General features: G+C 34.1%; 12 protein-coding genes, 1 long non-coding RNA gene and 1 pseudogene across 15 annotated transcripts; 10 read left to right on the forward strand and 4 right to left on the reverse strand.

Annotated features, from left to right (window-relative positions):
• Nucleotides 1–21,548: 21,548 nt before the first annotated feature.
• On the forward strand, nucleotides 21,549–22,317 carry LOC122599352 (photosystem I reaction center subunit II, chloroplastic-like). Its single transcript, XM_043771855.1, has one exon. The coding sequence runs from the start codon at nucleotides 21,619–21,621 to the stop codon at nucleotides 22,243–22,245; it is 627 nt and encodes a 208-aa protein (XP_043627790.1). The 5' UTR covers nucleotides 21,549–21,618; the 3' UTR covers nucleotides 22,246–22,317.
• Nucleotides 22,318–25,132: 2,815 nt separating this feature from the next.
• LOC122602361 lies at nucleotides 25,133–25,902 on the reverse strand. Its single transcript, XM_043775059.1, has one exon. The coding sequence runs from the start codon at nucleotides 25,744–25,746 to the stop codon at nucleotides 25,171–25,173; it is 576 nt and encodes a 191-aa protein (XP_043630994.1). The 5' UTR covers nucleotides 25,747–25,902; the 3' UTR covers nucleotides 25,133–25,170.
• A 1,399-nt stretch (nucleotides 25,903–27,301) lies between these two features.
• Nucleotides 27,302–30,207, reverse strand: LOC122600820 (phosphatidylinositol 4-kinase gamma 2-like). The gene is made up of 2 exons (XM_043773591.1): nucleotides 28,926–30,207; nucleotides 27,302–27,982 (listed from the first exon to the last, which is right to left on the reverse strand). The coding sequence occupies exons 1-2, from the start codon at nucleotides 30,174–30,176 to the stop codon at nucleotides 27,608–27,610; spliced, it is 1,626 nt and encodes a 541-aa protein (XP_043629526.1). The 5' UTR covers nucleotides 30,177–30,207; the 3' UTR covers nucleotides 27,302–27,607.
• An 8,329-nt stretch (nucleotides 30,208–38,536) lies between these two features.
• LOC122601773 (SUN domain-containing protein 5-like) lies at nucleotides 38,537–39,748 on the forward strand. The gene is given in 4 exon segments (XM_043774511.1): nucleotides 38,537–38,776; nucleotides 38,778–39,332; nucleotides 39,487–39,572; nucleotides 39,703–39,748. Coding segments are annotated over 4 exon segments (927 nt in total).
• Nucleotides 39,749–40,498: 750 nt separating this feature from the next.
• On the forward strand, nucleotides 40,499–44,102 carry LOC122600986 (annotated as a pseudogene).
• A 395-nt stretch (nucleotides 44,103–44,497) lies between these two features.
• Nucleotides 44,498–47,403, forward strand: LOC122602157 (SUN domain-containing protein 5-like). The gene is made up of 4 exons (XM_043774881.1): nucleotides 44,498–44,684; nucleotides 45,421–46,691; nucleotides 46,850–46,935; nucleotides 47,088–47,403. The coding sequence occupies exons 1-4, from the start codon at nucleotides 44,498–44,500 to the stop codon at nucleotides 47,320–47,322; spliced, it is 1,779 nt and encodes a 592-aa protein (XP_043630816.1). The 3' UTR covers nucleotides 47,323–47,403.
• A 1,351-nt stretch (nucleotides 47,404–48,754) lies between these two features.
• Nucleotides 48,755–51,221, reverse strand: LOC122600228 (B2 protein-like). The gene is made up of 4 exons (XM_043772912.1): nucleotides 50,426–51,221; nucleotides 49,467–49,567; nucleotides 49,184–49,378; nucleotides 48,755–49,104 (listed from the first exon to the last, which is right to left on the reverse strand). Exons 1-4 carry the CDS (start codon nucleotides 51,099–51,101, stop codon nucleotides 49,063–49,065), a joined length of 1,014 nt encoding a protein of 337 aa, XP_043628847.1. The 5' UTR covers nucleotides 51,102–51,221; the 3' UTR covers nucleotides 48,755–49,062.
• Nucleotides 51,222–62,334: 11,113 nt separating this feature from the next.
• On the forward strand, nucleotides 62,335–68,866 carry LOC122601774 (3-oxoacyl-[acyl-carrier-protein] synthase I, chloroplastic-like). The gene is made up of 8 exons (XM_043774512.1): nucleotides 62,335–62,503; nucleotides 66,037–66,410; nucleotides 66,802–67,233; nucleotides 67,861–68,034; nucleotides 68,108–68,221; nucleotides 68,299–68,400; nucleotides 68,495–68,561; nucleotides 68,654–68,866. The coding sequence occupies exons 1-8, from the start codon at nucleotides 62,335–62,337 to the stop codon at nucleotides 68,719–68,721; spliced, it is 1,500 nt and encodes a 499-aa protein (XP_043630447.1). The 3' UTR covers nucleotides 68,722–68,866.
• A 13,336-nt stretch (nucleotides 68,867–82,202) lies between these two features.
• LOC122601775 lies at nucleotides 82,203–83,509 on the forward strand. The gene is made up of 3 exons (XM_043774513.1): nucleotides 82,203–82,812; nucleotides 83,142–83,330; nucleotides 83,499–83,509. The coding sequence occupies exons 1-3, from the start codon at nucleotides 82,203–82,205 to the stop codon at nucleotides 83,507–83,509; spliced, it is 810 nt and encodes a 269-aa protein (XP_043630448.1).
• Nucleotides 83,510–84,058: 549 nt separating this feature from the next.
• LOC122599298 (auxin response factor 9) lies at nucleotides 84,059–89,337 on the forward strand. Of its 3 annotated transcripts, none has more exons than XM_043771791.1 (14): nucleotides 84,059–84,404; nucleotides 84,499–84,602; nucleotides 84,714–84,809; nucleotides 84,931–84,987; nucleotides 85,060–85,218; nucleotides 85,299–85,383; nucleotides 85,715–85,805; nucleotides 85,906–86,070; nucleotides 86,379–86,492; nucleotides 86,577–86,649; nucleotides 86,745–86,898; nucleotides 87,741–88,279; nucleotides 88,605–88,792; nucleotides 88,872–89,337. In XM_043771791.1, the coding sequence occupies exons 1-14, from the start codon at nucleotides 84,368–84,370 to the stop codon at nucleotides 89,008–89,010; spliced, it is 2,001 nt and encodes a 666-aa protein (XP_043627726.1). In that variant the 5' UTR covers nucleotides 84,059–84,367; the 3' UTR covers nucleotides 89,011–89,337. The 3 variants fall into 3 exon arrangements, with proteins under 3 accessions (XP_043627726.1, XP_043627728.1, XP_043627727.1); XM_043771793.1 differs by having other exon boundaries at nucleotides 84,318–84,404; nucleotides 84,513–84,602; XM_043771792.1 differs by lacking the exons at nucleotides 84,059–84,404; nucleotides 84,499–84,602 and having other exon boundaries at nucleotides 84,719–84,809; nucleotides 85,065–85,218.
• Nucleotides 89,338–98,158: 8,821 nt separating this feature from the next.
• Nucleotides 98,159–102,375, forward strand: LOC122598942 (cellulose synthase-like protein G2). The gene is made up of 6 exons (XM_043771409.1): nucleotides 98,159–98,753; nucleotides 100,280–100,429; nucleotides 100,537–100,662; nucleotides 100,735–101,178; nucleotides 101,278–101,625; nucleotides 101,715–102,375. The coding sequence occupies exons 1-6, from the start codon at nucleotides 98,169–98,171 to the stop codon at nucleotides 102,261–102,263; spliced, it is 2,202 nt and encodes a 733-aa protein (XP_043627344.1). The 5' UTR covers nucleotides 98,159–98,168; the 3' UTR covers nucleotides 102,264–102,375.
• A 14,846-nt stretch (nucleotides 102,376–117,221) lies between these two features.
• Nucleotides 117,222–122,731, forward strand: LOC122598944. Its single transcript, XR_006323795.1, has 7 exons — nucleotides 117,222–117,600; nucleotides 117,957–118,074; nucleotides 118,660–120,080; nucleotides 120,111–120,473; nucleotides 121,074–121,189; nucleotides 121,895–121,927; nucleotides 122,062–122,731. It is a non-coding gene; the product is annotated as an uncharacterized LOC122598944 (long non-coding RNA).
• A 5,883-nt stretch (nucleotides 122,732–128,614) lies between these two features.
• Nucleotides 128,615–129,556, reverse strand: LOC122601776 (ATP-dependent DNA helicase PIF1-like). The gene has a single exon (XM_043774514.1). The coding sequence runs from the start codon at nucleotides 129,554–129,556 to the stop codon at nucleotides 128,615–128,617; it is 942 nt and encodes a 313-aa protein (XP_043630449.1).
• Nucleotides 129,557–135,940: 6,384 nt separating this feature from the next.
• Nucleotides 135,941–137,037, forward strand: LOC122601777. The gene is made up of 2 exons (XM_043774516.1): nucleotides 135,941–136,399; nucleotides 136,471–137,037. The coding sequence occupies exons 1-2, from the start codon at nucleotides 135,941–135,943 to the stop codon at nucleotides 137,035–137,037; spliced, it is 1,026 nt and encodes a 341-aa protein (XP_043630451.1).
• Nucleotides 137,038–144,179: the final 7,142 nt, after the last annotated feature.

Below are 144,179 nucleotides of genomic sequence, written 5' to 3' on the forward strand. Positions count from 1 at the left end.
TCAGAACTTGTTTTGGAGCTGCTAGCCGTTTCCTACCGTTTATTATTTTTAATTTTTTTTTTAACTATTGTGCCATTGTAACTTGTTTATATATACATACATTCATTTTGGTTGATTTACAACAAACAAAAATCTTCCAAACACTCCAAAATCATGTCAAAACATTAAAATGACTCGCTCAAAACTCACTTTAACATGGCTACACCAAGTTCTTCGAATGACCAAGCATGTAAAAACGTCGTTCGAGTGTTAACCACGGATCGAGCACATAACAAAATTGTAAACTATATAATGTTATGCGGGAGGTATATAAGATGGTGTGGTCCTGACGGCCCACATGAATTATACCAACCCAAAACTCAGAAGTCTTCAACTAACAAAATGGTGTCTCGGTCGCTTTTGAGTTAATGACACATAAATCTAGATACGTCATATGTGGCATGGTCCAAAATCAGTGTGGACCGGAGACCATAATAATAATAATCGAAATTAAAATCGAAATCGCAAGGCAAGTATTGAGAAAACCCACTCAATTGCGAGTCTTGAATGAAAAAAGATTAAGGTAAGTTTTGATATTTTTTTCGTTCTTTCTTCTTTTGTGAATTTTGATTGAATTTTGTGAAAGGAATGAAAGTAGGGGGGAAAAAAAGGTGGGCCCAAAAAATAGTGATTTGGCAGGGAATTGTGAATAATAGATTGAATATCGAATGAATTATTTGGAGCAAGAAATTAGTTTTGATACATATATTAGGGTAAAAGGAACTGTATTGGAGTAAAAATATCTAAGAAATTACTCGACTTGTTTCTAATATGGTACATAAGTATACTCAACTATGGTAGCATTTGGATATTTATCGAGGTTCGAGTGTGAAATTTTTTTAATTCAAGGTAGGATTTGGTTTAAAAACCGGAGTAACTATGCATGTATAGGTTACTAGTGGATGAGAATAAGTTTTTCATACAATCTTCTTTGGTGGGTTTAAAAATAACTTATATAAGTGAGTTTTGCGTGTTCAAAATTACATTTTAAAAAATCATGTTATTATTTTTCTCTGTATGCAAAAGCATGTAATTATTTTCTTAAAAATACAATTTTTTGATTCTCTGTGTTTTGTTAACGTAATATTTATATACTTTATTTAAAACGAACTTCCAAATACCCTCTAATTGAGATTTTTGTTAACGTAATAAACCAATTTCAAGAAACCATTTTCTGATTTTCACGAGGGTTTACTTTACAAAAGCTTGGAACCTTTTTCTTGGTAGAGATTGTGGTGATCATTAAAATATCCATTTGCGCTTATCTTTTCTTTTGTTCTCTCACAAAATAACCGTTGTTCTTTTTGTTTTAATTGTCTTAATTCCAATATCATTTTCTTTTCCATAATCTTTTCCTGAAGCTGTGGTTGAATTTTTAGTACTTAACAAGTAGTTATCTTGTAAACATATAAAGAATAAATATATGTAAACATATAAACTTAGGAAAAATAAAAAAAGATAAGATTTGAACCAAAACCCAAAAAATGTTGAAGTGAGGGGCGGGGAGGGACTTGAACCTCGAACACTTGAATTATTTAAAAAATCACATATCATTTGATCTAAATAGAGTTTTGATTTGAAATTCCTATATCTAATATATGGAAAATGATCAATTGTGTTTAGCCTAAAAATTTATAAAATTGTGAAACGTCAATTTCATTAATAAAATTTTAAGTTGAGGGAAGAAATATGGGGTTGTTACCCTGATAGACATTCAACTTGAGTGAAACCTCACACATATCAATTTTTATTATTTATAAAAAAATATGGGGGCCTAATCATTTATTTAAAACAAGTCATATGTCCGCGCAATACGATGACGATAGTGGTACCGGTGGGGGGGATGACGGCGTGACAATGGGCAGCGGCGATGGCAGGTTGTGAGGGCGGTGATGGTAGTAAATGTAAAAGTAATTGATGTTAGATGAGGAAGTGTAGTTATTCTAAAAATTAAAGGATTTGTGTTGTAAATTATTTCATTAGGTATTTTCTGTAACCTTATTTATTTATTTATTTGAATAATCTATTTAGATCAAATGGTAGTAAGTGTAGTTATTCATTAGATATTTAGTTTAATGACTATTTATAAAAAAAAAAAAAACAAATTTTATGCGACTCATTTAGACTATTTTCTGTAACCTTATTTATTTATTTATTTGAATACTCTTATTTTGTGTAATTTTATTGTTGAAACTTGAAAAAAATTTGTTATGTATTATGTCAAACCATTTATTTGAGCAAAATCATGTGTTGTGTTCATAGTTCAAACGGTGGATACAACACTACCATTATTAAAAAAAAAAAAATTTAGGCTGTGCCTACTAAGCACATGTTTTAAATATTAATTGCTTTTAGCTTTCTATTTATAATAACTGATGTTTATAATTAATAAGATTTGGCATCCTTTTTTATTCCAATTCTATCCCGTAATTTAATTGATATCCTATTTATTTAATAATATATTATCAGATCTTAGTGATTGAGTACTACGTAATATATACTATTATGTTCAACAACTGTTATTTTGATTTTTTTTTAATCACTTTTTTATAACCATTATATGACTATCATTTTCAAGACACATAAAATTCTAGTATTGATCTAATTAAATAAAAAGATAAAAAAAACTAACACATTTATATTTCAAATTGAAATATAAACAAATTACCCTTATTGATGCAATATCATCATTGCAAAGTTTTTCGGGTTTTTTTTTACATGTGCTTATACTATGACCAACACTTTATAAAGTCGACAAGTTCGTATTTGCTTTGCTAATTCATTGCCATCTTTCATCCTCTTCTTTTTGGAGCGATCTTTTGCTTTTGCGATAGGAGGACATTGCATCATATCTTTAACGAGGACATTGCTCGTTGATGAGAAGTTTACAAATGATATTTCTTGTGATGGTAAAGTGTAACACCCCGAGCTAGGGCTCGAAATATTACGGAAATCATATAGCACAAGGAGGGATTATCGTAGGCAACTAAATGACATTAATGAATTCGGTGAATCCACATCAAGTCAAAAATTCAAACAATGCACAAGGAGCAAATGACCATCAAAGTTTACAAAAGAGAATTCTAGAGATGGCTATCGATCCTAAGCATTAATCCAAAAGTGGGCGAATGAATCCTTGATCCATAAAGTCCATGCCCGAATCCAAAAGCTACACCAGATCATGCATCACATCCTTGAACCACCTGATTACCTGAAAAGTGTTCTACAAGTCAACACGAGGTTGGTGAGTTCGTAGTGGTGGCCCAAGATGAACCACCGACCATAACTACATACATAAAAAAAACAAGAACAATCATCACACACAAGTAGTCTTACACGTCATCCAACCAATGCATCACTATATAACAAACATATAAGAACAATCAATGCAATGTCAATGCCATGATGTGAATTATATGCATGCCAAACCAAAATACATATAATATGTATGGCCATCATGCCATCTATGCAACGATACTCACAGGTCTTCACCATGACCATTGTGGCATCTCAAAAACGTCGGCGAATATACGTCTATAAACCCGGATGACCAACACCAGTGTATACGTCTATACCTGGATAAACACATTTGTCTCAACAGACAACCAAATCATCTCAAGGCAACCAACACAATGCAAGCCCAACAATCCATCGATCCAACATCCAATAACCAACAATATGATCAAACTATACATACATGCACTTGAGAGGGCTTGCTTTCAAAGAGTCCTCGATGTTTGTATACAGGGTGTACCAGCGGCTAACCCTCCACATCTCAAACCTTTTGAAAGCGAAGTCGACTTCCATGTATGTACATCTAACCTAACTATAACCTTTCTCAATACCAACATACACAAAACATTTCAATAATTCATCCATCAATCATCATTAAATCAACAAACAACTAATTCAAACAAATAAACACACAATGTTCACTTTTCAGCCCGAATCTCAATAGAGTAGGGAGATACGAACTCACCTTGATTGGCAAAAGAGCCTAATATCGAATTAAGATGAGATTATAAGTGATTATAGTGCTCCACGCGTCCACAACCTAGTAATGTATACAAGACATGCATTATTCACCAAAGACGATTCTCTAACTAGGTTTTAGCTTTGGTTTATGGCTTTGAAAGACTTTCGGGACCCATCATGGTCGTTAGGGAGGTCATGTAATAGTTTGTAACCCAAATGAAGTCGCCCCAAGGTCGCCTCATTCTCAAACATAAATTATATGTTTATTTAGTTTATGTTAATGTCTTGAATTAAGTTCCAAAGAGGACACCCAACTTTAAACGACTCGTTTGTCATGTGTAGGGCACCAATAAGGTCATAAGAGTACATTCCGGAAAGGTCGGGACGATCCTAGGATGTTAGAACTAAAGCTAGGAAAAAGTTAAGTGATTGAAGCCCCCAACTGCGCCGCAACTTATCGCTGCGCCGCAGCTGAAAACCGGGCAAGGCCAATGTGGTAGTCGATGCCTTGAGCCGGAAGGAATGAGTTAAACCAAGACCTGCATGGGCCACCATTCTGTAACACCCCGAGCTAGGGCTCGAAATATTACGGAAATCATATAGCACAAGGAGGGATTATCGTAGGCAACTATTTGACTTGATGTGGATTCACCGAATTCATTAATGTCATTTAGTTGCCTACGATAATCCCTCCTTGTGCTATATGATTTCCGTAATATTTCGAGCCCTAGCTCGGGGTGTTACATAAAGTGTTTTTCTGACTTCATCGCGAAAACCAATAATTAAGAGGCGATGTATCGGGAAAGCCAATAATGATACTATAATAACAGAGCATCTCGAAAACCCAATCGGAATGAAACTCCATTATAAAGAAAGATATCAAATAAAATTAAAGGATAAAATTGAAATAACAAAAAAGACCAAATCTCATTAATTGTAATCATCAATTGTAAATGTTGAACATATGGAAATTAATGTCTAAATCTTGTGCCCACAGCTTAGAAAAACCCATGACTGCATTATCTATTGTTGATTAATCAGTTGACGGAAAAAAAGTTTTAGGAAATAGACCCTCTGCCACCATCTCTATTTGTTAGTTTATTATTATGTGGTTATTGACTTATTGTAGTCAATAAAATACATAATGTGCATCCCTTTGATTGAAAGATATATATATCTAGAGAATGGGTTTATAAAAATAGAGAATCAAATCAAGGAATAGTTGGCCTTATTTATTCGTATAGTTGTGGATTGTTAAATTGCGTAGCCGGGTGACTCGCAGATCAAGTCTATGAATGAATCCGGATCTACGGGCTGGCCGGCCCCTATGCGGCAATCGCTAGTGCAGCCAGGGCCCCGACACAACTTTACAATCCACAACTATACGGATTAGGGTTATTTTTATGTCTCTGTTTTTCTTTGTTTTTGCTGCATTTAATGGTACTATACATAATCTCATAATGATTACATCTACCAACAAATTAAAACAAGATTGTTTTTCCTAATAAGACCAACTTTTCCTTGATTTGTTTCCCTATTTTTGTTATCTAACTTTCTAGATATATATCTCTTAATCAAAAGGATGCACATTGTGTATTTTATTGACTACAATAACTACATAATAATCTATCAATAAATTAAAACAGGATTGTGATTTTTTTTAACAAAATATGGCATTATAATTGAACAACATATGTCATATTAATTATGATGATTATTTGTTAATTCTAATATATCCACGAGTACATATTATAAAACAATTCAAACTCTTAAATTAATAATTATCTTAATTTTGAAATACCTATTTGTCCGTATTATATTATCCATAGTTGACACCATATTTATTTTTAAAGCATATGAGAACGGTACTCACACGTTACGACGGTGATGCAGGAGATGGCAGGGTGTTGATGTAATAGTGGCAGCGGTGGCGGTGATGACACCACCACAACTAGAGCAAGCTTTAATGTTACTGTAAGTGACTAAGAGGTGATGACGAGTCAAATGATGATGAAGAAGCCATAAGTTTTGTTTTAAAGAATATATAAGTTATTTGTTTCAAATGGTTAAAGGAAAACCGATTTATATATAAATACCCATTTCCAGACCAGTTTTGGCAATACCGGTCTCATTTCTTGTGCGTGAGACAACTTAGCTAGTCAACGTTGGTACCCCGCCCTGTCACATCGTCTAAACACGTCTCGAAAAACATTGTGCAGCTCTGACCCCGGTGATAGCAATACCGGTTTCAAAGAGCCCTTTTTGAACCAGGTTTTGGGAATACCGGTTTACCCACTTTCACAAAAAAAAAAAAATGCGAAAACTTGTTTGACAAAACACCCTTGAAAAATGTCCGTTTCAAAAAATTTTGTATCCATGTGAAGTCTAACATAAACCATGTAAAGTCTAATACTGTAATGGGAAAAAAAACATAAGTAGTGAAAGTCTGGAACCATGTCAAGTGTAACAAAATCAGCTAAAGGCCCACTCGCGGGAGGGGAAACATAGATCAAGGTACCACGACAGACGACACCACTCTAACATAGTGTCGCGGCTAAGAACGATATTGGTAAAACCACAAGCTTGTAACCAGGTAGAGGCTCTAACACATACAGTGCACTAGTAAGGAACATCGCCATTTCAGCCACGACCCCAAGCCATACAAGAATCTCCTACACAATCCCTTTCCTAAAATATTTGCCTCATAAAAAGCCCAAAATGCAACTCCGTAGTAGGAGACTAGGTATGTCTGTAAGTGAGGGGACTTCCTAGCCAAATTCATCCAGGTCTCCACCCCGAGCAGACCCAAGCCAAAAGAAGTAAGCTGGAAGCCAACCGTGACCACATTCTGGAGTGTTGTTTTATGAGAAGGGCAACTACATACAAAGTGTACCTGCAAGATTATCAACTTATCTTTCAACTCTTGTTTTATTACAAAATATTTCTGTTAATAGGAAATATTTTGTAAGAGTTGAAAGATATATTGATAATCTTGCAGGTACACTTCGTATATAGTTGCCCTTTTCCATAACAAAACACTCCAGAATGTGGTCACTGTTGGCTTCCAGCTTACTTCTTGGCTTGGGTCTGTTCGGGGTGGGGACTTGATGGGTGTGTTTTTTTTAATTAACTTCCTAGTCTTTAAAATTTATGTTGTACAAGTAACTATCTAAACTAACACACACTTTAACGAGCAGCGAACCTGGTCAATTGAGTATAGCCTAGTGGTAAGTTACATGATCGTTCGTAGGGACGCGTTGCGTTACCTAATCTAGTAATATGTGTAATTCTAGTTTGTTTGGGGGTTTGTCACTAACTCCTAATAAACTAATTTTAGCAATTAAATAAGAAAATATAACCAAATGCTTTGCAGCAAAAGGCTACTCTGAAAATAGTTTTGAAAGGACGAATATCAGTAATTAAATTAAAATACTTGTTTGGCATCTCCGATCTCATGGTACGACCAAATACTATCCTACTGGTTTGTCAGCCTGTTGGAAACTTAATCACGGTTCAGATTCTCGTTAGATTCACTTTACCTAAGTAGCAGTGTTATCGCTAGACTCACATTACCTTTTAAAACAAATTCTCGCTAGATTCATTGTTTTAAGCATTATGACCTAAAGTTTGTGTTACTAATTCATCTTTTAATTATCTGGCTCTTAAGCCATGACCAGATATAATTCCCTCCGGTGACCACAGTGCTCGTTTCCAAGTCAAAGGATCGCGTCTGGCATTGTTAAGCTTCATGTTCAATTCACCCTAGTTACTATGGTTCTGGATCCCTCGGTTATAAGTGAATCACTTTTTACTTCTAGTCATAGACCGACTAGTTGTTTCTGTCCTAGCATATTAGTCCTAGTACATGATCATAGACAATCATCAGAATTAAACTAATATGTTCAGATATAAAACCAATAGCAACACGAATTACTAATAAACATGGATCTACGATAAACAGTAAAGCACACTCCAACAAAATCTAAACAAATACAGTAAAACAATAAGCGTCTACATGATCACATTGATCCAAACAAGTATTCAGCCTACTAGCCTAGCATTATTAAAGGAATAACAAAGTCTGAGAATATAAAAGACATAGTTCAAAGACAAAGAGTAAAATAAAGATGAAAGATCTAGACCAAGAGTGAAGATCAGAAGGTGTTTAGATGCTCCAAAACTTCCTTGGAATCTGCAATTTCGATCTAGGATTATTCCTGGGTGGCTAGGGCTGCTGAATCGGCTCTCTCTTATGGTTTTGAGGGTTAGTTCGACTTAAATAGGTGTTTAAGTCGGTTACTGATCTGGGCCGACCAGCGGCGCTGGCTGATGGGCTAGCGGCGCTGGTTGTGCTTCGAGCGGCCGCTGGCTACTTGAGTAGCGGCGCTTGTGATCCGAGGAGCGTTCGCTGGTGAGCACCAGCGGCGCTGGGTATGTGTCCAACGGCGCTGGTTGCTGCTGTCTTGCACTTGAATCTTCGTTTAGCTCCCGCATCACTTCCTTGTGTCTTGTAACTTCATAGGCTTCCTTCTTGAGTCACTTGATGTCATTTACCCTCTCTCGCATCTTCCGGGAACCTACATAAACATAGCATTCATTAAGTATCGATAGTTTCGGAATATTAACTCAATTAAGCATAGAAATGAAGCCTTTCTTTAGGGGTTTTTATCACAAAATGGACGCTCATCAGGACCTGGATGAATCTTGCTAGGAAGTCCCCTCACTTACAGACATACCTGGCTTCCTACTACGGAGTTGCATTTTGAGCTTTTTAGGAGGCAATGATTTTATTGAAAGGGATTATGTACGAGATTCTTGTATGGCTTGGGGTCGTGGCTAAAATGGCGATGTTCCTTACTAATGCACTGTATGTGTTAGAGCCTTAACCCGATTACAAGCTTGTGGTTCTGCCAATCTCCTTCTTAGCCGCAACACTGGTGTTACAGTGGTGTCGTCTGTTATGGTACGTTGATCTCTGTCTCTCCTCCCGCGAGTGAACCAATAGCTTATTTTGTTAGACTTGACATGGTTCCTGACTTTCACTACTTATGTTTTTTTTCTTTCCAATTTTATATTAGACTTTACATGGTTTATGTTAGACTTCACATGGTTACAGAATTGTTTGAAACGAGCATTTTTCAAAGGTGTTTTGTCAAACAAGATTTCGCATTTTTTTTGTGAAAGTGGGTATACAGGTACTTGGCGTACTGGTTTTGTTTTTTTGGCCCGAACCCGGTATTCCCAAAACCAGGTTCAAAAAAGGCACTTTGAAACCGGTATTGCCATCACCGGGTTCAGAGCTACACAGTGCTTTTCCAGACGTGTTCAGACGATGTTAGGGATGAGCATTGACCCGAAAACCCAAAACCCGATTTTTCACCCGCCCAAGACCGACCCGACCCGGACCGACCGAACACCATACGGTTTGGGCTTCGGTCCAACAATTTTTTGGTTTTTCGGGTTCGGTTCGGGTCGGTTCAAAACCCGAAAAATCCCGGGGTTGGCCCGATAAACCCGAAAAACAATATGTATATGTTTGTGTGTATATATATATCTGCTCGAATATGGCTTTTTTTGTACATAAAAAATGAATGTAATACATACATATAATCTGTTTGTATATTATACATACAAATATACGATATATGTAATGTATATTTAAAGAAAAAGAAGAAGATAACTTAATGATATAAAGAAACATGGAAATAATGAGTAGATGAAATATACACTGATATAAGAAAGAGATTTTTGTTGAGGACTACAACCATGGTTGAGATTTCGGTTATGGACAGAAAGAGAAATGAGAAAATAAGAAGGAAAAAAGGATAAAAGCTCCCATTCAAAAGAAAGAGAAAAATAAATTTTCGTTTTATAGAAAGAGAGAGGTAGGTGGTGATGATTGTGGCTTTTGGAAAGCCACGTAGCCAACTTTCAAGTCACAATATCTAATATTCTAATGGATAAAAAAAAACTGTACTCGTATAATAAAAGCTAATTTCATTTCAAATATGCTTTATCTTTTCCCACAAACTTTCTCACTTTTCAACAAGAACCATAAAACCCAATTTCATTTTTTATTCATTTGAATAAGATAAAAATTTGAAGATAAAAGGACACTGAAGAAGATGAAGCCCGAATAAGTTAACTGTTTTTCCATCTTTAATATTTCGCACGCCATTTGCAAAAAAAAAAAAAGAAATTTCGGTCCAACCCTACAAAAACCGAACCCGACCCAGTCTTCCCCGGGAGCGAACCGGACCGCCCGAGAGGGTTTCGGGTCGGGCTTCGGTTTCACTTTTCATGCCATTTCGGTCTTCAATCCTAGCCGGGTCGGTCCGGTCTGGTTATTTGACTGTACTCATGCCTAGACGATGTGACAAGGCGGGGTATCAACGTTGACTAGCTACCGTTGTCTCACGCACAAAAAACCGGTCTCGAATCGAGTATTTATATAGAAACCGGTTTTCTTTTAACCATTTGAAACAAATAACTTATAAAACATTATTCGTATATATATTTTTTAAAACTAAACTTATTGCTTCTTCTTCATCATCATCTGACCCATCATCACCTTCTACAGTAACATTTCATGCATTGAAAGCGCAATGTAAAGAGGATATCGACGACAGATATGAACTGTACCACAAAATTAATGATTGTAAGCTTCTTATGGAACAAAGGAAGCTCGAACATAAGAAGAAGATAAAAGAAATAAGGAAATTGGCAGCAGAATAAGTGAAGATATGCATAACGAATATATGGAGTCTACATTACCAAGCATCGATAAAATAACTTCTGAACTTGAGAAATTGTTAAAGTTGATTGACAAAAGATCGACTATACAACATATTATAAATTGCTAGCTGAATACGGTTTCTGTTAGAAAATTTGTGTAGTATTCTGAATATGTATTATTTTGATGTAACTTTTATCGTTATTTTGAATATGTATTATTTTGATGTAAGTTTTATATCGACTATGATGTTTTTTATAAAACATAATAAAAAACATAATATTTATCTTATTGACAAACAGATATTTATTAATAAAAACATAAAAAATAATACAGAATAGAATCTATCTAGTACCCCCCCCCCCATTCCAAATCCTGGTCGGACACGGCGAACTCTACGACTTCTTCGCAGACGCACATGATGTTGTTGTTGTTGTTGTTGTTGTTCTTCTTCTTCTTCTTCTTCTTCTTCTTCTTCTTCTTCTTCTTCTTCTTCGTCATTTCCCAGATTTAAAATTGGGTGTTGAGAAGAACTTGGAAAAGAAATACGTTTTGCATTGGAAAAGGAATGAAGTTTCGTGCCGGTGGACCACTGTATGAGTAATCAGGTGCAAAAATAGTTGGAGAGACATTGAACAGATGAAGTGGTGGATTCAGGGTAAAATAACCCGGGTTTTGGGAGGTATCCTGGAACATTTTTTTGATGCCTGAACTTGAGGCACTAGCGTGTGAATTACCCGGTTAGTAAGTTTGAAAACTTGAATTTGGTGATGGCCTAAAAACAAGTTGGGTATCACTTTGATCATGTTGGTAGGGAGGCATTTGAAATTTCCGTGACTCATAAAGCTGAATATTTGTGACGTATAATCTATATGTTGTTCCTGATGAATGAAAGAAAATACCTCCCTCGGTATTGTTCTAAACTCCCCAAACATTTGGGTGATCGCCGGATGCGATTCTTGATACTGACGAGCTCGCTCGTCAACTTGCAACAATCCCTCTTGCTACGAACATTGAAATATTAGTAACAAATTAATATTTATTAGGAGCAAGTTTTATTTTAAAAAATAAATACTTTCAAACAATTGTTGATTAGACCCCAGGCAGGGTATTCATGTGGACGCTGGGCCTGACATGGTTTACCGACGATTAAGACGGTATGATCATGATACCACTGCATATAGCCGTCCGCAGTGGTGGTCCCTGGCTATCCTTGGTGGAGCCGTTGGTGTCGGTTCTCCCACTGGTTAATATAGTCTCCATGTTTTACACCCTAATTGACCACAACAAGTCTCCCAGCCGGAGTTTACGAAGGTTATTAAACTCGTTTGGTTCCAACAAACCATAATTAGATGGGATGGTTTGTATGACACCAAACTGTCTAGCAACTCTCTATGTTAGATGTACTCCACATCATCCCAATTGATCAAGCGACCAATATATCTCTATATGCGTTGACCAGTCCTACAACTCACAGAGAGCTGCAGTTTGATGAAATCTTCATACGGAGTCTACTTGAACTATATTATAAAAGTTTTAAATTATTATAACTTACAAAGTATATAAAATATTAAACGCATTAAAAAAATACTCTCTCCGTCCCATTAATAGTGTCACATTTTGAATTTTCAAAGTCCAACTTTTCTAATTTTGACCTTAAATGATTTTGTTTGTGTTAGATAATACTTGATGAAAATTATATGAAGTGATTGTGTTTTAGACGTGTTTTCATTGGTATATTTTTCATCAAATTTTATATAACACAAAAATATATATTTATGGTCAAAGTTTATAAAAAACGACTTTGAAAATTCAAACTATGACACTTTTAATGGGACGGAGGGAGTATTAATTTTATACATGCTCATTCATGAGCGCATTAAAAAAAGACCGGTACACTGTAAGAACGTGTGTCGGTGTGTCAACATTTGAGAAGTCTCCATCCCACTTGTTTGCTAAGTAGGTGCGATAAACATAGTCTTTCTCCTCTTTGTGTGTCGTGACGCGTGGGGAAATTCGTGGCATTTTTTCCCACGCCCAATACTGGAGCAACAACAAAGGTCCATCAATGCCCTTTCTTGCAGGCATACTCCCCTTAGACAGGTTTCTATACAAACACGCAATAGCTGTTGAACCCCAGCTCTTTCGACCTTTTTTGCTCAGGTTTCCTAGGTTCCTCAAATTGAAGCTAACATCATAGGTGTTAGCATCAAGAAAAATCTCCGAACCAAAATAGCTAGAATAATCCTCTTAGCCATGTATAGACACTACAGATCATTTTGCTCGTCGAACTCCACGTCAATGTGCTCATTTAAGGTGTGTGATGTGCAATTTGTTTTTATTTCCTAGTCTTTAAAATTTATGTTGTACAAGTAACTATCTAAACTAACACACACTTTAACGAGCAGCGAACCCGGTCAATTGAGTATAGCCTAGTGGTAAGTTACATGATCGTTCGCAGGGATGCGTTGCGTTACCTAATCTAGTAATACGTGTAATTCTAGTTTGTTTGGGGGTTTGTCACTAACTCCTAATAAACTAATTTTAGCAATTAAATAAGAAAATATAACCCAACGCTTTGCAGCGAGAGGCTACTCTGAAAATACTTGTGAAAGGACGAATATCAGTAATTAAATTAAAATACTTGTTTGGCATCTCCGATCTCATGGTACGACCAAATATTATCCTACTGGTTTGTTAGCCTGTTGGAAACTTAATCACGGTTCAGATTCTCGTTAGATTCACTTTACCTAAGTAGTAGTGCTGTCGCTAGACTCACATTACCCTTTAAAACAAATTCTCGCTAGATTCATTGTTTTAAGCATTATGACCTAAAGTTTGTGTTACTAATTCATCTTTTAATTACCTGGCTCTTAAGCCATGACCAGATATAATTCCCTCCGGTGACCACAGTGCTCGTTTCCAAGTCAAAGGATCGCGTCTGGTATTGTTAAGCTTCATGTTCAATTCACCCTAGTTACTATGGTTCTGGATCCTTCGGTTACAAGTGAATCACTTTTTACTTCTAGTTATAGACCGACTAGTTGTTTTCTGTCCTAGCATATTAGTCCTAGTACATGATCATAGACAATCATCAGAATTAAACTAATATGTTCAGATATAAAACCAATAGCAACATGAATTACTAATAAACATGGATCTACGATAAACAGTAAAGCACACTCCAACAGAATCTAAACAAACACAGTAAAACAATAAGCGTCTACATGATCACATTGATCCAAATAAGTATTCAGCCTACTAGCCTAGCATTATTAAAGGAATAACAAAGTCTGAGAATATAAAAGACATAGTTCAAAGACAAAGAGTAAATAAAGATGAAAGATCTAGACCAAGAGTGAAGATCAGAAGGTGTTTAGATGCTCCAAAACCTCCTTGGAATCTGCAATTTCGATCTAGGGTTATTCCTGGGCGGCTAGGGCTGCTGAATCGGCTCTCTCTTAGGGTTTTGAGGGTTAGTTCGACTTAAATAGGTGTTTAAGTCGGTTTTTGATCTGGGCCGACCAGCGGCGCTGGTGGGCTTGCCAGCGGCGCTGGCTGATGGGCTAGCGGCGCTGGTGATTCTTCTAGCGTCCGCTGGCTAGTGAGTAGCGGCGCTGGTGACTTGAGGAGCGTTCGCTGGTGAGCACCAGCGGCGCTGGTGGCTGCTGTTTTGCACTTGAGTCTTCGTTTGGCTCCCGAACCACTTCCTTGTGTCTTGTAACTTCATAGGCTTCCTTCTTGAGTCACTTGATGTCATTTACCCTCTCTCGCATCTTCCGGGAACCTGCACAAACATATCATTCATTAAGTATCGATAGTTCCGGAATATTAACTCATTTACACATAGAAATGAAGCCTTTCTTTAGGGGTTTTTATCACAAAATGGACGCTCATCAGTGTGAAATTTGATCCGACCGTGTTTCAAGTTATCAAAATCTATAGCATCTATAGGAAAAAAGCCCAGATATTCCATACACAGATTGTTCCTGTAATCAACATTTCGGGTTTCTGTAACCCACTCACGAGTCACCGCTGGTCAATCTATGGGAAAACCCCATATCAGCTGCACATCTTGCAAGGTGACAATTGTTTCACCAATAGGAAAGTGAAACGTGTTGGTCTTTGGACGTCATCTCTCCACCAACACGATAATCAAAGGATGATCAAGTTTGTGAACCACCGCTTTGAAGATTTGGTAAAACTTAACATCCTTGAGATGCTAAATGACTTTGTCGGGCATACTATTCCTCATTGCTCGAGACAACCCTTCATCACCTTTTGTACATCTTGGCTTGCTTACTTCAGGTTCATGGAAAATGTTGTATGAGCGATGCGTATTTGAAGCATGTAACCACAACAAATCCGTGTTTCTTGGTACACAGGTGACATTAAGAGAGGCCATTTTGGATTTTGGAAACACTGGTATAGTTGATGATAAATGAGAGTGAGAAATTGCTTATTGCTTATTATAGTATATATTGCTTATGAAAATATGTTGCATTAAATGCTCTAAAAAATATGCATGTATATATACTGAAACCAAGAATTGCATGCATGGCCGACTGCCCTTTTTGTCGTCACATTCGAACCTAGTTTTCTCAATACCGGGTTCGCGGGCTTTATTTACATCAATTATTCAATGCGATGCGTGTTTACTGTTGACTGAAAAGTAGGCGTACTAGCTCTGGACCCGGGGATGCCAATACTGGTTTTAAAGTGCCTTTTATGAACCCGGTTTTGGGAATACTTGATTCGGGCAAAAAAGTGAAACCGGTATTGGGAGTACCGGTTTATCCACTTTCACCAAAAAAAATTTTACGAATTGTCAAAACACACTTGAAAATGTCCGTTTCAGAAAACTCTCTACAGACTTCAATAGTTATCGTTTTAGTACTCAAGTTACTATGTTCATACCCTCCCAATTGATTTTCATTTTAATTTGGGCTATTATTGAATCGCTTTAGTTTCTATCAAGTGTTACATTTCAAAAATATTTGTGATCAAAACTTATTTCCAGTTGATTGTTTCTCCACCATGAGTTCAATTTCAAATACTATGCTAACTGTGCAATATCACCTTGAAACATAGGTTAGAATAAAATATTTGTGTTGATAGCTTGGACCTGCTCTTTCAAATCACAAGATTGGGTAAATGAACACCGTGATCTTCAATTTTGGACGTGGTCGAACGATTAGGAGCGCAACACAGAATTCAGGCATCTGTTAACTCATCAAACATCAATAACTGAACTTAATAGATTTTTTTCTTGATTGGAATGAGGAACCTCAGTTAACACCTACTAGTCAAGAGAACTTAGGAAATCAAAATGTGAGTTTAGGTGAGGCTGCAAATGTCAATGCAAAGGGTAAAGCAACAGCAAAGCAAAATGTACAAGTTAATTCAAAGGGTAAGGCACATTTGCAGTAAAATGTAGCAGTCAATTCAAAGGGTAAGGCACATTTGCAGCAAAATGTAGAAGTACAAGATGAAAGTGATAGTGAGGATTCTGAAGATAGTGAGGATGAGGATAGTGAGGATAGTGATTACATTGTAGATCAGGAAAATGAAATAGAGGAGGTTGAGGTGGACATGAGAGAATTTCATTTGCATGTATGCAAATGTAGAGTTCTTGGGTGGTAATGCAAAGTTACATGCATATGTAGAAGGTGGTGAAGATGAAGAGGTAGAAGTTCTACATAATGACCAATTTGAGAGTGGTTCAGATCCTGAAGAAGATGTTAACAAGGTAAGGAATAGGCTGTTGAAAAGAATGGGAAACAAAAAGGCAGGTAGTGAGCCTACATATTATAAAACTGGTTTTTATTTGACACAAACTTTTGGTAATAAGCATGAATTTATAGAATTGGTTAGGGCCCATGCAATAGAAACTAAGAGGGACTTGAAGTTTGTGAAAAATGATAATATAAGGGTAAGGGTAGAATGTGTTGGAAAATATCTTGTTTTTGATCCAAGTGATGATGTTGGGCCTAGTGTTGATGTTGGGCCAATTGAGAAAGATGTTGGATGCAAACCACTTAATAGTTAGTCTATTGGGCTGAAAGGTGGGCCTAAAAAGAAAGTCCAAAAAGATGCAGGGCCCAGTATAGCAACAAGGTCCAAAAAGAAAGTCAGTGAGACAAAAAATGACACAATTTTGGAAAAAGAGACATTGAATACAGATGGGGTGGCAAGTGTCAAGGTTGTTGAAGATTCTCAACCATTGAATAAAAGTGGAAGGGGACACAAATCAAAAAAGAAACAAAGAACATGTCCATGGACAGTACATGTGTCCAAGATTTATGGTCAAGAGACATGGATGGTCAAAACATGTATTGAAGAACACACATGCCTGCAATCAATGACAAATAAACACTTCACCTCAAAGTTCATTGGTAAAAGTATACTTCAGCAGATTGAAGGTAAATATTAAAGTACTTTAAACTGTTTCTATTTACTTAAACTGTTTATATTTGGTTAAAATGTTTTAATTGAGTATTATAGTAACTTAAAATGTTTCTATTTACTTAAACTCTTTGTATTTGCTTAAAATGTTTTAATTGAGTATTACATTTACTTAAACTGTTTCTATTTGCTTAAAATGTTTAATTGAGTATTATACTAACTTAAACTGTTTTAATTGACTACCAATTGTCTAGGAAATCATGATATACTTTCTGCAGCTTTACAAGGGGAGTTACAAAGGAGATTTGCTTTAGGATTGTCTCAGCAAAAAGCTCAAAGAGCTAAGAGAGCTGCAAAGGGTGAACTCAAAGGAGATTATACAAAGCAGTATAACATGTTAAGGGAGTATGTACAAGAGTTGCGGAATTCAAACCCTGGTACTACAGTTAAATTGGAGGTTGAACCACCTATGAATCCTGATGACAAGTTCAGAGCTTTTAGGAGGATTTATGTATGCTTAGGACCATTGAAAAAGGGTTTCAAAAGTGTTGGAAGAGAGTTATTAGGTCTTGATGGTGCTTTCATGTCTGGTCCTTTCCCTGGCCAAGTGTTAACTGCTGTGACCATTGACTCAAACAATGGTATCTACCCTGTAGCCTATGCAATAGTTGAATCAGAAACCACCCACTCCTGGACATGGTTTTTAGAGTGCTTAGGTGATGATTTAGATCTTGACATGAGGTCTAATTACACTTTTATAAGTGACAGGCAAAAGGTATTTGATATTGATTTTGTTAGTTTAATTTTTATTTGATATTCTCATGTTTTACACTAAATCTAATTTATTGGTACACACGGGGCATTATTCCAGCCATAGAAAAGGTTTTCCTTCTGCTGAGCATAGATTTTGTCTTAAGCATATTCATGAGAATATGAAACTTCAATGGAGAGGGACAACATTCAAGAATCATCTTTGGAAGTGTGCAGCAGCAACCACAGTTCAAGAATTCAACAAGTATATGCTGGAATTCAAAAAGTACAGTGAATCTGCGTACAATTGGTTGGTGAAAATCCCACCTCAGCATTGGACAAGATCACATTTCACAGGTATCAATTAACCCTAATTAAACCTAATTTATTGTATTTTAACCCTAATTAAACCTAATTTATTGTATTTTAACCCTAATTAACCCTAATTTATTGTATTTAACCCTAATTATAACTTATTTGTATTTAAACCCTAATTAACCCTAATTTATTGTATTTTAACCCTAATTAACTCTAATTAACTTATTTCTATTTTAACAGGTAGGGCAAAGTCTGATGTTTTACTAAACAACATGTGTGAGGTTCTAAATGGCAAAATAGTTAGGGAAGGGCTATACCTATTATACATTGTTTAGAATTCATTAGGGAATATCTGATGATAAAAATTGGGAATGTGGGAAAGTTGATAGCAAAGAGTAAAGGGCCATTGACACCCACTGCCACTAGGATGCTAGAATTGGTCAAAACAGATGCTGGTTCATACAAGGCCATATTCAATGGTATTGACAAGTATCAAGTTAGTGGTCCTTGGGGAGACCAATGTGTGGTCAATATCGTGGAAAAAACATGCACATGTAGGAAGTGGGAGATTACAGGAAATCCTTGCAAACATGCAATAGCTGTTAATTAGGATATGGTGAATCAAATTATACCAGTTGGTGCAGTTGAAACATGGGTTAATCCTATCTATAGGCTAGAAACTTGGAAAATGATGTATCAGTTTACCATTACCCCAACCAATGGTATGAACATGTGGGCTCCAGTTCCAGAATCATGGACAGTCATCATCCCTCCTAAATATCACACTCCAATTGGGAGGCCTAGAAAGAAGAGAAGGAAAAATGCAGAAGAGATTCAAATGTCCAAGAATGGTAAGTTGTCTAGGAAGCTAAGGTCTGTGGTATGTAAGCAGTGTGGCACAATGGGTCACAATAAGAGGTCATGCAAACAAGCTACTGCCAGTCAAGGAGGAGGTGTTCCAACTCAATCAAGCCAATTCAACCCAACTTCAAGTCAACCTGCAAGTGGTCAAAATATTGGTGCTGGAGGTCCAAGTCAAGCTACAGGGGCTCCATCTCAAGCTGCAAGGGATCCCAGTCAAGCTTCAAGGGGTAAAAGTCAAGCTTCAAGGGTTCAAAGTACTGCTGTAGGAGGTTCTAGTCAAGTTGCAATGGCTGCAAGTCAGTGTAGTGCAACTGTGGGAGGTCCAGCTCAACAATGTGTTAGTATAAGAGCAAGTACCAGCAACATTGTCCGCAGTCCAGGGGGAAAAAGGTGTAGGCTCAAAAGCAAACCTTAATGTTGTTAACTTCTGGTCATGTACTGCTTCTTATGTCTCTTCTTTTGCTAGTCATTTGGTTGGTGTCATGCTTATTATCTATGATGTCTTTTGTGTTTTTATGTATGGTAAGACTTATGTAATGGTTTGTGCTTTTAAGACTTATGTATGGTTTGTTTAAACTTATGTATGGTTTCTTTTGGTACATTCTGCAGTGTTTTTAATCTATATGAAGATTTGTTAATTATGAACATTCTGCATAATTCTACATTATGCATTTGTGATTCTATATAAAGTATAAAACTTTGTGATTCTACATTCTGCATAATTCCCAACAAATACAACTGACAAATACATTTGTGATTCTACATTCTGCATAATTTTTGGTAACAAAGATACTAAAAATTTATAGCATAATTCCCAACTTACAATACACACTAAAATTCATTTCATTCCAAATACTAAAAATTACAACTGACAATTACAAAATACTACATACATTTTCTTCAAACTAGTAACAAAGATACAAGAAACACGATTACAATTGTAGCAACAACCAACAACATCTTCAATTTCTTCAACTGATCATCTTTTTCTTTAATTTGTGCTTCTAATTTATTCTTTGATTTCAACAACCCTGGTATGATCTCAGTCGCACGTTGACACATTGCTGGATCAAACTATCCTATGAATTTGCACTTGGAACCCTTTTTCAAAAAAAGCCCCAATTCAATTCAAGTCCCAAATATAAACGCTAATTAAAAATAGTAGAAATTTTACCTGATTGGGACATGCATAGAATCTTCTTCCTGGGTTTTTGGGGGTCCATGATGTTATGATTATTGCTTGCTTACCACACCCACAAAACACCATGGTTGATTGTTTGTGTTTTTAATTTCGAATGGAAAGGGAGGAGGAAGAAATAATTAGGTTAGATATAGATGTGTTTGTATATATACAGGGGAAATAATAAAGAAAAGGAGGAAAGAGAGTGCAGCCATATGCGAAAAGACAATAATGTCTCGCACGTGTGGCTCACGTGGGGAGTAATCGGAGGTGGGTTGCTGGTCAAATAGTCAAAGGACTATTTGTGATGCTTTTGTTTGTATAAAGGATGACCCATGAGGTTATTGAACCACAGGGATGAAACGTGACTATTTCACTAAACCACATGGACGATTTATGTCGTTTACTCCTGGTAATATAATTATTAATCTTTCTAACTTATCACTTTCTTTTTTGCTTTTGTATTTAATTATTACATATATAATTTACTTTAATATAATATAAAACTAGATTATATTAATAATGTTATCTAATATTTTACTTTTCGGTTATATTATCAATGTTAAATTAGATATTTTTGTTTTATCAATTTAAACATATATTTTCGATATTTGTTATTGTATATGATTTAATTTCCTAACTTCCCCTTTATATCTATTTTTTTTTTCTTTATTTTACTTTATATATATATGTTCCTTTTAGATTTTACATGCTTAATAAAAGTATAATATCATTAAAAATCAATTTAAGTATTATTATATAACATTTATTAATACTTTTGACGTATATATGTTAATCATTGTTTTCAAATAATATTATTTAAAATTTTATATTTGTAATCAATTTAATGTAATGTGTATATTACCATGCATCGCATAAGCTTAATCTAGTTTTATATACTTTATTCCATTTTTTAAGCGAGGGTTCAAATTCTCCATATTTATTATTACTACTTTTTACTCTACAATAAATTACCTCCTCCTTTATCGAACCAATAATCTTAAAATGTATATCTCATTTTATTTACTAATTTAGATATTACCATTTAATAAATCGGTAATATTTTCAATGGTATAATTTATAATACATATTTTAATTTTCATCTTCAAAAAATTTTACTTACACATAGCACTTGTGACTTGTAGAAGATATGAAGAAGATATGAAAGTGAGTCAAATCAAATACAATATTCTTATTGGCTATCACCCAAATCCTTTTATCCACTAAAAACAAACCAAACCCCATCTTATCCAAAATATCATCAAAGTCCACCACCATTCTGCATCTAAAATCAAACCAATCACTCCACAATCACACTTCACAAATTCCCCATTTCTTCACTTTCTTGATTCCAATGGCCATGGCTACTCAAGCTTCTTTATTCACACCAACAATCTCCAACCAAACCAACCCATGGAAACAAGCCTCACCACTCACCTCTTTTACCCAGACCAAACCACTCAAATCCACCCCAAGATTCACCACCATCAAGGCTGCAGGCGCCTCAGAAGGCGCCTCAGCCGCGGCACCAGTTAAAGAAGCTCCAGTTGGTTTTACACCACCAGAATTAGACCCAAACACCCCATCACCAATCTTTGCAGGCAGCACTGGTGGCCTGCTAAGAAAAGCCCAAGTTGAAGAATTTTATGTGATCACATGGGAATCACCAAAAGAACAAATCTTTGAAATGCCAACTGGTGGAGCTGCCATTATGAGACAAGGACCAAATTTGTTAAAACTTGCAAGAAAAGAACAATGTTTAGCTTTAGGGACAAGATTAAGGTCTAAATACAAGATTAAGTATCAGTTTTATAGAGTGTTTCCTAATGGGGAAGTTCAGTATTTACACCCGAAAGATGGGGTGTACCCCGAAAAGGTTAATGCCGGTCGGCAAGGGGTGGGTCAAAACATGAGGTCAATTGGAAAGAATGTTAGTCCTATTGAAGTTAAGTTTACTGGAAAGCAACCTTATGATATATAATGATCATCATGTATTATATGCGATTATGTAACTTTCAAGTTAATCAAACAAGCATTTTGCTACTTTTTAGCATTTGTAGTTTTGTATTGATATTCAATTAGCATAACATTCTTTTTATTATGTTTATATATATGATTTTGTTTGAGACTTTAGACCATAGTGAAGAGGTATAGCAAGTATTTTTTGTTAGTCAAACTAAGTTATGAGGTGGCCAGGTGGGTGACGTACGTAATTTAATTTAATTTGGCTTTTGGTGTAACTTAAAATGACATTTTTGACATTTTAATTTGTTGATTCCATTTACATTTTCATCTTTCAAAGGAGCAAAATCAGTAACATGGTTCAAAAAGTTACATCAATGAATCTCTCGCACAGATTGATAGCCGCTCCAAAACGTATATTAAAAAGGGTATACAACATTCTACTATTCTAGTACTAGTAACTTAGTTGGTAAAAAATAATGCTAATTATGCTTAAAAAAGAGATAAAGCAGTGTTTATATGAGTCAAGTCAACCTCCATATGACTAACACATTTATCGACAAAAAAATCCAACTAAATTGAGGATTCAAGGCTCTAAATTGATAAAATCAACCATTAACTCAACTTAAGGTAGCTCATTTCGCTATCATCATTGTTACTCGTATTACTTATGATAGTTGCTCAACAAAACATTACAAAAACCACAAACGAGAGTACGAGACTTATTTTTGTGTAATAGGCCACATTTCATTTCAAATTATTGAATCAAATAACAAAATTATCAAAAATCTTTTTTTTTTTTTTTTTTTTTTTTTTTGAACGTGAAAAGCGGAATTTTCATTTCACGTACTAGCAAGGTGTTAGAACATAATAATTATATCAAACTATTGAAATTACACCACTTTAACCAATCTATCGCCATTGACCTGTTGGAGATCCATAAGAAAGAGATGAATCTAATTTCTTCAAATATAAGATTGGGAGAGAAAGGAGCATTTTCATGGACCACTTTATTACGTTTCTTCCACAAGCACCATATTGTAACTTGGATGATTGCATTTATCATTTTCTTCCATTTTTTGTCACCAAGTAATGTGTTATGTAAAAGATGCAGGTCTCGTACCTGGAAGGCATATATCAGACTTATTTTACACCATCTTCCAACCTTGCTCCAAACATCTAAAGCTAATGGGCAGCTGGTAAACAAGTGGTCACTTGATTCTTCATTCATATTGCAAAACGGGCATAGTAACGTGGTTGGAGAAATACCACGTTTTGACAGCTGTAAGAGTGTTGGTAAGCGATCTAATCCTGCCCGCCAGTTCATGATATTAACCTTTTTTGGGATCCATTTGTTCCAACAAAAGTCAACACCCGAGACATTATTATCTATGGCGTCAAGTTTCTTCCTTACCTCGGCCACTATATATGAATCAGATTCTAATGTTGCAAGTATGTCCACCCCTAGTTTATCGAAATCCTGCTTAAGTTTGTGTACATTTCTCCGAAGACCTCCGATTCTAGTTTTGAGTGGAACATCGAGCACATTACCTAGCTTCACCATGAATAGCAGCCATCGTCTTTCTCCATAACCTATCTGGTTTAGCATGAAAACGAAACCACCAACGTGCTAGCAAAGCCAAATTTGCAACCTTTAAAGAACCAATACCAAGGCCACCCCTATCCTTCTGTCTAATGACCTCATTCCATGCAACCCAACTGATTTTTTTATGCTCTTCATTTTCAGCCCATAAAAACCTTCTCTGCAGCCTCTCCAATTGATCAATTATTTTCATAGGAGCTCGAAACAATGAAAAATAGTGTAGAGGTAGACTTGAGAGAACAAATTGAATTAACCTGACTCTTCCTCCCACCGATAAATTTTTGGCCTTCCAAGAAGATAATCTCTTATTAAAAACATCAACTACTGGTTGCCAACGACAACATCGATTCATACTAACCCCAAGAGGAAAGCCCAGATACTCCAATGGAAAAGACCCTTGCTTGAAATGAAAATGCTCAGCTACTTGTGTTACTGATTTAGTTTGTGTCCCAATCCCGATGATTGTTGATTTATTAACATTCATTTTTAGCCCAGAAATAATATAGAAACCTCTCATGATTCTGACTAAATTCAAAAAGTTTGAGATAGACCAGGAGCCCAACAAAAGTACATCATCGGCATATAATAGGTGACTAATAATAGGGCCTTCACTGAATCCCGTTGATCAGGTTTTTTGAGATTGCATCATTCAGAAAACAAGTCAAAGGTTCCATGGCTAAAGTAAACAAGAGAAGAGATAAAGGATCACCTTGCCTTAACCCTCTTGAAAAATTAAACTCGGTTGTTGGAGACCCATTTATGAGAACAGATGCACGTGAAGAGGCTAAACAAGCATTTATCCAAGTGCACCACCTCGGAGGGAAACCCATCTGCTTCATGGTTTCTATTAAAAGCCCCAATTAACACAGCCAAAAGCTTTTTCAATGTCTAGTTTAAGTAAGAAAGCCGATTTTTTTTTCAGATTTGAGCCAAGATATCGTTTCAGCCACAATTAGAGGCCCATCCAAAATTTGTTGACCAGATATACAAGCTGACTGATTCAGAGACAACCGAGGCTATTACCTTATTCAGTCGATTTGCTAATAACTTCGCAATCACCTTATACGTGATACAAAGGAGCGACATTGAAACTCCATGTTAGGATTAACCACCACGAAGGTGGTCTCGTAGTTAGGCGACATGATAAACGATTATTGGGTGATCATGTAAAAAGTTTGTAACGGTTCACAAGAATACTTTGTTAAACCATATACATCTAAGTCAATAACTCTGACTTTTTCAAGCAACATTAACAAGAGATACCTTATCATTTTAATTAAATTATTAGTATTCACACCTTAAAAAAACATGAAAATACACACATACAAAAGACTATTGTAATTAACAATGAAAACCTACAACAGATCCATCATTAACACCAATAGCAACTTTACATTCAACTTTGACCACCACGTAATGTGTAAAAAAATGCATAACCCTGACCCGACCCGCCATCTCCATCTTCGTCTCAATCTCCAAACTCTGCCCGACCCGAAACCCATTCAACCCATTATCCTTCAACTCCACCGGAAAACCCTCAACATCAAATGTAGCAGCCATGTAGACTTTCCGGCGAGCTCCAATCTTGCCGGAAGGGACAAACATGAACCACATTTGGTTCCCGGCGTTCAAAAGCTGTAACGAGCTGTCGTAGTGTGTGAACACGCCGTGGTTGGAGTTAGTGACGGTGATGTAGTGGGAGATAGTCAACGTGACCGTGACGGCGGTGGAGTTGGTGACGGAGAATGACGGAAGTTGGACGGCGGAAATGGTGATGGTTGGTGGTTTGGGTTTGAATAATGTGAAGAAGATTATGAGAATGAGGGTTGTTATGAAGAGTAAGAAGATTGTTGCTACTATACATGAAGCTAGATTTGTCCGGCCGGAGGGTGGTGGTGGGTTTTTCCGGTTGGCCATTTGGTGGTGGTGGGTTTAAGAAGATGGTGGCCGGAGAGATGTAAATTTGGGTGAAACATGTATGTACTTCACTGTGTACACATTTTATTTTGCAAGATGGGTAATCATTGTGTACACATTTTTTTAGCATGAGTGAAACATGTATGTACTTCAGAATTTATGGGAATGTGTGTATACATATATACGTGTACGTATCGTATGATATACTATATGTATATATATATAAGTATTTATTGATATGGGTATGTCTGGGATTGAGTCCTGATGTTATATTTAGTAGAATGTAAATGAACCAAACGTCTAGTTCAGTAAAGTACTCATAAATCGTTCGATGGGAAGTTTGTCCGTATTTTTTTAATTAATTTTAAATGAACAAACATAACAAAAAGTTTAGTGTATGAACAAAACATTTCTTTAGAATTTTAACTCATCAAATTTGAAAGAATGCTTACAATAACAATACTAGTTTTTATTGTGTAGGACAGTAGCAGCAAGAGAGTGAGGGACCATATGTTGTAGTAATAATTACCGAGCTATCATGGAGTCAAAAGAATATAAATACTTTGATGATAGAAGAAGTTGAAAGCGAAATTAGCTAGAGGATGAGTGGGACCTATCTAAGCTCGACATACAAGGCAAGCTTGCTGTATCAACCAAACAATCAAACATTCCATGAAACAAAGTCCTCTAAATAGAGTGACCAAAACTATGTCACATAAAAGCAAAAAACTATTGATACAGTTTTTGCAACAAATAATCAGATTCCAGACTAGTGTAAGAATGTGATTCAACTCATTCAAGCAAAACATTTCTTAATTGTAACACTAATGCAACCAACATTAGTATTTAATCTATCTCTTATTAGAAATCCAAAGTTCTACATGAAGTATGATGAACTTTAATCCATCGTCATGTTAAAGTTCTTGTTCTCTATTTTAGATCAGAATGTGCGTTTTGCTCTGTATCAGCTAGTTTCTTACTAGAATTTTTTTGATAAAATTTAAATGTAGTTAAAGAAATGTATTTTTATCGGTTTTGTAACTTTGTTAAAAGACATGATATCAAATTTTATGTAGTGTAAATATCAGACTGTAACATATATGTTAGTAAGGCAACTTGTTCTGTTTTCTTGTGCATGCCAAAATCGTCACATTGAAAATGCAATACTACTTCAGATATGTTGCTTGAACATGCCCACTAACAGCGTGTAGATGATCTTTTACTTGGTGCATATCGATTTACACCCTTCAATCAGAAGCAGAAAGAAGAATAGATAGTCATGTTTGGCGCAGGTCTTACTTTCTTACCATATGCTGTATATGCTTAGTTATGGTATTTATGCACTGATCCATAAGTTGCAGGACATAAATGCTTTATGATACAGCAAGTAGCATGATTATTGCATATATGACGAAGATAGCCGTTGCAAACCATGACTCTAACTTTGGTTCAGTGTCCCTGTAAGACCTGAAGCTATAGACTGTTCAGTTGGGTTCCCCAGAAAGACCAAAACTATAAGAACCATACAAGAAACTTAATTTTACAAGGGTTCTTAACTCAATAACATTATCATTCACAACAAAAGCTTCGTTACAGAGCGTGTACAAGCATATATCTATAAAAGCCAAATTCAGCAACTAGATCTAAAAAACACTGATTGCTGATCATAGTTTTATTTGTATTGTTTCTTGAATGCTATCGATCCCCTCGACAGTGTTTCGAAGCAAATACTTTATAAGAAAACTAGAAGCCACAAATTACTAAAGTTCTTATATGCCCGAGGACGACGAAGTGAGTCATCCACACTTCATTTCCATCCAATTCAGACCAGTTACATATTTTATATATACCTACAGATGTCCTAAGACATATTCTCGAGCTCGGAATCCATGATTCTGCTAACAGTTTCAAGGAATGCAGCCTCACTCATTCCAGTGAGCATGGAGTCATGGGCTTTCTGAATAATCTTCTCGATCATAGATTCCTTGTTCAAGTTTTCTCTGCACATGATCTGACCTATGGCAAAAGGAGAGAGCCCTTTTGTAGCACCTTTTTTGAGAAGCATGGTAGAGATGCGAAGTGTACGTGAACACTCTACTGAGAGGTCCCAGCCATATGAGCTCAAGAGTGCTATATCTTGCTCTGCATCTAATGAGTTTATGTAGTCGAGAGTTTCTTGAGAGTATGGTTCCCGTGCTTGTGGCCAATACATCCAATCAAATGTGCAATCTTGAAACTGCAAAAAGGTCCAGAATTTGCAGTTAGCGTGTTTCAGAACCGATAATAGTGCATGCTTAACAGAAGTAGTGAGTTCCTTCCAGTTCACTAATCCCTGACCTGCCCACCTCCACATCAATCAAGACAATCATTTTCATCACTATACAGCTACAACTATGTACAAGTTAAACTAAAATAAATGCAGGTTGAGGTGTCTGCGGCAAGATCTATTTAACTAATGATTTTGTACTAAACGTTTCAAACAGTGCTATTGTATACAAAAGAATCGGACGGGTGTCAATAGTTCCTATCTCTTTCTAACTCCATTGCTAGTCTATCATCTTAGGCGAAATTGAAGGTTAACAAAACTGAGTCTTTAAACTAAAACCGGACATAGCTGATAAATCAAGAAAAGTCACATACTATCAACCTTTTGATGATACAACTATGCAAAAATATCATATCTTCATACCAAATAAACAAAATAAAATGCATATTAGAGCAATTAGCAATCCTGGCTCTGTTACTAGTTATGACCCACATAAATGCAGAGATGATAAAGCTATTGAGTCCTTCAAACCAAACCCCAAACGGCCAACCCGCTAACTAGTGAAGAACTATAAACTGAAAAGTGGACAGAAAATGCAGACTAGAGTTCTTAGGACTCACGAAATCGTAAAATGGCAAGTTTAGCAGGATTAAAGACTCGTTATGGACTAACCCTGACTCAACTATTGGTTAATTTGTCAAGAAAGTCAACTATTATATCTACAAACCGAAAAGTGGACAAAAGTGTAGACGATAGTTCTAAGGACTCACGCAATGGTAAAATAGCATGTTTAGCATGATAAATGACTTATATCAGGCTAACCCTGACTTAACTACTGGTTAATTAGTCAATAAAGTCAACTATTTTAATATCACAACTAAGGAACGATAATATAAGGGTTGTAGTTCCTTACATTCTCAGGCAAACAGTATCCGTGATCAATAGGGATCAGCACGATACGGTCCCCTTCTCTGTTCATCAAGATGTTCCCTGCATGCCTATCAGCATTCGCTGTTCTTAAATCAAAAACTGTGATCTTATGAACCTCCTCCACTGGAAAATCCCTTGGACCCATATCTTCACAACTTCCACAGTTCTTCATAAACATCTGCAAAGACCCAACCTTTATGTTTTCCTGTCCACCATCATACCCTCGTGGATGATTAAATTGCGGATTCAAACATTTAACCATAATTGTTGGGGCTACACCAGCAAAACCGGTCTCATTTTCATTCTTTGATGAACGAGGTCCAGTCAATGGATGGTCCAAGATGTATGCTGCAACTTCCCTCAGTGCACCTTCACCTACCTTAGTCCCTTTCTTTAGTCCTTCACCGTTTGCAGATGGAGGTAGCCCTCGAGGGTTATTAACCGCCAACGGTTCCTCATCCATAGGCTTAAAAACAGCAACATACTTATTCCCCGAAGGATGCTGCATAAGGTAAGCGCCCCCAGTACCCTCAGATGATCTAATCGGGTTTTTCACTTTTCTCAGTCCTTCTGATGCAGAGTTAAGCATACTCCATATAGCAGGCGAAATTTTCAAATTAGGATTAACAATAACAGGCTGCAAGAGAAATCCAACATTCTCTAATCTAGTCTGAATCTTATCTTTCTCGAGTCGTGCAGGTTTTACAACAACTAAGTGAACGATAGCATCACGATTCTTACAAATATCATCAACAAGCCTCTGATCATCAAGCTTCTTACCATCACACAGAATCTCCTGATCCTCAACATCCACAAATGCAAACCCTTTTGCTACTTGAGCTATCTTTTGTTTCAAAAAACGCACGTTTCTAAACCTATCAACCTGAAACTCAAACTCTTTCCCAAAAGCGGTTTCAACCGTGATCATCACAAGACGATTAGAAACTCTAAGAATCAAATGCAGAACAGCACCACTTGAAACACCATAATCTTTAACTAAACAACTGTTTCTTGACAGCTCTCTTCCTTGAAAAACTAACTTTTGTTTCTTAACTAAAAACCCTTTACATGTTTGAATCCTTAACTTCACTGATGCAATCGAATCGGACTCCAAAATGCACATGGGAATCACTGATCCAGCTACAGTTAAGTATATAGCTATAGATTCATTCGGGTTTCGGAGTAAACCAGATTCGATGTGAATCGGACTCAATGCAACATCAACAGCTGACATTGTATCAAAATCTTGATCCACACAACAAAAAGTTACTATCTTTTTTCTTTCTTTCTTTGTTACAACAATATTTCACACATTTCAGACTATTACACTTACAACAACCAGATCAAACCCAATATCTATCAAAAAAATTCATAATTTGAAACCTCAATGCCCTTTTAAACAGAAATAGCCTGTATCAAAAGGGCATTTTCGTAAATTAAAACTAAAACTAAATTCAGCTCTGGGTATTCAAATTCAACCAAAAATAAGAATGTTCATATCAATTAATTGTAAAAAAAGCTAAGATCTTGATAACGATCTAGTGTTTCTTGATAAAAAAAAAATGAAGTTTTTAATTGAAAGTATCGATGGTTAACTAAAGAAATTGATCGTGTTATAATGAGAATGAATCAAAGATTATGTAAATTGTAAAATAGGTTCAAATTAGTTTGTGATTTTAGGGGGAAAATGTGTGTGTGTTTGTGTGGAGTGTAGAAAGAGAGCGAAAATAGAGCCGTTGAGTATGGTTTTTTGTCTTTGACCTGAAAACATGAATGTATACTTTGTATCAACGGCCATTTCTAGCGTGTCTTGTTTTAATAATAAGCGAAAGGAATTTACTTTTTGATTAAAGTAAAAACAATAATTAAAAAAAATAAAATAATAATAATAAATAATAATAATAATAATAATAATAATAATAATAATAATAATAATAAAATTACATGGAAAGCAAAAAATATGGTGATGCTACCTTATGTTATTAATTTAACAGAGAAAATAAAGCAAATAGTCTAATAATCTTTTTAGTATATTAAGAAAGTGATATGTTTATTAATTCTCTTTCCTAATCTTGTCTCCTGATTTTCTACATGTCATCATCTTATAGTTAGGAGGATTATTAGGTTATTTGGTTAGGATGATTAATCATTTTTCTAATGGAAGTAAGTTTAATTGTTTGAAGTGTCTAGACGATGGTTGTCTTAATTTAATAGATGGAGATCCTCTAAAGTTGAAAACAACTTGAGAGGTAATGTTAAAGAGATCTCAACTATTGGATTAAAATCAAAAGTCAAGATTCAAACTTGATCTTTGAATCTTGACCTTTTATTTCAATCCAATGGTCAAAAATTGTTTAACTTTACCAATAAAGTTTACTGAAGTTTAGAAAATCTTCATCCTAAATTAATGGGGAAAAAAATATCATGATTTGTTAATATGTTAATTTTATGGAAAATTACTTATTTGATCATATTTTATGGTGTATATTTTACATCATTTTTTACTTGTCTAGTAAAAAAAATCTTTACTAAGATATTTGGCAAGAAACAAAATCAACCAATCAAAATTAAGTGTTCATTCCACAATTTACACTAGCTTTATATATTAACTTTTCTTGAATAATTCTTTGTTTCTATGTCTTTTTATTTATTTCCACCATGTTAACCAGGTTTAAAAAAGTTTTATTATTAATGAGTAATGAATACATTCTTTCTACGCCACATTATTTAACTCATATTTTGTAAGCGTTTGAGATAATTATAAACAATATGTACGTTTTCAAAGGTCTATCACTACTTAAAAGAATCATAACTCAGACAATTGGAATGTTTATTTTTGAATAATTATTACACGAGATAATATCCCATGGTCTAAACCCGTATGGAAGATTAACACGAAAAACTTTGTTATCCTCCCGCCTTTGTGTTAACTTCGTTTTCTAGAATTTTTCTTAACGCTAACATTTTCCAACCCTTGATCTTCTTCTGGTGTCATCAATACTATAGTTATAAAATATAAGGCTTCATAAAATAAAATTTAAAATATGGAGTATATTTTTGTGGAAATTCTTCAAATCATATGTGAATCACTAAATTTAAAAAGGAAAAAGATAAAGAAAATAGGATTATTTTGGAAAGAAGAGAACCTAATATAAGTTGTAGGTGTGACACTTGTCATATTTTGGTTGGTTAAATTTGTTCCTTGCCAAATGTATTAGGTGGATTTGTATTTTTTTTCATACGTCTCTAAAATAAGATATCTATCACCATAAAAGATGACTATATTAGTCATTTTCCCTAATTTTATTAGGTATTGTTAAATTTCAAATACTTAATAAAAGCTTTTTATGTGTATTAATTTTAATGAGGTATTTTCCCTAATTATATTAGGTCTCCTTGACGGTATAATCCAATTAAAGAGGTGGTATGGTGAGAAAGGCTATTTAAGATCCGCTTAGTGCGAGACCCTTTCGTTGTACGATTCGCACACATCATACGCGTCTGAGGTAAAAATTCACTTGTAAAAAAAAAAAAAAAAAAAAAGTCAACTACTAAAATATGATTAAGAATAACCCTTAGGCTATATTGGTAATTTTCCCTATTTTTATTAGGTATTTTTAAATTTCAAATACTAAATATAAGCTTTTTATGTGTATTAATTTTAAAGAGGTATCTTCCCTAATTTTATTAGGTCTTCTCGACGGTATTTTCCAATTAAGGAGGTGATATGGTGAGAAAGACTATTTAAGATCCGCTTAGTGCGGAACCCTTTCGTTGTACGATTATCACCCATCATACGCGTCCGAGATAAAGTTCACTTGTAAAAAAAAAAAAAAAAGGTTTACAATTACTAAAAGATTTATTTTTAATAACAACCCTTAGGCTGGTATTAAACATGTATATAAATTTATACATTTTATATATTATGTTATAATAATGTCTTAAAATGTGTTAGGAATTTAACTAAAAACCTTTTAAGAAAATAAACACAAACCTTATGTCCATGATGATACGCACTTGGTAAGCTTAGCACATTGGGACCAACTTAGATGCCATCGCATTAGAAAAAGGGTTCCAAATCTACGATACATATCCATCAAAATACACAATTTACCTTTCCCATTACGTTTGGAGAATTACCCTCTAATCATAAGTCCTTTTTTTTCACTATTACCCTTTTCATCTGAAGTTCACTTCTCGAAAAGTAAAGGTTTCTTTCATACTCAATTTATTTCGGACACTAGTAACTTAAGATGTCAATGTATATGACTATATGTTTTCTCACTAGCAATTTACCTTTGGCTACTTTAAGTCTTTAACATCTAAATCACGTTTAAGATTTGAAGTGTATAGTTTAATACATACAAAGCCTTATCACTAATAAATTAAATCTGCATAACCATTGACGATGTACTCATCTGAACCATGATATGAAGGCCACTGAGCACGAAACCCGAAGATGTTAATAATAAATAAATGGTTGAGGATAAGCCTAAATCCTTTCTTAAAATATAGCAAATCATATCCCAATTATAAAGAGGTAATGATGGCAAGCAAATCGGATAAACATGACAATAATATCCGAAACCCGAAGGCTAAAACTCTAGCTTTCCCTCTAAGTTACCCTCTCCTATATAAGGAGAGGGAATTCTTCCTCATAGGCATGATCAGAAATCAGCAACAAATCCCTAATAAATCCCTATCACACATAGTTGGTGTAAAGGGGCACCGCTTCTACCTTCGAGAAATCGCCAACAAACACTCAAATCTCAACCATCTCTCTACGGACGAAGCCCCTTATCGGAGTCATCATCAACTATGCAGTTGGTGCACAATCAACCATGATACTCAAAACGGTTTGAACAAACTATACCTGAGTAACAACTCGGTAAATTTCAATGAAAACAATATAATAAGGATGAATAAATCTTTGATAGATTCACTGCATGAAAATTAATTAGTTGCATAAGTAGAGCGGTGCTTTTAACAATACCCAAGCTAAGCTCAATAAAGGTATAGATGTATATGAAGTAACTCAAAATTTTTTGTATGATTATCAAAACTTGTTAAATGTAAAGCTTGATAAGTGTTGTTTGATGTATTTGTTATTTTTATTTCCGTATCCTGACGTGTAATATACTTTATTTATAAACCACTAAGATTAATAAGTGGTTATATTAGAAGTAAAGGATTCTATTATCATGTCTTGCAAGGTTGAAATTTTTTATTCTTTTTTTAATTTTTACTCTATCATAGTAGGGATAAGATTATTCACATCTTAACCCTTTTTGGTATTATCCAAAACTCGTAAAAAATTGTCATTGAGTGTTTACTTAATTTTTTGTAGTCACATACTCTATATAAACATTATTAATCTCTTGTCATATACGAATTTCTAAATTGAGTTTAGCATACTCGTATATTAAAAGTCTAGCAAGTTGCTAGAACGAGAGTTACAAATTAGCATTCCATGGGATTGATCAATTCTCCAATCTAGCTGTCTTAAAACCCGAGCTTAAATCTTTACTTTTAGATTAATTCAAGATAATTAATAAAAATATTTAAATTCAATAAAAAGTCCTTAATCCCGAAAGTGGAGAAAAAGACGTAGCTTATATCCTTAGTTTTGGATCAATTCAAGTTAATTAATAAAATCTATTTAACATATGTCCACTTATTCTCCTTATCAGTTATCAGCCCGTTAGCTCATCAGACAATTCTACTTTACATTTACACAATATACAATTAAAAAAATATATTAACGAAGGTGTATGTATCTACTGTCTATTTAGTCGGCTCTACCAAGAAATTCTTTAAAAAAATCTTCATAAAAAAATCTTCAAGTATTTAAATATGCAATATCTCATTAAGATTTTGCGATGTTGCGATTAATTATGATATTGCGATTCTCATGATCTTATTGCTATTCTTGCAGATTATTGCGATTTATATGGTTATCTGGTGATAATCCAAAAAAACTTGGCTATCTTAGTATGAACGCAACGAAAATTGGCTATTGCGTGATTTTCTATATTAGTTTTGCGTATTAATGTTTGAGATTACAATTTTCACTCAAATCAAGAGTCCTAATTGTTACCAAAGAATATGAAAACAATCCTAACTGTTATCTAATTATCATAGTACAAGTGATTGAAAATAAATCTATTCGTGTTATAGGTCCGCATCATGATCAAATACATATACATGAATGTCAAGTACATGATCACAATTATGTTTATATTTTAATTCCTAATTAATATCACATTATAAGTACAACTGGTTTTAAACAAATTTATAATAGAGAAATTATTGTACTCACCTAATAATGACAATGACGAACCTGTGATTATTGTACAACAACTTGCAAGGTCTAATATTGATAAATAATGTACTTGGCTTTCTTTATAAAAGAAATCGAAAATCGCCATTAAGGTTTGTGTGTAAAAAGGAAAGAACTCGTTAGAAAACAAATCGTGGGTCTCAGATGTCACTTCCACATATTCGAACCTTATGTTGTTGATTAGTATATTTAATGTGCCAAGTACTTCCTCTCTTCATGTGCACCTTTGTCTCTTTGCTGCTATCGAGTAAATGGGAGCCCCTTGTTAGGACAAAGATATTTGCTCAAGAGGAAAAACTTTATTATACAAAATAGGATAACACTAGTTCGTGGGTGGAGCTTGGATCCAAGCACGAATCTATCCTTGATAAAATGTTGCTGAAATCCATAATTGGAGAGCTTGCTTATAATGTGAAAGAAAAAATTAAAGAAGAGGGAGATAATGTGTATGTATATGGATGTATATATATTTTATTGTTTAGCTAAGTGAAAGAAGGTGAAATCCAAGAGAATTATAAAGGCGTTTTGTTTTAGGAGCAACATTATAGTGAAGATAAAAAATGGTGGGGGTGGGGGTAGGGGTTGAAGAGAATAATGGATCGTATAATTTTGAACAAAAATGTAAGGAAAGTATGGCCTTTCTCGGCAAGGCAAGCATGTATTTTAAATTTAGGTGAAGCTATGTGAAAGAAGGTGAAAGGGGGAGAATTATGGAGGTGAGTTTGTATTTAGGAGCAAAGTTATAGTAAAGATAAAAAAGAGGGGGGTTGTTAAAAGACAATATTGGATTAATTTGTAAATTTGTATAACTAGGTTACCCTTAGGAATTTTGTGAAAATATTTTTCCCTAATTTGTATAACTTTGAAGATAGTGTACGAAAGTAATTGGCTTTTCCAGCAAGGCAAACATATGTATTTCAATCTCAAGTGAAGCTAAGTGAAAGAAGGTGAAAGCAGTGTTTTAAATACCGGTACATATATGCCAATATTACCCGGAATACCGGAAACTGGGTGGTACCCCGGTACAACTATCCCGGTATTTTGTCCGATATTTTTACGGTATTACCGGAATGGTAATACTGGTATTTTGATTTATATATTTTTCTTTAATTTTTAAACTTTTTTTTTGATACTTTAATGTTATGTTTTGTTATTTGTAAACTTTAAAACTTATATTTTGTTATGAAATATCTATATGGTATTATTATTTAGTGGATTGTACTTATATTTTGACTATTTTCATTAAATTGTAACAAGTTTTGTAGGAGTTCTATAAAAATAAAAATACAAAAAATAAATTACCGTGTCGGTACGTACCGGCCAATATACCGGTAATACCGGTACTGGGTATCCGATCGGTACGACCAAAATACCGGTATTTAAAACATTTTGTATTTAGGAGCAATAATATAGTAAAGATAAAAGAAGGGGAGGGGGGGGGGGGGTGGTGGTTGTTTTGAAGACAATAAAGTCACCCTTTTGATCATGAACAATAAGCTTAAAAACCTTGATTATCAATTTAATAGTACTTGGTGCAACCTCCACATTTCCTTGTTATACAACATTGTATACTTAATAACATCAAGGCATTTCGTTTTTGTTTAATTGGATTTCTTCTACATTATAACATATCGACTTGAACAAGGTGTTGGAAAAAGATATTTTGGTAACTGAAAACCCTCAATACATCAGAATACCTTAGGGTGGGAGGAGTACTAGTCGGCTAGCGGGTCGGGTACCCCGACCACGATCGGGTACACCGCCTCAACCCATCGGGTAGCTTTCGGGTAGGGAAATCGGGTAGGAAATCGGCTTGTGAAATTGAGTGTTGGGTTGAAGATTAGAACGTTCACAACTGGTCCAACCCCTCCCAACGGTTTTCTTTTGACCGTTTCACATGTATTAGAAAAAAAAACAGATGTTGCAGGTATATACGAAGAAGTATCTTTAAATAGTGATACACTAATTAAAGGAATTGTTAAGACTCAGGACTTGGTAATCTTTCATCAGTTCTGTGTATATTGAGAAGAGTTTCTCTGATAAGATAGGAAACTATCATCCTAACAATATGTGGAAGCTTCATGAGTGGATCCATCTGGGCTATAATATTGTTTCAAATGCATCAAAAAGAAAATTTGAGTAAAAAGGAAAAGGGGTTGAACCTGTTTAAAGTGGACCTATGGGTACTCTCAGATCTTTATGCACTCAACCTTCATGTATCTAAATTATTATTGATACAATCAAATTTTTGTAATCAAACTTGATGCATTATTCGTACAGATCTCGATTCCAAAGGATGAAAAAGTGTCTTTGGGCTAACTTGCCAATCATGTTCGACCTGATACCCATAAGCCAGCCCATTTGCCACTACTTGTCCCAACCAACTTATCCTTTACAGCATTTACTGTTCTCTTACAAAGTCATAAGAATACTTCCATACACTTGTACTTTGCAGTTCAAATTACACTCATGTCCAGTATAATTTAGACTAATAGTGCAACATGTACGGCTCACTTGTATTACAGGTTCTTCTTCGTCAAATGGAGATGACTGGGGATGAAATTGACTATATTTTAGACAAACCTACAAGTCGCTTACTTGAAGAAGGAGATCCAGGGAGCCTTTCGTTTTTTAAGCAAACACAAGGAGAAGATCACGAGATGAAGTATAGCATCTTGAATCAATGACACGCTATCATCATACCCAATACAGATAATTGCAGTTATAGTTTTCTTCCGATTTGGAATTTTGGTGTTTGTGTAAAAGGCATAAGCAACTAGTTTTGTTGACAAAGAGTAACCGGGGTTTTAGATGTCTGTTGTATAGTGGTGTTGTAGAAATCTCGAAAGAAGCATTAGAACAAATATTTGTTTGTTGGTTCCTAAGTTCATAAGAAAATTTCTAAATTTCACTTTCAGCTGAATTATATATCTTCTTGGATTTGTGTAGCAAAAGACAACAGTATAAATTTAGCAAGCTTTACTTGTTTAAGGCCAAATTTTTGGGGTCGAAGTTAGCATAACTGACATTGATCTGAAAGGTAATATAGGATGAGGTTGTGGAGAAAAGAATACCCTTCAGAATACGGTAAAAAGTATAATGAAAGTGACATGCCTGATGTCTGATGCAAATTCTACGCCTTTGATGCACTAAAATTTGTTGGTACATTGAAAAGTAAACAAGGTAATTATTCTATTTAAGCAATATGCAATGTGTGCAAGTATTATAGAACTACAGGCCATAAAAATGTTATGATGGGCCAATGTGAGATGGTAGACAAAAAGCGTAAATTTTGTGAAGACATTTCCTTAGTGACACCATGGCACAAGAGAGTATACAGTGACATGGCAGACCAATTTTTTGGGAGACCTGTTGTGACTTGTGAACACCATTCTTCTAAATTTAAGAAATTTGAATTATTGGGAAGTTTGGTTTTTCCAGCAGAATCATGGTATGAGCTTGGGACTTTTGTTGCATAAAATGTCAAACATAAATCAATACTTTAAGTTACCCGAACCAAAATGGGCTAGATACATTATGTTGAGATTAATTACTCATGGAACAGAGTTTTACTGCACACTTGGGCTTTTTGAAGCATATGGTATTGATGCAATTGAAAAAATGCTTGAAGATTTGATCATGGCTTCAGGGGAAGCAACTGAAAGAAAAGTATCAAATCCTAACCGGACTGCAGCTCCTGCTTTGTGGGAAACTACTGGTTTTTCTAAAAAACTTGATGGTGACAATAAAAAGATCAAAGGGGTAGATGATCACGATGCAACAAAGAAGCCATTGATAGATATTAAAGTTCCTGAAACTATAACCAAAGGTAAGGGAAGAATACACGGTGACGCTATTTTAAAGATTTTGATGCAAAAGATTCGATCGTTGGAAAATGATATATTGTCGTTGGAGGATTACATTAATGAAGTGAACAAGATACAAGGGGACGTTCTTCCGCATCTTGATAAAGAAATTGTCAAGTATTCGGGGCTCTTAGAGCAAACTAGGTCGGAAATTAAGGAATTCTGGCCGTGGAAAGAGACCATGGTTTGTTTTTTTATCTGACTAAACTGGTTTTTGAACCTCCCCAAGGCAGTTCTGTTTGATTAGGTCCCATTCAACCAGTTAGAATCAACTATCTTGGGTACTACTTATTCAAAGTTATATGTATCATTTATGTACATAATGTTAACCATTTCAGGAGAAACGCATTGCAGACTTGGAGTCATGGAAAGCTTCAGTATCGTTCTTATTGGAGTCAGTTGTCAAGGAAAACGTTATGCTAAGGTAATTTTGGTAATATGAAAGAAGCTAATATGCATACATGAAATGGTTGTCTGCAAGTAAATTGGACCGTTAATATATCAGCTAATTTTCCATATGCACTACATGTATTTTTATTTAACTTGTTTCATAGGCAAGATATTGAGAAGATTGCAAGAGATGAAGAAAGCATGGACTAGACTGAGCATGTTTTACTTTGTCTTTGTGCAAGCCTTTCTTTCGCAATCGTTACTGCCTTCAAGGTTCTTTGGAATTTGGTATCAAACTCTGCCAGTAGCTTGCCTCAAAGGCAAGTAAGTAGGCCAAAACGAAGGTGGAAGCCACTGGTTTTTACCTGCTTTATCACAATAATGGTTACTTTAGCTTTTTGTAAGACTGTTGAACAATGCTAAGCTCGGGATACTTGTACATTACTGTTAGTATAGCCATTTTTGCGGTTCATAGTTCAGCCAAAATGAAGCTTGTTAGACATATTTGATTCTTGTAGCTTTCTTTTGTTATTAGTATTTTAAATTTTTTTAGCATAAACTTACCATACTCGCACCAGTATACACAAACAATATGAAACACTACAAGTCAACTCGTACGAGTCGAGTCACGTTTCGAGTTTCGCATCACAAATCGAGATTTCAAGTCGAAAACCAAGGGTAAATACCTTAGAAGATACTAAGGTTTATTGAGATATCCACATGTTCAATCAAGACTTACAAAGTTACAAATGGTGGTTTGCAAATTCAATTTGAATGGTCCAAACAAATACCAGCCAAAAATTATAAAAATTCCCCATTTTCACAACCTAAACAATTTCAGGCTTTCAGCACATAAGTCAACAAAAAAGCCCAAAATATTTCCCCCTTTTTCACATAGAAACCGTTAATATCTGTATCTATCTATATCTATATTCCCGCCATAATTCCTCTGTCTCAAAACCTCCAACAATTCATCAATGGAGCCATCATCTTCTTCATCGTTTTTCCTATTACTTCCACTCTTAATTTTCACACAAACATTCTTTTCATCTATCGAACCAATCGAATCCGTCCACGTTTCGCAAGATCTTTACACTCACCCATCAACAAACACTTCTATTTCTTCACCACCACCACCGTCGCCGCCGCCGCCTCCATCATCGTATTCAACTCCGACACTGCAACCTCCCCCACCATCTCCGGTTCCGGCATTGTTTGTGATTGGTGACTCTTCTGTTGATTGTGGAACTAATAACTTTCTTGGTACACTTGCTCGTGCTGATCATCTTCCTTACGGCCGTGATTTCGATACCCATCAACCCACTGGCCGCTTTTCGAATGGCCGGGTTCCCGTTGATTATCTTGGTAACAACCCATTTTACTGTTTTCTTGAATTTCTTGTTTTTGTTATAAAATTTTGATGTTCTTGGTATGATTTTGAGTAAAGTTGTTGGCTGCAGATTACGTGTTTGATGAAATGCCTAACTGAGTTTCTTATTTTTATATCCCTTTTTAGGCTTTATTATATGTATTTATACATTCAAATTATACTAATTTAGTAATCTAGACAAGTCTCCTTGATATTCCATGATTTGTAGTCTTGAACCGAAATTTTTAACTTTGGTTCTTGATACGGGTTTGTAACAAATTAAAATGGATGTAGTTCATGCTATAAGTTTTTCTTGCAATGGCTGATAAACGTTTTTTCTTCTGTAAATTTGAGTCAGCATCTTATCTTGGTCTCCCATTAGTTCCGAGCTATCTAGGTCAAAGTGGGGCAGTTGAAGATATGATACACGGGTTGAATTTTGCTTCTGCGGGTGCTGGAATCATCTTTTCCAGCGGTGCAGAATTGGTATGCTTCAAAACCCAGTAGTTTGTTCATATAAGCTTTTAAAGACGATATGGATCGTAGATGTTACTTTCTGCCGTTTCTTATGTGTGGATAATATATGTTATGCAGGGTCAGCATATATCCTTCTCTCAGCAGATTCAGCAGGTTATGGATACCTTTCAGCAGTTCATAATAAGAATGGGTGAAAAGGCGGCTACTGATCATATTTCAAACTCAATGTTCTACATTTCTATCGGGACAAATGATTTTATACATTACTATCTCCGTGATGTGTCGGGTGTACAATCAAAGTATGTTTCATGGAGATTTAATCAGTTTCTAGCCAAGTCAATGAGACAGGAGATAAAGGTTAGAAGAATCCTCTATCTTCTCATTTTTTAATCAGACCATAGAAGTTAGAAGTTTGGGCCCATCTATGATGGATTGATGGTTATGTTTTATTTCTAACGGGTTAAATGGACGAAATATATTTTCAGAAAGATGGCTAATGAGGAGACGGGTCAAAGTTAGCTCGTGTCATATAGCTAAACCTCCATAACCATTAAGCTAACCAGACTTAATTTTTTACTGATACATCGCTTGATGATTATTTATAAAAAGTTTATACTTTTGGACAAAAAAGTGTCTCATGTCCGGCCCATTTGACCCTGGAATCATTACCCAAGACGCCTGACCTAGCACATTCTTTCCATCTGAATAGAAACTATTCTATTATACATATATAGGGGTTGGGTATTGTAAAACAACTATTAAAGTAAAACAAATAAGACATGATCTTGACCCTTGGATCATGGTTAAATTGATGCACGAAGATTCACGAAGCAATTGATGCACAATGATTTTCATGATGCACGGTGATCTTCAGTGAAGAAAAACCTATTGTTTTATTTATTTTACTTTAATACTTGTTTTATTTTACCTAAAACCTACATATATATGCCTGTTTTGGTTAAATATTGCATTCATGGTGCAGAATTTGTACAATGCGAAGGTTAGACGAGTAGTGGTGATGGGACTGGCACCTATTGGTTGTGCACCTTACTACTTGTGGCAATACAACAGCAACAATGGAGAATGTATCATAAAGATAAATGACATGATAATGGAATTCAATTTTGTTATGAGATACACAGTTCAGGAGCTTAATAAAGAACTCAATGATGCTAATATAGTGTTTTGTGATGCTTATTTGGGATCTATGGACATCTTGAAGAATGCTGAGCAATTCTGTAAGATCATCCAGTTCTTTTTTTTTTTCAAAATCCATATGGAAATGAAATTAATAGGTCATCTTGATTGCTTGTATCTGAGACTGAAAAATTGAGCTATTTACTATAAAATGGATTGTATTCTGTCTCCAACAGGTCAAACGGGTAAAATCTTAAAAACTTGGCTAAAATGGAACTGGGAAAATAGATGGAGCCTAGTTTAATGTGTTTCCAGATGCTTATAGCCTCAGAAATATTAATTTGGATAACAGTAATCAATATTTCAGCAAAATAGTTTCCATAATCTTATTTAATACATTAGTCATTAAGATTTTAAGATAATAGCACTGTTGATGAGTGGACCAACGAAATTCAACCAATTTGGACTTGTATTACTGCTTCCCAACTGCCCAAGCTGCAATAAACTCATGTCATTTAGGGTTACGATTTCGGTTTGTAAGGTTTTGTCGATTTGTTTTTGCAGGATTTAGTGTTACGAATTCGGCATGCTGTGGTTTAGGAAGATACAATGGTTGGATAATGTGCTTATCAGCTGGAATGGCTTGTAGGAATGCTTCAAATCATCTATGGTGGGACCAATTCCATCCAACAGCTGTTGTGAATGAGATTTTAGCAGAGAATGTGTGGTCTGGATTAGTGGTAAACATCCAAGCAGCGTGGTTTGGATTAGTGGTAAACACCATGACCCCTGGAGACAGAGGTCAAGGGTTCAATCCTCATCCCATGCAAAGGCCGGAGGTCCTTTTCTATTATTTAGGTAGAAACTGGAAGCAGCCTCTCTACCTTGGTAGGGGTAAGGTCTGCCTACATCTTAACCTCCCCCATACACCGTCGAGGTATTGGGGCTCAAAATCCGAGGAAGGCGGCACTGAGCAGTTACTTACAATGTGTGGTCTGGATTGCATGCCAGCATGTGTTATCCTATGAACATGAAGGACATGATAGTGCAGAGGGTTGGATGATGGGACCAAGATAAGCTTTTGTTTCTGTAAATAGAGAGATCTTTTAGTGTTTCAGTATACTTCTGAGAAGAAAACATAGAGAGTATAAAGCTTCAGTTAGTACATAGATTGTTGTCTCATTTTTTGTTGTATAAAATGTAAATTGGTTACCAATACTCCTACAAGTCGCTTACTTGAAGAAGGAGATCCAGGCAGCCTTTCGTTTTTTAAGCAAACGCAAGGAGAAGATCACGAGTTGGAGTATAGCATCTTGAATCAATGACACGCTATCATCATACCCAATAAAAAGAAATTTCAGTTATAGTTTTCTTCCGATTTGGAATTTTGGTGTTTCTGTAAAAGGCATAAGCAACTAGTTTTGTTGACAGAGAGAAACCGAGGTTTTAAATGTCTGTTGTATAGTGTCGTTGTAGAAATCTTGAAAGAAGCTTTAGAACAAATATTTGTTTGTTGGTTCCCAAGTTTATAAAAAAAATTCCAGATTTCACTTTTAGCTGAATTAGATCTGTGTACCTTATGTTATTAATAAAAGACAACAGTATAAATTTAGCATTCTTTACTTGTTTTAGGCCAAATATTTGGGGTCAAAATTACCATAACCGACATTGATCTGAAAGGTATTATAGGACGAGGTTGTGGAGAAAACTAATTTAAGCATAGCATCATATGCAATGTGTGCAAGTATTATAGAACTACAGGCCATAAAAAGTGTAATATTTGTGAAGACATGGCAGACCTATTTTTTGGGTGCACCATGGCACAAGAGAGTATACAGTGACATGGCAGACCAATTTTTTGGGAGACCTGTTGTGAGGGGTGGGGGTGTTAAATACAAAAAAGGCAAAAGAAATTAAATAGAGTAAACTTCTCATGTCCACTCTTAGGTTGGTAAATCTTTAAACTTTCATGAAATATGAAGAAACCCAATATCAATGATGCATCATCTACAGATATTGAATTTCATCCCAATAACCTTAAACTTTTGATCAAGAAGGACGAAAAAGATAGTTATTTAAAGCTATCATTGCCTTTGATCATCACATTTTGGTTCCCTTTTATGATTTCGTTCTCTGCATTTGGTCCTAATCATGGCAATGAAGGTATCTTCAGAGGCTATTCCTGATCTGTGTTCATTTTCGGAAGCAAATCTTGCTTTTTCCGAGTAATGTCATGTACACGCGATTTATTTCTTGATTTTAAGAATACTCATTGATGAAATGTTCCAAACAGATCTTTATGGTTTGTTCATGTCATATTTAGCCTGGTGTTGAGAAATGTGACATCCCTTTATTCCAAAATGTATTGTTTTCATAATTGACCCGGCTTTGTAGGTGCCTTGCATTATGCGTTTATGAAAGATTGTTCATGAATCATCTGCATTCCATTAACATTGAACATATTGGATGAAAAGATGTATCAATGAGGATGATTGTAGGTATTGTTTCGATGCGTGTTTGGAATAAATAGTCCGATCCCAATTATCAGGATCAGGTTTAGCTGTAGTGAAATGTATTCCAACCAAAAAACATTTAAATCTTTCTTCTTGAAGTTGGCTTCGTACACGGCTACAGGATACCCTAATTAGGTCGCATCGTCTGAGTCAGCCTTCCTCGGGTAACCTAAAGAAGGACTTTCACCATCATTTGTTTTTTGAAGTTGTAATAAATGATTTACTGTACATTCAGTTTTCATTGAGTTAAAACAAGGTCATTTGGTAAAATTTAAAGGTAAAAGATGGGATTTTGATGGTTTCACTAGATATTTGGTTTTCTTGCAGTTAGTATCTGATCATTAGGCCCCTGTTTGATAGATAACAATTTGATCTAATTGTTGCAGGGAATGCAGGTGTCTCTTATAAGAACTTCACTAATATGAGCTCGTATCCATACCTTGAAGATCAAGGCAGAAATCATACAGAGAAGATCCTTTTGGAGTTGAATATTTCTAGAGTCTATAACGATTCTCCATTTTATGAAGCTAGCATTGAAGAAACCGAGGATAATCCTCTTCAGGAAAAAAGCCCAGGGGAGGACTTATTGTGGAAAATTTTAGGTTATTCGACATTCATTTGTGAACGACAAGTTCAAGATATTTATATCGAAAGTAAACAAGAAGGGGTACAGACGGACCATTTAACATATTTCACTTCAGACGATTTTAAGACCATTACAAAGCAGGACAACAGGCTAAGTGGTGTCCCAAGCAGGTTAGTCAATATCACTCACAGGCTCGAGGCAGATGGCACTAAATACAACTACGCAGCTGCATCAAAAGGAGCAAAAGTTGTAGCTCATGATAAGGAAGCTAAAGGTGCAAATAGTATCTTAGGCGGAGATCATGATATGTATTTGAGGAACCCTTGTTCAGTTCCTGATAAATTTGTAGTCATTGAGCTTGCAGAAGAAACTTTAGTCGATGCAATAATGATGGCAAACTATGAACATCATTCTTCTAACTTTAAGCAATTTGAATTATTGGGAAGTTTGGTTTTTCCAGCAGAAACATGGTATGAGCTTGGGACTTTTGTTGCAGACAATGTCAAACATAATCAATACTTTAAGTTACCTGAACCGAAATGGGCTAGATACATTATGTTGAGATTAATTACTCATTATGGAACAGAATTTTACTGCACGCTTAGCGTTTTTGAAGCATATGGTATTGATGCAATTGAAAAAATGCTTGAAGATTTGTTCATGGCTTCAGGGGAAGCAACTGATAGAAAATTATCAAATCCTAACCGGACTGCAGCTCCTGCTTTGTGGGAAACTACTGGTTTTTCTAAAAAACTCGATGGTGACAATAAAAAAATCGAAGGGGTAGATGATAACGATGCAAAAAAGAAGCCATTGATAGATATTAAAGTTCCTGAAACTATAACCAAAGGTAATGGAAGAATACATGGTGATGCTGTTTTAAAGATTTTGATGCAAAAGATTCGACTATTGGAAAATGATATATTGTCATTGGAGGATTACATTAATGAAGTGAACCAGATACAGGGGGACGTTCTTCCACATCTAGACAAAGAAATTGTTAAGTATTCAAGGCTCGTAGAGCAAACTAGATCGGAAATTAAGGAATTCTGGCCGTGGAAAGAGACCATGGTTTGTTATCTATTTGACTAAACTAGTTTATAACCTCCCCAAGACGGTTCTGTTTGAGTTGGCCCCATTGAACGATATGGGATCAGTTAGACTGAACCATCCTGGGTACTACTTATTCCAAACTATATGATTTATGTACATAATGTTAACCATTTCAGGAGAAAGGCATTGCAGACTTGGAGTCATGGAAAGCTTCAGTATCATTCCTATTGGAGTCAGTTGTCAAGGAAAAAGCCATGCTAAGGTAATTTTCGTAGTATGAAAGAAATTTATGTGCATACATGAAATGGTCGTCTGCAAGTATATTGGGCCGTTAATAAATCAGCTACTTTATCATATGCACTACACATAAGTCCTTGCTAAGTAGTGTGAAATTTTATTTACCTTGTTTCATAGGCAAGATATCGAGAAGATAGCAAGAGATGAAGAAAGCGTGGACAAGACTGAACATGTTTTACTTTGTGCAAGCCTTTCTTTCGCAATCGTTATTGCCTTCAAGATTCTTTGGAATTTGTTACCAAACTCTGCCAGTAGCTTGCCTCAAAGGCAAGTAAGCAGGCCAAAACGAAGGTGGAAGCCACTGGTTTTTACCTGCATCTTTTCAATAGTGGTTACTTTAGCTTTTTGTTAGACTGTTGAACAACGCTAAGCTCGAGATACTTGTACATTACCGTTAGTATAGCCATTGTTGCGGTTCATAGTTCATCCAAAATGAAGCTGTTTAGAAATATTTGATTTTTGTAGCTTTCTTTTATTATTATTATTTTGAATTATTTTTTTTTAGCATAAACTTACCGTACTCACACCAGTCATCACAAACAATATGAAACATTGCGAATTGACTCGTACGAGTCGAGTCACGAGTTAAAAATCGATATTTCGAGTCGAGTCAGGATTTACGAGTCAACGACTATGGGTTTAGAGTTTTGACCTTAGACGTCTCTGGGACCACTAAGTTTTACTGAGATACTTATAAGAATGCTTAAATATCCACATGTTCAATCAAGATTATGATATTAATTTCAAGAGACTGGATGCATTTACATATCTATGTCAATGTCGACTTATAAAGTTTCTAGAATCTCAAGACTTAGCACCTACAATCTAACACGTTTGAATGAGATATTGAGATGGTGGTTTGCAAATTCAATTTGAATGGTCCAAAGAATACCAGCCAAAGATTAAAAAAATTGCCAACACAACAAAGACAAATTCATTCCTTGACAACCAATTCACATAATAAAAAAGAATAATGATACACGGTGGGTGGGGTGTCAAATAGCATAAAAATAAAAGGACTAGTTCAAAGTGTCACACCAACTCTCACCACCTCAACCACTTTGTCCATTTCAAGTTAGTGATGGTTGATGAACCATTCAACTAACAATATTACTATACATATAATATATACATATAATTTCACATCTTATCCCACAACAACAACCTAACCAATATCAACAAAGCCTTTTCTTATTTTGCTGTCCTTTTCTTTTATCTTATGAATTAAGACACACAAAAGTTATGTTACGTGTCCAACTGTCCAAGTGAAAGAGAAAGATGTCTATTTTCACCAAAGCATATGTCATCCAAACTATCTAACATACATGGAATTGATCCACAAAGTAGAAGCTGTATTTTGAATTGAATGGGGATTAGATTATGTGATATGAAATGAGTATTTACAAAGGTAAGCTGCTTTCAATCTAGTTATTACATATGAATCCTACAATTGTGTCATATCTATACTTGCGTTAGCAACAACAATAGATAGAAAACTTTTGGTCTCATGTACCGTCATCGTACCCAAATAATGCATCCAAATATATAAACATGTCTATACAAACAAGCACAAGAATGCATCCAAATATATAAACATGTCTATACAAACAAGCACATAGATCTTAAAGGTAGACATCTTATTATGTTCCTTGACACATGAAAGAAGCATCCATGTAAAAGAAATCAGGCATTTTGACTTTGGCATGCCTACAACTTGAAAAATTGAACATATAAACAAGCTTTTCTCTTGATCAAAACATCAAATGGACATAGACATATACATATACATATAAACTTGTATTGTATTTTGTTTATTCATACTGAGTTTGTATTTTACACATACGATCGAGCGAAAGAACTGTAAGGAACATCACCATCTTTGTCTTTCATGGTAAATGTCCTGTATCCAAACAATTACTACTTTCTTCCTACAGTATAAAACGTTTCAGCTTGATTTAAACATATATTAGTTACATATATATAGGACTTTAACACATTTCTCCTTCTGGAAAAGCTTGTCAACTTCATAAAACATACGGCCCACTCATTTGACCTTCCTCACAAATTTCATACTTTCTCCGAAGAACACAGTTCAGTTCTTCTCCTCTTCGAATATGTCTAAAAGAGAGAGCGCCTGCAACAAAGAAACAAGTGTTATAAGTAATTCGGACGTGAAGAATATTAAGAAACAAAAGTTGAGAATGCAAATTTACCTCTGGGATGTTTAGTTCAAGACGGAATTTAGGGCCATCGTAGTGGTGAAGAATTGGCCTGAAAGAGTCTTCTTCTAGTGGCTCGGCTACTTTCCTGGTGATAACTCGCACCTGAGCAGGGAACCGTGATTCCCCTGGGTTCTTTTTGTCTTCCCAAGCAGACGGGTCGATATTTGTTCCACCAAAACTTGCAGCCTAAACCATTAAAGCAATGTTTAGAGTCGATCCAACACTACCTATTGCACTTTAAGTTAAAGATAAAAGCATTGATAAGAAACAATACCTCAAAAACACCATGAAGTTGGTGGGTGGAGTAGTTGTAGAGAAAAAGAGGCAGGCCAGGTGTGATTTGCCTAACCGAGTCTCGGTAGCGTGGGGGTAAACCTGAAATTCAGTATAAAAAGAATATTAGGCCAATTAACAACATAATTTTTTGTACCTTGCACAATGAACAGTTTTCACTGGCAAAAAAATACCATTCTTAGAGAGCTAATGAAATTCCTCATGTTCGTTAGTTTAGTCTTCGAAGTATATTGCAAAATGCGTTGTGTTTAAACAAAGAGGTCAACTAAACAAAGGCTGGCTAGGTGGACATGAGCGAACAAGTGTGCCTTCCGACTTATGTAATTATCAAAGATTTTATAAATGCTAAAATAAAGTCTTAACTAATTTTTCACCTAGCAGTCACAATTCATATTCATATTCATATTCATATTCATATTCATACTCATATTCATATTCATACTCACTAGTTATAACTAATATTCCAAGAATTTAATTCTTGTGGAAGGTGTTAGGAATATCAAGAGCCAACCCATGTTCTAACTAGTGGGCACACTTCATTATTCATATGCACCTAATAAAAGAAGGTGTTAACTAAAGATTAGCATCATCTAAAGTTGAAATTCCTAAAGTAGTCACATTAATTTGCAAACCTAATTTCAGGTTTTTTAGTACCAAAACGATCAAACTATGAAAGGCATACAGGTGTTCTAAATGATTTTACAAACTAAATGCATAAGACATAACTACTTTCTTGCAACTAAATAACTAATTATATACTTTTAATTCTTCAAATCATATATTGATCATCTAAAAGTGTTCAACATAACATCTATCTATGTAAAGCTACTAAGAATCCTCAATTTTTTAAACCTTGAAATCTATAACAATCAAGACAAATACATCATAAAAATAACATAAAGATGCAAACTTTACCAAAAAATTGAAGAAAAAACTTACCAAAAAGCTGCCTTTTGAGATTTTCTTGCATGGTATCATTGTTACAAACAAAAATATATCCGCCAACAGTCTCATTTCTTGGCAAAGATTCAGATGGTGGCAAAGTCTTAAACCTCTTATCAACACCTCCACTATTATTATTCTTATTATTACCATCTTTTTCATTATTATTATTATTTCCCAAATTATTATTATTTTTCTTATTCTTGCCATGTTTACCACCAAAATTGTCTTCACCATTTTTACCATCTTTCTTGAACATCCCATTTTTCTCAAAACCAACATTAATATTATTATTATTATTTTGACCAAAATTCAAACTTGGTTTTGAATATATCCCTTTATTAAAACCACCATTAATCCCAAAATCATTAACACCTTGATTATGATGATAATACTGATTGGTTTGACTTTGACCATTTGACACACCTAGCTTCCAATCAAAGTTAAACCCATTAAAATCTTGGTTTGATGAGCCAGATAAATTGTTGTTGACACCACCGGAGCTGATGACGTCACCGCCGACACGGATGTCGAAATTCCGGCGATCTTTTTCCGGCCGTTTGTATGAAGTGCTCCAAATGGAATCGTTTAAAGAAATATTCGAAAGATTGTTGCTTTGTACACGAAGTTGGTCACTAAATTGCCAAAAAGATGATTGATTGTTGTTTTCCATTGTTCAAGTTTGCAAATTTCTTGATACCCAGATGGATATATATATATATATATAATTTTTATATCTATATAAATTTATTGATGGAAAAATTGAAAGTTGAAGTGAGATTTGGAGTAAATTGTGAAGTGGGGGATGTTTATAAATAAGAACAGAAGAAAAAGGGTGGGGTTATAAGGAAATAGAAGATGCGAAGTTTCTAGGAAATAATCACGGGGGGTGTTGTGTTGAAAATTGATTAATGACAAATGGAAGAAAAAGAAAAAAGAGAAAGAAAAAAAAAAAAAAAACTTAATTATTTTTTATTTTTCTTTTGAGAAATGTTGAATCTTGAGCCGACAATAAACAATCAAGTCAAAACTCAAAAACGAGATATCACGAGATGGGAACTAAACAATCATTTTTTTATGTGTCGATTGTCGACATGAGATTACGATATTTTTATTTTTCCTATATTTTTATCTTTATTCTTATCTTTATTGATCAAATATTTAAAATTAAACATTAATATTGTTATTATTAATTTAATTATAAATTGAAAATCTTAATAATCATTTTAAAATACTATAAGCAAAAATAAAATTATGGTGAATGAGGAATTCTTAAGTAGGTTCTAGTGAGCCCATGAGAATTTTTTGTCATATTCTATCTCTGATTATAGTCGTGTTGTTTTAAATATCAAAAAAGGTTACCCTAGGAAGAATAAATCCTTTAGATTTTTAAACTTTGTTGCTGATAAGGAAGAGTTCTTGGATTTAGTCAAATAGGAATGGAATGATAGTATTCAGGGGTGTTATATGTACAAATTGGTACAAAATCTAAAGAGATTGAAAAAGCCTGTGAAGAATTTGAGTTGGAATAAAGGCAACCTTTTTGAAAAAGTCAAAGTGTTAAAGGAAAAATTGGATAGAAACCGGAAGGCTATGAATGATTTCCCTCATGATGAGCAGTTGAAAAGGAAGGCTAGTGATTCATTAAATGAATATTTGGCAATTGCTAGAGATGAGATGAAGTTGTTACAACAGAAAGTAAACTTTCAATGGCTAAGAGAAGGTGATAAAAACGCTGCATTTTTTCATAGTATTTTAAGATCTAGGAGGAACAAGAATGGATTTAAAAGTATTAATGATGAGAATGGCAACACTTATGAAGGGGACGAGGTTACAAAGCAATTTTTATTGCATTTTGAGAAATTCTTGGGAAAGGTTGACTCTGTTGAGCAGTTGATGGATGATTTATTCAGAAATGTTCTTAGTAATGAAGATGCTAATGATATGGTTAAGCCAGTAATTGATATTGAAACCAAAGAGGTTATTTTTAGCATGGATAATAATAAAGCACCTAGACCAGATGGATATACTGCAGGATTCTTTAAGAAGGCTTGGGATTTTGTGGGTTCTAAGGTGTGTTTGGCTGTGCATGAATTCTTCAGGACCGGAAAATTGCTTGGTGAGGTCAATGCTACATTTATTGCACTTATTCCTAAGGTTAGTACTCCTAGTAAAGTGACTGATTTTAGACCTATAGCATGCTGCAATGTTCTCTATAAGTGTATCACTAAAATACTAACTAATAGAATCCAAAATGGGTTGAGCAAAATTGTGCATATAAACCAAAGTGCTTTTGTGCCTGGGAGGCACATTCAAAATAATATCCTGATTGCTCAAGAATTATTAAGAGGATATAATAGGAAGAGTGGACCCAAGAGATGTGCAATGCAAATAGACATACAAAAGGCGTATGACACAGTTAGTTGGGAGTTCTTGGAAGCAATTTTGAAGAACTTTGGGTTTCATAGTCTGATGGTTAAATGGATCATGACTTGTGTTTCTACTGCTAAATTCTCTTTATGCTTAAATGGTGAGATTCAGGGGTACTTTAAGGGTGGTAGAGGTCTTAGAGAATGTGATCCCATATCTCCTTACCTATTTACTCTGGTAATGGAGGTTTTTAATCTCATCATGTGCAAAAATACTCAGGGATCCAATGATTATGGGTATCATTTTGGATGTAAAGAGATTAAGCTTTCTCATATGTGTTTTGCAGACGACTTATTAGTGTTCTGTAAAGGGAATGCAGGTTCTTTAGAAGTGATTAAGAAAACCTTGGATGATTTTGCTAAGGTGTCTGGTCTTACACCTAATCTTGGCAAAAGTATAATCTTTTTTTGTAGTATTAAGAATAGTGAAAAGACTGAGTTGCTTCAAGTGTTGCCATTTAAATGTGGGAAACTCCTCGTGAGATATTTAGGTGTTCCATTACTTGCTAAAAAGTTGGGTGTAAGTGACTGCAAGGTTTTAATTGATAGGTTAGGAATAAAAATGATTGTTGGAAGAATAAGATGTTGTCTTATGCTGGTAGAATTCAGTTGATTTCATCTGTATTGTCATCAATGCAATTGTATTGGGCTTTTGTTTTTATGTTGCCTAACACTGTTATTAAGGAGATTGAAAAACTACTGAAAGGTTTTTTATGGAATGGTGGTGATTCTGTTGTGGGTAAAGCAAGGATTGCCTGGAAATGTGTTTGTAGACCAAAGGAGCAGGGTGGATTAGGATTAAAAGATTTGAGAAAATGGAATGAGGTATTGTTAATTAGGCAATTTTGGAAAATTATTGAGAACAAAAATTCTCTTTGGGCAAAATGGGATAAAATTGTCAAGTTAAAGAATCTGAGTATTTGGGAAATTGAAGAGGAAATATGTCACACCCCGCCAAATCATTTTGGCGAGTTATGACTACAAAGGATCATAACATAAATTGTACAAGAGAACGACCACTAAACGTGTCGTTTTTATTCATTAATACCAACGTCTCAAGACATAACCTTACAATAAAGTAGCTAGGAAGTACATAAGAGTTCTTATTTATTATCTAGTACATGACTCTTGAATACTTGAGATTCCTACTCCGCTCCATGAAATTCCATAACACTAGTTACTTGAGAAATACATGCTAAAACGTCAACATAAAGTTGGTGAGTCATAGGTTTAACATATCAACATAGTTTATGGATCACAAGGTTTTTATATACATAATATATATAGTACTATAGCACTGAGTTCCCAATACCGAAGCTTAACGATGTTATATTTACCCCATGCGTAGTACTTTCATTCCCAAGTACTATGGATCAAATATCATGCACCCGTTTGATCATGCCGATCAAGTAAGAGCTACTAACCTGGGTGGGGGTGTCAAACCCAATAGATCTATTCACAAATATTCGCACTTAAGTCCATAACTGACGGTATTGAAATACGGGATTTAGTAGAATGAATAAACAACTCAGGCAATATATAGTAACAAAGTATTTGTGTCCAACTATAAAACAAATAAAAAAAAAGTGCATGTATTCTCACCCCAAATATAAAATATTTAAAAAGGGGCTATGAACTCACTTTATAGTGACAACGAAGTTTTGATGATTTCCAATCTAGAAACGTCCTAAACAATTTATGAGATTTTATCAATTACATGTCACTTAAGATTTATAGTTTATGAGTCACTTGTCCACAATACCAACATCACATATAACTAATTAGTATTACATAGTCTTGAATTAAGGACATGCTTTTTATATTAGTAAATAGGTTCTAAGGGAAATATAAAATTTTATGTTTCTCTGAGTCTTTAAATACACATTCATCTCCATACTACTTCCACGAATTTATAACATTGAAATACTATAGTTAACAGTCATGATCATTAGTCGACTACCCATTAGTTTTATTTCTAAGCATTTATAGTGACATGCTAGACACTTTATTTCATCAGTCCACCAAGTTTGTCTGGCCATTAAATTTATAGAGAGGCTTTTGTAACCAGGATGTAACTCATCACTTGTTCAATATAGAATGGTATATGTAAGGTTCTCAATTTTCTACTTATATATACGTATAGGCTATTACAGTCTCATAGTACTAATTCATGTAGTCTACATATCCCTCTTCCTATATTGTATCTTCTTTACAAAGGAAACGAGTTCGATTTTAATGACACATTTCGAAAAATCGAAAGGAAAAAGAAGAAAAGCAGGGGTACTTACGAGAGCTAACAACAATGCTTGGCGACTCAAGACTAGAACCCGTAACCGTAACGAAGATTAACAAATGGCAACCTCGGCTAGCTAAAAAGTCATGGCCATAGTGTTCACGACTTTATGATGAAATGGGCTGTTTTTCTTAGTTTAAAACAGGGGAAAACAGAGAGTGTAAGGTAAAGTTTAAGCATTATAAATGGTGGTTTATCAATGGTGTTTTGGTGCATAGAAGATGGTGAATGGAGGAGACTATTTATAGATGGAAGAAAGGTGATCAAGAACCTGATTATGTGGCTGTGAAAGAGATACATTGGTTGTAAAAGAAGGTGGTAATAGGGTGGCTGTTAGGATGTATAGGATGATAGAGCCACTGGTGAAAATTTACTTAAATAAGGAGGTTCATCTCCTCACGATTAAAAGCAACCATTTGGAATTTGTCAAGTATATCAATGCTCTACTCTTGAGACCGATCAATCAAAAGATACAATGGAACAAAAGCTTGGTTCTTAAGAGGATATTTTGCTTAAGGATATCACCAAGTTCTTTTGGATACTGCAACAAGTATGGGAGGGAATATATTTTGGCTGACAACTAGAGAATATTGGCAATAGATTTCCTTAAAAACACATGTGTTCTTAGTCTCTTACTAGATAGTTGTTTTGTGAACATATCATTGTTTATTTTGGTTTTTCTTTTGATTTAATGATTGTTACTTGTATCTTGGATTTGCATTCATGGTAGCATTCATATCATCCTGTTTTATCAACTTGTTCGTTAAGACTAAATGTTATATTGCTAGTTGTCATGTATATATATATATATATATATATCCAAGATTATTGCAAGACTAATAAATCTATTAATTAAGTGGGCATAATAACAAATAACATATCTAGTTTACTCAATACAACTAGCAAAAATATATTTTTATAATAGACATTGGCCTCGAAATTTGACGGTTGCTACAAAAAATGTGATAGCTGGGGTTGGAGAACAATGCTGAGTATTAGGGACTTGGTGAAGCAGCATGTTTTGTATAAGACTGGAAATGGCCATAATACATCAATGTGGTATGACACATGGTGTTCTGCTGGTCCTTTCAGTCAGTTTATCACTAAAAGAGTTCTTTATGATGCAAGAAAAGAGGTTGACACTAAAGTTGCAGACATGATTAGTAATGGGAAGTGGACTTGGTCTGAAGGGTGGGTGGACAGATTTGATGTGCTGAGAAGAACTGAGGTCCCTGTGTTGCAGATGCATAAGGATGGCAAGATTGTTTGGGTGACTAGAAATGGTCAGCAAATGGAGTTTTCTACCAAACAAGCTTGGCAAGATTTGAGGAATAATTGGCCTACTATTGGATGGAAAGGAGTAATTTGGTTTAAACAATTTAATCCTAGACATGCTTTTATTATTTGGCTTGCTATTCAGGGGAAATTACTGACTCAGGATAAAGTGGCTAAGTAGCAGAGCATTGGTAGTATGCAATGTGTTTTGTGCAAGTCTGAATATAGAGAACCATGAGCATCTTTTCTTTAATTGCAAATACTCTGAAGGTGTTTGGGTTAAAATAAAGAGATTAGGGTGGGAAATGAGTGATTATTTTGCTCTGCATGATATAATTCAAGGAATTGCTGAGCAAAAAGGAAAGAACAACATTGGAATTGTGGTCAATAAGCTAATTGTGGCTGATGTTGTTTATTTTGTTTGGCAGGAAAGGAATTATAGGATTTTCCAAAATGTGGAAAGGAATGAGGAGGCAGTGTGTAAGATTGTTGAAGAAAGTGTAAGGACTAATCTGATGTCAATAAAAGTAAGGAAGACTTGGAATGTATTCAATATTGGTGCTAAGTGGAGGTTGAACTGGGTGAGTTACAATTTTGTGGCTGGCTGATGAATGTTTTTTTTTTTTTTTGAATGGTGTTGTTCTTTAAAGTATGCTTGCGAATTAGAATAGTGAGTTGTGAAAGACGAAGCTAGTTGATTTTTTCTGGCATACTTTGAACTTGATTGTATCTCTATTTTGAGATATGGAAAGATTGGATTTTAGATAGTGAAATGGCTGCTGGTGGTATAGAATGTATAGTCTTGGGTACAGTTTTTCTTGTTTTTTTCTAGATGTATTACTTGGATTTTCATGTGTTAGTATTATTGTATACATTTGAGTATCAATAAAATTCACTCGTTTAATTAAAAAAGCAGAAATAGAATTATGTTGTAAAACTTCTACACCATGGTCTATTGGTTTGTATATCAGATTAAGAGGTAAGTATACATAATTGTGATATATTTTCATATCATTTTTCATAGTGAATATAAGGTACAAATGAAATATGAGAAAAAGAGAACCTACAAGCTTCCACTATTAACACGTAAAGTATTTAAAATAAAATTACTTTAATTCATGTGGAGCATGGGTATTAAAATTAAAAGCTCACAAAACTTGTTAGTTCTATCCAATCTGTATTATTTTACAATATTACATTATATATAAAGCAAAATCAAATCATGTAGATTCGAGCTATGAGATGTAAAGTGAGCTCAAAATTATTAAGTCCGTTAACATGCTTTAATCAATATTAAAAAATATTGATTACCGAATCGGGTCAAATTTAAATTGTCAATTACTTAGAATAATTTAAAGTCTGAGCGTAAATTATAGCTTGAATGAGTTTCGTACTTTGAGTTTGATAACAAGTCAATAATCTATTAGATGAAATCAACTCGATAACACTCATTCCCTATATATATGTTTAAATCCCATGCGTGCTTCTGCGTGCACACTCACAGGACTTACTTTTTTATTCTTTTTTACCCGTTTCCTTTTCATACTTTTTCCAAATTTGTCGGCTAGCATAACATGGTAGTAGATATATACGAGTACTTGTTATTTAGTCCTCACAATATTGTTTTTACAATTCTTTAATGCGTATAAAAATATGTACACATCACATACACATCAATCGTTTCATATTTGTAGTTACAATAAACTTTGAGGTCGGGTCATTGTCATTTTTTGATTACACTACAACAAGTCAGCAACATCTATAAATAAAAAGAAAAAATGAAGGTCAAAAGGGGCCGGCTTTTATACATCTCCACCGCCACCACTTACCAAGAGCGAGCAACGTTGCATTTAAGAGTCGTCGGCTTCAACACAAGCCAAAACCAAGGTGGTCTTTATACATCTTCACCGCCAGTCCGCCACCATTTGGCAATAACAAAAATGCATGTCTTACGTCATCGGCATGTGTCGGTGGACGGTAGTGGTCAGCGGTTTGTGGTGACTGACGTGTTACGGGAAGTATAAGATAGTACCTGGAATACCGAGTAAGAATTCGAACTGAATAATAAATAAAAGAAGAAGAGATGGAGGAAAGCTATTGGATTGGGCGTGCACCATCACGATATGACATAATCATCGATGGGTTATCTGTTTAATTTTCCTATTTCAACCTAGCTAGGAGTGAATAATATTCTCATGTACATAAACGGAAATGAAGACTTTAGTAGATATGGAGGAAAATGGAAACGGTTTTAATTAGGAATACAAAAATATGAGGAAAATAATTCAACCCCACAGTTTGTAGATTACTAGGCAGTTTTAGCCAGTTTAACTTTTTCAATTGAGGAGGTGTACACAACACGTGTACGTAACATTGGGAAATATTCATAACACCACGTGTTACGTGTAACATTGTGAAAATATTCATACAGTTTAAGTATACCAACTATATGTTTTACATAGTTTAATTTTAAACCAATATACTTATATTTCTTTATGTTATATATAGTTTTTATTTTACTATGATTCCATACTCATGTTTTTATTGTATATATCCTTGCAAGTGTCGTTGTACAATCCGCAATAATTAAATTCCCTCATGTGAGAAACATAACTAAGAGGTTAACGTTCGATTTTGTTGAAAAATAACTTCATATCCATTGTAGTTTTGTAAAAAAATGACTTATTTATAAAATTTTGACAAATGCTATGTAAACTATAATATTCACTTTTATTTTATTTATGTATGTGTATATTCTTAAAGATTTTGGTGTTTCGGTAAATAAATTAAAAGTTACAATTTCATGTCTAAACACGAAATGCTTTATGTTCCATCATTATTTGGTAATATATCAAAACCTGCTGCGAAGCGCGGGTTTAAAAAACTAGTTCTAATTGTGAATGATGGATTATTATTTGAAAATTGATTACATGAAAAATGGGGAAAATAATCTATTTATTTTGAATTTATTTGATTTAAATAATTGGGGGAGAAGTGTTGAATTGTAATTGGATGGATGAATATGGAATGTTTTAGATTAGTTGGAAAGAACGAAAAGATAAAAATGGAGATTGATCATGATAGGTGTTGTTGAGCGAATAAACGGTGACGGCAATTACGCGTAAAGGTTTATACATTTGATAAAGTGATGTACATAATGAGTCCTTTATATTTGTACATATGTGCAGTTATGCCCCCTTCAAGATTATAGGTTGGTAGAGTTAACCTTTTGGAGTAATTTTTCAAATTAATGTTTTCAAAAAGATATTATAATAAAATGCATTTTTTCATAGATATAAAGATTTAATTAATGATAGTCTAAGTCCTGTCAAAAACGAAGGGACTAAAGTAAAATTTTAACGGTTTAAATTTTCATTTATTTGAATATAATAACGGTAAATTAACATTAATTACACCAATTTGAAAATCAACGTACTAATATTAACAATTATTTGCATGACATGTATATTAGATTTATATATATATATATTGGATTATTGTCATATACCATTATAAAATATAATAACTGTATCAATTAAACGTAGTAGATTTTTATAATTATTTGTAGGAAACCATAAATAAATAAAATCAACTGTTAAATATTAATAAAAACTTTAGAAAATACGTTGAACTAAAAGTACAAACGGGCAAAACCTTGAACGAATGGAAGTTTAGTGTTAAATATATATTCTTTTTGGTGTTAACTTTGAAAATGTTTTTGCAAGTGTGCAAAATCTAAACATTAAAGTGTATTATAAGCCTATAAGGTGAAAGAGGAAACTTTCTATAAAGATTGCACATAGTACGTCCACATGTACAAAATATTGAAGTACACATCCTCTATTGATAATCCATTTAAGCTAAAGGGCTAGAGTGAAACTACTTGAAAATTTCGGAAGGCTTCAAAAGTAAAAGCGAAGGGTCTTCCATCTAGAAGGTCTCCTAGTGGGGTTTTCCGTTCACATCTATTTTATTTTTTTTAACGTTTGATATTATTGAATATTGATATTGAAAAACTAACAAGTGATAGGATAATAGGATTACAATTAAGAAGCAAAATACAGAAAGTAAAAAAGATTACAGGGAAATGGCAATCGGAAAACTAGAAATTGAAAGAAGAACATTGGGACCAAGTGACATCAACATTTGTGGATCGATTAATCAGCCAAAAGAAGTTTGTGTTTAACGTTTTTGATGGCTCTACATATTGATGGTGATTTGTTGAAGAAGATACGGTCATTTTTATCTGCCCAATAACCCAAACGAAAGCTTGGATGACGAGATTGATGCGTCTACTGATTTTGGTGTTGAATCATTAGTTTATTTTTTTTTAACAAACCATAAAGTTAATTATCTATTTTATTTTTTTTAAAAGTAAGTTATTTGTTAACGATCTATTATCTAAAAGGACATTCAAACAAATAGTATATAGACCTAGATCCACGTTTTTCCATTGCAATGATAATTATTATTTAATTTTCTACCTTTATATCTTTAGTCTATTGAACTTTTCTTTTTATTTGATGAATGGCAATATGATCAAATCAATCATTCTATTAGTCTTCGGCAAATTATTTTTATTGTAGGAATCAACTTTTTTTAATAAGTAAAATGATTAATCCTCTTAACTAAATATCTTAATAATTTTTCTAATCATATATTTTGATTTTTCCATATCTCATTCTGATTCCTAAAGTTAACAGTTAACTCATATGTAAAATTGCACGTTAACGTCTTAATTTCCATTGACATATTTATTTTCTCGCATGTAACTATCATCCAATAGTTAAAGTCTTTCTTCAAACATTTTAAATGCACGAGTTGTATTAACGAATTAGTTTTTATTTTATAAGAAAAAGGGAACAATCTTAACTTGGGTGTTAAGGGACAGTGAAGCAGCGGCTGCCATTGGACCTTTATACGTGTCCCAAGCTCCCAACTCCCAAGTCACGTGTGAGTGTGTGAGCAGCTTGTGCCTTGTACTTTACATCATTTCATGTTTAATCTCTTAGTGGGCCTTTTATTTGTTACTACTGGGTCAGACCAAATACATCATAACCCAATAAGCGGCCCGACATATATGTTTCGCTATTCTAATTTCTAATTATTATTTTTTTAACGTTCGTGTCACGGGATATCTAGCCGTTACATCCAATTGGGTAGACAGTCACTAGCGACCGATTCACGAAGTCAGGAAACCACAGGGGAGAGAAAACCACATTAATTTAGCCGCTACAAAATGCACGACGCTAAATTGGGGAAAAACGTTGCTTGCTCAGATTTGAACTTTGGTCTCCCAAGGTCCAAACTTCATTGCAAGACGGGGATGTCCACTGCGTTATCAAGGCAGAGACATTCTAAGTAGAGTAATTATTAAATTACAAGGGGTTTTTAAACAAAGTCCTAAAATTTGACCATTTGTAATCAAAGTACATTAAATTGTTGCACATATATCATACTGTTTTTAAATATTGCACATATACCATGCTAAAAATAAAGAAAATGGGACTCATAACATTAAAGGAAAATAATAAATCATAATACAATTGTAGCAACAAATCTGTTGAACTATATTATAAAGTCAGAATATAATGTTTGTGAAATGTCAATAACAAGAACATCAACTTCCAGAAGTATATATATAAATAAAACTATATATATAGTCATTTCCGTCACACACTATGGTATAAGAACAGTAGGTTGGCGGAGTTTACACTACATTTGATAAACTTAGTTTTTTTAACCCAATGTTTTCTCATCAGCTGTCTCACTTTCTTTTTCTCTATATATTTAACCACCATATTCATATTAATTCATCATATATACACATTTACTTATAATTAAGCCCAAAAACCATATAACTATTTTTTATATATATATATACGACTTAAGAATATATAACAATAATAATGGCAAGCATTGCTGCCACCACTTGTTCTTCTGGTTTGATCTTAAGAAGAAAAGACTTAGCCAACAATGGTGGTTCAATGCTTCAGTTTAATGGGCTTAGAGCCATTGAGTCGAACCAAGTTACTGCTTCATCTGGGTTCAATCCTACTTGGTCAGCTTCTACTTCAGGTTTGATCATGGTTTATACCAAGTTTTTAAATATATATAAGTCCTCATTTTGTTTATAGATTGATTTTTTCTTTTTGTTATAATGGAAATATATGATATTTTGTTTGTATATATTATATTGGTGTCAACAAAATGCAAATGTTGGTGCATGTATGGTGGATTTGAGTTAACGAGTAGGTGAAAAATGAAAATCGTTCATGTTTTTTAGTGGTGGTTTTTTGGGAAAATATTGAAGAAAGAATTGAATAAGTACTATAGGCAGGGCCGTTCTTGAATTCATTGAGGCCCAATGTGAAATCTTTATAGCGAAGGCCCGTAAATGTACAAAGTAATACGAGTATCTAAATAGATGTACAATTTAGTCGTTTATTGAGGCTTCCTAATGGTGTTGACAAATCCACCTCAGACTAGTCCCTGTCAGCGCCATATCAGCAAAAAACACTCCAAGGACTAATCTCCCCCAAAATGCACCCAATGGACTCATCCACCTAAGACTAGTCTTGGACCCACCAATTATTTAATTCTACCCATTTATCCAAACTTTACACTTTTAACCCTCCAAACTATTAATAAAATACATATTAGTCCAAATACGTTAACACAAATTATTAACAAAACACACAAGTTTATTATTAAAAAAAAATACAAATACATTTAAAACATAAAAAAAAAAGCACAAATTACAATAAAATAAAGCACACAACCTAAAAACAAAAAAAAAACCAAAAAAAAACACATAACGACATTTTTATTTTTTAAAACTAAACCTAAACTAGTTGGGACCGAATAGGTAGTCTTTGTACTCCTCCATGAATTTCTTCTTGGCTTCCTTGATGTATTTCTTCTCCTCATCATCACATTCTGTTTTGTCCATGAACGAAAGACCAATATACATGGTGCACTTCCTTTCTTCCTCACGAATGGCAGCCAAAGCTAGTTGTTGTTCATCCAACACCGCCTATTTTTTACACCCAAGACGGTCAAGTCTGGCGGCTAGGTCGGAAGCTGAAGAAACGAGCAGACCCCGCATCGGAAGAAGCAGATGTTCGTGATGCCTTTGACTTAGTAGGGGGGCGCGTATAAGTATTCTGACCGAAGAAGTCATTATCACCAAGGTCCACCGGCACGAATTAGGTCCCTTCCTCCTCATCTTCACTATCAACAACATTAAGAACGTTTTTTCTTTTATGCAAGCTTCGGCCCAGAACATCATGACCGGATGGGGCGAAGAACTTTGGCTTATCTTTCACAAGCAACCAACAATTGTACATGGTAAACTGAGTTTTGGTTTGAGTAAAGTACTCTTTACTTGGGCATCGTTCTCACCACCTGCACCGATGACCATCATAGCCTTTCCAGATTGCGTTGAACTTTGACACATTTGTTCTGATCTTCCTCCACTTGCCACTTATCTGATTGTGGTTTCTTGAGTTGTTGGGGAATCTTGCATTGTACTTATCTATGATTTTCCCCCAAAAAGAATCAATAGATTGGTCTTTGCCACAATATGGATCTTCTGTAGCATCGATCCAACACTCAGTGAGAACTTTCATCTCAAGCTCGGTCCAATTAGACGAGTTTGCAGCAGGTTCTTTTGGTTGTTTGCTTTTCTTGGTGCGTTTGGACATACTTTTGACCCGACCCTTTTTTGGTTGTGCCTCAGGAATAGATTGGGGGTGGGAACAGATTCCGATGTGGGAGCAGATTCGTGTGTGGGGGTGGGGTTGCCTGGTGGTGTGGGAAACAAGTGTTGATCGAGTTGTTGAAATTGTGCAGCTGACGACGACCCCCCATGGTAGAAATTAGGGGGTTGTGCAGCGGCAAGTGAAGCATAATAAGCTACCATGAATTGAGCATAACGGGGGTCATTAGGTGGTGGGATGAAGGGTGTTTGTGGTGGCTGGTTAGAGTACGATTGATTAAAATCGTTCAAGGCGTTGTTCCAAAAGTCGTTTTCTTTTCGGTTGTTGAAGTTCGACATGATTTTCTGCTTAAATTGGTTTTGTATGTGTGAATATATGTGAATAATGCAAGTGTGGTGTGTTCTAGTGCTTAATGGAGGTGTATATATAGGCATTTTCAAAAACTAGTCGTTAAAGGACTAAAAGTGTAAAGTTTTTGAACTGCAGGTGGTCAAAGTAGACGTTACAGGGACCTGTTTTGCCAACTTGTAAAAGTTCAAAATTTTTGTCTTTTTCCTTTACCTAGCCGTTGGATTCAAAAAAAAAAAAAAAAAAAACTACAAAGCTTTCCATTCGTCCCTGCAGGAACGAGCTAGCCGGACGAGACCCTCGAACGAACCAGGGACGAGTCCCACCCAACAGTGTGGACTCGTCCGAGGTAGTCGAACGAGCGCGAGAACGAGTCCATTGGGGACCTTCTTAATGCGCCTTCCGGTTTGGGAATGTTACAAAAAGTTGAGATATTTTTATACGCTTGTAGAAAGAAAAAAAAAAGTTACTAATCATGTAGTGGAGTAATAGGATCACTTTTTCCCAATTCTTTCAAACTTTAAGTTGACATTGTTTAATCAAGAACTTTTACATCACGTTTACAAAAATCAATGTGGTGCTTTAGGTTTGGTCGACATAGTTCAACAATTTGATTTGATTTGATTTGATTTTGGGTAGTGGTTTTATGTAAGTTAACTTGTAAAGTTTATCAATCATTGAATCATCATTTACTAAACGTTTGTCTTATCAATGAAAAAAGATCATGAATGTATGAACGACTACTAAACTTATGTCTTTTGGGAAATACTCACTATTGCTAAATTTGGGGGCCCTGTGCAACCACAGCACTTGCAAGCCTTCACAGATGGCCCTATTTCTCTGACTATGGCCCAAAAATATGGGATACGGATTCTAACTTTAAATAATTTGTTTATTTAACTTTCAAATATCGTTATTACATATGATGTTCATTTAAGCTCTGTCAAAAGTTTATTAAGGTTTTTAATTGGTCAATGTGATACATAATATGTGAAAGTTTGATGCACATAATAAATTTCTTCTAAGTTGAATACATGCTATAGATTTTTGTTAATACTTGGATAGATTCCAAGCACTAGAACTAGAATTAGAATAAATGGGGGTGTCCAAGTCGGCTCCACTGCTTTGAATACGAAAAATGTCAAAAACAATTCTATTTAAAACCTGAATGTTAATCAAAACCACCAAGGCACCAATCCAAGTCAGATTGAAAGTATATATAGATCCGAGTTTTTATATACAACAAACAAAAACATAAGCAAAAGTGCACGGTTTTAATTTGTATGAAAACAGCTATATTCTCATACAGATCCTACTAATGCACATTTGACTATGTATAATCTATGAGGGTGTGAAGGGTAGACTCTTTACAAAGTGCATGAATTATCGCCATTTGTGTCCATTAGAAGGGGTTTTAAGAAAAACACTACACAGATATATCATTTCTCTTTGGATGTACACTTTAGTTTTTGACCATTTCATGTCAGCTTGTATGAAACAAGGTCCATTTGCATTTTGCAGTTAAATGTATTGATGGCTAATTTTGTGTGTTTGCAGCCTCAAAATCCACAGCAATCAAGGCAATGGTTGCACCAAATGTCTCAGCTCCCAAACGAGAAACTGACCCAAAGAAAAGGGTTGTGATCACTGGAATGGGTGTTGTTTCTGTTTTTGGCAACGACGTAGACACATTCTATGACAAACTTCTAGAGGGTCAGAGTGGGATCACTCTAATAGACAGATTTGATGCTTCCACATTCACTGTCCGTTTTGCTGGTCAGATTCGTGACTTTTCTTCAGTAGGCTACATTGATGGTAAAAATGACCGTCGCCTTGATGATTGTTGGAGGTACTGCTTGGTTGCTGGCAAAAAAGCCCTTGAGGATGCCAATCTTGGCCAAGAAGCTCTTGAAAATGTGAGTCTTCTCTCATGACAGGCAGATAACAGGCAGGTTCCCTAAGGGTGTAGCTATTTTGTAGCTGCATAGCAAGGTGGTTTGGGTTGGCCCACAAAAAGTTAAATGTTAGTGTGTTAAATATGGAGTACGATGTAAAAAGTTATATATTACTAGTAATTTACGAGAATATAAACTTTTTAAAAGAAATCGATTTGGGAGGTTTGACGACTTCCATTGGACCTACCTGCCTTTTAGCCAAACCTTTTCACATTAGTATGCTTGACCAGATAGAAATAGATATTACCTGAACTGTGTCACTTATAAGTATATAGGTCGACATTGTCACATTAGTGAAGTAGCCCCCGTTATGATTTGAATTAAATCTGATGTTTTAACTGTTTTATAACAGTTGGATAAAACGCGAATTGGAGTTCTAGTTGGTTCTGGTATGGGTGGCTTAACAGCTTTTAGCACTGGAGTGGAAGCACTTGTACAAAAGGGATTCAAGAAAATTACACCATTTTTCATTCCATACTCCATCACCAACATGGGATCAGCATTGTTGGCTATAGATACGGGCTTAATGGGACCAAATTACTCTATTTCAACAGCTTGTGCAACCGCAAACTATTGCTTTTTTTCAGCTGCAAATCACATTAGAAGAGGAGATGCCGATATAATGGTAGCTGGTGGAACCGAAGCAGCTATCAATGCAACTGGAGTTGGTGGGTTCATTGCTTGTAGAGCATTGTCCCAGAGAAACAATGAGCCCCACAGGGCTTCTCGACCTTGGGATCAAAATCGTGATGGTTTTGTTATGGGGGAAGGTTCAGGCGTTCTGGTATATTACTAACTCCCGCTCATTTTGTATGTTTTGAATTGAAGATGCATAACGTAGCTTTTGGATATTTTTTACAAATCTTACACCAAAACAACCAATTAGAATCATAAATGTAGGTTCTTCAACTTAAATTGCACTTTTCATCATCAAGATTTTATATAAATGTGAAAAGTACTGCTCCACCACAAAAGTGATTCTTGCTATGGAGGAAATTATGTATAACTGCAAGAATTGCCCCGGCCTCTAGCCATATGGGCTTTCAAGCCTATTGATCTAAGATCTTGCCCGAATACTGGAGGTGCCAATCCTCTTAAATGGGTCAGTTAGGACTTTTTATTTTTATTTTTATGGATGTTTCTAATGTGTCAAATGACATGCTGAATAGATTTAGCTAAAAAGGAAGTGGGTCAAAGTTCCTGCAGATGTATTGTTAGAATTTTTAATCCATACTAGCATATAAACTACAAGATTGTTTCATTTTAAGAATCGGTTGGGCCTCTAATTGTAAGGGTCAAAGGACAATATCTAGCCTGAATCCTTGTATATGTCAGGAATCAGCCATCTAACTCATGGGCTTGGATTGGTGGCCCATTCACAAACTAATACTAACATAGTGATTCTTGACAGATTATGGAAAGTTTGGAGCATGCACAGAAGAGGGGTGCTAATATAATTGCCGAGTACTTGGGTGGAGGTGTAACTTGTGACGCCCATCACATGACGGATCCACGCAAAGATGGGCTTGGTGTTTCATCTTGCATAACCAAGTGCTTAGAAGACTCTGGTATTTCTCCCGAAGAGGTAAGATCAATCATAGAAATCTAATCCTTTGCTTGTAACACATAACATATAATCATATGGATATTTCACTTAGGTGAACTATGTGAATTGCCATGCTACATCAACCTTAGCCGGGGATTTAGCTGAGGTCAATGCCATCAAGAAAGTCTTTAAGGATACATCTGGGATTAAGATGAACGGAACCAAGGTAAAGCCCAAATCTTGTGGAGGTTCGGGTATTTGGATCATTTAATAAAGCCTAATAATGTATAATCTTTGCTATAGTCGATGATTGGACATGGTCTTGGAGCTGCGGGTGGATTGGAAGCCATTGCATGCATAAAAGCAATCAACACTGGCTGGTTGCACCCTACAATTAACCAAGATGTACGTACTGGATAAGACCCTAACCCGTTTGACCACACATTTAGTCTTTATCTCTGAAGTCAGGTTCTAATCCTTTAGTTTGTTTTGCATGTAGAACTTGGAGCCACAAGTTGACATTGATACAGTCCCAAATGTGAAGAAACAACATGAAGTCAATGTTGGTATGTCTCTAATGCAATGAAAGTTATAGCTATAAAGTGTTGCTAGATTATTTTTTTTCAACCTATTTTGACATTTTCTTGTCTTACTGCAGCCATTTCTAACTCGTTCGGGTTTGGTGGGCACAATTCAGTGGTTGCATTTGCTCCTTACTATCCATGAGTGAGTTCCCAACGGCATGTGCTCACTTTTACAAAAATTCAGGACCAGATTAACAGTTAAGGATATTTGAGAATGAATCTGATATGTATGATGATCATTTTGTAAGGAGTTTTTGGTGTAAAACTTTTTTTTTTCCCAATTCATGTATCCGATATGATTAACCCGTCCATTGGTTAATAAACATCCATCGTTTTCTGTTGTTAAGGGCTTCCCTTCCGCTGTCATACTAAGTTGATAGAGTAACTCCTAATGCCGACTTCCACGGGTTCCCATTACCGTCTTCGACAGTGTATGTGGGAGATTGATATGTAGACAACCTTACCCCTACTAAAAGTAGAGAGACTGCTTCCAGTTTCTACCAAAGGTAGAAAAGGACCTCCAGGCTCCAGCCTTGCTGGGCATGAGGATCGAACCCATGACCTCTGTTTCCAGAGGCAAGGACTCCAACCACTTATCCAATCCAGTTGGTTTTTATAGTATAAACGTATTCAAAGGACTTTTGGTCTAACAGTTATCCATGTGTGATGTGTATCTTTGCCTTAAAGTAAGAAACATTTGTGTTATTCTGGACTATGTGAATCAGACAAACTTTTGGTATTATAGTAAGTGACAAGTGTAATATCTCATGTTCTCAAACAAAGATGGCTTAATATTTTGACATATAGATTATGTTGCAATGATATGTTCTAAGTTTAGGATTAACAGATTATGTTTTCTTAAAAAAAAAATTGGCACCTAATAACAATCAATGTTACCGGTACCTTAGGCCCAAAGAAGTGAGGCGTTAGACCTCCAGGGAAAGCCCAAACAGTGCACGTAACCTCATAACACTTGCTACATTGCCCCAAGGACGTTATGGGCAAAAGAGATTCCCTCCGTCCCTTTTCAAACGCCCCCTACTTCCTTTGACCACACACTCCAACGGATATATCCCTTTTCCGATGGTCCTTTTTTTGTAAAATTTAACTATATTTAAATTTGTGGTTATGGGAGCCCCTCATTTTAAGAAAAAACCTACTCTTTTTCTAAACTTCACATGTCATAATGCCGTGAGATTTGGGGTTATAAGAATGGAAATGATAATCGTACCACATAATTTGATAAATCTACCACCGTTATGCATTGTAAATTTGTACAATATGTTATGATATATGTAGTAGATTTATCAAATTTTGTAGTACGATTATCACTACCTTTATAAGAACCCTCACTCCTTTTGGCCTTTTTCTAAACTAAATGAGAATTACATTTTTTTTTTTTTTTTAATTTTACAATCTTCAATCTTGTTGGCTGTAGTCATAATTTCCGATTAATCAGTCAATTTTACCGCTAAAGAAACTAATGGCGTACAACCCTTAAAGATACGGTTATAAACCGTTAAACCAGTCATTTAATAAATAAGTGCTTAATGGGTAGACAGCAAACATGAGTACGGCCCCTAATTATAACTCCAAAGTAACGCACCTTTAGTGATTAATTAACATTAACATATTCTTTAAAACCTTAAACTTTTTTGTTTATAAGGGTAATAAACGTCATTACCATCGTCACATGCTACTTGAATTCCATATTTAATAATCGAAGGATTCCACTTCTCATCATTATTGTAGGTTGTAACATGCTTAAATTCCCACTTTTGTTAATTTTAATTGTGCAACTTGTGGTTTTCTTTCGGCAAGTCTAATGGTTTCTTTTAAAAGTCCTTCAAGGTTATAGGCCGGTTTGATTGGGAAACTTGAGGCAGTCCGATAATCAAAAGTTTGTCTTAAACCTCAATTTTTTTTCTATATAACTAGTTGGACTATAATCAACTTAGTCACATCATCATCATCGTCAGTCTTACATGGAATATTAAGTTGTTTACTTGGACAATCACTTAGAAAATACGTTTATTACAATTTAAATTTTTACAAAACGCCATTATAATTACCTTTTTGATAATTATTTAATATCCTTCATCTAACTTTGTCAATAACAATTTTATTTAAAAGGTTAATACAATAAACTTAAACAATTTTAATTGTTATTTTTCGTGATCAATTAACTCCAAACAACCTGTATATGAATGATGGACAAATAATTTAAGACATTATATGGAAGCATGTGTATGGGAGGTATGCTGAGATATTCTTGGAGTACGAATACGATGATTTGTATAGTGAGACCTGCTTTACTTATGTTTGGGCTAAAGTGCAAAGTTTACTTTGTGGTGTAATAAGTAATTGTCGATTTCAAAATTGTAATTGTAATTTTCTTTGATGCTAGCTCCTTGCTAGTATCTTGTTTAATATATATCTATTCTGCTGTTCAAAAAAAAAACAAATAATTTAAGACAGGGGAATATTATTTTTAGCAAAATTGAACATCATTTGAAACACACAATACAAACACATCTTTTTAAGTGTTTGTTTTTACTCATTAATTTTGTGTTAACCTTTTTATTGTTTCTTTCTCGTGAATACAACATGGTATAGGGTCATCATTATTTGTCCTTTGATAAGGGTTGTGGTCCTTCAACAACTTTATGAATTTTTTGATATAAATTAAAAATGATCCTATTACGTAATTATTCATTTTGTAACTTATTTCTTTTTTTAAAATGTACCAGACACTATTTCTTTATAATCATGTAGTTAAGTTAAGCATCATCTTTTTTTATCTACATCACATCGTTCTCGGTTCGTGAAAGCCCAAATGCCCAATACATAAAAATGCAGTTATAAAACGATTGCAACAAGACAGTAAATGGCAGAATAAAGTAGCTTCGGTACATTGAAGAAAGAAAAAGGAAAATGATATATATTGTTTAGTCCATATATTATATAGGTGTTAGGTAAAATAAAACAATAATTAAAGTAAAACAAACAAAATAATATGTTTTTTTTTCCCACTGAAGATCATTATGCAAGATGAAAAATCATATTGCATCAATTGTTTCGTGAATCTTGGTGCATTAACTTAACCATGATCTAAGGGTCAACATCTTATCTTATTTGTTGTGTATTAATACTTGTTTTATAATACCCAACCTCATATTATATATATCATAAAACTATATAATTATAATTAATATATATCTAAATCTATATAGATAAATGGAAAATAAGTTAGCATGAAACCAGTCTCTTTTTCACATAGGTGGCCACAAAACCAACTTTCAGCCAACTCTTTTGCCAACACTAAAGTTATACGGAGCCTTAATTAACTGCATTTGCTATCATTAATTATCACAAGTTTACGCACGTACAGATTTATAGATATAGAATATAGATTTACATTGTGTATACGTGGTTATGTATATGTGCATTTTCCTTTACCATTAGGCTAGACGGAGTGGGATAGACACCACACCGGTACCAGGGGAACACCGACCCGTGGTACCGGTACCGGTTGGGTGGTGACCGGCATGGAGACCACTTCGCCCGCCTCTCTCTCGATCCAATTCCGAACGTTACATGCTTTGATTTTAAAAAAATAAATAAATTGTGGTGGGGCCCACATTAAACGGTCACTTTCCCTCTACTTCTTTTCCTCTTCTTCACTTCCCTTTTATTTGTTCTTTTTTTCTTATTCTTTTTCCCAGTAGCAACAACACCAACAAACAGCATTTTCTCCAAAATCTTTCACTATACACAAATCGCGAACATGGACCTAAGGTAGATTAAGATGACGATGCAAGCCCATATGCTCAACGACGACAAACACCAGTCTGAAGTGAACACCATCCTTCAGGATCTAATCGACGAGAAGGCGACTTACAAAGTCGAAATCAACCGAATTCAATCTCTTGTGGCACGAAACACTGGCGAAGCTGAGTATGTTTTATATCTTCAACAAAAAATCGACTGGCTAAACCAAGTCATTTGTCAACTTAACACTGCCTCTAACACTTTGAAAGCCACACTTGACCATGCGTTATTCTCGCAAGGCAATGTCGGTGGTGGACATCATGTTGATTATTATTCTGACCCGGAAGAGAAATACGTATCTCCCCAACCCGGAGACACAATCGGTTCTCCTGAAGCCTATCGATACATTCATCGTAACGATGACGACAGTACTGTGGACTCGGATTATTCCGAGTGTTAGGTTTATGTAATGTTTTTAATAATTTTAGTAATATGAAACGTAAGGTGTTTGTTTTATTTAATTAATGTAATGTCATGATTTTATTAATAAATATTAATTTATTTGGTTAAAAATAAATAGAAAATGAATAAAATAAAAAGAGTAGGAAGGGACGGAGAAGTGCTCCTTACATTTAGGAAGTGGGCGGGGAGGGAGGGGACGGGTGGTGAAGCCCTCGCCCAGCCTTATACCCAAATTACCAACATCGGAACGGTAAGAACTTGTTACAAATTAAAGATGTATACACCAGAAGGATTGATAAAAGAAAACCATTCACTACTGCTATTAAAATACCTGTGAGCCTATTTAGGACATTGAAAACTTTTTAAAGGTTTACTCAGTATGATTTTGTCACGTTATCATCATCATCATTTGCTATGATTCCTATGAATAAACCTTTCCAAATTTATACATGAGTTCTAAGGAAATGTATTAAAATTGAGGGGAAAATAAGTTTATGGTGAAGTATCGATATGCTAAATCGAGTCTTAAATTTATAAAACAAGAACCACTTACAAACTGACTACTACGCACTCACGGGCAGTGGACCCGATCGTTTGTAATATAGTATTGAGGTAAATCCGAGATCATTCGCAGGGATTGGTTAGACAAGTTGTTTGGTAAAATGGTTTGGAAAACGGGTGTTACTCTTAAAATCCTTTTTTGACAATGAAATTAGAAAATGGTTTGCAAGGCAAATAGCATAAAATAAAGAAGAACTTCAAACAATATAATTAAAAGTCATCCACCTTGACTTCCCTCAACTTCAAATGTGATTGCATTTAATTAAGACCAAATTCTTTAGAGTTTAAAGATAGTCGTGACAAGATTAAGGTGTTCACGTGGTACCACCAACCATAAACAAATTACCGAATCACCTAACTGCTAGTTGAATTACCCAAGCCGGTACCACCAAAGCAAAGACAACTTTTTCCAACAATTAGTTTTATTGACTACCGAATTATCAATTGTACGTATGTGTCAACAACGTGGTACCACCAACCGCTATTAATCACGTTGACAAAATTAATCTTTTCTTAAATTGACATTCACTATCATACCATGAACTAGTGATAACTATTCATAGACAAATAACCGTTTTAAAATCACATACACATTCAACTGGTACCACCAACGAAGAATTATATGCAACCAATATCAAAATAATTAATAAAAAGAATTAAAATCATCAAGATCACAGAACAACGATAATTAAATAAACTCTTTTGAATTAAAAATATTGCAATCACATTATCCGTCTCGTTTCATCAAGTTGGATGATAAACAGTTTAGCCACTCATGATCAATGAACAAAAATAATCAATAAAAGAGAAGAACATATTATACCAATCGTTTGAGAAAATAGAAATTGCAAGACAGTAATTAATATGATCTAGATGGGTGCCCGTGATAACTTCGATGAGTCCGCCTAAGTGTTTTCACTTGATTGGAGAAGGAAGAATCCTGGTAGAGCAGCTCCTAGAAAGACAAGTAAAAATTCGTCCTAGGGTTTGTATTTATACCCCTTGAAAAATAAAGGCTTAAGTCGGCCTTTGACTTTCGTTGACCGACCTACCACTGCAGCGCAGTGGTCGTGTGTTACCCTCCACTGCGTCGCAACCAAATATCTCTGTCCAAGGACTCGTCTTCAATCAGGGTGACTGCGGCGCAGTGGCGTTGTTGCATGGCTCACTGCGGCGCAGTCGAGCTCTTTGACTTGGCGCCCGTTGACTTCTTTTATCACTGCGACGCAATGGAACTCGATGACAACTGCGTCACAGCCAAAAATCTCTGGACAAAAACTCCTCGTGCATGTGTGACCACTGCGGCGCAGTGGGCATGTGTGCACCTCCACTGCGGCGCAGTGGACATATATTAACCGGTTTCTTCGTTTTCAACTTTTTAACTCCAAATTCAACTTCTTTCCTACTCGAATCAACTCTCGACATCATAGATCACCTCTAGGCCAGTAAGTCTTCCAAAAATGCACCAAATGAACGCGTAACCTGTTTAGAGCCTGAAATCACTAACAAACACCATAAACGCGCCAAATGCATATGAAAACGACTTAAAACATATAAATACATGGCCAATAATGATGTGAGTAATGGATATAAATTAGTCACATCAAGTATATACAGTAACAGTATGACCTTTTCACATTAAGTAAATCAAGTATGAAACACAAACTCACTGAGACTCGCAAAAATATAAACCGCCTCAAAGTTTTTTATCATATTCTGAAACCCGTCAATGGAGATATTCTTATTATTGTTTACCAACCTTCAAATTAAGGTTTAACTGTACTTTCAGAAAAAAATTGCTTAAGAAAAGTCAATTATAACTTTTTATTTAAAATTATTTTAACTTTTGAATTAAGATTATCAACAATTATCTTTATTACATTATAAATTAAGTGTGAGAGAGAATCCCTTCGAGTTATTTCTAACTTGAGAAAAGTTAAAATTAAAAGTAAAGATTTAAAAATAATTTTTTAATCTAGATACAACCACTAGCACGTAGGCTCGTTTCATCCTCACTTATTGTTCCTAAGACCGGCCAATAGATTTATCTAAATTAAGGAATAAAATTTGGTTGATTCCCTTAAAGAAATTGCAGCTTTATTATATGGTGGGGATTCCTTCAAGTTACCTTAACATGACTAGTCATATTTGGGTGATCTTGATTCTTAGATGAATATTAAGGTCCAAGATTCAAAGATGATTTTTGAATCTTAACCCTTAATTTTGATTCAAAGGTTAAGATTTCCCCAACTTGACAAGTTGGGAAAATAACTTGAGAGAATCTATTCCCTTATAAAAAGCATTATTACTACTCCATAATTGGTTTTTACTTTGTAGTGATCCTTTATGGTGTTGGAAATTTGTGTTTCACTTTTAGCTACTTGATCTAGTTGTTAACTAAATTTTGACCTTTATCAAATATACAGATTTTATGACATTTTAAGATAAAATTAAATTTATGTAATTTAAGAAAAGCTGTGAAAAAACAACTCAGTGAATTCAAGAATGTAACTAAAATTATGAAAGAACAAATCGCTAAATTCAAATATAAATAATGTAATGAAAATCAAAATAGCGAAATGTAATACTAGAATATTGACGTAAGCGTTTAACTTGTTCGATATCAATATCATGTCAACGCTTGTTGTAACAATTTTTTTACAATCAAAAACTCTTGTAGTTTTTATTCTAGTATTTGTTTTTCATAAAAAAAATTGATTATATAATTATTATTAGTTATATATATATATATATATATATATATGGTCATTGATAATTTGAGAACTTATAATTATAAATAACTTGAGTAACGTATAATTATAGTTGGATGAATAGTGACATTGTTACTACCACAAATAGTCATCCCCACCAACATACCGTCGTTGTTATAATTAACCGTTGACGCATTATACGGGTATCATTTGACAAGCAAATTCGTACCGTTTGACAAGAATCACCTTGATATAATGTATAACTTCCTACGTTATTATTGTTGACAAGCAAATTCGAACTAGGTAATGTTTGACATATGTTTCAGATTAAGAACCTTAATGTTTTTTTTTTTTTAACATTAATTGAGAACCTTAATTAACCATTGGAGGATTATTATCTTTATTAACGATGATTACTCTAATCTAATTACACAGTTGGTGACACTAGTTGACAAACGTGCACTTAACCTTAATATGATTGGTTTGTCTTTTCTATTGTTCATCTTTTGTTATCATAAAGCTTTATTTTTTATTATTTACATATAACAGATATGTATTTAACGAATTTAGAAACTTACGACCTAGATTCCGTGAATAACAAATTGATGACATATTTCTGAGACTCAAAATATGTGTTAAGATGCGAACTTTTGTAAGGTATTTTATTAATATGAAAGAGTAAAAGGTTTTGAGTAAATAGTTAATTACTTAATTGTCTTTTGGTTGTTGGAATCACATGCAAGACATATTTAAATTTCAATTAGTATAGTGCATAACATATCTATTTATATCCCTTTTCACTTTTTCATCCAATCAATATCAAGTATATCAACTATTTTTCTATTTTTCTTTTCTTCTCTTTTTTTTTTGGATGTTGCAAGGTTTCATATCAATAGAGAAACGTCTACTCATTTTTTAAACCGTAATTACATAGTCTTTTGCTGTTTATTTTATTTGGAGATAAAGAGTATTTTTGATTTGTATCAAAACTTAACTGAAATATTTACATGATCATTTTCTAAGAATTTCTGATCCAGATATTTGCCTAAAGATGTTTTGAACTTGAGGCTTGTCGTGAGTGACATAAATATCAAGAAACTAACTAGCATTGTAGCCCATGAATTGAGATATCGGTGTTGTTTTCTTAAACCATTTCCCCCATAATCATACAACAAAACAACCAATCATAGAGACCATTTTTCCTATTTCTTTTTATGTGGATATACCAAAGACACAAAATAAACAAGATCGCCTATGTGGGACACTCTTATATTTATTGACAGTAGCTTTCTATAATTTACTTTCAATCGTATTTGACAAGATTGTAAAGTATCCAATAGCTACAAATGAGTCATGTAACATCTGAATTTCTTGACAGTATCTAATTTTTTAATGGTAGATTTGGCATATATAGTAAAGTCAGTTTTTCATATACCTAACTCCAATTTCATGTAAAGTTTTTGTTTTTATTTGTGAAAGCATTTTGCTTATAACATGATTTGTACTCAATATCTCTAAGTCTCAAATTCTTTCAAATATCAATTCATTAATTGATGGTTGTTACCTTAAGAAAGATTTGATAATAAAACACACATATCGGTTATGTGTTGTATATATAGACGAATTACATTTTATTAATGTTCTAAAAGCACGTCTATTAATTAACGCATAAAAGGTCATTCATGTAAACTACATAAAAACGTTTTTCTCTAAAACATTAAGTAGGCAGTTTTGAACAATTGTACAAGAATACAAGATATTCAAGTGTGCAAAGATTAAAAGTAAAATAAACTAAAAAAATTTGAGGTGCATTATCCATTGTACCATGATGTACTAGATATTGGGTTCACTTGTTTAGGATGTGACCACGTTTTAATCATATATCGGGAGGGAAATGAAGCCTGCAATACTCTCACAACAACGGATCCCATGTCTCCTAACAGGGAGGATAGACAAATTGACCACTCATAGGACCCCACGCACGTTCCCATGTGGGTCCCCTGCGCATCATCGTACCCCTTCTAAACGTATGAAAACAATGTCTCCTTGGACCGACACCAATCTGGTACTCCCACGTGTTGACATGCCCCACCAGCATTTCATCCTATTTGAGTATTTGTACTTAAAAAAATAAAACTCTAAACTAAGTGTAACAAATTATATTATATAATCTGACAATCAAAAATAAATTTGTGAGACGATTAATAGTTTAATAACTAAATTGAAATTTTAAAATTAATAATTTAACATTATGTTTAAATAAGTAAATCTAAATTTAAAACATAAATAAAATTTCAATGTATTGAAATAACATAAAAAATCTTTACAAAATAATAAGCAACAAATTGTTATGTTATTATTTTTTTAATAATATATGAAAAAGTGAATATGTGATTGTCATATACCTAAACTTAGAAATAAAACATATCACATATTAATTTTTTTAATATTTTTTGTATAATAAATATTAAATAAATGATTTGGCTCAATTAATGTTTTTAATGATTAAAAAAAATAAATGGGTGGATTTTATACATGAACTTATGTACATGACAACTACATATTCCTCATTCCTCCTAATTTATAAAATGAGAAAAATGACTACTTACGTTGTAAAAAAAAAGGTAGACAATCAAGCGACAATGTCACGGAGGTTTGACTGCACGGTTCTGAGATAACGCAATGAATAAAATTTTTTCTATCTACAAAAGTATGTAAGTAGTTTTTGTATGTGAGTTAAATTATACCCTTTAATTTTAGATTATTGTTAAAAGTTATAATAGACTTAATTAATTACATATACATCTACATAACTTTTAATTTATATAACATTAAAAATGGAAAAAATTAGACACCTTTAAAAATCGGGTTTTGACCGGTCGGCCACCATCTAAAACAGCCATATGTACTAATAGCATACGTATACTTGCATGATTCAACTGACAAGTATTGGTGGTAGTAACAATAGAAATGATAACTATATGATATTAATATAAAAGTAATCGATATGTTTTATTTTGATTTGTTACTCGCGTTGCAAAAGCACTTTAATAGTAGTTGCTTTTATTATATATGTGGTTTTTCCTTTTTGTCATCTATAAACATAGTATATGGCTATATGCATGTGTATTTCGCTATAACTCATACGGGTATAGATAGGCTTGTACGTTAGAGAAGCACGTAATTGAATCAAATCCATCTAAAGTCACAATACACATCTATTTTTTAGTCTAGCTGGAGATTATTACGTGTGGATGTAATTAACTATGATAATTTATTTATGTTATATAAAGATCTCGTAGTGTCTATTAATGTAATAAACTTTTAAATCATGGTTATTGGATGTACCTAAGTATATGTGTCAAGCATATAAATTGTCACGCGTAAGTTTTTTATTGGTCAGGTACATCCAATAACTAAAATTGACATAAACATTTTACGAAATCTTTATATAATGTAGACATTTGGTCATAGTTAATTATATCCATATGTAATAATCACTATATAATATTTTTAACATTTTAAGATTTGAAACATAATCCATTATTGAATTGGATTAGGATGGACCTTTTCAAATAATAATATAATACAGATTAATAATAATAATAATTTCTATTCGCTATCCCTATTTATGGCTTGGGACAAAGGATGAACCATCGTCAATTTCATTGTGTCTTGAGCTATAGGCTTTCAATACCGATGTTCTCCTAGGGTAGCATTTGTCCGAGTTGCAATGTACATCGGATGGACCAATGGGGAGATCATGCGGTCCATTGTTTTAGTGAAGTGGGTGTAAAGTTTAGGCATAATTTGGTTCGTGATAATCTTGTTGATATATGTTCTAAGTCGGAGATTATGGTGCGTAAAAAGGCTCCAATGGGTTTTCTCTCAGAAGATGGGAAGGATCTACGTCCGGCAAATCTCTTACTATTTAATTGGGTACAAGGTAAAGACGCATGTTTGGATGTGACATGCATCTCCCCTTTTGCTGGTATGGGGGTGACTGTCGTTGCACCTGGGATAGCCTTGCACAACGCCGTGGAAAAGAAGAGGAAATATGTATCAAAATGTGAGGACAACGAGTACAAGTTCATACCATTCGCCTTTTCTACTTTCGGAGAATTCAATAAAGAGGCCTTGGACACTTTCACATATTAAGTCTAATTCCAGTATTCACTCAAATAATGCTAGGAGTGGTACTTATATTTTTCATCGGTTATGCTTTTGTATTCAAAAAGGAGTGGGAGCACAACTTGTATATAGGCTCCCATCCAACTTCATGTAAAAGATTTCTTTTATATAGAATGAAATTATTATTAAAATAATAATAATTATAATAATAATAATAATAATAATAATAATAATCCTTATTTGTAATTTGGAACAAACTATGAGATTATATTATTGATAAGCACACTAATCCATCAATAAATTGATTAATATTTAAGTAAATGATGAATCATCCTAATTTAACAACCTAATAATTTTTTCTAATTACAAAATAATGGCACATGTAAAATATTAAAGAGAGATGTGATAAAAGAGAACAAGTAAATTACACATGTCAAATTTTATAGGAATTAAAAAGATTATTAAGTTAAAGTTTAAGAAATATATGATTTCACTAATATTTAGGCGACTTAAGATTTTGAGAAAACTGAGTTCAAATACTTGTGTGAACAAAATTAATGAACTAAAGACAGAATTTTGATTGAAATTGAGTATATGAAAAATAATGTTGAGCCCAAATTTATAAGACCTGCTTATATGCATAGAGCCAAAAAATACTAAGGCTCTATGCAGTGGCGGTACCACATAGTGGGTAAAGGGGGCAAACACCCCTTTCAAAATTTAGCTTTTGTCACGTCTCCTTAAATTTTCCAATGATTTAAAAAGGTTTTTTATAAGTTTGTAACATTTTGACCCGCTTTGTATTATTTGTCATAGATTTTTTCATTTTGCCCGTTTAAAAATTATATTCTGGTACCGCCTCTGCCTCTATAGTTACAAAGACCTGGATTAATAACGGCATGTGAAATAATCACGACAAATACGAACTATTTATGCATTGCTACAAATTTCTTTCTATAACTATTATTATGCCCATGTAAAGTAGTTATGCTCTAACGATTTCTCGAATGGTGTCTTATTGGTGAGATTTTATTACTTATGATAGGTGATTATTATCGATGACAAAAGGTTATTGATGACGGTGTAAAATTCACATTTGTAACACCGCACTATATATGACAACTTATTGATTACCTTTAACAATATGAATCATGATAGTACATTAGCACTATTATGGTTTTTCTAGAAAAAAATTCACTCTGCTAATATAATGCTAACCATATTCAAAATTGTCTAGTGACAAGGCATTAATTTATTTATAAAAAGATACGAATCTCATTAGAGAAGTATAATAGATTAATTGGTATAGACTATCTATAAAGACGAGCATTCAATACTGACTGATAGCAATCGAAAGGGATATCAGTTAAAAGCTTATATGTTAGCGTCGACAACGGTGGTGGAGGCGGCAGAGAGGGTGATGACTATGGTGAATATAAAAGTTTTTGATTTTGAAGGTGTTAGAGTAGTTATTTAAAAAGTTGATAAATTTATATTATTAAATATTTCATTATAAGTATTACAGATATATTAAATGAACATGTTTAAATTAGTGAAAGAAAAAATATATATTTTTGATTTTTTAAATGCTGATATTTAAATGAAAAAAAATTTAACTATTTACGAGTAGTTTATTAGATAGTATAAATTATTTGAAGAGTTAGATTTTTTAATGCCGAGCTCACCTATAAGGGTGCTCGGAGTGGGAGTAGGCACCGACCGGTACCGGGCCGGTACCGGATGACACACCGCCCCGACCCCCCGGTACCGGTTGGGTGGGGAGGGGACTGGGCACAGTGTTGCCGGTTTGGGTGCCGGAAAAGTTGACCGTTACAAAAAAAAAAGGGGGGGGGGAGCACTCTCACAACGTCTCTCTCTCTTTCTTCTTCTTTCTTTCTTCTTTGTCCACCCATTCTGCACTTCTGTTTCTTTTTTTTTTTCTTTCAACACACAAATAACACACACATATATCTATATTTTCGGAATCATGAACCCTTTATTCAACAATCCTTTATTTCTTGACAATCACGGCCCAACACCCCCAAATTTCCAATCGGACTCGAGTTCATCCGACGAGACGGAACGGTATATTAATCTATTCACAATGGTGCATTATGCGATTCAAAAAGATGTCCGTGATACTGCCTCCTCTTCAAAAACGTATACAAGACGCGACGATCGCAGTGAGTCTCACAACCGTCCTTTTCGAGATTATTTTGCCGAGGAACCGAAATTTAATGAGACTTTTTTTAGACAAAGGTTTCATATGAGTAGACGGTTGTTTGTGAAGATAGCTTCAGATTTGGAAAACAATTTTAGTTATTTTCAAAGGAAGATCGACGCTCGTGGTAAATGGGGGTTTTCGGCTTTACAGAGATGCACATCTGCAGTTCGCCAGTTAGGATACGGTAGTAATCCCGACGGTTTAGATGATTACCTAAATATGTCGGAAAGATCGTCACGTGACACCCTTAATGCTTTTTGTGATGGAGTCATTAAGTTGTATCGGCATGAATATTTGCGTAGGCCAACGCGTACTGATACGCAACGCATTCTTGATCATCATGCGTCTTATCATGGTTTCCTCGGCATGTTAGGTATATCTTTACTTAATATATATTTACTTAATGTATATATGTATATATATTTTACGTAGTTTAGTTAATAATGTATATATATATATATATATATATATATATATTTTACGTATTTATAGGGAATCTTGATTGTACACACTGGGGTTAGGATAATTGTCCAGTAGCTTGGAGTGGCCAGTACACGCGAGGTGATCATCACGGGCCGACGATATCGCTTGAAGCAGTTGCATCACAGGATTGTTGGATTTGGCACGCATACTTTGGTGTTGCCGGTTCAAACAACGACATTAATGTTTTGAACCAATCTCCTTTGTTCAATCCTTTTGAAGACGGCACAGCACCGTTGGTTCCATTCACTGTAAATGGAACCGAATATCAGTACCCGTATTTTCTCGTGGATGGGATCTACCCAAGATATGCGATGTTTGTGAAAACGATTTCCCATCCAATCGGTGAGAAAAGGATTCGATTTGCTAAGGCACAGGAGGCTGCAAGGAAGGATGTGGAGCGAGCTTTTGGTATTATAAAAAAAAATGGAAAATACTTAGAGAACCGACAAGACAAATGGAAGAAACCCCTATCCGTAAGATTATGTATGCGTGTTGTATTCTTCACAACATGATTTTAAAAGACGAGGACCACGCTATAAGTCCTGATTACATTCCAGATCCCCTGTTGCGCCACAGCCATCGGATGAACGACTGTTTGAGATACAGAACCCAAACGTTCACGAGGATCTTAAGATGGATCTCATTGACCATATTCATCGCACATTCATCCCGGGCATCGATCGCTAGTTTATTTATGTATTGTGTTGTCGTTTCGTTTAATATTGTACTTTGATGTTTTATTTTGTTGTTTGTTTTATATTTAATATTTGTATTAGTTTTAATTTATTAAATAAAATGTTTTACTTTTAAAAATAAATAGAAATGAAATTAAATAGAAAAGGGTGGGGAGGGGAGGGGAGATGTGGTGAAGTGCTCCTAGGTTTCGGAGAGAGGAGAGGAAGAGAAGAAAAATCAGGGAGGGGAGGGGAGGAGTGGGGAAGCCCTCCCCCAACCCTAACTAACCCAAATGATACGCAAAATTAAAAAAAAAATGAATGGAAAAAAAGCTAACTTAACTTAGCTAAACTTTTAACAAAACCAAATTTAATCATGGTTAGTTAGGTTAGGCTCACGCACTACACACCACCATGAAAGGAGACAAACAAAGGCTTGGCTCACCAATGAGACAGAAAAAACCCACCACCAAAAGTGTGTGTGTCCCTCTCTGTGACTATCTGTATATGTATCATCATCATCTATATCTATATGTTCTACAAAACCAACACACACACACACACAAAGAATCAACAAACCCCATAGTACTATTACCACCACCAGTAGCACAGTTCAATTATTACCCATTTACCCCCACCTCATTTTCACACTTCATGTTTCTCCTTAAATAAATACCCATATAGTTTTTGGATCTTGTTTATATAGTAATGTGGATTTTTTGTTGATTTTTTTTTTCTTCAAAAATTTTGTTTTTTTTTACCTTGTAAATCATGGATAATCAACAGTCAACTATTTTTTCTTCTGAAGGTATGTACTATATTTGCTACAACTTACAATTTGATATGCAACATTTTATTATGTTTTATATGCTAAAAAAATGTGTAAATTTATGTTGTGAAAGATATGTTGTATAAGGAGCTATGGAAGGCATGTACAGGCCCACTAGTTGATATTCCAAGAAATGGAGAAAGGGTGTTTTATTTTCCTCAAGGTCACATGGAACAAGTAATACAACATTTTCCTTCCTTAATTTTGTGTTTTTTTTTTAAATTATGTTTTTGTTTTATTGTTGGATTGTTTTGTTTTTGAAATGGGGAGTGTTTTTTTTTTACATAGTTAGAAGCATCAACAAACCAGGAATTGAATCAAAGAATCCCTCTTTTCAACCTTAAGTCAAAGATCCTTTGTAGGGTTGTTCATACTCAATTATTGGTATGTTACATTTTTAGTACTCAATATCTTGTTAAATTTTGGTATCTAGTTCTGTAAATTAAAAAATGTTTTGATTTTGATGTTGAATACATATATTGGTTATATGTATATATATATGTAGGCTGAACAAGAAACCGATGAAGTTTATGCTCAGATCACTTTACTGCCAGACCAAAATGTAAGATTTCGGCCTTTAATGATTTTATGTTATTGGGATAAGGATTATGCTTAATTGTTTATGGATTTGTAGCAAAGTGATATCGATCCAACGAGTCCTGATGAATGTCTAGAAGAGCTACCAAGACCAAATGTTCACTCTTTTTGTAAAGTGTTGACTGCTTCGGATACAAGTACTCATGGAGGATTTTCGGTGCTTCGGAAACATGCTAATGAATGCTTACCTCCTTTGGTAATTTTGTTGGTTTTACCCGGAAAACATAGTTTCTCAATGTTTACTTTTTGATGTACTAATTTGTTGAGTTTGTGTAGGATATGACTCAGCCAACACCTACTCAGGAGTTGGTAGCAAAGGATCTCCATGGATTTGAGTGGCGATTTAAGCATATCTTTAGAGGTGATTACATTTTTGATTACGTTTATATATATATGCTATAACTTTAGGGTGTATGAATATGTGATATAAATCTCAGTAATAATTCATTTCTTACTACAACTTTTAACATGATTCTCCAAATCTGATTGTTTTGATATCACATTATCATAATCATTTCACTAAAATACTGATATAAGATTATTCTTTAGTTTAAATGTACAATACGCCCCATTAAATTCACAAGTGTATTGGGACTTTATTTTTTTGTAGCACATAGATCCATGCCTGTTTGACTTGGTTAATCGTGGGAGTATCTCTTTTTCGTAAAACAATATTTCTTTTGAGATAACAGGTCAACCACGACGGCACTTACTTACAACAGGATGGAGCACCTTTGTTACTTGTAAGAGATTAGTGGCTGGGGATTCATTTGTATTTCTTAGGTAGAGTGTTTGTGATATTGTTGTGTTTGTCTCTTATTATTGGTATGTGCCATGTGCTCCTTACTTTATCCTGACTCATGAGTAACCTTCCCATTGGTAGGGGGGAGAATGGTGAATTGCGGGTAGGTGTTAGACGTTTTGCTCGTCAACCAAGCACCATGCCTTCTTCAGTGATTTCAAGCCAGAGTATGCACCTTGGAGTGCTTGCAACTGCATCACATGCTGTTTCAACCCAAACCCGTTTTGTTGTTTACTATAAACCAAGGTATATTATCTTTGCTTGTAGAGGTGGTGAAGTTTGCCCATATACTCGTGATTATATACACAAAATATCAAATGGGTAAAGAAAGAAAAATTAGCTAAAAGGCAAAGTATCAAACGGGTTGAATGTTCAAACAGTAAAGTTTGAATTATTGCAATATGTTTAATACATAAGGCATCAATTATTTTTTTAAAAAAATCAAGCACAAAAAAATCTAGGTCTACATGGCCCGTTCCCACCCATACTAAAATTACTATTTTGGATAAGTTGGATCTTGTTTGAGTTAATGAAATTTGTTGAAAATTTTACAGGACAAGTCAGTTCATCATAAGCTTGAATAAGTATGTTGAAGCTGTAAACAATAAGTTTACTGTTGGGATGAGATTTAAAATGCCATTTGAGGGCGAGGACTCTCCTGAAAGAAGGTAACAGATACATTTACTATCACCATTTCTTTGTCGATTATCTATTTACAATGTTTACATGTTGGAATTCTCTCATTTAAGCAGGTTTACAGGGACAATAGTTGGAGTTGAAGATATATCTCCACAGTGGGAATGCTCTAAATGGCGCTCGTTGAAGGTTAATTTATGCTTTAAATCATGCTAACATCATTGAATTCATTGAATTGAATTATGAAAACTAAAATGAGTTCATATTGATAATATCTGTATTAGGTTCACTGGGATGAACCTGCATTATTTATGAGACCAGAAAGGGTTTCTCCATGGGAGATTGAAGCATTTGCGACTGCTGTTCCCACAAGTTTAGCTCCACCAGTGGCACCAAAAAGCAAAAGGCCTAGACCTCCCGTCGAAATTCCCAATCTTGGTGAGTTTAATGTGGTCTTCTTGTGCTTTTGCGAAGTGATTCTTGTGACTTGATCAGACCTAACAATAATCTTTCTCACAACATATCCTAGTCTGATCATTCAGGTTAGAAGATAATGACCCTTGATAATCAGGCAATTAAAATCATAATCAGTTTAAATGCACATTCAAACTACTACTTTAGCTCACTAATCTATTAGTGCCGGCAATGTTGACCGTTGACTTATGGACGTTAATTAGGATTGCATTTTTGCCCAATGGGTCAAACATGAAAAGTAAAAAAGAAAAGCTTAATTCAGAATGGGTTCAATACGTCAAAATTTTATAATGGTGTATTACTGTATTCTAAAAGTGCATAACAGAATGACCCTTTGCCTCATCATTCAAGTCAGAATACATTGACCCTTGATAATTTAAAAATCGTAATCATAATCAGTTTAAATGCACTTCCAAATTACTACTTCAGTTCAGTAATCTACACATCGACTTATGGACAGTTAATTTCGATTTCATTTTTGCCTAACGGGTCATGCAAAATAAAAAAGAATAACTTAAAAAAAAATGGATCAAATAAGTCAAAATTCGGTAAGAGTTTATTTCAAACACAGAACACATTCCAAAAACTTAATAAGTTGTATTGAAATTATATAACTTCTGCAATCATTTATAACTCTAATTAATCACAGCCTTTTTTTGGCTGTTTGGACAAGAGTGTTGCAGCCTGTAGACCGTATAAAAAGAATCACACGTTTAGGACTGACCCATCCATTATGCTACTTTAGTAATTATTAATCTGAAATATGCTTATAATCTTTCATTTTGTATTTCAAATGCCTGTTTTAGAACCTGCATGTCCTACTGCATCTATTGTTTGGAATGCTTCTACTCAGATTCCTGAAGGACAGACAAGTGATTACCGCGGTTCCTGGCATCCAAACCAAACTGAAAATGGTAACAATGGTTGTCATTTTAGGCCCTCTCCAATCGTGACTTCTCAGAACACATTTTTTGATGAAACCGAAGATCAAAAAGGTCTATCGGGCTGGTCAACTTACTCATCTCAAGAAACAGTGAAGCAACCTGTTGATTCAATTCAAAGTTCAGTTGACATGAAGAAATCTGAAAGTATTTCAAGCTGTAGATTATTTGGTATTGACTTGATGATTCCTACCATAGGTGATAACATACCCGAGACATCACCATTAACCCCATCAAACACATCCAATACCTTTGCTGATGGATATGTGCCAAGTTCATTGTCTGTCGGGATTTATGATCAGAAGTCTGTTCTATCGAAAGATTGTAAAGATCAAGGGCATTTGCAAGTGTCACCAAAAGAAGTCCAAAGCAAACAGAGCACATGTACTCGTAGTCGGACCAAGGTACATCTAATTTGGACATCATGCCTTTCTTATTAAGATCTGTGGTTGGAAATGTCCAGTTCAGATCTAAATTGGTTATTTTTGCTGGCCGAGACTAGTCTAATTGAACTCAAATCGTTGTTCTATTTTTCTTATTTAGATAAAGTTAACGTCTCAAATATGATTTTCAAGTCATTTGTTAATTCAATAATAAAACACCTTTCGGGATAAGATGATTTAGGAGGTTTTATGCATAAAAATACACTTGGGGTGATTATTGACCTGTTAGAGGTAAAGCATAAACAATTTTGATAAGTGACTAACATGTGGTAATTAATGGTTGAAGGTTCAAATGCAAGGCATGGCAGTTGGTCGTGCAGTAGACTTGACTGTATTAAAAGGGTATAACGAGCTTTTAGATGAACTTGAGGAAATGTTTGAGATTCAGGGAGAGTTACACCCTCGTAATCAGTGGGAAATTGTCTTTACTGATGATGAAGGAGACATGATGCTCTTGGGTGATGATCCATGGCTGTAAGTTACTAAATTAACGGAACCATAATCATTGAAAAATATTCAAATTTTTATTTAACCTTTTGTCACTTGTGTGCAGGGAATTCTGTAGCATGGTTAAACGGATATTGATATACTCAAGTCAAGATGTGAAGAAATTGAGAGCAGGCAGCAGGCTTCCCCTTTCTTCTGTAGACAATGAAGTGTCAGGATTTAGCGTGGAAGCTGGTGAAAACTGAAGAATTTAAGTTCAGAATTATAATATCATTGATCATGTATCTCCCCACTTTAGCGGCTATTTCGTTTTTCTTTTTAAAACCCTGTTTGGATTGTTAATGGGTGATATTTAGAGGCTAAAAATGTAGGGTGCAACTAATTTGGTGCTAGTTTGGCGCAACTAATTCGGAGATCTCACATGCTTGAAGCAGTAGAATTAGGATTATGTGCATATTAGAGATTTGAATGCTGATTTTTTCTCTTTACTTTTTTTTTTCCTTTTTGATTGTAAATATGATGATGCTTAATTGCTTTGTTGGACAATGAAATTTGACATTAGTGAGTGGAAATTTGCTAGCCTTGTATCTCTATAAAATATCCAAGTTGTTAATTATATTATAAGAAAAATGCTTTTATACAAAAGTATAGATAAAAGCCATTTTTTTGATCTTTCGGGTTAAAAGTTGTATTTGCACATCCAGTAAGGTGGACAACTGGACACAATTCTGATTTTGATTGTTCCGCTTTCGACATAACTATTTTGCCTACTCTACTAACTCTAGTAACTTGGACAAGTACTACTCTATTCTTGAATTGCTATATGATGTCCTATCACGCATGAACAAAAGGACTTCTTTAAAGTTTAAACTGAAGGAAGTCAAGTTAATACCCACTTCTTTGTAGCTTAACTTACTATAAGTAGCCATAATATCCTGTTTGGTTGTTAATCAAACAAGAAAACTAATATGGATATTCAAATGTACTCGCACCTGATATATTACACATCGTTGCTCTACGAATTATTTAACAAGGTTTGTTATATACTTATATCCAATTTTATTATCCTATATATCCTTCAAAACTTCAACTGGTCATGATTGTGGCACTATTCATGTCTTTATGAGTAGTTACAACTACAGTGTAGACTATTCATGCATATAATGTTTAGAATACATGCTAAATGAGTGACTTCTGGTAGTTTTTCATGCTTAAATTAGCCATGATACCAGTAGACCCATTTGAGGATTTGACTAACTGACTTCGTCCAAATTTCATGTGTGTATACATGTATATAAAGGGGATAGCATGTCTCTTTCTATCACCAGCCAATTTGCTATACCAGATTACCAGTTAACCAAAAGTCCAAAATAAAAAAACTTATTACTTTTTTAGTTTGAATACCGCTTTTTATCCCCTTGTCGATTTCTACCTTAAATTTTATGCCTCTATCACCCTATTCAATGTCTCAATATCCATATCCGTAAGTTTTGTGTTTTTAATTGTTACGAGTATAAAAAGCACCATTAAAATATTTTAACAGAATTCTTTGGGTTTTGACTTATTTAAATGATAAAAATGATATTACGTGTAGTTAGGCCTGGCAATGGATTGGATATTGATCCAAATCCGATTCGATCCAATCCATTTAAATCACTTATTGGATCAAAAATAATATCCGATTAACAATCCAATGGATCGTTCCATTTATCCATTTAGTTATTTGGATCGATCCGGATCGACATATCACCAAAATTGACTAATTGACATATCCCCATTGACAAGTGCCCCCAGTCAATGGTTTCCTTGGTGACCTGTGTTCCAGTCAAGGGTGCCCCCGATGACCGGGGGCACCTTCGGCCGGGAGCACACGTCATCAGGGGCACCCATGTCCAGGGGCACAAGATCACCAGGGGCACTGGGGCAAGGGGTGACTAAGACAAGGTAACTGGGGGCACGACTCACAAGGGACACGGGTAACGGCGGCACGAAAGTTTTCCCCTACTAAAAGTAAAATTTCATTCACTATAAAAATAAAATTATTGAGAAATTTAATGGATCGATCCTCTATTTAAAGATATTTAGATATGGATCGGATCACGATCCATTATGTTGGATCACGGATCGGATCATAATCTATTTAAGTTGGATCACTAATGGGTCAGATCATGATCAAATCTATATCCATCTATTGACACCCCTACGTGTGGTTAGTAGGTTACATTTAAGAGTAGCTAAAATAGTCCTATATAGAGAATACATACACTTAAGAGGAGCTAATATATTCCCAAAAATCATTTGTCTTTATTTAAATAAGTGAAAACCTGAAGAATCATGTTGAAGATACATATTCACAATGTAACTTTTAGTGATGCTTTTATAAGTGTAATGATTTACAATATAAAACTTACAGATATGGATATTGAGACTATTTTCGGTATTGTATATATCTCTCAAAGAGTTAGCTCAGGGACCAAACAACATATATTATTATTGGAATACTTCAAAACGACTTCCGTATGTTAAACTTCGGGGGTAATGCATCGTATTCTATTGTGGTTCATCATATCCCATAAGGAAATTAGTCGATCACTCAAAAACACAAGCCTTTTGGTATAAAGGAAGCCTAATGAGTAATGATCGTCCGAGAAAGTCATCCCATTTGATTGGACTATTTGCTAAATACTAATCCTGCAAAACTTAAACCAAATCTTTACAAACTTTATGGGCGTGTTTGGTTGTAGAAAATGTTTTCTAGTTTTTCATTTCTAATTTTCTAGAAAACTAAAGGGGTTTTTGTTTTCTAGTAAACAAATAAAATTTTTGAAAACGCATTCTAATTAGAAAGACTAAACGACACAAATCGTCCATGTGGTTTGCCAAAACAATCACCTTTCGTTCTTTCTTTATCAAAACCTCATTGGCGATCCTTTATAGGTGGTTAAGGTTTATGAATCGTCCTTTGACCGGTCAACCGTTAGCCTCCGTCCGTTAAGCACCCCACGTGATACCCACGTGAGGGGTAGTCTTGGCATTTCCCATCGATGGACACTCAATATCTGTTTTTTTTTTAATTTCTTTTTCTTTAAATACTCACAACCCGATCATTTTTCAATCCCCATACAATCAAAACCCTTTCATCCTCCACCCTTTTTCATCTTCTTCTTCTTCGAATTCCATGATTTAATCAAACAATCTAACCTAAATGACTTGTCCATTATACACTATCAGGCCACTGGGTGAAGACCACTTATGGGTTTTAGACACTATATATCGTAAGTATTTTAGTGTTTTAGGGTTTTGTATTTTATGATTTTTAATTAATTAAAAAGTTAATATTTTTGTTGTTTTTTTGGTTGGTTACAGATTTCTATGCGGGTTTGTTTTCACTGAGGATTCACCATGGGGGTTTTTTCACTGAATGGCCAGGGTTGTCATATAATAGAGGTAAGGTTACATACGCTGACTGCATTAATATCGATCAATTTTCAGTTCATGAGTTAAACTCCATAATGGAGGATTTGAGTTACACTGGAGGACAAGTTATGTATTATCATTTTCTAAAACCTGGGTATTCATTAGATAATGGTCTGCAACCCTTAGCTAGTGACCAAGATGTTCATAACTTGTCTAAATATGTGGAAGACAACAATGTGTTTGATGTTTACATAGAACATGGTATGACAAATTTAGCAGACTACTTTTTGCCTAGAAAATCTAAGGTTGTTATTCATGAGATCCCTGATGGTGATACTACTGCTACCTCTCATAAGGGCAAACCAGTGACAAATAGGGGAGCTATAGGAAGTTGTTGCTTGATTGGAATGAGGAACCTGTCTTAACTCCTAGTACTCAAGAACATATAGGAAATGCAAAGGAAAATGCAAATTTAAATGAGAATGCAAATTTAAATGGTGCTTCAGAAGATCATATTGTAGATGAAAATGAAAATTTAAATGAAAGTGATAATGTGAAGGTTAAGGGTAAAGCAGTTTTACAGGATGACACTGAAAGTAGTAGTAGTGAAAGTGATAGTAGTGATGGTGAGGATAGTGAGGATAGTGACTACATTGTAGATGAGGAAAATGAAATAGAAGATGTGGAAGTGGATATGAGACAGTTTAGGCTGCATGTGGATGAAGATGTGGAATTTATGGGGTGTCATGTACCAATGCCTGAGCCTGCAAATGATGTACAAGAGGATGATCTGGATGTGATACACAATGATGAGTTTGAGAGTGCATCTGATCCAGAAGATGATGTTAATAAAGTTAGGGTTTATATACTCTAATTTGGGGGAATATAATATGTGTTTCTCGATATGTATATGAATATATATATGATTTAAGAAAGAAAAAGAAATAAAAAAGGCAGAGAAAGAGAAAGGGTGTCCATCGATGGGAAATGCCAAGACTACCCCTCACGTGGGTATCACGTGGGGTGCTTAACGGACGGAGGCTAACGGTTGACCGGTCAAAGGATGATTCGTAAACCTTATCCACCTATAAAGGATCGCCAATGAGGTTTTGATAAAGAAAGGACGAAAGGGGATTGTTTTGGCAAACCACAGGGACGATTTGTGTCGTTTAGTCAATTAGAAAACTAGAAAACATGTTAGAGTTGTGAGGGGAGGGGTGAAATGAAGTGAAAAATGAAAATGGAAAATAAAAAACAAGGAAAAGGTGTTTTCCACTTTTCTATGGAAAAATAGAAAACCTTGTTTTTTGTTTTCTTAGAAAACATTCTTAGAAAACTATGATTAGAACGCGTTTTTTGTTTTCCATGTTTTCTTGAAAAACAAAAATGAAAAACAAGGGGTGTTTTCTACAACCAAACGCCCCCTATATATCTGGTTCTGTTTTAGTACGTGCGTAGTTATTAGCTTTCCTTGATACTCGACATGGGTTGTTGGGTGTTTAAGTAGTTGGACAACACCCAATACATTTCCTGTTTGTAATCTACATAAAAAATCTTTTGATGAAAGAACTAACTTAATTTAGGAGGTGTTACATATAGATGGAAGTTGATTTACTAGTTTTAGCATGCTTTGACAGGTTGAGGATGCGAAAATGTCATCTGTAATAAATAGTTAGTTAGATGGTTATCCATCATAAGAATGGTTGTCTCTTTGGTTATGTAATTATAATTGTGATACAGTAATGATTAACTTTGTTTGATATATAAATATCTTTTTCTTCCCTGAATACATTTGGTCTCTTATCAATTGTGCCTCTCATATCAATCAATAAGAGAAAAAATCTATTTAGAGAAAAAATAAATTTTATTATTAAATTTAGTTTAATCATTCTTTGTGTTAGGATAACATTTATATAGCCATATTAGGCACATAAGCACTCTCATATACTTATAGCCATCGAACTAACTAGTTATTACAATTGACACTTTCAGTCTTCAACTGTTGAGATATACTAAAACTAGTAATGAACTTCCATTTACATGTAACAGGAGGTTAGTAGGCTACAATTTATCATAGGTCAATCGATCCGTTACATGTAAAAGTTTACAAAATTTCTGGAAAAATTCACAATTTTATCTAAAATCTTATTGAACTTTCTCTCTTGGTCTGTTATAACTAGGCTTGTCACTATGCATAGATAACCAATTCAAGTTGGAAAAGACTTTATGGGCTTCTGAAGAACAAGTTGCTAGTTTGCTACTCTTGTCTTCTTTTTTCATGTTGTAAAGCAATTTCTTATTCTTACTTGCTTACAATAGACTGATGCTAATGTTTACTCGTTATATGTATGGTTTTTTTTCCCTTTTTCCTTTAAGGTGTAAATAACACAACAAACATAAAATATTTAGCTTTGTTTTAATTGTGTTAAAAAACCCTCGAAAAATAGATCCACAATTTAAATCTTTCAACTTACCTTTTAAGTTAGGGTTAACTTAGGAAAACCCTTATCTTAATTAATAAACTTATGGAAAAGATTAAAAGCTAAAAGAAGTAAGAACCTCGATAAAATCAAAAACTAACAATTAAATGACATTCTATAAATACTCATTCTTTTTCTCATGTATAATCGCACACAATATACTTATTACACTTAAATGACTTATTACGTTCATGCCTCCATTTAGACATACCCAGAATAACCACGTTCATTAATAGAAATACAATATTAAGTTATTAATCACAATATAAATTTGGATTTTTCTAAAAGGTTATTATTAATGTGTATAAGAAATTTGTACTTTTCATATTAGAACTTCAAACTTTTGAATTTATGATAAAAATATAATTAATCGTATGCACAGATTTACTTTTGCATTTAGTAGTTTAATCAAATTTAATATAGTGTCAATTAGTTAAAACATAACAAAATTAAAACAAAATTTTAATATATTATAATAAATTTAAAATATTAACATAACAATAAATTTTAGTTAAGAAAATAAACTTATAACATAAAACCCTATAATTCACTTTGGCACAAAGTTATCACGGACGTCGTCACCTTTAACCATTTAACCATGTTTTTTTTAATCATTATTTAAAACATGTTTAGGTGTCATGTATTACATCGCACGAGCGTCTTACTAATCATATAATAATCATAAATCCAACCAAGCAATCACACACAAGTGTTAAGACTAGTATAAATCTAAAATTTGTTATGATAGTGAAATTAATTCGTTTTTCAATAGCAATACATCTATTAAATTAAACAACAAACCACAAACAAATTGTTAATGGCCAAGGTACAATTACAAGTCTAAAACCACACATCTTATAGTCATCGGAGTCTTCGAATGTAGTTTATTCATTTAGTGACTTGCTTTTCATTCTTACATATGCTTCATTCAAAATTTTAGAACTTTTTTCCCATCCACAGTCGCCCAAGTTGATTTCGTCTCCTTTAGCATATACATTATTTCATCTATCAACTAATTCACCAATTGCCTTCAAGCAATCGTGATCATGGAAATACTCGCGCATCTATCGATATTTGATGAGTGTAGTCGGATATTTTCAAAAACTTTCGTATGGTTTTAATTCAGCTTTGCATAATATTCTTCGGCTTTTACTAGTATGGCAAATGGTACATGTTCTCTAGACCATTTACGCCCACAAAACCAAAACACCTTTAAAGTACCAATTCTTCCTTATGTGTATGTGCTTACTAGCCAGCTAGTAGGATAATTCTCGTTATTAAGTGATGACTTTTTGACTCTGTAGATATTTATCTATAATTGTTTATTGATGGATGTGGGGGTACAACCTTCATGAAAAGGAATATCCAATCGATAGTGGCAAGCTGTTAAATGGTATCCCGCATAAAACCCTTTTCATAAAGAATGTGGAGATTTTAAAGAATAAAGTTCTTGCTCTTTAAAGTTTAAACCAATAGATTAAGTTCATTTAAGTTATAAAAAAATAGGGCTTTTATTTATTTATTATTATAACTAGATACTCGCACGATGCAGGGGTGATGGTGATATCGGTGACGTGATGGTGACGGCGATTTTTAGTGATTGCGGGTAATGGTGGCGGTGAGCGAGTAGTATGGCTATTGATATAAAAAAAGACTATGTAGCTATATTAAAAATTAAGAGGTAGATATTGTAAATAAGTTTCATTAAGTGTATATTGTGCTTTCAATAAATACATGCATAATATTAGTTATATTAAAAAGGACATTTTTGTTATCTTAGAAAAATTAAATTTAAAAGATGAAAGCTTGCTTTAGATAAGTCTAAAGATACATGTTATTTCATTCAAAGTACCTTAAAAATATATTTATGTATATGATATGATCTATACTTCATTGTTATGTTCAAGAACCTTATCTAAATTTATGGAAATGAATAATAGAATTAACCTAATTACTAATACACAAATCTCGTTTAATCTATAAGATGATGAAATGTTCGAAAATTTATGCAAATTGCCAATTTTTTTTCATGCAAATTATTGATTTATTTAGGCATGCCCCACATCAATATGAAGGGTCTGAGGCACTCACGCTTAAGTTAATTTCCAAAAAATATTGTGGCAGGGCTGAGTGGGTGACGCCACAGTCGACTCAAAACCATACCACATTTTTTAAGTTTCCAAAAAATAAAATATGGGAAGTCACCCATTGCAATTACAAAAACGCATTCATGAAGACATACATAATGAGACATCAAATCTGTTTTGGGTCGTCCTACCTTAACGTTGATTGTAAAATTCACGGAACAAAATAGGTAAACTCACACGATGACACGATCATACACAACATACGTATTTATACACACTTAATATTTCATCCATACATTTTTATTTTTATTGAAGGTTTTTGTATAAATAATCTTTCCATCATCAAAATAAAGGCATATCTATAATTCTCTTTCACACATTCCATCTTGACAATATTGAATATTATCATTGTTATCATAATGATAATAACATTTGATAATGCAAGTTCTATCAGTATAAAACAAAGTAACATAATTATACATTATAACTTTTAGAAACTATCACCAGTTTAAATTTATATGTTTAATCTTGTCATTTCAAGTTTTTTTTTTTTAACTTTAACTATCAATGATTTTATTTTTTTTATTATATAATATTTGATGAAAGATATATGAATGTATTTATTTTTAAATGTATTTTGCATTGATATAAATCTTATCGTATATTATATAACAAAAAAAATATATTTACAATTAAAATTGTAAAATAACAACTTGTAAAGTAAAAGTTATACATTTAAATTGAGAAGAGAAAGTAAAATACTTGATTTTCCAAAAATATTTTTTTTCAAAATTAAAGTTTTTATATATGAAAAAGTAATAACACTTGCCCATAAGAGGCAAGGTTGTAGTCGGCTTGGTTTTAATAAATTGGCTAAATTGACAAGTTTTGAACCAATTACAAGATAACGTGTAACAATTGGGAAAAACTACCATAAACTTGCTAAAATTTGCCAAAATTAAAGGGATAGGAGATAAAAAAGTGCCGATCGGCTCATTTGCCAAAACTTGCTTAATTGTTCAACCTACACCACCACCCATTTGCTCATTTTCTTCTTCATTTGACATGTGGCCAAAACATTCACTAGCAAATGATTAATTTATACCCCAACGTTCATTACCATCGGCCAAAACATGTCGATGTTGCTTGCCAATATTTGCCAATTTTGGTTGCCAAAACTTGTCGATACTAATGCTATAATCTTGTCGATTTGCTGATGTTTGCCGATACCTTTTGCCAATAAAACAAGCCGATTACACCCTTGCTCCTAATTACCATCGAAACAAAAAAGAAAAAGGAAAACCTCATTTGATAAATTTTAAGAACAAATTCACTTGGATAATTCCAACACTTTTTTCGTATATATATATCTACATACTACTTTCGCATTGGTCACAATCACATGTGAGTACAATCATTATGTCACTCACAGCCGCCACACCTCCACTCCACACCACTCACCTCCTCCGCCGCACCACCCTCAACCGCCTATTCGCCGCCATCTACGCCACCGGAATCGTTACCTTAATTCACCACCACTTCCAAAACCTCCTTCATGCCACCACATTCTCCTCCGCCGCCACCACGACCACTTTCTTGATCGCCGACCTTGTCCTAACCTTCATGTGGACCACCACCACATCTTTCCGACTATACCCCACCGACCGGAAAGTCTTCCCGGAAAACCTCGAAAAGGTATTACCGAAAAAAGATTTTCCGGCGTTGGACATATTTATTTGCACGGCGGATCCGTACAAAGAACCACCCATGAATGTGGTCAACACGGCGTTGTCATTGATGGCTTATGACTATCCACCGGAAAAGATTTCGGTATATGTTTCCGACGACGGTGGTTCTGAGTTAACTCTTTTTGCTTTTTTTGAAGCTGCAAAGTTCGCAAAAATATGGATTCCATTTTGTAGGGAGAATAATATTGTTGATAGATGCCCGGAAGCTTTTTTCCGATCAAATGAGATGACATTTTCCGATGGTCCTAAGATTAAGGTACATAATTTATTAGTAGTATTACGTTATATCATACGGACTATATAGTATATATCTATGATATATGATTTTATCCATGTGATTTTTATTATTAAAATATAATATAGTGATAGTCAGAGATAAATAGTGATAGTGATAGTGAGAATTTACCAGATATATCATATATGAAGTGTTAAAAATATGAATTAAAACCATAGTTATACTATACTAACATGTGAAGTAGTGGGCTTTGTTTAGTATGCTTTGCTAGATCATGGTTTGTTTGTTGGTTTTTAAAAGTGCAAAGTTGAATGAGAGAAATTAAAATGAAAACATTCTAGACTAAATTGAAAATATTTGCATTTAAAAATATTTTTTAACGAAATTACAACAATGTTTTTAACATATATGTTAGTATCAAATATTTATAAATATTTTTCTAAGATTCAACCTTGAACCTCTTTTTCTTCTTCTAAGGAAATCAAGTTTTCTAAAGACTAGGCCACTTAGACCACCCGCATTCCCAACCTTTTAGGAAGTTGAATCATTGAAAATATTTTTAAAAAAATGAAAAAGTCACTTAAAATACCGCCAATTTGAATTGATGTAGGTTGGGAGTGTGGATGGTCTTAGGAGGTCCATGGTGATTTTGTATGTTGTGTATGTTAACCAAATCTATATTTTAGCAAACTTCCGCCAATTTTTCTAGTGGTCAAATATCCCAATGTCTTTACTGAAATTGGTTTTGTATGTTGTGTTAACTCAATCTACATCAACAAACCACCATCAAGGTATCTAGCGGTCATTCGTATTCAGGAAAAGAGTTAATGAATACATGATATCCCAGTTGGCCTGCATATATCCGAGTTAAAAGACTTGGTTTCTTTGATGAACTTGAACTTAAAAATCCTCACATTGTTTGTTGCCAAATGACGCCTATTAGAGCATCAAATATAGTTAACGGATGTCACACCAGATTTCTCACTTCATCACTTTTACCTCTGTTAATATATCTGATCGAACACCCTGCCCCATGTTCTTATCTTTCTTTTTCCTTTTTTTTTTTTACTCTTACAAGACAATTCGAGTGTGATTTCGATTTCCAAGTTTTTTTTTTAAAAATCTGTGGACCAACGAATCTAGCAAACATTTTTGGCCAGTAGTTCAAAAGTTAATATATTTTATCTTGTAATAAATATTTACGAAATTATTAGATACCTTTACTTTTTTTAATACCACAAGTTGGTCTGTTGGTGCTTTATAAAGCCAAAAGACCAGTGGAGCTATTATGATTTATAAGGATAATTGTTTACAGTCCCTAAAATATTCTTTTTATTGCAGAAGTATCCTTGTACTTTGAAAATTAATATTTACTCCCCAGTATTCTCAAATAGGCCAAAGATGCCATGAATGTAGAACAGTTTTCTGGACAGTAGTATATCCAAACTAGTATTATCAGAAGTCTTCAGGACAGATTATATGATATCTAAACTTATTGGCATTTTTTTAAACACATTTTCTTAGTTATCTTCTTTCCAAAATCTTAGGCAATGTATGAGAAAATGAAACTAAAGGTTGAAAGTGTAGTCGACAGAGGAAGCATAAGCGCGGAGTATATTGCCAATGAATATGTACGCAAAGCTTTCGACAAATGGGATAAAGATTTTAACCGTTATGATCATCCCGCTGTTATTCAGGTCATTTTTCTAGTCCCTATTATTTGCTACAACTTATTATATAGTACATTAGTGTAAGTATTGTTTTTCAAATCTTGTGTCAAAATTGATGAAAGTTATGGAAGCAGGTTTTGTTAGAGAGTGGGCAAGAACAAGACATAAAAGGATCTCCAATGCCAAATCTTATATATGTTTCAAGAGAGAAAAATAGGGTCTTTCCACACAATTTTAAGGCTGGTGCACTTAACACGTTGGTAAGCATTTTTTGAGTCAGGTTTGATCTTTTATGAAGTACATTATCTTATTTGAGGTTTGTGGATTTGTAGCTTAGGGTATCGGCTGTAATGACTAATGCACCAATAGTCTTAACTCAAGATTGTGACATGTACTCAAATGATCCAAAGACCCCTCAACAGATGTTATGCTTTTATGCAGATCAATCAATCCGTCATAACTTAGGATACGTTCAATTCCCACAAAGGTTTCAAGGGATAAATAGTGCGGACATCTATGCTAGCGAGTATAAACGTCTCTATGTGATAAATCCTGGGGGGATGGATGGTCTTAAAGGACCGTGTTATGTTGGCAGTGGCTGTTTTTTTATTCGCCGGGTCTTTTTTGGCAGGCCATCATCCCCTGAGTTGCCAGAGGTTCGTCAACACTGGCCTGATAATGTAGTCGAAAAGCCCATTACAGACCAACAAGTTCTAGAAATGGCCCATGAAGTTGCAGGTTCAAATTACGAACAAAATACTACTTGGGGCTCTACGGTAAGCCAAATTTGGCCTTAACATTTTGTTGCTTAGTGCTTACATCATCATCAGGTCGTTACATAAGAAATACTTACATTGATTTATTTATCATTTTAGATGGGCTTTAGATATGGGTCGTTATCTGAAGATTTCTTTACAGGCCTTCATCAACATTGTAGGGGATGGAAATCATTATTCTTCAATCCCATAAGACCCGCATTTTTGGGCGACCTACCAATCTCCTTATTTGACGCGCTAAACCAAAATAGAAGGTGGTGCATTGGGCTTCTAGAGGTTGTATTTTCAGAGTACAACCCGTTAACATATGGAAGTCGCTTCATGGGCCCTCTCATGGGCCTTGCTTATGCCCACAATGCGTTTTGGCCCATTTGGTCAATCCCAATCATCATATACTCTTTGGTCCCTCAGCTAGCTCTTCTCAACGGTGTCTCCATCTTCCCAGAGGTATGCATGCATATACAATAATACAAAGCTAACATATAGATAATTTAGCTGTCACAAAGGCCTTATAGCTTATGATTTATGAAATGCAGGTCACAAGTATGTGGTTTCTTTTGTACATTTTTCTCTTTTTTGGGGCCAATGTACAAGATTGTCTTGATTACATGTTGGCCCGGGGTACATTCCAACAATGGTGGAATGATCAACGAATGTGGTTCATCCGGGGTCTCTCATCATATTTATTCGGGTTCATAGAATTTTCCATCAAACACTTAGGAATCGCCTCAAAAGGGTTCCATGTGACTAGCAAAGTGGTAGACAATGAACTAAGCAAACGATATGACAATGGAGTGTTTGAGTTTGGTGTCCCATCACCAATGTTTGTACCATTAGGGACAGTTGCGATTATTAATTTTCTCGCATTTGCTTCAGGAATCTTAAGAATATTAATGGGGGAAAGTACAGATGGGCTTTTTGGGCAAATGTTTTTATCTTTCTTTGGGGTAGTGAATTCTTGGCCCATTTATGAAGCCATGGTATGGAGGAATGATAAAGGGAAAATGCCTCAAGTTATAACTGCAATTTCATCATTGATAGGAGTCACTTGTTGTATGCTCGTTTGGCTTGTATCAAATGCGTAAAACACGCATTGGAAATTTGTGTTTTCAAAGTTTCAAAACGATCAAACCATGTACTTTTATACATTAAAACGTTCTCCCACTTGCTGGTAATACATATAGTGTGATTATAGTACACCTTGACTTGATAATACATGCATATACAGATATACTATGGTACAAATGTTTATGTTTATGTCATTTTGTTTCTGTTTTCGTTAGTTATGAGTTTGAGTAAAGGTCTCTCTAGAAAGTTAAATCGTTTACACCTTGAACGTTTTATATGGATATATAATGCCCAGCCGTGGATCTAGAAATTTTTACCTTAAATAAAAACTACTCCCCGGGCAAAGCCGGGTATCCAACTAGTTACATTATATAAATGGGCCGTTCCCTTGTGACATACATATATCTTCGTTGTGTCACACCTTCAGTGAAAGGGGGTCACGAGCTACTACCAAAAGTCATATAGATTACTTAGTTAACTTTTTAAAAAAATTTATATAATATTATATAGATTACTTAGTTCTGAATCCAAAGAAGGTATGACTCATTTTTTTGGATCTTAGTGTTATTATTCAAAAACGTTTTTGTTGAATTTTAGTATTATTATTCAAGAACTTCTTTGCTGGCATTGATGTGATCATACTTAGGTCAATATACATTAGTATTCACAAATTCATGTTGACAAGGTCTTTGACATAATGTGCAAGAGTCCTATTATGTTATAAGAAGAGGTTTTCACTTCTCAGAACCTACATAGATATACATATAGATATGGTCGTAAAAAACCTCAATATTCACCAAGTAATTATACCATATGCTTGCAAATTAGATACCATATGTAACCTGTAACCATATTTCTTTTCAATTTTGTTGTTATATGTGTTGTCACTCATACTATAGTAACAGATTTCATACGAGTTATTAAGAGTTTGTCATTAAAGCATATCAAATAAATATTAGATCATGATTTGTTTTATTAACAATTTTATTTTTGGTGGTTATCAATGCTTGAGGACAATTGTAACAATTTGATATATAAAGTACTCACAAAGATTGCATAGCACCAAAATATCTAACAATTGGCTATGTGGCTTCCAATAATATGGAGCAAGTTAGATACAGACTCAATCATCTCATAGTTCATTTTTATACGCTCCCCCGACGACTATCAAGTCTCAGGAACTCAAATTTTCGTATATAAAGAAATCGGAAATTTCAGTATCTTCAACTTAAATATTACGTCTGGCCGTTTAACCATGTCAGAGGTACAATATAAATGCCACTATAGATAATCTTATTCAATGAAGTGATGATTGGAATGCTCAATACAACTTGTGAAGATATCACCTTATCACCTGATGATATCTTAAAAATGAAAAGACTATCATGTCTTCTTTACCCGGCCTTGAAAAGAGATAGGACAATCGCTGCGAACAAAGTACATAGACAAACAAAGATAACGTCAGTCACTCCTGACCCAAAATTGCTAAGGCAAAAGACACAGTCCTATGAATTACCCGGTACAATGACATGACACCCTTCGCAAATAGTAACCATAAGTGCAACAGAAATGTACTAAGGGGGTGTTTGGACTAGTTTTTATTTTTTTGCTTATGCTTATGTTTTATAAGTGACTTTTGGCTTTTTTGTTAAAAGTTCATAAGCTATTGTTATAGTGTTTAGATTAGCTTTTGACTTTTGAAAGGAAAAAAAAGGTAAATTTTTTGCTTTTGTTATAAAAGCATTATTTTTTAAAAATGGCTTTTATAAGCTAAAAAGCTTAAGCCAAAAAAATAAAACAAACACTAAAAATGACTTTTGTTGTGGAAAAAAAAAAGCCAAAAAACCATAAGCACATTAAAATAAGCTAGGCCAAACACCCCCTAACTATAGTACTATACTACAAAATTTTAATAGGAAAGGAAGCGCCAACCAACAAATTGAAACCATTGGACCTTGTAAACAACTCATAAAGCTTTTGGGCATCGAATCAGCACATCAAAAACATATTTTGATCTAAGGCCACTTATAAAGTAAAACTTACTGTTCGGTGTTTTGCATTTTGTATACATGGTATTTTTGTAAATATGTGCCATGTATATATTTTGATAGTAGGACTTTGTAAACAATCAAATAACCAGAATATGGATAAATAACATCCTTTGTATAGTGCAACCATCAGGTAAATGCATCGCATATCTATATCACTTAAATCTAACCAGATATTTATCATCACCACTAAACATATTGATTCTAAAATTTTTAAGTGATTAATTTTTTAATTTGTTGAAACTAGCTTCTATGTTTGAGATTAAACATTGGTTTCCTTTGCGGTTTTTGGAAGTAAAAGTAAATATGGTGATGTGTTGTGTTATTGTTCTGAAAAAAAAAATGAGACAATCGCGGTCCTTTTTTTGTTATCATTATGTTTATACGAAATTTGATATAAGAGTAAACACATTACGGCTATGTCTTTGTCATATTGTCTTTGTAGAAAAAAACCACGCAAAATGGTAATACGGCCCTGTAACGTGGGCTTGCGACCTCCTAGTTTCCCATAAAATAAAAAAAAATATGTTCATATCTACTCAGGGAGGAGAGCGGAGTGTACGGGTATATAGAAATTGGGTTTTTAATACTTAAAGAATGAAAAATTAAGAAAATAATAAACTATGTGGTTTCTAATCTTAATCTTAATCTTAATCTTAATATATATTATAAGACAGTTGAACTAATACTTATTAACCTATCAAATCGCTCAATTTCATCAAATTGACTTTCGCTTATGTCATCATTTAGATTAACTATAAACTAAAAATAATAATAATCATTATCCAAATATATTATTATATTATTATTTATAATAATTTGTAGAAAAAGTCTCTTTATTTTACATTTTTTTTATTTTCCATCAATAATTTATACTTTTTAGCCCTGAATACTAAAGTTATATTTATTTTAAGCCATCAACTTGGAAAGAATATTTTAAAATTTACAATTATTTAATTAATTAAAATAATTTCAACATATGAATTATTGTCTACAAAAAATTATTTCAGAATCTAATGAATTATTAACTAATAAAATCGCTTCGCTCAATTTCAAAATAGGAATCAATTTCAACATGGGCTGATCACATAATAAAACACGATTTACAACAGAGGGTTACTTAAATACTAAATCCAAATCGATACGAACTTAATTCAATATTCATTCTATCTCTCAATAAAAAAAGTTACATGATTTTATCCTTTTTTATGTATTAGTTTTGCGTATTAATGTTTAAAGTTACAATTGTCACTCAAATAAAGAGTCCTAATTGCTGTCAAAAAATATAAAAAACAATCCTAATTGCTATCAACTTATCATAGGATAAATGATTGAAAATAAACCTATTCGTGTTATGCGTATGTTTCATGATCAAATACATATACTTGAATGTCAAGTACACGATCACAAGTATGTTTATATTTTTATTCTTGATTATCTTGCATAATAATATCACATTATGAGTAAAATTAGTTTCAAAAAGTTATATAATAAAGAAATTAATACAGCATGTGTCTCAGTTAATAATCACAGTGACGAACCTGTGATTATTGTACTACAACTTGCAAAATATAACACTTAAAACCGTATATCTTCAAATTTGTTAGCTTTTATGACTTAAATGTATAGGATCTAATATTGATAATATCGTAAACCCCGTGTCCAGTGTTAGACACGAGTCTAAAATCTAGTTTCACACTAAAAGGTAAAAAGTAGTTTCTTCTGTTAATACTAGATTATAACCCCGCGTATTACGCGGGGAATATATATAATTAATAACATGTTAAACTGGGTAAAAACTGAACCAGTAAAAGAGCGTGAAGTTAGATTGATGGTCGTTGAGATTTCAGTTAACAGTGACCGGCCGGTTGGAAATTGAGACATCATGTATTAGAGTTCTCGCTAAGTAATGTTTTTGTTTGATTGGATGTCTTTCATGCATCCGAATATGTCTGTATTGTCATTGTACTTGAGCTTTAACGTTTTGTTTGAATAATTTAGTTATTTACAAAGTTTACTAACCAATTTAATTATCAATCTATACATCACATGTTGTGCTAATGTAACTTAAAGTTATGCATAATATTTTTACAATTTTCATACACCCATTTTTTTTATACGTACTTGTGAGAGCTTATTATAGATTTGGTATTTTTTTTTTCCAGATCTTCATTAACTCAAAAATTGTTGAGTATTTATTGAAAAGTTATGTCAATCTGTGTATCGTACCGAGTAAAATGAAAATTTTTATTAAAAAAAAGTCAAAAATTGATTTTAAAGATGAAAAATGATATAAAATTTAAAATATTTGTTTCCATAATTATATCATTAAATAACATTATTAAATAATGTCTACAAATTTATATAAGAAAATAATAATTATTTAATTTATTAAATTAAAATTAATTGTAGAAAAGTTAAAAAAGGTATATGACATCATTGTATTGATCTAATGGCCATAATTAAAAGTTGAACTCTATCTAAGGGTCCAAATTTCTTTATTTTAGAATTAAGGTTTCTATTTTATATATATTTCGAGATACTTTTATATAATAAGTCGTTTAAAGAATGAAACTTTTAAGGTTTTATAAAAACGTGATTTATATAAATATAATAAATTGTTTGAAAATTGAAATATGTAGTTGATTACATAAATGATAGTGAAGGTAATCAACTAACTTTATGTTTTTTTTATAGGCGTGGATCATTATCTTGCAACATGGAGTTTAGCTTACGTTGTCTTAACCAGGTTCACGTTAAAGAACCTCTTCATCCTTAATACCAGGGTATGTTTGGCAAAACTAGCTGGTAGCTGGTGACTAGAAGCTTTTAGCCGATGGCTGAAAGCTAGAAACTGGTAGTTGTAACTGTAAGCTAGTAGCTATATCTGGTAAATGTATTTTTATATTTGGCAAACTAGCTATAGCTTTTAATAAAATGTGAAAAAATTACCATAATAGACATAAATAAAAATATAAATTTAATATAAATATTTTTATATACATGCATATTCTATATAAAATCCTTACTCAGATAATTATAAAGAGAAAAATAAATGTGGTTTTTTTTAAAAAAAAAAATACATAATGTTTTACCTTTTTTTAATCTTAAAGTTGCTATTGGAACTTGGAAGACTCTTTGACTAGGCGAGTTAGATTTAGTATCTAGATAGAATTGGGGATGGTTTGTTATCTGCCTATGGATGTGTTCGGTGCTATATGCTTGTATGCATATTCTATATATACTCATCGGGGTAATACAACCCTTAACCAAAAAAAAACCCAAAAAAAAAAACTTGAAAGACTATTTTCAAATGCTTTGTTGTCCAAAGCATTACCACAACCCATAAGAGCATGGGGTATGGAGGTTCTATGCCGACGCCGAATCCCATGTGGCAGTTCTACACCGACCACTCCACCATACCACTTGCTTCATTCTTGGTTCTTGGTGTGGCATAAAATTGCCGATGCTCGGCGTTATTTGGTTTTTTTTTGTTAGGTCCAGTTTTAGCTGAAAACTGGAGCTCTCCAGTTGCATCTGGAGAGCATGAAGAATTGTCCGAAATATTAGAAGTCCAGTTGCATCGTACAGTTTAAGAAACTGATGACTTCCTCCGGTTGAGATCTGAAGAACAGAAATCTGAAGACCTTCCAGTTGAAGTATAATGGAAAAGGTGATATCTGAGATCACCAAGATTGCAGCGCCCCAGGTTGATCTCACTCCAATTACAAAGGAGATCGATCGGTTGAGGTGCAGTCTTGATACACTGGCCACCAAGGTATCTGATCATTCAACTGCCATAAATAATCTGACCACTGAAGTTGGCAAGGAGAAAACAAAGGAAGTGGTGAAGGAAGTTGTGAAGGAAGTACCTACCACTGGAATCTCTCCAGATGTGTTGACCTTACTTAATCAAATTTTAAAGAGTCAAGAAAGTACAAGTGCCAATGTTATGACTCAATCACAAGAAATCAACCATTTGTGGAGAACTCTTCGTATTATTTGTGGAGTTTTCAAAGAGTGCAAGACATTGGAAGCATGGCAGCCTCTAGGTCGTTTGCCCACTACTTTAGATGAATTTGATGCAATCAGGCAAGGACTAGATGCTGCCAAGGGGGAAAGAACCATCAGAGCCCCTCGCACTCTTGTTGAACTTCCAAGTGGTTCATGTTCAGGTTCAGGGAAGGAGTTGGTTGTTAGAACTGCTACTAGTACTGATGCTAGTCAGGTTGTTGGTGCCGCCAGTACTAAAGCTGGTGGGCAAGTTATTGAGCAGTTTGAGGATGTAACTGATAGGGGGAATGGGAAGAAAAGGAAAGGAAAGGAAATGGCCACTGATGAACCCTCAGACAAGCTGGCCACTGATGAAATGTTAGAGACTGGTAACATTGATCAGTTACCTCCAGTAACTGAAACTGAAAGTCAAAAGCTTGCAAGAGTTGGGTTTCTGGTGAAGGAGAGAAAGAAAACAATGAAATTTAATCAAGAAAAAGCTAGAAAAACTCTCCCACCCACTCTAGTTGATGCAGCTGATGCACAATCTCTTGGTCTTCAATTAACTGAATACAGAAAAATCAAAGAAGATGCAAGGATTGTTAAGTGCGTGAATGAAATGCTGGAGGTAGAACTGGACATGCATTATCAAGATGATGAAGCCAGTCTCGATGCTAAGTGTTTAAATGTGTCAGTGGAGAAGGCAAAGGAACTGAGAACTGAGGGCATTCTGAAAAGGATTGAGCAGGTGCACAAAATTGTAAAGCAAGTATTGAATCCTCCCAAGACCAAAGGTAGAAAACAAAAGGCTTTGCTAAGGGATGCAAACCTGAGGACTTGGGTGGAACCCACTCACACTGAGCCTTCCTCTGATGATGTCCGAGCTGCTGTATAGAAAATGAGCACTGCTCAGATTAAACCGGTGAATGAATCTGATGCTCGTGCATACCTGGAAGGAGTACTTCAGCGAAGATATCAACCAGGTAAAATAATTGAAATTAATGTAACTCTAAAACCTTGTGAGAAGCACTTTGTGGTGGCTATTCAGTATTGGCAAGGTGCAAAGCTCATTATTGAGAACCCAGTATAGGCATAATGAGGTGGTTGAGATGCTGGACTTGTTGAATGCTAAGCAGCAGAAAAACAAGGTTGAAAAAGGTTGGATCTTTGTACTTCAAAGGTTGATCAAGTTCAAGGAAGATGTTGAAGGAAGACTTGGCTTGGATCCTGAAGATCAACAACCGATTTCATTTGTTGCTAAAAGAATGAAAACTGGCGAAGGGCCACATGCTTGAAGTTTTTCCTTCTTTTCTATCTACTTGTAATTTTATTTACTTTCTTGTAAGTTTCTTGTAAGTTATTGTATATACAAGTTGCCAGATTGTAACCAACAAGTTAGATAGTGATAAAATCTACAAACAACTAAAATCAAACTCAAGTCATTTGATGATCTATAAAAATGCCTTGGAAAATTAATAGGTTTTATCAAACTCAAGTTTTTCAAACTAATACTTGTATAGAAACAAGTTTGAAAACACTTGGCAATATTTCAGGACAATTAGGGGGAATTTGTTAGGTCCAGTTTTAACTGAAAACTGGAGCTCTCCAGTTGCATCTGGAGAGCATGAAGAATTGTCCGAAATATTAGAAGTCTAGTTGCATCGTACAGTTTAAGCAACTGATGACTTCCTCCAGTTGAGATCTGAAGAACAGAAATCTAAAGACCTTCCAGTTGCAGTCGAAGACAACAAGTGGAAGAAAGGAAATGGCAATGGCAGCGAAGCCCAGTTGACATTTCACCAGATCAATCAACGGGAGAATTCTTTAGTGTAAATGCACTTACAAAGCTTTACACTGATTACGATGAGGACCTTTTACACTACATCCTTTTACCCGGACAATAATCTTGTCTGTGGATAAAAGTGCAAAGATGTAGAGTGGTTGAATAAAGTAACCTTTTGTCTTACTTTATTTAGCACACAAAAAGGATTATTTAATAATACTTTTGTGTGCTGTCAACCATATTTGTACGTCGAAGTTGAGATCCCAATGCTCATACTTCGACTATAAATAGAGATCCGTGCACAAGCATTTTCACAACTTTGCAAAAACTTACATTCTGCAATATTGGTGAACTTGTGCAATATTCTCTCAATCGCAAAAAGGAACATTTCACAACTCTAAGTGTTTCGATTGTTAGGAGAATTTCCAAGTATAGATCAATTGTATTTCATAGGTTGTTAGGATATTTACATTCTTGTATTATCTTGGTTCCGCAACAACCTTGTATTTTATTTAAACAATCAATAAATAAAATACACTTGAAAAATACATATTGTCTCACCAATTTATATACTTGTCATTTATATTATTGCATTGTACTTACTTATTCATATTGTCACCTTAATAAGTAAACCTCCAGATTACCTGGTACACAATCACTCTAAACTGGTCACGTCCAGATTAAGTGATTGTGTTGCAAAGTTCACTCGCCATTGACATAAAGGTGTCTTCAGCACCCATCTAAAAATAGTTTGAGACTTACATCTTTCTTTTTTGTCGTTAGTGGTAAAGTAAGGAATAAAAATCATTTTTTGTGTGGGTTTTGTATGAAGCAACAACAATAGCTGAGTAATGTTTTAATTAAATCTTACCTTTCACTTAGATGGCATTAACTAAAGGATTCATTTATATGTAACTATCAAACGTGCTGCTTCTTCATTTTGCTTCTTAAATACAGATGAATACACAGCATAAAAAGAGATGATGATTTTTGAAATCATTATTAGTGTAGGTTTCTCGATCAATTATTGATGAGGGTGATTTCTGGAATTTAAAGTAAAATAGAAGATCAAAAGTAAAGATTAATAAAAGATGAGTTATTGGTAAAATTAAACTAGTGTTACCGTGAAAGATGGATTATTGATAAAAGAATGAAAAATGAAGCTAGTAGCAGTAACTTGCATTTGTGCCATATATACTACACTCCAATCTATAATTGTCTTCTTAATTGTTAAACATCCCTATTTTAAGAAAAATTATTTATTTTAGATTATATGCATATTTGTAAAACAAGATAATTGTTACTAGAAGAAATTAAAAAATGTCTGTTGTTAGTGTATCTTTAATTTTAAAGGGTTTATTATCCGTGTGTTATTTTTAGTATTAAAGAATTTTTTATTTTTATTATTAATATTATAAAGATAATTCATTTAATTTATAAGAGTAAAAGTGTGTGTATATATATATATATTATGTCCTGCGTTCTGCATCCATAACGATTTAAAAATGATAAAATGATAGAAGTTGATGTGTCGATGAGATGATGTTCTGGATGGTTCTTCGTAGAACCACCATACCTGATACTCTAAGTATCTTTCCTCTCATTTATATTATATTGGATTGGATATACGAGGGTCCATCAAATATGGCATGACACCGTATAGGCGTATAGTATTTTAAAACGTTCGCAGGTAATTTATTTAATTAGTGCTTCAAAAGCTTCCAACTAGTTTGAAAGACTAGACTGGGTAACGTTTAAATATGTAGCTTTTTGATTAACTTTAAAAGTTTGAAGTTTTTAACTAAATACAACTTTTTTAAAGGTATAAACTTTTTCTTAAAAGCTTGAAGCTTGCGGCTTCTAAAAACTCTTAAAAGTTTGTTGCCAAACATACCCTAGTAGGAGGAGAAACTCCAACTAAACCATCCGAATACACAATATTTACCTGCTTCATCGAAAGATTTTATTTGTGAAAATACTTTAAAATGTTCTTACCATGTCTCGAACTTATTTTGTTCTTTAATTTAAAAAATACATGGTTATGGTTTTAAAAAAATTATTAAAAGGATTTTTTAATTTGATTTATCATTTACCAATAACTATTGATGGTTAAATGCTCATATAATTATGAATATTTTTACAACTTTAATCACCAAGAGTAAAGTTAAATTAAGGTCACAATTCAAACATAAAGTGATAAAAATACCTTATTCATATAGCTTTACTAATACGCCATCACATTATTTGGTCAGCCACGTTACAATAATCACATTGTATAGTAGTTATATATTAAAGTATTAGTCTTAATACTAGTACGATATATGTTAGTTATATATATATTGTATCATAAAGAAATTTGAATATGCCAATACATGATTCATGAGTATAAAATAAATTGTGGTTAAAGTAAATCGATGATCGAATCTAAATTATATAAAGCAGCAATGATAAATATAATATATGTTTAGGTAAAGTTTTGGATTTACTTTAAATTTTACAATCACATCAAAATCAGAATTTATAGCATAGTGGATGACAACAAATAACCTTTTAATTTACAATGATAAACTCAAAATTTTGAAGTCTTCATTAAATAACTTATTATTATATAAGTAATATATGTATTAGGAGTTGAAGAATTGAGAAAAAAAAAAAAACAATTTTAATAATTAGAAAACGATCAATCAAATAAGGTTATATTGTCCTTTATATTTATCATCCAAGAGTTAGAGTTTAATTTCAAGTCTAATAAGGAAATTGACTCTATATACAATTAAAAAAACTTATTTAATAAACTAAATAAATTAAAAAGACATGTGTCGATGAAAAATTACGTCACGTATCGTTTCAAGAACATGTCAATCCTGTTTTAGTTTATTGGTAGATAAAACATTTATTTTTTTAATATCAAATTAAAATAACTAATATAAAAGTTTTGTTAAAATAACCAGCCAAGCTGAGCCTTATACGTTCGATCTTTTCGAGTCGAGTTGAGCTATATTTCTAACCATAATGGGCCAAGCTCAAGCTAACATACTTTAATCTCATCGAGTTGTTGAGCCAAGCTCAAGCCTTCACGTATTTTTTTCGAGCGATTTTAGCTCGCCTTGAATGCAGCCCAACTACCACCTAACTCTTTATTGTTTTTCCTAATAAGAATGGTAAGCTTTTTGTTGTGTTTATCTCTCTGCGCGGTCTATATATCACCACACAGGTAAACCTTTATCAAAGGCTCAAGTAAAAGTCCATTTCATGCCTACTATCTTTATGCCAGATGTTGATTAGACTCTGTACAAGAGTCAATGCAAAATAAAAGCTAACATTATATGTACATCTTTATTGTGCATTTAATCTTCTACATCTATGAATCTATTAGTTGATGGATAAAAATAGATTTAAGAATAAGAGATGGTAGAAAAGATAAATACTTTTATATAGCTTTAATATATGAATATAAAATTAAAAATACAAACCCATCAAAAACATGTACTAAAATCACACACCTGTTTTCAAATACACACCCATAAACTTGATGGTTTTTCTATCAAAACATCCATGCTATCCATAATCACTGAATCAATAAAAACAATACACGTTAATAGTTTGAAAACTAAAAATAAACAAAAATACAACTACTAGTAATGCATAGGTAATACAAGAAAGAAAAAAAAAAATAAATCTAACCATGGGTGATAATGGATCAATGAATTACTCGAACACTTACACAAACAATAATTTAATTTACATTCATTGATTTTTTTTCTTTTGAGTTTTCCAAAGAATCAATTAAAAACAAATCGATCTTTATATGCATCAAATATATCAGATCCATACGATATGTTTTTTTCATTTGCTTTGTCGATGAAACACCCTCCACCTTTCCAAACATCCATACGCATAGTGACCTTTTTAATAACACAACAGTTTCCTTTTTTTAGGCTATGAGACCAAATTAACCTTTCTTCATTAATAAATATTAGCACGGTACCCGCGCGATGCGACGGTAGTAGTGGCGGCGACGGTTGGTAATGGAATGACGTTGAGTTGCGTATAGCCGGCTTTACCATATAATTGGGTCAAGCACATGCTTGAGGCCTCCAAAACTACAAGGCCCCCAATTATTATATAATGGGCTTAAGATTTTTTTTTTAATATTATATCCATTTATGCAAGAGGAAAAAAAAAAAAACAAGTATGAGTGTTGCAAAAAAGAAATAAAATAGGAAACAAGATATAAGAATTAAACAATCGCTCAAAAAAGTCGTAACATACTTGCGAAGTAAACTCTATCACATCTCTTTCAAGATATGATGAAAACATCCAATATGTATGGTAAATTCAAAGAGACATCCATCTTCAACTTTCTTATGATCCAAAATTCGTATATATTATTGGGTAAGTTTATTCACTGATGTTCTTATGCTCTTAAAAATCCATTCTTGTTCTTATTGCTAATTTTGATTTGTTCATTTTAAGATAAAAACAACTATTTTGGTTTATTTATGAATTATGACTCATCTAGTGGAAATTGATATCATTCATTATAGTACATGTTAGAACGTTTTTATGCTCAAAAATTCGTATTTATTATTGGGTAAGTTTTTTTTTCTTTGTTTATCTTATTTTATATGCTAATAAGTTAGGCCCCAATGTTGATCTCGTTTAAGGTCACCAAAAAGTTTGAGCCGGCACTGGAGTTGCGTATATAATTGATGTAGATGGTTAATGAACATATTTTAAAACATAAGAATTGATAGTAATGTTAAGGAGGTAGTATATGTGAAAGTATTTTAAGGGGTGCCAAGTGAAAATATTACATATTTTCAACATTAGCAAAATAAAAAGGGCTATTCTTTTTATAATATAGTATAAATTAATTACATTTTTGTTTAATTACTAAAGTATCATATTTATACTAGGCTATTGATAAAAAAAATTTAAAAGCAATGATTGATTTCAAAAGATTCTTAAAAGTTCGGGAGGGATTCCCTCAAGTAATCCTAACATGACAAGGTAATCTTTGCCCTTAGATGAAAATCAATGGCCAAGATTTAAAAATAAAAATATCATCTTTAAATCTTGACCTTTAATTTTTATGTAAGGGTCAAGAATTCTCATAACTTGAGAGAATATCTTCCTTAAATTTTCTTGTATTTTTAAAGGTTCTCAAAATAAATTTTCAATATATATATATATATATATACTAATAAACTAAAACATTTCATATTCTATTTTTAAGAGTTCTCAAAATAAATTTTTAATATATAAATTTCAAGATTGCATAGCACCAAAATATCTAGCAATTGGCTATTTCGCTTCCAATAATTTTGAGTTAGAATGTTAGATAGAGACTCAATCATCCCATAGTTCATTTTTATATGCACCGCCGACGACTATCAGGAACTCAAATTTTCGTATATAAAGAAATCGAAAATTTCAATATCTTCAAGTTGCATATTACGTCTGCCTGTTTAACTATGTCACAGGTACAATATAAATGCCACTATAAATAATCTTATTCAATGAAGCGATGGTTGGAATGCGTAATACAACTTGCGAAGATATCACGTGATGATATCTTCAAAATGAAAAGACTTTCATGTCTTCTTTACCTGGCCTTGAGAAGAGATTGGACAATCGTCATGAACAAAGCACATAGACAAACAAAGATAACGCCAGTCACTCCTGACCCAAAATTGCTAAGTCAAAAGACACAATCCTATGAAGTACCCGGTACAATGACATGACACCCTTCGCAAATAGTAACCACAAATACAACAAAAGTGTACTAACTATACTACAAAATTTTAACAGGAAATGAAGCACCAACCTACAAATAGTAAGCATAGAACCTTGTAAACAACTCACAAAGCTCTTGGCCATCGAATCAGCATATCAAAAAACATATCTTGATCTAAGGCCGCTTATAAAGTAAAACTTAGTTCGGTGTTGTGCATTTTGTATACATGGTATTTTTGTAAATATGTGTCATGTATATAACTTGATAGTAGGACTTTGTAAATAATATACTATCAGGATATTGATAATATCTTTTGTTATTTAGGAAGATTTTTAAGAGAGATGGATCATTTTCCTATAATTTTATACCTTTTAAAAGTTCATCATGTTCCATGTTATTTTGTTTATGGGATAAGTATCGTGGAATGCAAACTTGGGTGAATGTCTATAATGAGAAATAACTATAATTGTGTTCATTGTATATAATTACCTTCAAATCATGTTTATATATGTATTCTGGTATATCTGACAACCATATAAGCTGTCACTTGTAATTTTTAATTGGTCGGATACATATAATAGACACGATTTGAAGGTTATTACATACAATATACACAACTATACTTATATTTTACTATAGACCTTCATCTAAGGATTATAAATTTTTATTTATTATCATATCTCTTGTACAATAATGTACATTATTAACCAGTGTTTTAAATACTGGTACGTACCGGCCGGTATTACCCGGAATATAGGATACTGGGTGGTACCACGGTACAACTATCCCAGTATTTTGTCCGATATTTTCACTATTCAATAACGGCCGGTATTTCCGGTATGTTCCGGTATTACCGGAATGATAATACCGGTATTTTGATTATTTATTTTCAAATTTTTTTAAAAAATTATTTTTTGATACTTTAATGTTATGTTTTGTTATGTATAAAGTCTAAAACTTATATTTTGTTATGAAATACCTATTTGGTATTATTTTTAAGTCCATTTTCGTTAAACTGTAACAAGCTTTGTAGGATTTCTATAAAAATAAAAATACAAAATGTAAATTACTGTGCCGGTACGTACCGGTATACCGGTAATACCAATAACAGGTACCCAACCGGTACGATTAAAATACCGGTATTTAAAACATTGCTATTAACTACGTACCTACTAACCTACCTATTGTGCTTCTTAGAAAATACTTCATCTACTACTACACATTATTATTGTACTGTACTGCTATTTTCAATACCATGTACAAAAAGGTCATTTCACTACAAAGACAATCACAAAAGTTCTCTTGTATTATCCACACAAAATCCCAACCATTGATTTTATACATCCTAACGGCCACAAGCCCACAACCACCACCATATCCTTAAAAAATCTTTAAAAAAACAAACACTTCACTTCATTTTAGTATTCACAAAAAACTACTTCAGAGTTTACTTCAAATCGGAGATTTCCTTCAAAATTATATAATAGAAATAGTATGCCACACTTTCCTGTTGATGGTGAGTGAAAAAGAGGAATCTGGAATTTTCGATCGACTTCAGAGTTTACTTCAAAATCTATTTCCTTTAAAATTTTCTTCTTCTTCTTCTTTGTTTTTCGTCCGGATCTAGGGTTTGTCTTGGGTTTGGGGTTCGGTCAACGCCGGTCAACCTTCCCTCCATCTTTTCTCCCCTTTTCTTCTCCTTCTTTCCGATTTGGGATTCTAAATATGGTTTTGTGTCACTCACGAACCATGAATGTGGGTGTGTGAGGAGAGTCACTGTAGCTAAGAGAGTAAGTTCATATAAGCATCATGCTTTCAATATCCATATCTTATTCACAGACACCAATTCCTATATCTATATACCTGCGACTCTGCGAGTATATATAGGAATATGTTTGTGTATGTGTGTAGTTATCTCTGTATTTTGATTGCTTTTAATATACTAGGTTTTTTATTTTAATTTGTTTGTTTACCAATCGCTGAAAGTAGCATGTTATCAAAAAATTTTTTTTTTTAGAAAGGCTGCTTTAAAACAGAATAAAATCTTTTGTATAAATTTTACCAAATCTTAATAATGTGCATCCCTCATATATCTTTATAAAAATAATAATCTCACTTCATTTTTTCTATTCATGAACAAATATAGGTTCGATATAACGCGTTAAACAGCACAAGGAAACTAGATAAGTTAATGGCATCCGACTTCTTTATCATTTATCTATCAATTTTATTTTTCGACCATGATTTCACCGTTTAAATATGAGGTAAGTTATATTTCTAACCATTTTTTCTCATTCCTTTGTAGTTGAGTAAAATATATGGTCGTGATAGATGATTTTCCTTGATGGGCAATTTTGTGTTTTCTTCTTGTTAGATTTTAATAAATTATATTTTTATAAAAGTTTGATGAATTTTGTATAGATATGTGAGTTTATGTTTTGGAAATGATTTGTATGTTGTTTTTTCAGATATGTGAGATTATATTTAATTTTATTTTTGTGATTACTAATTATTTTAAAAAAATATTTGCTAAGATTTACAGATATTAAAACGCGGTTCGTCATTTTCAAGATATAACTATGTGTCTTTGGATTATTGGTATCTTTGTTTCACGTTTGATTTGAGAATATGGGAGGAATGTGTCTTTGGATTATTGGTATCTTTGTTTAACATTTGATTTGAGAATATGGGAGGAAAGCTATTATTATCTTGGGTATATATATATATAAATGAAACTTTTATATATATTACAATTTTATATCAAAGTGATTAGTTTGTTATTGTTTTATAAGTGACTTTATTTTGTTTTTTAAGTGCAGTTGTTTTTAATAATTTTATTTGTTTTTTAGTGTATGATGAGGCTGTTTCAGACAATATTTATTTTCCAGATGGACCATTACTGGAATAGTAGAATGATAGTATTAAGTGCATTTGTTATTTATTTTCAGATGTGAATTACCGTTATCATGCTAGTGAAAAAAATACTCTTTAATGTTACTAAGTCCGTAAATTTTCGAACAAGGCTTATCGCCCGACTACGAAAAATGATTACTGCTCGCCGGTTTTATCAGAAAGGCAAGGCTTTGAGGGAATGCTTCAACCTAATCAAGTTAGGGTTGTACTCATCGATGAGGTATATCATGTCATGTTCCATATGCGGAACATGTCATGTTCCATATGCGGAACAGTGACCTCTGCACGCTCGGACTCTCTTCGAGAGACCACAACTCTTCAAAGGATTTTAGAGACTTGATGGAACTCCTCGATTTTGATCGAGCTAGAAAATTCAAAAAGACTTCGATATCCCCCGGATATGAAAACTCCCGGGATAGAATTTTTCCAGACAAGTACCAGCACTTGTATGAATTGAATGGAATAGAACAGAATTGAATGGAATAGAACATGACTATGTAAAAGAAGAGATAGTTTATGTTGGGGAAAACCTATATCGCACAGATGATATGAGAGACACAGAGTTGGAAACATTGAAGATGCATATTGAGCGCTTCATAAATATGATAGCAGAAAGCATTAGAAAGGACCGGATCTTAGACATTTTCGACGTTGTTTTGAATTATGGTTACACAATTAGGGACACTGTATAGAGTGTGCAGGTGTCCTCAATTGTGTAACCATGATTTAACACAACGTCGAAATTGTCTTCATTCCAGTCCTCGCTAATGCTTTATGCTATCATATTTATCAAGAGCTTAATATCCATCTTTACGGTTTCCAACTCTGTGTCACTCATATGATCGGTGCGATATAAGTTTTTTCCAACATAAGCTACCGCTTCTTTTACATGGTCATGTCTTATTCCATTCAATTCACACTAGTACACTAGTGTTGGTACTTAGTTTGGAAAAATTCTATCCTAGAGGGCTTTCCTATGGGAGGGATATCCAAGTCTTTTTGAATTCTCTAGCACTCTATTTTAAGGCACCCGATCAAAATCAAGGAGTTCCATCAAGTCTTTAAAATCCTTTGAAGAGTTGTGGCCTCTCTAAGAAAGTCCGAGGGTGTAGAGGTCACTGTTCCGCATATGGAACATTACATCATATACCTCATCGGTGACCACGAATCTGGTGACTTGATGAGGTTGCAGCATTTCCACAAAGCCTCTCCTCTGATAAAACCGGCGAGCAATCATCACTTCTCGTAGTCTGGCCAAAAGCCTTGTTCGAAAGTTTACGGGCTTAGTAACATTAAAGATTACTTTTTCACTGGCGTGATAACGTACTCCATCTGAAAACTCGGGTAACTTGATTAGGTTGAAGCGTTCCCTCAAAAACTTGATTAGGTTGAAGCGTTCCCTCAAAACCTTTACGATAAAAACCGGCCAGCAGTAATCTTTTTTTGTAGCCGGGCGACAAGCCTTGTTCGAAGTTCAGTCGCTTAGTAATCTCTTCCCGTAGTGGGGCAAACATTATGAGATAAGCAGACTATCAAACGGCGACAGTACAATGACTCCCCCTGTGTGCGTGGACTTCATATATTACTAGACGTGTCCAACTGTTAATAGAAGATTCGGAATCTCCTCAAGCCTGTGAGCGGGCGGTGAGGATGGAAAATGTAAATAGAGAAACTAACTTTGTTGCAGAGTTTTGATTACGCCGCCAATGCCAGCACAAAGAGAGCTGCAAGGAGCTCTCTGCGTTAGATGGTAAGGTGACTTTTACTATGTTCCACTTTTTTTTAACAGGTTATGGTAGAACTATTGGACCATATAACCTGTCCGTATTCTTGCGGTTACTTTAGTCTAGGAATCTTGCTTCTGCAAGTCGAAACATATTGTTAATCTGCCTTGCTGGTTAGTTGTTTAGGCTGTTTTGTTTGTCCTAAAGATAAGTTTTATTTTTTTTTATCTCAATTTACTTGCTGGTTGTGCATTTGATGAACTTTATCAGCAAATGTTTGCCAAAGCTTTGGCTTGTCTCTCACGAATCTCATTTTGTACGAAGTAGAGGTTTTGAACCCAACTACTTGGTGGTCAAATAAAAACATAGCCAAAAAAATGCAATGGGTGAAACCGGTATAAAGTCCCTCAAAGTATATCTATGATGCATAAAGCATTTTGAAAATCGTTCAAGAAATATCAAAGTATTACTTATATGTATCATATTTGACACACTTTTATTTTCCTTCAAAATACGTCGGGATTGTTTTTATTGTTAAAGTTGGTCTTAGATCTTGTATTACGAGCATCCCTCATATATCTTTATAATAATCTCATTTCATTTTTTCTTTTCATGAACAAATATAGGTTTGATATCAGGTGATACAACACAAGGAAACTAGATAACTTAATGGCATGCGACTTCTTTATCATCTATCCATCAATTTTATCTTCCGACCATGATTTCACCGTTTAAGTATGGGGTAAGTTATATTTTTAACCATTTTTTCTCATTCATTTGTAGTTAAGTAAAATATATGGCAGTGAAAGATGATTGTACTTAAATGATATTTGATGATGGCAATATTTTATTTTCTTGTTAGATTTTGATAAATTATAATTTTATAAATCTATGGTTTTTGTATGTTGAATTTTAGTGAACACAACTAGAGTGGAATAGTGGTTATAGGTGTAGTTTTGATGAAATTTGCCTTTTAGAAAAATAGCAGTATTTTAGTTTCACAAAATTAGAAAAGGAAGGATGCTGTATATGGCATGCTGATTGTTCTTTTTTATTATTCATTTTTTCTTTAAAACCTTGTCAAAATTGGTTGTAAGGAGTCAAGGCCCAACTTGTTACTCTTGATATATAATATAATCATCTTCTTATTACAAAAGTTGTAAGTTGCTTTAACGAGAACTAATAATACTAGTTTTCCATACAATTTAATTACCATAAAAATCTAGAAAAACATATAGATACAATATTAAACTAAATTAACTTCAACAAATACAAATTTAACAAATTTGGTTGGCTGATTGTAGCAGCAAAATTAGTAATTTTTTTTGTAAGTAGCAAGCTGATAATATCTTTTCTCATTATTATTATTATTATTTTACCCTTTTATGTATCCATGTGTGCCTAATTCTAATTGTTGTGCGGGTTATGAATATTTAATTGATTGCAGACTTGTGTGCATGAGAAGCTTTGCAATCCAAAGGTGAGAGAGTCTAATCCTTCTATTACTTTCTCATTTTACTCTACGTACAATTCTAATTAGTTTTATAGTTGTATGTTTGTTTCAAGTACAAATTCTCTATATCAGTGTTTGTTGCTCTCTCTTTGTGTGTGTAGTTCCATCCACGATTCAAGAAGGTCCAGGCTAGAACGAAAAGCATCAGAGTACTGCCATGATACCTCTTCTTGATAGTTGATACCTGAACCAGACAGAAATACTTGGAGACAAGGCGCGAAGAAAAGTATTTGAGGAACATAAAGGGTACCTGATGATGATGGAGAAGGCGACAAAGCCAGATAGAGAGGAACATAAAGCCAGGCAGAGAAATACTCGGGGACAAGGCACGAAAAAAAGTGCTTGAGGAACATAAAAGGTATCTGATGATGATGGTGAAGGCGACAAAGCTAGATCTAATTAAAAAAAAAAAAGAAGAAAAGAGAAGAGACAGAAATGCTTAAGAAGTTGATGACAACAGAGAAGAATAACAGAGAAGAATTGTCTTTTAGATCATGTCAAGATATAACATCATGTCAATGACTGTATTGCAGCATCCCCAACTCCAAGAGAGTTCAATACAGATATATGGTTGACTTGTCGTGTTGTGTTTGTAGGTTGGACCTTCTATGTTCTTTAGCTCAAAACAATTTGAATTATTTGATGTAAACTGCTTGGTGTTAAGGAGAACCATAGCTCTTTACCTGGGTGTTGTTTGTAATTGAGTTGCAAAGATTTTGATGTGCCAAGAAGCACAATGCTATTTGTACAGCCTTTCAGTTTTGATGTTTCTATTATCGACTTAATACTTGCACTAGCAAACCCAGGTCAACCTTTTTTTATTCCTTTAGTAACTTCATTTATTCTATATATATTACACATCTTTTGAAAATTTTAATTTCATATTTGTATGTTTGATTCAGTTGGCCTATCTTTACAAGCTGGTATTTTTTCAACTTATTTCATCAACTTCCTATGATAGGTCACACTGTCACAGTACATGCACCCTGCTTGTGAGAGCTTTGCCTGATGAATATTCTGTGATTTTTTTGTATTGTTATGAGCTTCTTTCTGGGTAGGTTACTATATCGTATCCGCTTTTTTGTTGGATGTTTTAACTGCGTAACCAAACAAAACTAATATCATAGACGCCAAGAAACACAATGCTATTTCTACATCCCTTCAGTTTTGATGTTCCCTCTCCATTGCAACGTCACCAAACGAATATAAAATCATTGAGCCCCAAACTACCAATTCAGATAACAGAACCCAATTTGAAAGTGCTAGAGGACTTTTAAATGAATCAAACCCGATTGACTCATTCCATCTTGGCTAAATTTCTACGTTTCTAACGTCTCATTCTATTTTTAGTTTCTAGAGGGTGACTACCCTAATTTACTGGAGAGAGTTTACTTCACTCCAATTGCTTATGAGTTATGAATGGTAGGATGGGTTGCCCTGTATCTCAGCTGTGTCAAATGGGTTACAATTAAATTCTTTAGCTAAAAGGAGAAGGAATCAAACGGGCCAAATAGGTTCGAATTCGTCTACTTTTACAATCTTCGAAATTGTTATCATTCAAAGATTTAGATTATCATTATCATTTTAGTATATTGTGTACTCACATATAATGCATCAATTGGTCATTGGTTATGATAAAATTCAAAAGGCCCGTTTCAACTTAAACCCCTTTTAACCCGTTTTCCCAACCCTATCGGATGTGCCCATTAGATATGACAGCAAAGTCATCAAAATAAAATAAAAGCTGCTTCTTTCATATCTCTTGCTTTGGCAAGGAACTTGGCATGGGGATGGGGAACGTGGCATAAAGTAGTCATTTGGAACAGGTATTTCCGTCAGGTCTTCGTAGAAAACAATGAACGAAATATGCTGGCTGTTATACCATGATCAATAGATTGACAATAAAAAACTCGTGTTTGCATTTTGTTTTATATCTAACTACATCCGAGAGTCCACCATTGTCTGTGAACCGACACCAGGAGACATGGCGGAACTTCAATCCATTGCTGGGACACGGTGGTTGTGTATCAACTTGTTTGTGGCGGGAATTATATTTTTCTGAAATCTTTGACAAGAATGAGTAGCCACAACAATATGCACCTAGGTTCCACATTAAAGCATACTGATCGAAGATGTCTATTAATGCAAGATTTGAAAAATTATCCATAAACAACTTGTAACAAATGTGCCAGATATACAACTACAACATGGCCTTTTGGTATTCACAAGTAAAGCGGAAAATTTATTGTTGTCCTAAACAATCTTGCAGTGCCCAATAACGTCATCAATTGTCTGATCTGGTATCGGCGTCTTCAGTACCCCCCTAAGCTTAATTAATAGTTTTTGATTACCTTGTAAACCATAATCATGAGTTATGGCTTTGGCTTCACAAGTATTCAAATAAATAAAGTTCTCGATTGAAGTTCCAAACAATAGCTGTCAGTAAATGTTCAAGTAATTATTTAGTAAGGACTGGTTTGAAATAAACTGGGGTATATAAGTATGGAAAAAAAAGGGTTCAAAATCTCATCACGCATCATGACACCAAAAGAGCCGATGGAAAAAAAAAAAGGGTTCCAAACCAAAAGAGCCGGAGTTTATTTTTCGTTGTTTTCACCGTGAGATGGTGGGTGTGGATCTGAGATGTGTCCATGAATCTGAAACCCTCCATAACTATTTGCTACACATAGAATATATAAGAAGTTCGGGGGAGTGTTCACGAATTGCTTGGGATGACCGAGATATAGGGCGTACTCAGGATATCGAAAGCCCAAAGCACATCGTTTTAATGGTTAATGATTTTTGTGTTGGACGTTACAACCTCATGAAAACCCATGAAAAAGATCGTAATCTGAATCTCTTGTCAGAAAAGTTGAGGGAATTCGATTCCGGATTTGTCCGAGAAAAGCCATTACCCATTCTTCTTCTGCTTCTCAATGTACGTCTTCCTTTTCCTTTTCCTTTTCCTTTTCCCTTCTAATTTCCTTTTATATACTCTACTATTTTAATAACTTAAAAGTGTATATATTATGTGTGTGTGTGTTTATCTATTTTGATTGTTATGGCTCATATACATGGATCTTGGTGTTCTAGTGATAGAAATAAGAATTATGAGGATGATGTTTTGTTATAAACATGTTATGATATTTTTTTGAAAAAACGGTGATAGATAGTTTACACTTTTGGTACCATGATAACACAAATGGTTATTATACCCTGGGTGTGCAAGTCACATAAGCAATGACCGGCTCCACATCATGCCCACGAAAGATATTTTTCCGGTTTTTAATCTCACAATGAAGAACATTTTTTTGGACCTCAATATATATAGGTTATTGTGCCAAGTTTGAGAACTTTCCAATCAATTAATCCTTTATTTTCTTATGAATATGTATATGTATCATCAGCTCCTTCATGAATATATATATGTTGATTGTTTAATTGCTTCACAATATTTTCTTCTCATGTCAGGCTGCTATCCGATTGAAGATCAAAAGCCTCCTGAACCTGATGCGTAATGCTATTGCTGACATGCATGATGGGCAGTTTGCTGTCAAGATACCTTATTATATTAAGAAATCCGAGTCTCATGCTACATTCGAGAACCTTGGACTATGGATGGAATCCCTTTTGAGTCCGAGTGAGGCCAAGAGCATAAGGCAGAGCAAAAGGCAGAAGATGCTAGTCATTATTAGTACCTGATGATGATGGAGAAGGCGATGACACAGAATTGCTTAAGAAGTTGAAGACAGCAGCAGAATAGTCTTGTGCTTTTGGGTGTTAAAAAGAATGTGACTTATTTTGGGGGAGAATCATTATCATATGCTTTTGTATCCAGATTTTAATTTAATTTGCTTAATTGCTCTTTATGTTTAATTGGCCTAATCACTTAATGTACATGACTTCCAGCCACATTAATATTAAAATATTACGAGTAATATTAATTTTTAATATGTATAACAAATTCCAATCATTAATGCTTAGTTAGGAGCTTGGTTACATCTATAGGTGCAAGGTATGCATTGTGAAGTGTCACTGTTAAGCAAACCTTACACAGCAGTTAACTGGGTTATTTCTCCCCATTTACCAGTCTTTATACGGAGTATATTTTTTTGGTAAATGGGTGGGAACCCTCTAGTCCATGTACCGTTTTGGTAATCAGAGTGCACATCGCATATAACTCATTCAACCATTTCATGTAAAAATTTATAAATAATCAACTTTCAGCTATACTTCACTGATGACGATTTAAAGGTCACCAAACTTATACTTTAAGTATTAAACTTGTTTTGTTAGAAAAAAACAGAACCATTACTTTGATAATACTTATTGTAGTCAAGCTTTTTAGTATAATTGCTTCGAAAATTACATGAAAAATGTTGGCAGGTCACCTAGTCTAGACTTGTGATGAAAACTTACCAATTATGACATATTATCATACCAATTTAATCTGCCCATGTTTCCATCTGTGTGATGAATATAATATCAACGTATCTATGGCCAAACTTGCATGAAACTACTAAACCCATGTGAGATTATTTACCTAATCTGCATCAAATCAAAATAATCTCTTCTAAAAGGTGGAGTGGTTGATTATGTTCCCAACTCCCACAAACCTTCTCCTCACAAAGTCCCACACTCACTTACTCAAACAAGAAATTGCTTTATAGTATAAACTTTGTATTCATTCATACAAATACAAAAGGTCAGGTTTCTTATGGAGCTACAACTTTGAAGTTTACATTATTGATGTCTATTTATATATGTTTGTTGAGTTTATTCTAATGTTTATGCAGGTGAAGAAAATTTGGGTTCGTTTTCGTCGTAATGGAGAGCAAGAATACAATATCTAATGCTAAAGATCAGCTTCCCACTTCTAACTATGATGAAGTTCTCTTGAGGCATAGTTTGCTCTTTTCGGATGGACTTAAGGTTTTGCTCACATGCTAAATTATGTAAAATTAATCTTTTTAGTTGCATTAGATTAGAAAAGAGAAAGTATGGTATAAATTGAGTTTTAACATTTTTACCTTTCAATCATACACAAACATTAAAAGTTAAAACAATGATTCTGACTGTAGTCTGAAGTTATGGATTGTGTTCATTTTCTGCATTATAAGACTACAAATTGGTTTCATGTTTTAAGCAATGTGGAAATATAGGACTTGAGAAATGTAAGAGAACAATTGTACTCAGCTGCAGAGCATTTTGAAGATTCTTACAAGAATGATCAGAAACAAATGTAAGTGGCACATTTGCTTCATTGAGATACTTAGAATTTAGTTATTTTTACTACTTGATTAGCTCATTTCTCTTAACTAATAACCTAGGTTGTTAGAGAGCTTAAAGGACTACATCTCAAAATCCCTGATTAATACCGTGGACCACTTGGGTTCGGTGACACACAAAGTTAACAAGTTCTTAGATGAACATGTCAATGATGTATCCGAAACAAAGCTTCGACTGGCATGCATGGAACAGGTGATACATTAGGTTTATCATTCTGTAAAATTACTATGTATACTATGTGATACATTAGGTTTATCATTTGTTTATCATTCTGTAAAATCGACTGGCATGCATGTACTATGTGATACATTAGGTTTATCATTCTGTAAAATCGACTTGAAAACGGACTTCTTTATAAAAAAAATAAAAAATAATTCATGTGCTTTTCCTACAGGTTTTGGGTTCGACTCTTAGGGGTGACAAAATCTGCATTTTTTTTCCCCCGAAAATCCGAAATCATCTATATTGGCTTCTGGTCTACATCTTGTAGTCTAAAGTACGTGCAGGACTTCAACATTATATAGTAAGGTGTTCCCTGATATCAAATACCGACTAACTGTTAAAAAAATAAATTATATATCTATATTTATATAGGTAGTGGATTTTTTTTAACATATTAGAATTTATCTTTAACTTTATTTAATATATAGATATAAGTAGTCGATTAAAATTGTATGTTAGTTTTTTATATATAACACATAAAATAAAGTTCCATAATAACTTTAACTTTAACTTTATCTAATATATAGATAGATATAAGTAGTCGAGTACATCATATTAATATGTTAGTATTTTATCTATAAAATAAGATTTATATTTATCTACCCTTATCTAGATATAGTTAGTCGGCATGTTTGTTCATAATAAACTTCTTGATATTATTTATTTATTTAGTTAAAGTAAAAAAAAAATCAAAATTAAAATTTGAAGAAATCGAGAGTTGTGATTGTTTAATAAGTTATTAGAGCAACTGTTTTTTAGTATAATAAACTAGATTTTAGACCCGTGTCCAATACTTGACACGGGTTTTATGAAATTATCAATATTAGATATATTCATATATTTAGCATGTAGAAGTTGCTAACTTGAATTTTGATATGCATTAAAAAAAGCCACTGTTCTATTCAAATGATAATAAGTTGACGGAATAATGTTTGCTAAATGAATACTAAATAGGAAAATGTTAGTAAAAAGAGAACTAAGTAATGTAATACTATCAAATTAGAAGGAAGTATCATCGTTCATCTTTTGCAACACTTCTTTGTAGACGACATTCGTTGTATTGTTTTTAGGCTTCCCGTCTTTGTCGCATATCAACACCTTGAGACCCTTTTTCGACTTCACCCGAGAGATTGCAACATACAACTATCCGTGCGTGAAAACTGGTCGTTGTAGATGCAAACCCACCGTTGATAAAGATTGGCCTTGACTTTTGTTTATTGTCATTGCGAAAGAAACGACCAACGGAAATTGTCGTCTATGAAACTTGAACGGGATTCTTTGATCTGACGGTATTAGCTTCATTCTCGGGATGTATGTTTTGTATCCAATGTTGTTGCCAGATATCACTTCTGCTTCAATGACATGCTTCCCTAATCTTGTTACCCTCAATCTTGTTCCATTGCATAACCCGTTACGATGGTCTATATTGCGAAGTAACATCACAGGCACGCCTTCCTTTAGAACCAGCTTGTGGTTAGGGATTCCCGGAACTTTGAACCCGTTTAGGATTTTCGGTGCGTACAAAGACTGTTGGAACTCGTCAATGAACTCTGACGGGCAGACGTTGTCTGAGTTGAAGTACGTGTGCTCGTCGCTTTTAATCTTTGATAGTACGTATTCGTTGATTGAGTCGACCTCTTCATTTGTGGGAACCAAAATGGCCTTGTCTTCAAAATATCCTTTTCCATTAAGATGTTCAGTAATTGAAGGATAGATTGTCGAGACAATTGAATCGACATGGTTTTTTTCGGATCTGAGCCGCACGTCTTCTGGGAACTCAATTTCTGTAGTCCCGTCGTTTGGTTCGCCTGCCGTTCCTTCTCCAACGGTCAATATCCAGTCGGTGAATTTTTTGATTTCCTCCTTGTCCTGATCGGTTTGCCCACTATGCAGACGCATGTTCTTTGTGAGTTTCAACACCTTGCAATTATCCCATAAGAAATAATGATTTAGGGAAGCATTGACTATTTCCTCCTTGTTTCCCGCTGGTATCACCGGGAGGATTTGACGAAAATCTCCTCCAAAAACAACAACTTTACCTCCAAACGGCTTGTTTGAGTTTGATATCCCGATTATGTCTTTCATTGTGCGATCTAAAGCCTCGAAACAATGCTTGTGCATCATTGGCGCCTCGTCCCAAATAATCAATCTAGCCTCTCTTATCAAGTCCGCCAAGGGGCTATCGGCACTGATATTACAGATGGAGTCTTTCGTAGGGTTGAGCGGAATTGCAAATCTTGAGTGGGCCGTTCTGCCTCCCGGTAGTAGGAGGGCTGCTATACCACTTGATGCCGCATTTCAAACTATGTTTCCTTTCCGTCGAACAGCCGTTGATAATGTCTTCCATACGAATGTTTTCCCGGTGCCACCATATCCGTATAGAAAGAAGATACCGCCGGAATCAGCTTGGACTGCGTCCATGATGGTGTCATATACTTGTCTTTGTTCCAGTGTCAGGCTCGCATGTAATGCTTGATGCTCGATATCCAATTTTTTTTTATCATAATTGAGTTCATCTTGAATGAGCATGTTGCATGCCATATCGATGCATCTGAAATCTGGGCAGGGCATGTTTGGTATGTCTTTCAAGCTCATTCCACTTGCGAGGAGCATGTTTTCGATTTTTGCCAATGCTATATGTTTGATGGCCTCCTGGTCCAGCTCCAAATCTGTTTGAATGTTTAATGGTTAACATGCTAATAACTGCATAATTATAACAGTAGAAATGTGTATCTTATATGATTTTGAATACAAATAATAGCATGTAATACCTGGTTCATTAAGCTCTTTTCTTCGGATAGCAAGTATGTCTTCGGTGAGATATATATATATATATATAGCATGTAATATATAGATAGATATAAGTAGTCGATTACATCATATTAATATGTTAGTTTTTTATCTATAAAAAAAGATTTATATTTATCTACCCTTATCTAGATATAGTTAGTCGGCATGTTTGTTCATAATAACTTCTTGATATTATTTATTTAGTTAGTTAAAGTAAAAAAAAAAAGTCAAAACTAAAATTTGAAGAAATCGAGAGTTGTGATTGGTTAATAAGTTATTAGAGCAACTGTTTTTTAGTATAATAAAAGATACTTATATCAAGAAAGTGAAGTGGTGTTGTTACACATTTAAGTTAGATGAAATCCTTTTCACATTATATTTTTTCAATATTTTTCAAAACCAGCATGTGATTTTTGTTTTTTAAGTAACATATATTAAAAATTAGGATGTGTAACAACACCATCATTACTTTTCCCTACATATATACGTACATGTTTTTGTCATGTCATTAGATACAAATTGAAAAAGTGATTTTGTTAGTATTATATACATGAACGTCATGTCGTTAGATATTTAGATACGAATTGCAACGATGATAATTATGTGTATATTTCATTGTTTATTTGTAGTTAGGATCTCGTTATGGGTCACTTGTGGAGGATTATTTCACGGGATACAAATTACAATGTGAAGGATGGGAGACTATTTTTTGCCATCCGAGTAGGCCGGCCTTTTTGGGTGGTGTACCGATCTCCCTCATTGATGCGGTTAGCCAAACTAAAAGATGGGCTATTGGACTTCTTGAGGTTGCCTTCTCAAAATATATACCTGTAGTATTTGGATCACGATGCATGGGCTTTGTTATGGGCTTATGTTATGCACATTATGCTTTTTGGCCCATCTGGTCAATTCCAATCATCATATACTCTTTTCTTCCTCAAATTGCCCTTTTGAATGGATTAAACATCTTCCCAAAGGTATATATCTCGTATAAATTTGTTTTCTTTTACGCTTCAATTTAAATGTCATAATTTAATTTATAAAGTTTTTTTTTTTCACAATTTTAGCTATATATATTTTTCTTTATGTTATATAATCATTGATAAAATTTAATCAATGTAAAACTAATTTTATATATAACACAAATAAATTATTTATGGTTAAAGTTAAACAAAAAATGCTTAAATCGTCAAATTATGACATTTAAATTAGGATAGAGAGATAGTATTATATAACATGGGGTTTTGGACGATGCCATGTAATCTTTGTTGGTTGTAGGTGACGGATCCATGGTTCTTGCTCTATGTTTTCTTATTTTTTTGTTGCATATGGTCAAGATTGTCATGACTTCATCTTATTTGAAAGCATTTACAAGAGATGGTGGAATGGTCAAAAAAATATGGCTGATAAGGGGCCTGTCGCCTTACTTGTTTGGACTAATCGAATACACTTTTAGACATTTAGGGATAGCGACACAAGGGTTCAATGTGACAAGCAAAGTGCAAGATGATGACCAAAGCCAAAGATATGATCATGGCCTTATGGAATTTGGGTTTCACTCCCCAATGTTTATACCCTTGACAACCGCATCGATCGTTAACTTATTTGCTTTGATATTTGGGATTTTACAAATGTCAAGTTTCGCGAACTTGGAAAAGTTTTTTGGGCAGTTTTTTATTGCCTTTTACGGGGTACTCAATAGTTGGCCGGTTTATGAAGCCATGTTAAGGAGTGACAAAGGATTCGGATTAAGACCATCATTATTTCGATGTGTTTGGCATCCATTTTATGTGATGGCACTTCTCTAGTAATATAATAGACATTGTATATACGGGATATATAACTTCCTTAATGTTGATATCGATATGGGTGGTGTTGTAGCTATTTTCTTTCATTATCTATCTTGATATGTTAGATGTACATAACATGTTCTTTTTAAAAAAAAATTGATAGTGCTGACTGCTGAGTGTTGCACCAATGGTCCCAGCAGGGATCACTTTCACTTTTATATATGTAGTCAATAATGTGAGTCGTAAGTATATTACTATGTAGTATACAGTATACTAGTATGTACCTTGTAAATTTTTACCGACTAATGCGTCTTGTTGACGATTTAAATGAAGCACAATATTTTAGTATTTTGTGACTTTTAGGGCGCGTTTGGTTCACAGAATATTTTCGGAAGGAATGAAATTTATCAAAGGAATTGAAATCTGAGGGAATGTAATTTGACGGAATGTTTTTGATTTTTCGAGAATCCAAGTAAGGAAGAAATGAAATTTCTTCCCCATCCCCAAGGAATGGAGATTCCATCAAATGATGGAAGGTTTTACATTCCAACGGAATGAGATTCCTCCATCTTTGAACAACCAAACGCACTAAGGAATGAAATTCAATTCCAATTCCATCAAATTTCATCAAATTCCGTGAACCAAACGCGAGCTTAGTCTTTAGGGAGAGTGTAGTATCAATATTTTACGAAAAGGATGCAATGCATTTTTTTAAATAATTAGTTTAAAAATTCTATCAACCACAAGTAGGGTGATCATGGGCTCAACCCTACCCAACCCGGCATCAACCCAGCCCGTGACCCGAGAAATACGAAATATGTAGTCCGAGGACCGGCCCATGTTTCATCGGGTTGGGTCGGTCCGGGTTATCATGCGGGTTCGGTTTTTCAACGGGCTAACCCGAGCCCGTACAATGCACATGTACCATAAGTTTATAGTGCGTAAAACTTAATGTTAGAATTTGTATAACTTTCTTACATAAGCTACATTGTAATGGTAAAGCTACAATAAGTCAAATGATCAAAGGCAACATTATTGTGAAAATAGAAATTCACCTAGTTTCAAGATACGTGGAATGCTTCCCTCTGTAGTTGCAACTTGAAACAATATCTCATTAAGAAGTAAGTTTGACTTTCATAATCGACTACTCTTTAGAAATCAATCATGTCTTTAAAGAAATTGTATTTATTCGAACTTGCTAAAAAGATAAGAAATTGCCATAAAATAGGAGTATAAAGCTCCGTTTTTTATAGAGGTAATTACGTATTTATTGATAGACCTGTTATCATAAAAACAAGTCGATATATTCAAAACTGATTGAGTGACCAATAATCACAAAACAAAAGCAGAATCTATGTATCCAAGCATTGAAATATCCAAGGCTCACATGAACTTCCGGTACAAAACACTAGATTATAACCGCGGGAAAATTTATAACAAAATTATATATGTATGTATAAAAAGCTAGCACAATGATAGTCATTTAGTATCTATGTAGTGTCACAAATGATTATATTTTATACAAGATGAGCTTTTATTCATTGATTTAAAAACTAAAAAGGTTGGCCCCATGTAGGGAAGTAGTTGTAACATCCCAATATTTTAAGGTAATAGAAAATTAACCCTTTTTGTAGTTTTGACATCAAATTAATTTCCTTATATTTTGTTTTGAGTTAAGGGTTTCGTTGGGACTTTAGTGGCTAGCGGGTATTAAACCCACTAAAATTTAAAAAGGGGACGTGGCTATCAGGAAAGAAGCCGGCCACAATTCCACTTCTTTCTCAATATCAAATTCTTCCCACTATTTCTTCTTGTTTCTTCTTGAATCTTCATTCCTCTTCAAATCCATGCAATAAGAACTCAAATTAAAGAATTGAAATTCTAGAATAATAACAATAATCATCTCATATTATATTAAAAATTGAAAGTTGGAGATTTCTTTGAGGTGGTGGTGGCCGAAATTTCAAGGAAGAAAAGGGGGAAGAATTCTAATTTTGAAAACCCTAATCATTTGTCTTTCATTCTTGAGGTATTGATTCCATAACTCTAGTTCTAATTATTATTGAAAATTGGGGTTCTTAATCTTAGAATTTGGGGGTTTTTATTATTTGGGATTTTCAAGTAAAACCCTAGTTAGATTTGATTGTTAAATGGTTAGTTTGATTTAAAGAGTTTGTTGATAATGAAAATCCCCCATAGTTGAGTTTCATATTTAGTGGTGTTTGGCTAGTAATCATCAAAAGGGAATTTTACCATGAGAATTTGGATTATTGGAAATGTTGAGTAGCCAAACACCCTAATGATGGAAATTTATGAATGCAAGTAGATACTTGCAAGAGAGTTGAGTTTTGTAGAACTCATAGATGTTATGTGTTGATTCTTGTATAGGTGTTGAAGATTGAGTTGTTGAACTTGTAGCTTAATAGTGCCAAGTAGCCAAGTAAGGTGAGTGTGTACACATCTAATCATGTTCTTATTATTAGAGGTCATAGGTGGGTAAATTCCTATGACCCATTATTGATTGATTTGTAAGAACTAGTAGGTGGGTAAATTCCTACTAGTCATATTGTATGTAAGAGCTAGTAGGTGGGTAAATTCCTACTAGCCACTTTGTCCATAGCCATGTTGAAAATGATGGTTGTTGCTTGAATTGTATGAAAAGGCTAGCTTGCTAGGCTTATATGGTGCTTGATGCACAAGATTGAAATGACATGATTATGATTATATGTGTATGCATTCACTAAGCGTAGCTTACGTTTAGATGTTTAACTCTTTTATAGGTGTGGGAAGCAGCAAAGGCAAGGACGTGAGCGAGGGAAGTTAAAGTTGGAAGATTTTGCCACCAAGAAGGTTGGCATCTCGGGTATTTTGGGTAGAACATCCCTTTTGGTACTTAATGGCTCTTGATACATGTTCAATTGGTCGAACTATTTTTGATGAACTTAAGAAAGTTGTGGTTACGTTGAAAATGCTGGTAATGATAGTAATTGTGAAAACTTGACAATTATCCAAGTAGGGTTATCGACCCGCTTGTGGAATTACGTAGTCGAAAGTCTTGTAAAAAGTTGAATTTCTATGTAATGGTGTTTTATGTGTTTTGAAGGACATGTTTTGATATTTGGAAAGTTGAAATTGAAATGGTGTTTTGGGTTGCAAGTCGAGTCAAAAGGTCAAAATTGTGTTTGTTGTTGTCAGGTATAAACATGCGGCGCATGTTTTTGACCATGCGGCGCATTTTTGAAAGTTTGAAATCTGGAGCCTACTAAGGAAAAAATGCGGCGCATGTTTTTAGTACATGCGGCACATATTTCATGTCTGATGAAAAATGCGGCGCATGTTTTTTTTTTTTTTTTTTTAAAATTTCTTAAATCTTTTTAACTATTATAAAAATGAGTTTGGTTGTTACATTTTTGTTATTAGAGTCATGGTTCAAGGGATTTAGGTTTCAATCTTTAAGTTAAGATGCCTAGACTTGAACCATAGGAAATTTGACTTTGACCTTAGGTTTAATTAATTCATGTTTGAGAGTTGAAGTGTTTCGTAAGATTGGTTTAAAATGAAATAGTTTATGATAATAATAATAGAGCCGGCCTATTATCAATCATAAGCTATTACGTTTTAAGTTAAACTTACTAAACACGGAAATGATCTAACGTGAAGGTTTGGGGGTATTAAAGACTAAATAGTGAATGAAATGCGTCATTGATAAGCTTTTCGAATTGTGTAGTATGGTTTCATCTCAAGATGAAGATGGATCAAGTCACGAAAGAATAAGAGTGTATTGATTGAAGGCTTAAGTAGTGACTTCATTAGTGAGCAAATTGGAAAGGCGCTAGAGAATTTATCTCCATACATCGTTAAGAAGTTAAACGAGACACTTGAGGGCGCGATGAGTGATACTATCGCCCTCAAGATAAGAGAAAAGGTTGCCACGGCGGTACAAGTAGAGTTTGACAAACGGTTTCCAAAGGATAAGGTACCGGAAACACAAGATGTCGATGAACGACTGAAGCCGAAGAGTGAGAAGCCTTATGACCTTAAGAGCTTCACCATTGCTAACCCACCCAAATACAATGGGGATCCCGACCCAATTGTGAGCACAAGGTGGGTGAACGAAATTGAGGGAGCCTTTCGCATCACAAAGACTCCACGGGAAGACAAGACCTTGTATGGGTCAAGCATGCTATGTGATAGGGCTAAATTGTGGTGGGATGGTGAAATTGTCAAGAAGGGTGAGGATGCAACGGTTGGAATGGAATGGGCCGATTTCAAAGTAGCCTTCTTTAAAGAGTTTCGATCCGAAGCTGATGTGACTAGGCTTAGGAGCGAGTTTATGAATGACTGCAAGGTACTTTGAATGTTAATGAATTTCGAGTACAATTTCTGGACAAAGCTCAATTTTGTCCGGAATATTTGAAGGATGACCGGTTGTTGAAGGAGCATTTCTATCGAAAGCTCCGCAAAAGTATTCGAGAGAAGATTGCCCTACTTCAAATTGAATCTTTCACTCAATTGGTTGATGTGGCTAGGTGGCATGAGGTGGAACAAGGCATGCCGGATGATGAATCCTCGAAAAGGAAGGTGGAACAAAGCAACTCTCCAAACAAGAAGTTCATGCCTAGTGGGAGTTCGGGGGTTAGTTCTAATAAGAGAAACATTCCCACTTGCAACAATTGTGGGAAACATCATTCCGGAGTTTGTTTATCTCCATCCAAGAAGGGATGCTTCAATTGTGGCCAACCGGGTCACATTAGCCGGGATTGTAAGTTCTCCACTAGCAAGCCTACAGTATGTTTCAAGTGCTTCAATGAAGGACACATGAAGAGTGCTTGCCCATTATTGTCGGAAGAAGAAAGGCAAGCCGAAGCAAGAAAAGCAAATGAAAGAAAGTTGGCAAAGCAAGTAGGAAATCCTAGGGGAAGATCATTTCAAATTTCCGTGGCTCAAGCTAAGGAGTCTCCCGATGTTTGTCAGGTACCTTTCTAGTTCATGACACACCCGCTAAGATTTTATTTGATTCCGGAGCAAATCGTTCCTTTGTTGCTACTCGATTCACTAAATGCATTCCCATATAATTATCTTTTCTTGAATCTCCTTTGTTGGTGGAAGTAGCGGGTAATCAAACCTATGTGATTAAAAGTGTGTATTTAGGTTGTAGCTTAACCATAAATTTCGAGAATTTCAAAGCTAATCTTATTCCGATGGGTTTGGGAGAATTTGATGTGATTTTGGGTATGGATTGGCTTGGCCAACATAAGGCAAATATTTGTTGTACTGACAAGAGCGTTCATCTAAAGGCTCCTAACGGTAAGGATATGGTTATTTATGGTGAAAGTAATCAAGAATCGTTGCCTTTATGCACCTTTGCTCGAGCCCGTCGACTTATCTCTCGAGGGTGCAAAGCTTTTCTTGCTCATGTTGTGGATTCCAATAAGGAATCCAAATCGATATCCAAAATTCCCATCGTGAACGAGTTTGTAGATGTTTTCCCCGATGATCTACCGGGCCTTCCTCCCGATAGACAAATTGATTTTAAAATTGATCTCGTTCCGGGTGTTATACCTATTGCCAAGGCTCCATATCGTCTCGCTCCAACCGAAATGCGAGAAATGATGGATCAACTCCAAGAGCTACTTGACAAGGGTTTTATTCGCCCAAGTAGTTCTCCATGGGGTGCTCCCGTGTTGTTTGTTAAGAAGAAGGATGGTAGTTTACGGATGTGCATTGATTACCGTGAGCTCAACAAGGTTACTATCAAAAACAAGTACCCTTTGCCACGTATTGATGATCTTTTTGATCAACTTCAAGGCGCCTCTTATCTTCGATCGGGGTACCATCAACTTAAGATTTGTGAAGAAGATATCCCAAAAACTGCATTTAGAACTCGATATGGCCATTATGAATTCATGGTCATGCCATTTGGGTTGACAAATGCCCCGGCGGCCTTCATGGACCTTATGAATCGTGTATGTCGTCCTTTTCTTGATAAGTCCGTTATCGTTTTCATTGACGACATTTTGATCTACTCGAAGTGTCCATCCGATCATGAGAAACATCTCCGTGAAGTCCTCGAAACTCTCCGTCGAGAGAAGCTATATGCCAAATTCTCGAAAATGTGAATTTTGGTTGCGAGAAGTACAATTTCTTGGTCATGTTGTTAATCAAGATGGAATTAAAGTTGACCCGGCGAAAATAAATGCCATCATGAAGTGGGAATCCCCTAAGTCTCCGACGGAAATTCGTAGTTTTCTTGGTTTGGCGGGTTATTACCGCCGATTCATTCAAGATTTTTCCAAGCTGGCCTCACCTCTTACAAAATTGACTCAAAAGAACGAGAAGTTTGATTGGAAAAATGAGCAAGAAGATGCATTTCAAACTTTAAAAGAAAAGTTGAGTCAAGCACCTATTCTTACCTTGCCGGATGGGGTTGAAGATTTCTCGGTGTACTGTGATGCCTCGTTTAATGATCTTGGATGTGTCCTTATGCAAAAGGGGCGAGTTATTGCTTATGCATCAAGACAATTAAAAACTCATGAGAAGTCGTATCCCGTTCATGATTTGGAGCTTGCGGCGGTTGTATTTGCATTGAAGATTTGGCGTCATTACTTCTATGGAGTTAATTTCTCCATTTATTCCGATCATAAAAGCCTTAAGTATTGCTTTGAGCAACGTGATCTTAATAATCGTCAACGGAGGTGGTTGGACTTATTGAAAGATTATGATTGTGAAATCTTGTATCACCCCGGGAAGGCCAATGTGGTAGCCGACGCCTTGAGTAGAAAGAGCTCCCATTTTACAATTCGCGTTTCACCTCTTTGGGATTGTTTACAAACGACTTCTTTGAACGAATAAAGGAAGCTCAAGAAGAAGCCTTGAAACGAGACCCCAAACAAGAGAGAATTAAGGGGCAATTGCAACATCTCTCTAAGGACTCTCGTGGTCTCATGGTCCGTTATGGAAGAATTTGGATTCCATTCTCGTGCACGTTAAAGGAAATTCTCCTCGATGAAGCTCATAAGTCCAAATATTCTATTCATCCCGGTGCAACGAAAATGTATCACGTCTTGAAAGTTTATTATTGGTGGCCGGGTATGAAACGTGATATAGTCAGGTATGTGGAAAAGTGTTTGACTTGTTTACAAGTTAAGGCGGAGCATCAAAAGCCGTATGGGAAGCTCCAACCACTTGATATACCACAATGGAAATGGGAACATTTGACTATGGCATCATTTATTCCTCCAATTCATTCAAAATCTTTTATCTCAAAAACCGTAAATCGATAAATTATAAAAATTATATGGGTGTTATTAAAATTTCGTGTTCTTTCATTAGAGATGCCATTCGATATACTTTCGACGAATTTTTAAATCCGAGGGTGGAGCCGGTACGGCTAAGGCATTGGCTATCACACTCTCTAACATATCACAACCTATAACTTATCACCCTACCATCTTACCGCTGTAATGCACGGGTACCTACCCTCGTATCATCAAGTATATATATAGTTATACTTCATAACATAAGGTTAATTTAGACTATAATCAGCTACAAAATTATTTGTTATTATCTATTTGTAATACAATCAATTTATGAAAAATAAACTATAATGAAAGATTAGTCATAATATTACTTGACACAAATCAAAAACTTTACATATAATTGCTTATACTTGTTAAAAAAATCAAGTATTACAAAATTAAAAGAGGATATAACTTTTGAAACAACCATTATTTGATAAACAAATCAAGAATGTGTAATATATATATATATATTTTGATAATATTATTCTATAAGAAGATTTATAAAAAATCAAATATAAAATTCAAATAAGTTAAAAGAAAGATAGATGATCTATGTTATATGAGATTAATGTAAATCAAGAGAATAACCAAAAAACTATACATATTAATTTTGATATGGTTAGATAGGTAAAATATTAAATTAACAATGTATTGTTGAAACATTTGTAGATGAAGGACTAAAAACGTATTTGACTGAAAGTTGAGTCAAAGATGATGTCATCATGTTAATCCAATGGTGGATAAAAAAGATAGAAATTCAATCAATGGTTAAGATTACTTCATTTTTAAATTAAAGTTTCTGTTTTAATATATATTAAAAATACTACATAAAAAGTTAATATATGCTATAATAGTTAAGAAATCCAAGGTATAATATTAACGTGAGGACTAAGGAGTCCTATCCTAATCAATCTTGAATTGTTAAGAAGTTCGGGTTCCATGGGTTTTCGGGTTTTCATCGGGTTAGCGCGGCCCGGCCCGTGAACCACATTTTCATGAAAATCAAGCCCATGGACCGGACCACAATATACCAAGTTGGGTCGGTTTCAGTTTTTTCATGAGCCGGTTCAACGGGTTTCACGGGTCGGCCCGCATTTTGATCACCCCTAACCACAAGATAAATATAGTAAAATTAATAATTAAAAATAAAAAAAAAGGATTTAGTAAAATCTACATCGACCATAATTTCAAGAAAATATTTAGGAAAAACCAATTAATCATAGATCAACTGGTAGCGTCACCATATGACCACAAATGAAAGCTGCAAGTCACATGTTCAAATCTTGCCAACGGCAATTGGAGAAACTATATCTTGTGGCATATGTGTGATAATGATGAGTCACCGGATATGAATTTTTTACAATGTGTGCTATGGGTACTAAGACTGTCTATGAACTAAAACTTTCTCATTCAGTTACTTTTCTTAGAAAAGTTTTTAAATTGGAGTATTTTTTTTAGAAAAACATATCATTTATTTTTAAAAAATCTCATACCTCAACTATCCTAAATCCTACCCTCATTGCATAATAAAATAATGCCCGTGTTATTTTTGAGCTAAAATCCCCCCTTTTCATACTAAAGGAGGAATCCCGAGTGACATCAGAATGTTGTGTTGTCGAGCTGAGAAGCTTGCCACATAGGAATTATGATGTCAAGTGTTAGGTATTTTAAGGTGTGTTTGGTGTGTGTAAATTGAATTTTTAGCTTCTTTGAGAAGCTTTTGTATTAATATAATTAGATGATAGATGATTTAAAAAAAAATGAGCGGGAGTATGAAAGTATTTTGAATTTAGGCAGGCTTTTTGAGTTTGAATGTTTTGTTTGGCTCCTGATCTATTTGATATCTTTATTTTATTATTATAGCTGGGTATTTAAGTGTGTTGTAAGTTTGAGGGAAAGAAATATTAATTTGTTGTGAAGTTTAATATAACTGTGGCGAATCATCAGTTGATTGTAGTTTAATATTAATTTGAAGGGTATCATGTGAACGAGTTTTGAAAATACAAAAGTAGATAAATCAATAATACATTTGCAGGTGTTTTTGTTTAAGTTTGTATTTAGAATTGAAAGTGGCAGGTGGTGATTTTGAAGGTGGGGTTGGTTGTGAATATGTTTATGGGTATCATTTAGTGCAGAACATGATTTTAAAGGGTAAATAAGCTATGGAAATAATGACACAAGTACAAACACTAAAGGGATAACCGGATATGGAGATTTATTTCATATTATTAGAAGTCCCGTATTGAGTTCTGGAAGTCAATGATTCATGACAGTTAGTATTTTATGGAGATCAAGAGTTTCTTTAGCATTTAGCTTGAAAAGGTATTGTGATTCTAAGTTAACGCAATATAGATGTGCAAGTGGACCAGAACATAAAGAGGTTGCTAATTGTAAGTTTAAAATTAGATTTTACTGTAGAATTTGTAGATAGGTTGTTTAATATAATTATAAGCATTCTCATTTATTGGTCTTTCAGCCCCAGAAGTTGACATTTTAAGTGGAAAGGAGGATCAACCTCCGGCTACAATTGGTATGAATATACAGTTTACCTGTGCTCTTATACATTTTGATATGTTGTAGTTGTGATCATGTTGTTATTGTTAGTCAAGTGCTAACTGAGTGAAATTATCAAAAGTGTTGTTTCAGAATATGTCTAATCCTCCCTTAAACAATCCCTTCCTGCAAGTCGAAACCACCTGTGGATCCCTCATTTACAAACTTCAGGTATTCTTTGCTTCCTTGTGAATGAGTCAATTCTGGTACCGTTTTCATTGCTAACCGGTCAAACGGCAGTATAAAAAGTATCTAAACAAGAAATTATGATGTCTAAGTGCTAGGTATTTTAAGGTGTGTTTGGTGTGTGTAAACAAGAAAACAGGTATGAATATGCCCAAACCGCCAAAAGTGTAATTTTAATGCAAAAAATCTTAAAACTGGGTAAATAGTTTAATGAAAATCAAATTTCCGTTGAAATGTTATAACTTTTGTAATCATGTTTGACAAATTATAAGCTTTGGGCAAAAGTTATTTTGGTCAACCTGACTGACCCATAACAAAATTACTAATGGTATTTTCTAATTCTTAGCTTTGAATCAAAAATTGGTAATATGTATGCAAATTGTGAAATCAGATAATATGGGATGAAGTTGGTGAGTCAGACGGTGAAAGGGATAAGATGCTATTAGAGCTTGAACAGGAATGCCTTGAGGTATACAGGAGAAAAGTAGATTTGGCGAATAGGAATCGAGCTCAACTTCGACAAGCTATTGCTGATTCTGAAGCAGCGTTAGCAGCCATATGTTCTGCTATGGGGGGACGACCCGTGCACATTAGGCAGGTAATGATATTAGCTAAATCAGTTCCCTTTAGGATTATGTGATGTATTCATTTGGATCTGTTAAATAGTAATGCTCAACGAGTAGAATTGACAACATGTTGGATTGTTGGGTAGACCCTCAAACAGGCCTTATTTACTTTATGATTTGTTTAAAAATGAGTATGGGGTTTTCACCATCTTCAGAGTGTGCTCGCCAATGAGCCTGTTACAGTGAAAAGAGGGCATAGTGTCGGGGTCAAACCACAAGTATGATTTTGTTCAATTTGTGCATTGGAATTGCAAATGGAATGAAGATAATTAGTTATTAGATAAGTACTTAATGATCATATAATAATCATTATATAACGGAAGGTTGGGGAATTGTGTTGTGCATCATTAAGAAGACTCACTCTTTTAACCCAATTTGAGGTACTTTAACTCCCATTTTACTAGACTGCAATCTGTTTTTTTGGGACCAAATTATCGTTACTTTGTTCTTCTTATGTAGTAATGTCCAAAATTATCAGAATTTGCTATACAATTATATAGAATATTAGCATTGATACTTGAAATGTCATAACCATTTTCAAAATGACCTCCAAACAGGGATGTGTGAAATATTTTACCAACAACCAGTGCCTAAAGTCTCACGTCCATTCATGCCATCAACGCATTAACTGTGAGATTTGTGGTAGTAGACAACTTAAAAAGAATATTAAGCATCACCTCACACACATGAGAAAGTGGTTCCTAAAGAGAAGTTCAAATGTAGCTTTGATGTATTGTATAATCTCTCATCACTATTTGTCTTTTTAGGGAGATTTTTTGAAGGAAAATGGTAGACATAACAGAAACCATAGCAAGGAAGAGGGGGTTTCCTTCTAATGATAGGTGGTGATGTTGTGAACAATGTGCCACACTTGAGATTTAGTTGTGTGTGTGGTTTTTAATGTATCATTTAGCATATGGGCTGTAAATTATGTATGTGTATATTTTTCTTAATGTATCAATAGTTATATATTTCAGGTTGCTTATCCAAAAGTAGTTGTGGAGGAAGCTTGCCATGCTGTCAAAAGTGGTTTTCTAATTTATTGAGTGTTAGTTTTATAGTTCCTTTGTGTGTTTTTATTTTCATTCCGTATCTTTTGGTTGCAGGCATCTGACATCCTTTGTGTGTTTTAGTTCAAATGGCATTGATGCAGTTCAAGAGTTCAAGACAGAAGCTCACCACTACTTTTCAGCACAATTCATGGGTATACAACATTGTATATAGAATAGTAAAATATACACCAAGAAAAATAATTGAGAGTTTTATGAACTTTCTCGACAGATGATTTTTTTGTGTATGGTGAACTTGCAGGCTGTAGCTCATGGTTTCTCAATCCGTGTAGGGCGTGATACTATGTCAATATAAGGTAACATGATAAACATGCAAGGTACTACTTAATTGATATCATACTTTAATCAATATAACTCAATTGGTTTGATGAAAATATTATTAGAATATATGG

The sequence above is a fragment of the Erigeron canadensis genome, chromosome 5 (genome assembly GCF_010389155.1).
Source record: "Erigeron canadensis isolate Cc75 chromosome 5, C_canadensis_v1, whole genome shotgun sequence".
NCBI classification, from domain to species: domain Eukaryota; kingdom Viridiplantae; phylum Streptophyta; class Magnoliopsida; order Asterales; family Asteraceae; genus Erigeron; species Erigeron canadensis.

Excerpts from the sequence above, each read along its gene's own strand:
- LOC122599352 (XM_043771855.1), top strand. The coding sequence starts at position 21,619 with ATGGCCATGGCTACTCAAGCTTCTTTATTCACACCAACAATCTCCAAC.
- LOC122602361 (XM_043775059.1), bottom strand. The coding sequence starts at position 25,746 with ATGGCCAACCGGAAAAACCCACCACCACCCTCCGGCCGGACAAATCTA.
- LOC122600820 (XM_043773591.1), bottom strand. The coding sequence starts at position 30,176 with ATGTCAGCTGTTGATGTTGCATTGAGTCCGATTCACATCGAATCTGGT. Across the intron at positions 27,983-28,925 it reads GATACTGTTTGCCTGAGAAT|TTTCAAGATTGCACATTTGA; the intron begins GTAAGGAACTAC and ends ACCTTTTTGCAG.
- LOC122602157 (XM_043774881.1), top strand. The coding sequence starts at position 44,498 with ATGAAGAAACCCAATATCAATGATGCATCATCTACAGATATTGAATTT. Across the intron at positions 44,685-45,420 it reads TCCTAATCATGGCAATGAAG|GGAATGCAGGTGTCTCTTAT; the intron begins GTATCTTCAGAG and ends TAATTGTTGCAG. Across the intron at positions 46,692-46,849 it reads GGCCGTGGAAAGAGACCATG|GAGAAAGGCATTGCAGACTT; the intron begins GTTTGTTATCTA and ends TAACCATTTCAG.
- LOC122600228 (XM_043772912.1), bottom strand. The coding sequence starts at position 51,101 with ATGGAAAACAACAATCAATCATCTTTTTGGCAATTTAGTGACCAACTT. Across the intron at positions 49,568-50,425 it reads TCTCAAAAGGCAGCTTTTTG|GTTTACCCCCACGCTACCGA; the intron begins GTAAGTTTTTTC and ends ACTGAATTTCAG. Across the intron at positions 49,379-49,466 it reads AACTTCATGGTGTTTTTGAG|GCTGCAAGTTTTGGTGGAAC; the intron begins GTATTGTTTCTT and ends TTAATGGTTTAG.
- LOC122601774 (XM_043774512.1), top strand. The coding sequence starts at position 62,335 with ATGGCAAGCATTGCTGCCACCACTTGTTCTTCTGGTTTGATCTTAAGA. Across the intron at positions 66,411-66,801 it reads GCCAAGAAGCTCTTGAAAAT|TTGGATAAAACGCGAATTGG; the intron begins GTGAGTCTTCTC and ends GTTTTATAACAG. Across the intron at positions 67,234-67,860 it reads GGGAAGGTTCAGGCGTTCTG|ATTATGGAAAGTTTGGAGCA; the intron begins GTATATTACTAA and ends GATTCTTGACAG.
- LOC122601775 (XM_043774513.1), top strand. The coding sequence starts at position 82,203 with ATGAACCCTTTATTCAACAATCCTTTATTTCTTGACAATCACGGCCCA. Across the intron at positions 82,813-83,141 it reads TGGTTTCCTCGGCATGTTAG|ACGGCACAGCACCGTTGGTT; the intron begins GTATATCTTTAC and ends ATCCTTTTGAAG.
- LOC122599298 (XM_043771791.1), top strand. The coding sequence starts at position 84,368 with ATGGATAATCAACAGTCAACTATTTTTTCTTCTGAAG. Across the intron at positions 85,219-85,298 it reads ATGAATGCTTACCTCCTTTG|GATATGACTCAGCCAACACC; the intron begins GTAATTTTGTTG and ends GAGTTTGTGTAG. Across the intron at positions 86,650-86,744 it reads CTAAATGGCGCTCGTTGAAG|GTTCACTGGGATGAACCTGC; the intron begins GTTAATTTATGC and ends TATCTGTATTAG.
- LOC122598942 (XM_043771409.1), top strand. The coding sequence starts at position 98,169 with ATGTCACTCACAGCCGCCACACCTCCACTCCACACCACTCACCTCCTC. Across the intron at positions 98,754-100,279 it reads CCGATGGTCCTAAGATTAAG|GCAATGTATGAGAAAATGAA; the intron begins GTACATAATTTA and ends CCAAAATCTTAG. Across the intron at positions 101,179-101,277 it reads ATACTACTTGGGGCTCTACG|ATGGGCTTTAGATATGGGTC; the intron begins GTAAGCCAAATT and ends TTATCATTTTAG.
- LOC122601776 (XM_043774514.1), bottom strand. The coding sequence starts at position 129,556 with ATGAAAGACATAATCGGGATATCAAACTCAAACAAGCCGTTTGGAGGT.
- LOC122601777 (XM_043774516.1), top strand. The coding sequence starts at position 135,941 with ATGAGTGATACTATCGCCCTCAAGATAAGAGAAAAGGTTGCCACGGCG. Across the intron at positions 136,400-136,470 it reads AGTTTATGAATGACTGCAAG|GATGACCGGTTGTTGAAGGA; the intron begins GTACTTTGAATG and ends GAATATTTGAAG.